The sequence below is a fragment of the Saccostrea cucullata genome, unplaced genomic scaffold (assembly GCF_032062105.1).
Source record: "Saccostrea cucullata isolate Sc308-1 unplaced genomic scaffold, CSIRO_AGI_Scuc_v1 ctg1379, whole genome shotgun sequence".
In the NCBI taxonomy this organism is placed as follows: domain Eukaryota; kingdom Metazoa; phylum Mollusca; class Bivalvia; order Ostreida; family Ostreidae; genus Saccostrea; species Saccostrea cuccullata.
In genome coordinates, this window is record NW_026927240.1 from 77,474 (window position 1) to 209,786 (window position 132,313).

General features: G+C 34.3%; 5 protein-coding genes and 1 long non-coding RNA gene across 9 annotated transcripts; 4 read left to right on the forward strand and 2 right to left on the reverse strand.

Moving 5' to 3' along the window:
• Window positions 1-3,115: 3,115 nt before the first annotated feature.
• Window positions 3,116-22,653, forward strand: LOC134273818 (uncharacterized). Its single transcript, XM_062756028.1, has 27 exons — window positions 3,116-3,223; window positions 7,118-7,185; window positions 7,381-7,446; window positions 7,552-7,626; window positions 8,136-8,243; window positions 8,406-8,487; window positions 8,697-8,823; window positions 9,400-9,481; window positions 9,734-9,925; window positions 10,114-10,240; window positions 11,627-11,743; window positions 12,120-12,247; window positions 12,549-12,673; window positions 13,070-13,212; window positions 14,915-15,031; window positions 15,461-15,555; window positions 16,053-16,182; window positions 16,385-16,560; window positions 16,986-17,067; window positions 17,556-17,678; window positions 18,354-18,470; window positions 18,967-19,200; window positions 20,259-20,360; window positions 20,651-20,767; window positions 21,331-21,447; window positions 21,685-21,924; window positions 22,323-22,653. Exons 1-27 carry the CDS (start codon window positions 3,142-3,144, stop codon window positions 22,568-22,570), a joined length of 3,420 nt encoding a protein of 1,139 aa, XP_062612012.1. The 5' UTR covers window positions 3,116-3,141; the 3' UTR covers window positions 22,571-22,653.
• Window positions 22,654-35,948: 13,295 nt separating this feature from the next.
• On the forward strand, window positions 35,949-52,842 carry LOC134273817 (uncharacterized). 3 transcript variants are annotated; one of them, XM_062756025.1, is made up of 9 exons: window positions 35,949-36,035; window positions 36,125-36,265; window positions 36,870-37,169; window positions 37,425-38,372; window positions 39,397-39,516; window positions 39,712-39,880; window positions 40,189-40,340; window positions 45,975-46,040; window positions 52,099-52,842. In XM_062756025.1, exons 1-9 carry the CDS (start codon window positions 35,978-35,980, stop codon window positions 52,548-52,550), a joined length of 2,406 nt encoding a protein of 801 aa, XP_062612009.1. In that variant the 5' UTR covers window positions 35,949-35,977; the 3' UTR covers window positions 52,551-52,842. The 3 variants fall into 3 exon arrangements, with proteins under 3 accessions (XP_062612009.1, XP_062612010.1, XP_062612011.1); XM_062756026.1 differs by having other exon boundaries at window positions 45,978-46,040; XM_062756027.1 differs by lacking the exon at window positions 45,975-46,040.
• Window positions 52,843-55,686: 2,844 nt separating this feature from the next.
• Window positions 55,687-60,017, reverse strand: LOC134273804 (uncharacterized). Of its 2 annotated transcripts, XR_009993492.1 has the most exons (5): window positions 59,916-60,017; window positions 58,352-58,436; window positions 57,370-57,472; window positions 56,636-56,786; window positions 55,687-55,794 (listed from the first exon to the last, which is right to left on the reverse strand). It is a non-coding gene; the product is annotated as an uncharacterized LOC134273804 (long non-coding RNA). The 2 variants fall into 2 exon arrangements; XR_009993491.1 differs by lacking the exon at window positions 59,916-60,017 and having other exon boundaries at window positions 58,352-58,832.
• Window positions 60,018-98,113: 38,096 nt separating this feature from the next.
• LOC134273805 (uncharacterized) lies at window positions 98,114-104,318 on the forward strand. Its single transcript, XM_062756013.1, has 3 exons — window positions 98,114-98,196; window positions 100,787-100,925; window positions 103,721-104,318. The coding sequence occupies exons 1-3, from the start codon at window positions 98,125-98,127 to the stop codon at window positions 104,242-104,244; spliced, it is 735 nt and encodes a 244-aa protein (XP_062611997.1). The 5' UTR covers window positions 98,114-98,124; the 3' UTR covers window positions 104,245-104,318.
• Window positions 104,319-109,145: 4,827 nt separating this feature from the next.
• LOC134273806 (uncharacterized) lies at window positions 109,146-117,394 on the forward strand. The gene is made up of 3 exons (XM_062756014.1): window positions 109,146-109,283; window positions 115,900-116,038; window positions 116,817-117,394. The coding sequence occupies exons 1-3, from the start codon at window positions 109,212-109,214 to the stop codon at window positions 117,338-117,340; spliced, it is 735 nt and encodes a 244-aa protein (XP_062611998.1). The 5' UTR covers window positions 109,146-109,211; the 3' UTR covers window positions 117,341-117,394.
• Window positions 117,395-128,225: 10,831 nt separating this feature from the next.
• Window positions 128,226-129,161, reverse strand: LOC134273812 (toll-like receptor 4). Its single transcript, XM_062756019.1, has one exon. It carries the CDS (start codon window positions 129,159-129,161, stop codon window positions 128,226-128,228), a length of 936 nt encoding a protein of 311 aa, XP_062612003.1.
• Window positions 129,162-132,313: the final 3,152 nt, after the last annotated feature.

The window sequence follows — 132,313 nt, forward strand, 5'->3', positions numbered from 1 at the left end:
TTCAAAACCTATGACTATAGTTAAGGAACGGAATTTTTTCGTTAAAGTGGGTCAAACTCGAAGGTCAAGGTAATGAGGTGAAATTTAAAGAAACTTTCATAGAATCTTTGTGACGTTGTGTCATTGTGCACTTCGTATTTTACATTGTGATCGTTTACGTAGCAAACCATTGATACGGCAATTCTTTCTGTAGTATGGAAGGGTACCCATCTCTCATCCGCAACACCTGAATTAAATTTAATGATACTTTCACGTGCAGAGATCATTTATTTCATTGTGTCACTGCACCTATTTTAATTTTGTTGATTTGGGACTTGTTTTATGTCACCAAAAGCGAAACATAGACATTACCATTATAATTACATGGGAGGCAGGGGCTTTTATAATTTTATTTGATCATTTTTTTCAATTTTGTTTACATTCTGCAGAAGGTTATATCCTCTCACAGTTTTGCGCATTTTCTTGTTTGGTGTTTAAAATGGAATATTGAGATCATTGAGTTGTTTTCTTAACAATTTTATGCATCCTTTACAGATTCCTCACATAAATTGTTGTGAATAATGTTTTAAAAACATGTTTACTTTGCTCTTAATTTGGCACGATGTGTTGATAAACACTGAAGCATTCATAACTTCTTTTATGTTTTAATGTATTGTAATTTTACCGTCGATTCATCCGTAAAATGGGAACAGACTCCATTGACAGATCTTTATAAATTACTATTTCAGTCTATCTTTAAGTAGCATTTCCATATCTCTTCGATACATTAGTTAAATTTTTAACTGAAAAAATTGTCTCTTTTACATCAAATATAATTCCTTTTTATCTGTGTAAAATGCTTTTCTTTTCAGGTTCAAGGTTTTTCCTTTTTAAAAGGTTTTAATACACTTGACACTGACTGGCTCGATCAATGCATCTCGCGTCATACTTTAGGTGAACTGTAGCTTTTAAGCATCAGGATACAGGCTGTTTTTCCATAATATAAAAATACAATGCATGACGAACTTTGTCTACGTATACTTTGAACACCTCTGTCATGATTCATATTCTGCAATTGGGAAAAAACGCATAATGTTAAAAACTTCTTTGATGAGAAAGAATCGAAAACATATGATAGAAATCATAAAAAACTTTCTGACGGGTGCTTTTCATTGGAACTTCTTAAGTAGGTGTGCTGGGCTATTCTATAAACAAATGAAATAGGGTTTGATTTGAAAATATTTAATGTAACAATTTTAATAAAAGACTCAATGTTTTAAAGATAGGTTTATATTTGAAAATCTATATTTGTATTTTTGGAGAAAAAAAATCATGTACACTGTATGTATTTAAAAAAAAAGAACGAATGTTTTAAGATAAGATTTGAAAATTTCTTGTTTTTTTTTTAAATTAGTTTTTTTTTTGTTTGAGATTTATTTTATTACTGCTTTAAAAGTAAGTTCATTTAAAAAAAATGTATATACATATACACTATGTTTGCTATTGACCTGTCATTGGATACTCAAAACAATCACTTGACTTTCAAAAAAAGGGGGTACTAAACAAATTTTATTTGATATTTTTCTTGATAGTAATCACTCTTAACTAGAATAAAAGCGAATTATTTTTTTCAGGCGTGTTTCAAAAGAAAAGTATCAAAACAGATTAAACAGGTCTTTTCTGCTTAATACAGATGTTGTTATCAACAAAGATGATCTCTCAATAAGTCATGATATCGATGATGGCTAAATACAAAGCTTGATCGTTTTCTTAGATAACATTATTATGTATTTTTTTTCTATTATTCAGGGTCAGAGACCTTAGATATCGATATTATAAGCCGCATTTAATGCATTGTAATACCAACAATTTACCTAATGTAATGTACATGTTCGTGTTAAAAAAGGTTGTTATATTCATTGATTTACTCAAATATCAGGGAAAAAAATCGAAATGTGTCTTATAGTCTGAATAGGGAAGTTTATAAGAAGGATTTTTTTCGCTTGTAACGAAGATTTTTACTTTGGATTGATTGATTGATTGTGTGTTATTTTACGTCCCATTCGAGTTTTTTCACTCCCCATATACCGATGAAGGGCTTCAAATTTTGATCTTTACCCTGCACTTAGGGCCATTGAGCAGTGAGGGCTTTTTATCGTGCCAACGCCTCCCGTGACACGGGACCGAGCTTGGAAGATAAAATATTTATACCCCATGCAACAAGTTGCAGGAGGTAGAGTGTATAATGTTTTGACCCGTCTATCAGTCCGTCAGTCCTGTTTTTTTTTTTGTCAGGTGAACTCCTCATAACCTGCTGCACAGAATATTGTCAAATTTTGCAGATATTTCGTACACAATGTGTAGATATGGATATTACTAGAAAATTCCGATTCCTTTATTTTTTTTGGGAATTTCGGCACTTTTCAACTTAGATTTTAAGCCAAATCTTGAATATAGAGATGAACAGTTTGTTGGCTCATCTCCCCATGAACTGCTGCACCGAATTTCGTCAAACTCTGCAGATATTTAGGACACAATATGTAAATCACCAGATAATTCGGATTCATTTATTTTTTTCTTGGAATTTCGGCACTTTTCAACTTAGAATTTTGGCCATACCTTGAATATAGAGATGAACAGTTTGTCAAACCAACTCATCATAAGCCGCTGAACTTCGCAGATATTTAGATACAATGTATAGTTGTGCATATTACAATGAAATTCCATTTCCTTTATTTATTAAGGGAATTTCGGCACTTCGATTTTTGGGGAGCGTGGGGCATATGAGCTTGTTCACTTTTTCTTTCAATTTCTTTATTTCAGTTCTCTACAACACAGAAAAGCAAATGTAACAATTCGTCTTGATCAGAAATAGGAGAAGGAGATTTGTTGACGTAAAATAAATTGTAGAAATGTTCTACGAAGATTGCTTAATAAACATTAGGGTAGGTAAAATATTTTGATAAGGTTATACTTTCTTTTACAGGTGAAACATTTATTGCACTTAAAAAGAAATACTACAGAGAAAGTAAAAACATCACGAGAATATTAGTTACACCAGCTATTTAATTCTACATGACCCACCTGGCCAATTTTGAATACAGACGTATATAAAGGTTTATTTTTTCACAAGTGGCACAGTAAACTGTGTCCATCTGAAAAATGTGGAGGGGACAGGGAATTCTCTTTGTATTGGTGATCGTTACTTCATTTTTACACTCAGGGGCAAGACCCAAAGAGAAAGGTAAAATATACATAATTTTTACCCATCTCCTGATATGCATGTTTAAATAATAAATTCCGATACATGTTTTTCAGGTATATTTTGCTAAAATTGCTGTGTTTATTTTAGCTAGCACTTATTCTTCATTTTTGTACAATAAAATTGAACAAAAATGGTAAAAATAAAATTGTACAAAAATGGTGCATGTGATTGGAGAATTCAATTTTGTAATCAAGTGATATGACCGCATATTTTTATTATTATAATAATGTAACTTGCGATATGTTATTTATTTGTAAAATATTTAAGTTGAGATTTTATGTTGAGATTTCTGATATACTACATAAAAAATGAAGAATAAATGATCAATTCTTCTTTTTTCATTTAATTGATAATATCATTAATGTTAAGTAAAACCTTAAATAAGGAAATTTACATTTCAAGTGTGTATTCCCTTCCAGTCGTATATAAATAATAACCGGAAACAAATTGTCTTAGAAATACGAAAGTATTGGTCGAGTTTTTTTTTTTCGAGAATATTAACTAGACATACTTGATTACAGCATCGATTGCCGACACCCCCTTAATTTCCTTACATTATTATTTTTTCCAAGTAGACTCCATCATAACGAAGCTCTACAATGAAATATGTTTAAGCTTCCGAATAGGGTTTTGTGAACATTGTATTTTATACAGGTAAAACTGAAATTGGGTATAAAATGTCACTTTTAGCTTCTATAACACATTGTGTATTTTATTTTTTTAAACTTCGCTGTATTAACCTTTCTGCACTGTACAAACGGACTGCCTATCAACTTTCAAACGAAGAGATTGTGCCGATATACTCAGTATTAAATAAAACAGAAAATCACGATAAATTCAACAAGAGATCTTTTGATGTTTCTTTCATGCTACACTAATATTTTTTTAACAAGAAGAGGAGTTTTTAATCTATATTTATTTTCTTTAAACTTTTCTATAATAAAATAATTATTTATAAGATTTACATGATTTATTTTTCGTTTCTTTTGATGCAAAGCATTCAAGAAAATTAAATCAAGAGTATACTGCCTTATTCTTTAATGGAGGCTGAGGATGAAAAATGGAGCCAATTTTGCTTGAAATAAAGTTATTTGTCAAAATTGACAAGTAAAAGTCAATGTTCTTAAATGGTTTTATGCATGGGTATTTATGTATTGATATTTTTTAAAATCATATTGAGTTTAAATTGTTACTTTATCCAGTTTTATTTAAAGGAACGGTCTCCACATCATTGAAAGAACCAACTCCTTAGAAATTGTTTAATCACTGCGTCACACGGCGACTTTTCCTTTTCGGAAATCTTTATGCATTTAAGCAACGTCTAAACGAGTGAACAGAAAGAATATATTTTTTTAGGGGAAAATTTGATGCAAGGAAAACGCAAGATAAATTAATGAAAAAAAAAATCCATTGCAGGAGTTTCCTAAATGTTTTTTTCACAGTTATAATAAGCATACTACGGAGAGAAAAAGAATAGTTCTTTTCTTTTTTAATGATAATATAGAAATGAATATGTGATCCGTTTATCAAATTTAGCACCTAAGATTTTATTTTTATTTTTCTCCTAAACACAATATGCACAATATAAATAAATATGAACGATGTATTTGGGAAGAAGTTGAGACTAAGCACTATTATAAATAAACATTCTACATCATCATGTCAAGCCACCGTCCAGAGTCCGCACAAAGCTCTTTCCAGAATGGGAGAGGATCTTACATTTTGGTCGTGGTTTGCGACGATGATTCTACATGTACTTGATGTTTTGAAGTTGGTGTGATTGATTTAGTGCATATTTTTCGTCTTAATTAAATAAACCAAAAATAGCTTTCGTAAATATACCTGAATCGAGTGCAGTATAAATCAAGCGCAGTTTTCATTAAATGCAACATGCACTTTAAATGTTAAAATATTGGCTGTATAATTCTTTAACGAAGATGTCGAAAATTTTCAATTTGGTCATTTCAGTCGTCAAGTATAATGAAATCCGACGATTTTGCTGTTGACAACATGTAGAAGGTTTGACTTCGAGTTATTTATATTCATGAAATCTGCACTGTGTCGGGGAAGACATTATTAATGAATGTCTACTTACGCAAAGAACTCCTGCGGCACTTAATCAAATCTGAAATAAGGATAAAATTGATAGGAACCAAATTAACTTTCAATTTAGAAATCACAATGTAAATACAGGGCGTGGATATAAAATAGCCCTTGGGCATGAATATAAATTGTATCTTATGCTTGTTAAAATGGTCAACTTTCAATTAAAGGATTCACGTACCATGAAATAAATAAAGTAACGATTTTAACAAAGTTTCTTTTATGTCTCTTCACATCGTGAGAAAGCATGCGTCTTTACAAATATATGATTTTAGTTTTACTGTTTGAAGTTTGAGATCCGAAAGATAAACGATATGAATGATTCAGAACAGGAATGCTTTTTATTTGTTCCAAATGTAGATCACATGCTTTATATATCATCGTTCTTTGATTGTCAGCGTTTTTCATGCTGAACAATTTATCTCTCCCTAAAAAGCCTTCCAACAGCAATCAATTTTTTTTTATTGAAACTGTTAAGCCATGTGGAAAAAAAAAATACAAAATTTAATATATTTTTGGAATTGAAATATAAACATATTCGTGTAAATAGGGCCACGCACGCTATAAAAAAATGCTCCCCGAATACGATAAATTAAACACAAGTAAACTTGTATTCGTTTGTGTGGTATATACTTTAAATACATAGTAGAAGAAATATATTATTTAATAATCATACTTATAGCACGGTCAGCAAATAAATTGCTCTTAATAACAGTTGTTTTATAAGTCTTTCAGCGAAAATTAATAAGACGTGATTTATTATTTCTCGTGAGTTTGTCCAAATAAGTTATACTAAATAGTTACCATATGGAGAAATCCTCCTGAATTGCTGCACATATTATCTTATGTACCCAGGCGCGGATCCAGGAATTGAAGTTAAAGGGGGCGCCAAAAGTAGACTTGTGTCTGTGTCTTGAAACCCGCAGTGGATCCAGGGGGCGAAGTCCCCGGAATATCCTGGATTCTAGAGATTTGTAGGGTAAAGATGAGGTCTACCTAGTAATCATTTGTAAATTTTCTCGATGAAGCTATGATTTACACTAAGTTTGACAATTCGAGAGGGCGCCCCCCAATCCACCAATGGTACCCGAGACATTATTGGTACTTGAAAATGGAAATCCGATATGATATACATATAAATAATTGGCAAACATGTTTAACGTATATATAAAAAAGTCTTTGAGATTTTTTTGACATTTTATAATCAAAACCAAAGCATTTTCAGTGTGTATTTTGTTAGCAAATATTCATCTACATAACTTCCTTAAATGACATGGGTAGATAAAATATAGTATTCGAGCTCAAAAGCCCATTCACATTAACAACGTAGGAACGAAGCAAACAAGGAGCTCCTAAACATCAGAGGTGGGATCTGGTGCCATGGAGGAAATGAGCATCCCCTGCCGACCAGTAAAACCCGCCGCGTGTTCCTTGTCATGATCGGAAGACAACGGAAAAAATCCGTGGATAACTCAGTGTGTAAATAATGGAAAATGTGATATTAAAGACGGTAATCGATCAGAAAAAATATCCACGTGCAAAAAACATAAAACAGTGAAGTGTACATAAAACATGGATAGCCAAAAATTCCGGAGATAGGATCAGGTGTTGTAGAGGTGTAAACACCCTCTAATGATCAATCACTTCCATAACCAGTTTTTATAACACTTCATTTCAAGACACATTTTTTTTTATTCTATCTGTAGAATTCGTACAGTCAATTTCTCAGCATATATGTTGTACTTGGCAATTTTCGTTTCATGTTCAAAGCTTTAAAGGACCGACTGGTAGAAGATATAAGGAGACTTTTAGACCTTGCTGAAAACGAGGCAATCCGGGTAAGGGGTAAACATTTTAATGAAGGTTTTAGTTTGCCTCCAAAATTGATAGGAAATTATCAAGAAGAATTCATTCAAATGAATACTTGTTACTTAGAGAAGTAGATTTATATCTTAAAAAACTCAAACAATGATAATAAAAAAAAAAGTTGAACTTCTTTGAAAGAAATTCCTTTATTTGATACGATTTTTAAGGTGGAAGAACAGCGGGAAAATAAAGGCAAAAACCAGACACGTAACGAAAACGAAATAGATAATAAGGTATGCAACTATTTGCGTGTTATATATAATTTATAACTCATTTATCATTGTACATGATTGGGTACATTGTAGAAAAAGGTATTAACAATTGTTTATTTTTTTTAGAATATCGATCCCGATGATCCGTATGATCAGCTGTTGTCTAGTTTTGGTGTAGTTGTGAATGGGAAAGTCCAGCATGTGAGTAGACCGTATAGTTCAGACTATCAAAACTTTTTTAAAGGACATACATTTATAACATAGATTTTACCGGTTTCTTATTTTTTTTTTACATGTATAAATGACATACATGTATTCATTTTGTTTAATGCCATCTGCAATATTTCAGTCATGTTCCTGTTGCATAAGAGAAGAGTTTCTCATATACATCTTTATAAAACACATTTTGTAGGAGAACCGGTTTTAACTTCGTGTTTGAAATATTTTTCTTGTCATAAAAACAAGGATTTTTAAATAGCCAAATCTTATTACTGTATCATTATTTTTAAATAACATCAAAAAGAAAAACATGTATAACTTTGATTAGAATGTTAAAAAAAATCATTCTTTTCATGTATGGACATAGTACATAAGATGGCATGTAACGTATGGTCCGAAAGCACATTATTTTAGAATATAACAAAAGAAAAAAAGAGCAAGATTTATATTCAAAACTGAAACCTAAACAGTAAAATTTCTTTATATTACAGTCTAAGGGTCTTCACATAGAGGATTCAGAAAAGTTAAAGGAACAGAAATTGGACAGAACCATTGAGAGAAAAGAGGAAACGGACAAGGAAGGGGAACCGGGAAAGGAGGTACATCCCTATGACCTGTACAAATCATACAGTTATTAATCAAAATCATTTTCATGAATAATAAACTTAGAAAATAATATTTTAATGTCTCTTGCCGAAAAAGGGAAGTTGCCTAATGGAGGAATTCAAATGCAATAAAACTCTTTTTTTTTGTATATATAGAAACGCAGAAAAAGAAACTTTGGACCGAATTGGCAAAACTGGCCCAAGGGCATTGTTCCTTACATTTTTGACAATAATTTAGGTAGGATTTTACCATTGATTTCTGTAGACCATTTTGGCTATCAACGTTTGACAGCCGAAAAGCAATACATTTATTTCTGCATTATTATCTAGCTGACTGCAGTCAAGACCAAAATCAAACATATACCGTATTCTACATTCCGTATTCTTTTCAATATAAGGCCAAAAGATTATTTCCACGACAACTAGTATCTTAATCTTCTTTTCCAGTTGCCAATAGAGAACCATTCCAGGACGCCATAGCGTTATTTAATGAACTCACTTGTATTCGCTGGAAGCCAAGGTCATCCGAAGTAACAGCGGAAGTTGGACATACGGGATATGTTCGAGTTCAAAGGTCAGTCAGGGAACTTGAACTTGACATGTAAAACCTAGCAGAGAAACACAGGATTTTTTTCACATTTTAGTGATATATACACATGTTTATATACAAGGTGTTTCACAATATATGTCACGCATATAAATGGGCATAATCTGAATATGGAGCAAGATACCAATAATATTAGTGATATATACACATGTATATCATTGGCGTCGGAAGCAAATTGAAAGTGGGGGGGGCTAAGTGTAAGAAAATTTTTTTTGTACCTCCAAAAAAACCAGACAAGCCAAAAAAAAAAAAAAGGAAATGTCTATTTCCCAGACACGAAAATATTTCGGGGGGGGGGGGGGCCAGGTTTGAACTCCAGTACCAAAAATTTTCTTCCAAACACCAACACTTTTATTTTAACCTATACTAAGACGTATCTGTGGAAATATAAATACGAAGATATGTTCAATATCTATACTAAGTATATATTTGGAAAAAAAGTGGGGGGGGGGGGGGGGCTAAGCCCCCCCGGTTCCGACGCCTATGTATATACTGCAACTCTTAAATCAATCTCAGTGAACTAAAAAACGTGTACTGTTTCAGTGGCTCAGGATGTAGTTCCGGTGTTGGCTTCTACGGGAATGATGAACACGTGATAACATTAGCAGAACCCGGATGTGGATCGGTAATGCAATTTTGCTGAAACTCAAAATATTTTTTTAAAGCTATAATCGAAAAGAACAATTTTATTCAATGTGTTAAAAGGCAAATTCTTCCCTATAACTACATGTATGTAACACAATAAAAAAAATATTATTGAATTGTAAGTTGTCAGTTGAGTAAAATCCGTAAAAGATGTTAACCAATAATGTTAAACGTACTTTTCACGTCCTTAAGATAGACATTACAGCTTTCTTTTCAATAAACACATATTTAGGTCGGTACAGCGGTCCACGAAATGTTGCACAGGCTTGGACAAAGACACGAACAGTCTCGAAGTGATCGGGATAGGTATGTCAGGATTGTTTGGAAGAACATCGATCCCGATATGAAGTATAATTTCTACAGACGCTTGACATACAATCGAAACCCTTATGATGTTGGAAGTGTTATGCAGTATGGCTACACGGTATGTTTACTAAAATCAGACATTTACAAGGAAAGGGGTGTTTCACATCACTGTTAGAAGCGTACTTTTTTGTAAATTTTATTAAAGGGATCGTGAAAATGTTTGAATATTTTATGCAGCGTTTATTAAAGGACTCTTTTAATAAATAAATTTTTTTGTTTAGAAACACAATAAAATATCTTTTTTAGTCTTTCGGCAATGGGAAAACAACAATAGACTTAAAAGACAAAAATCTCTTGTTCCTTGAGGCCCCAAGTAACCAGATCTTCTCCTTCTACGATATAAAGGACCTTCTGGATCAGTACGAATGCACTGGTAATAAACAAACACTTGTAATATAACGAACAAAATCCTGTAACACATGTATATACACACGAAACCTTTTTATAAACAAACACTGGTTATGAACAATTACCACGATTATTGCCGAGATCAAAGAAATGCCACGGACATTATTCTCAAATAAATCATGAACGTCATCAAAAAATTATCAGATCAGAAACACGTTTGGCTGTAGAATGAAATGTTTGTTTAAACCGCGTCGATGTGTCGTCTTTTGCCGTTTAAACACCGTAAATTGCATAAAGTTGCTAATGAATGTCGTTTTTTATAGCTATTCCATGGACCTCTCTATACATCTAAACAACGTGATGTGTGTCCCAATAAAGCAGTAAAACATGCAGGAACATGATTTTGTCACTGTGTATTCATTAAAATCAATACATACATGTATTACGAACAAATTTGTAATTAAAAACGTCTATTTTTTTGCAACAAAAGCCCAAATCGTTTTCATTCCAAACACAGGTAAGCAAACAAATTTTCCCTCTGGTGTTAAATGGAACAGCGTAATCGAGACATTGTGACCTAATTCGTTTCTCTGTAGTGGAAACGCTCAGTCGTATTTTAGCGATCTTAGCAGAATAGAAATGAAGTCCTTGTTGTCGTGAAAGATGCAGGATAACCTCCCCCGTCTCAAAATGTTCTTTGAAATATAAAAGCCTGGGCTAACGCCTCGGTATCCTGTAACATTCACAAAAACGCCAACTTTATTTCTTAAACACAAAACCCGTAATACACACACAAAAACAATGTTTTAAACAAACACAAATTTTTTTGTAATGAACACACACAAACTCGTAAAAAAAACAAAAACCTTGTAAAAACAAACAATGTTATAAATTAACACAATTTATAACAGTAAACAAACACATAAAAACACATTAGTTGTATCTTGGAAGTCAGCTTGACATAGAACTAAATTAATTGTAGGTGCATTTAACGTAAACAGACACACTGCATGCATTCCTAAAATTGAATTTAACATTTTTTTAAACAAAAGTCTTGTGTTAAAGTTAAATTAAATTGAAAACATTTTATTAAAAATTTGTGATATAAATTAACACAATTTATAACAGTAAACAAACACTGCATACACTTGTAATAATAAGCACGCAAACTTATAAGCAGTAATTATATTTCTGTCTTGTGTTACATATTTTTACTTCAATTTATTGCACCCTCTTGTATTGGTTGTGTGAACTGTTGAAAGTCGCTTGTAATAGCCAGTAAAGGACATTTTACCTTGTTAAACTTGCAGAGAAATTATGAACAAAAATTATATTACCTGTACAATCTAGGAAAAAAACATTACACAGTAATTTCATGTCTTTTTTTTAAGATTAATTTTCATATTTGCAGCTCATTGTACGTCACCCCCTGTCTGTGAGAATGGCGGGTACGTAAACCTCACGTGTCAGTGCAGCTGTCCTGAGGGATTTACCGGGACCACGTGTGAGACTGTGGATACAGATCCAGGTATTAATATTTTAATTCAAATTTTGTTATTAACAATTCTCTTTCTTTCACGATTTTTTACATGTAAAGTGTTTCACTTTAAAATAAAGCACAAGTTTACCGCATTTCAATTGTAAAACGTATTCCCCTACAACTTTTTTTTCTAGAACTGCACATGTTTCATACGTAAAAAACATAATCTTATCGAAAGTCGTTTGACTTCTTATAGAAATTTTATTTCTCTTTAGGGAAAAAAATTATTTCAATAGATTTCAACTAAACATATTTTAATGATATTTATATATTCTCTAAAACAAACATAAAGTTATCTTGCGAGAGCCAATTAAGCCTTCATTTTTTGTTTCAAATTATCTTGACGTGTTCATATTATTATCAGATTGTGGAGGATATGTTTATCTGAAGGAGACAGATCTTGTTTTGGAGCCAAACAAAGATGTTACAATCACATCACCAAATTATCCCGGCCCTATTGGACAGGGGAAAATTTGTAGATGGGCAGTTAAGGTAATTCAGAAAATTTTCTACGGTTTCATACTTACATTGTTCCTCATCACAAGTTTAAAATACGTAGCCTATGCAAAACAATAGGTTTTTTTTTACTGAGGTTTAACTAATGTAATGTAATAATTTTTATCTGAGCACTATGTCTTTTTTATCTTATGTGATATTCGGTTTTTAAATAAAAATTATGATTGATTTATGAAGATATCAACACCGATTTGCTGCTGGCTTTACTTTTATGAAACTGATGAGTTGCAGTAAATTTTCTTAGCATATGCATCAATTAATAAATTATACATTACAGGGACCAGAAGGTTACATAATAAAGATGACAATAGATGACCTCCACATGGCCTATAACCCGAAAACAGTACGATGTTACCATTGGTTGGAGATACAGTATAACCTTCCAGGTCAACCCGGCATAAGGTAGCGTCACATCCGGCAAATTAAAACACTCGTTAAGCAATGCCATGCAAACTTAATTGTATAGAAAATTAATAAATTTTTGATAACTCAATTAAGTAAAATGCACACAGTGACTATAAATTCTTTTAGATTTAAATCAACAAAAATTAATTGAAGGTTAAACCCATGTATTTTCACTCATTAAACAAAAACTACCACTTTAACAAATATACGAATAAGCTTTAGCACAATTTCAAAAAAATTACAGTACACTAAATTAAAGCACTGCAACAAAGACATTATGATAAAAAAGCATTTAAACAAAAATACGACACCCTGAGGTAATGCATGTCATATAAATAATAAGATGATAGCTTGCTGATTTAACTGATCATAATTTCATTTATTGACGGACAGCCGATGTGGTGACGTAGTTGGAGAAACCTTCCTGACGTCAGTCGATTCACCAACGTTAATGATCGTTACCATGGATACCAAATTTGCGGGCAGCAGGGTCACACACAAAGGCTTCAAACTTCATTTTGAAAAAGAGAAAGAAGGTATTTTCTCATTCAAAATATCTTTTCATCTGAAAACATTTCACAAACAAAGGTAAAATTCCCATTCTTCAACCTTAAGAAGCATAATTCTTTTATTATATCATATGACATCATTGGCGTCGGAAGCAAACTGAAAGTTTGGGGGGGGGGGGTGGCTGGGAGAAAAAATTTCAAAACATAAAAAAAAAACTTGACAAGCCAACAAAAAAAAAAAAGCAAAATGTCCTATTTTGTGGTGGGGTGGTTGGTTGGGTTGAATCGAACTTTCACTACCATTTTTAGCTCTACTGGTCAGAGACCAGAAGAGCTTATGCGATAGTAATGCGTCCGGCGTCCGTCCGTCTGTCCGTCTGTCTGTCTGTCTGTAAACACACAATGCTACTCCTCCTACAGTTTTGGTCTAATTTCAATATAACTTGGCACACAAGTAGACTACACTAAGATACATAATTCTGTGTATCGGTTTTTGATTTCGATTATCGGTGTTGCCGTGGTTACTAAAAATAGAAATTTCTGTGAAATTCTTTCAAAATGCTACTCCTCCTACAGTTTTGGTCTGATTTCAATATAACTTGGCACACAAGTAGACTACACTAAGATACATAATTCTGTATATCGGTTTTTGATTTCGATAGTCGGTGTTGCCGTGGTTACTAAAAATAGAAATTTCTGTGAAATTTTTCAAAATGCTACTCCTCCTACAGTTTTGGTCTGATTTCAATATAACTTGGCACACAAGTAGACTACACTAAGTTACATAATTCTGTGTATCGGTTTTTGATTTCGATAAATGGTGTTGCCGTGGTTACTAAAAATAGAAATTTCTGTGAAATTCTTTCAAAATGCTACTCCTCCTACAGTTTTGGTCTGATTTCAATATAACTTGGCACACAAGTAGACTACACTAAGTTACATAATTCTGTGTATCGGTTTTTGATTTCGATAAACGGTGTTGCCGTGGTTACTAAAAATAGAAATTTCTGTGAAATTCTTTCAAAATGCTACTCCTACTACAGTTTTGGTCTGATTTCAATATAACTTGGCACACAAGTAGACTACACTAAGAATATAAAGAGACTTTATCAAGGATCATTATTCTATTTATTGCTGTTGTAAAGTTTCAATTCCCAACTGCTTAAGTACTTTTCTCTTCCTTTGCTATAAGTACAGTAGAGCTTCAGTCTCGACAGAGACTTCTGGTTATAAACATTGCCATTTACCCTTTTTTAAGCAAAAGTAGAACGTGCATGTTGAAATTGGGGGGTGGGGGTAGACGCGACCTTTCATCCCAGTGTTCAGTGCCTATGTTATGTCTATATTTGCGAAAGGGGGGGGGGGTCTAAGCGGCGTTTGGATATAGTAAAAAACCATATATCATAACAGAACAAGACTTGTCAAGTTTTTATCATACATGATATTTTGTGAACAGATCCGCTTATTTCTAAAGTACAGATCCTATTTTTGTCAGTAAGAACACTTGATTACAATAACATATCTTTTAAATAAACTAGCTTATACTGGTTTTGCTCTTAGTGTAAATAAAAAAAAATATTTCCCTACTTTTAAGAGATATTTTTTATCAATTGTTCAATGTCCATTTGGAAATTATCGAAAGGTATCGAAAATATATATTTATTGAATTACGTTTTAAAATCTTACAGATTTCTTTATACATTTCTTTACAGTACTATTTATCTTGTAGTTTGTAGGGACAGTCTCTGTCAGTACGGCGTGTGTGTTCCCTCCCAGACCAGGGCGTGTCAGTACAAGTGTGTGTGTCAGCCAGGGTACACGGGAGACAACTGTGATCAAGTTATAGGTAGGGTTGTTTACACAGTACAGATAAAGTTTTGTTTTTGACCAAGCTGTGATCAAGATGTAGGTATGGTTTGTATAATACAGATTGTCTGTTACCGACCTAAGGTTATCATAGTGTCTTTCTGTTAAATTTTTACGTCGATGGATTGACCAAATAAAGGGACTTTATTTATTTATTGTTATTGAATATTGTTTATTCAAAAACAAGTATAACAAAGACAAAAAAATATACATGAACAATAGGTCAGAATTGTAATGGTTTGAAAGTCTTTATTTATTTATTATCAGTAATAAAGATAAAATTTTGCATTATATCCTGATGATATATTATTATAATCATTACATGTATATTAATGATACTGAGTGAATTTTTTTTTGTTTTTTTTTTTTGCTTTTCGTTAGTGGCATAAATTTTGACTTTTTTGTGTAGATGGTGCTCAACTTAAATGTACTTTTGAGAGGTTTGAGAAGTGTTTCTTCAGTAATATCCAGGAAGGTGATGACTTTGAATGGGGTATTGGTTTTGTACGTATTTATTCTTTTAATTACTTTTCAAAACATGTTTCCCTTTACCAAATTATACATTTATATTGACATTAATGACATTAGGAAAATACTTTAAACTATGTTCGATACTTACTTCGAACCTTGTCGTTATTTAGATAAATGAACCATGATGCTGGACTTAGAGAAAAATCGTTAAATTACTTGCATAGATTATGATAACTTGATACATTGTATATTCTTTAAATTCATAATGATTTACACGTAGATAAGGCTTAGTTTATAAAACTAATTAACAAAGAAAGTATACATGTAGTATGAGAAATACATTTCAAAAACCAAAACAGTGATAAATGAATAATCAGAATGTTTTATTTTCAGAAATCATGTCTTATACAATGTACATTGGATGTTCTCTTCAGATAACTCCCTTCTTTCAAATATCTTATAAGATACTGTTGTAAGTTTTACGCTGTACATAGTTTACAAATGTATAAATAACACTGCATTAATTACAGAAACATAGTTTGTCCACGAGCACGGGGCCGGAGGAGGCCTACAGAGGACAGAGATTCTTATTTGCTGAAATGTCTTTACCCAGGAAACCCGGGGATAAGGCCATTCTCAAATCAAAAGTATCCTTACCAGGTATATTGTAACATATCACTTGATTTAAGCCAAATGGTTTGAATATCAATGCCTCTTTTCACAAAATTCGATGGAAAGAATCAAGAATCCTGAATCTCACATTCGTTTTTCTTTCCATTTATTTGCTTAAGCATGTTGCTGGTTAATGTTTGCACGATAAAATGCATGCACGTTAATTTTAGCTTCCTTTCATTGATAACAGAGAAGAGCGGTTGTCTTTCTTTTGCGTACAACATGTTTGGAAGAAACGTTTACAAGCTGTCGCTATTTTCCGAGGGAACAAACGCAGCTAAGACCTCACTGTGGACCAAAGAAGGAAACCAAGCATCTGATTGGCTGACGGCGAAAGTTAATGTTCCGGCAACAGCAGGACTAAAAGTATAAAATCGTCGTGTACTTAAACATTTTTACATTGAACACTTAAAAGTTCTAATTAAATAACATGTAAGGTGTCCTTAACGTAAATGAATTGAAATTTTAGTGTGTAGTTCAATTTTGTAGTGATCAAGCATTCTTAACAGATGCTTTGTAATATGTCAAGACCAATATCTTATATTCAATTTACAATAGTCTTTGTTTTCCTTGATTTTTTCTGGAAGGTGGAGGGTTTGAAGGGGATTTTCGTTTGGGGTCTGTGTTGCGTGTAAATTAAAAAATGATATTGCTAAACTTAATATTCAGCAATACAATAAAAAATTTCTCAATTTCCAAAACATATTACTTTGTTAAATAAAGAGTCATAAATAAAATTTCAGATTGGAAATATTAAAAAAAAAATGAATTTGTTTCAAATTTATTTTTAGCTGTCATTTGAGGCCATTACAGGAGATGCGTGGGATAGTGACGTAGCGCTAGATGAGATCACGTGGGCGGTGGGCCAGTGTGGTGAGTACTGTTGTATAATAAAGGAAGTCAAACTGAAGGAAAACAATTTCTTGGTTACTCAGTCTGTATAGTGTAGAAGTGGAGGGTGGGGTGATATAACCTTGAAATACACCAGTGAGATAATACATTCTGTGATATAATGTTACATACGACTTATTTAACAAATTTAATTTACTATGTATTTGTATTTCCTACCTCAATATATTAACCATGCTGCATCTTATTCACCTTTGTATGAAAACTTTTGAATCCATCTTTGTAAACCAAACTGTTTGAGCTTGAAATCGCCATTGAAAATGCAACGACTTAAAACTGACTTAAAACTAATTTAGTTTCAGTTTCATGATGGATCAAACATTACAAACAGATATAGGAATTTAGTTTTATAATTCTAACAGGTTAAAAGAGGGTACATATAGAAAATTGCTGGTACAAGATAGTTTAAGCGGAAAAAAAACGTTAAAACAATACTGTACTTTTCTTTTCAGACATGAACACTAAAAAAGAATGCATTGAACCGGGAAAGGAGTATGAGGGTACACGTGCCTACACAAAAGGCGGGATCACGTGTCAAGCCTGGGCAGCTAACGAACCGCACTCAATAACGTCAAGTAATTAATTCCTACTGTATTAAAAAATATCTAACTTAAGACTATTGAAATTTGGGCAAACTTTATATATCACAAACAATTATACATGATGATATTATGATTTTGTTAAGGTATTTAATGTATAATGAAGGGATTTTGAACAACTTTAAATTATTTTAAACTAGTTAAAAACACATTTCTAGATAACGGTGAAAGTGAAATGAACCAAATTCAAAAGACTGATAACATGTAAGGAGACGGTCATTTTGCACGTTAAAAGTTTTTGAAGAGTGATCTGCCCTTGATGAAAAGTAGAAAATTTTTAATTTCTCACAATATCTGCAGTACACAATTCGTTTTATTTCATATATTAATAAAGAGGGAGTTTATGCATATTTTCACCAAGAGATTTCTTTGAAATTCATATTACTTTTTACAATATCTTATGAAAACATAAGCTGCCCATAGACTTCAATGTAAAATTCAAGGTGCAATTATTTGGACAATAAGCAAAATTCCTTCGGTGGAGTATTTTTATTTGTTAAAATTTTCCTTATGCTACCATGATAAAAAATATCAGACCATTCAATTTATTAGGTACAAAATATGGTCGTTATACATTGAATACTTTAAGATAAATTGAGAACGTGTAAATTGTAATTAATGTACAATTTGAGCTTGATGTTTTCTTTGAAGAGTACGCTTACCTGGCTGACCAGTCTAACTACTGTCGGATCGCTGATGAGCCTGAGCCCTGGTGCTACACTACCTCTGAATCAACAAGATGGGACTGGTGTGATGTTCCATACTGCGGTATGTCCTGCATATTAAGATCTTGAATTCTGAATAAAAAACACATATCATCATGTTTGGCCTTGTCTCATGCTTGAGCAGTTAATGTGTTTTTTTATCAATATTTTTTCCAAAAAAAGTCAATAATACTTTTGATTAAGTTTGATGGATCTTGGATATTCATTTCTGCACTCGAATTCCAAAAAAGTAAAATATATACTTATTTCTGTAGAAGCACAAATTTTCGTGGGGATAAAATTTCGCTGATTTGTCATCAAAAATAGTTTCGTGGGCATTTTATTTTGATGTTCTGAGAGTAAGCCTATTCAGTATATAGTCATATAAAATTTCGTGTGGGATTTAATTTCGTTAATAATTGTTAACAACGAAATAAACGAAATTTAACCCCCCACGAATATTTGAACATGTGCATTTACAGTATTTTTTGGATAATCATATTTAAACTATCAAAATCATCTTGAGCAATGAAATAAATAAGCAATTCAATTTATAACAGCTTCCACCGAGTGTGCCTATACACCAAACCAAGCAGACTACAGCGGGACGGTCAGCCATACTAAGACAGGCATCCCCTGTCAGAGGTGGGACTCTCAGACTCCACACACTCACTCCTACAACAACCTGGTGAAGGACGAGAACTACTGTAGGAACACGGACAACAGCGCAGGCGCCTGGTGTTACACACAGGATCCCGACACTCGCTGGGAGCTTTGTGATGTACAGCAATGCGGTAAAGCCGTGGGAAATTCTTTAAAAAAAAATTTCTTTTGAAGGAGGGAGGGTTGAAAGAGTAATTTTCCACTACATTCTAAAGGGACAAATAGTTTACGGGACAAAATGACAGACCCGCACATAAAATTGATAATTTAGATATTCTAGGCAAACAGTTTCATTCGTCCCGTGGGAGGTAATTATTCACCAAATTAAAATGTCGAACAAGTAAATTATTAATAAAAGCTTGAAAGAATTGACAAGGTAATTTAAAACCAAATAAAAGATAACATTTCAAGGAGAGTTCAACATTTCCAGTTCACAAGATCAATGACATATATGTTGATTTTGTAATGTTTTAGATTGGGACAATTCGGGGTACCTAGAAAGAAATGTTTTCATTTGATTTTCATATCTAAAATAAAATATTTATAATTAAATTAAAGCAGTGTGCAATGTAATTTAAAATAACTAGTCAAGAATTTAAATGTAGATTTGTGTATAATTTCGGGCACGTAGCAACAGGGGTGGACAGGGGGACCTGACCCCCCACTATTTTCCCAGACATAAATCTTACTATTGAAAATGTTCACTGAAAAGCTGCTGCCCCCCCCCCCCCCCCTTTTTTCTACTGTATACTGTAAGGGCAAAACAATTTGGTTTGGAAGGAATTTAAGTGGTATTGAAAATAGGATTTTCGAGTTTAGGCAATTATCTTTCTTTCTTTTTTTTTTTTTTTTGTTTTGCTTGTGAACTTTCTCAGGAAAGTAAATAAAAATATCTGGCTGCCCCCTTTCAATAACGATGCTACATCACTGTATTTCAGTAATTTCAGTGTCATCTGAAAGGTTCAAATAACTTTATGATATTTGCCCATTACTTCATATGTTTTCTCAATTAATTAATATATATTAATGCAATGAAAGAAGACCAATATTAAAAAAATCTGTATATTTTTTTCTTACTTTCAAGACACCATACAATTTTAATGGAAAAAAGTCTTTCTTACTTCATTTATAAAGATCTTTTTGAATAAATGAACTATGTCATAAATTCTTTGTATGCATCCTTTTACAGAAAAAATTCAACGTGACTGTATTATGACAGGAAGGGGTTTAGATTATGCTGGATCTATTTCTAAATCGGCTTCTGGGAAAACTTGTCTAAACTGGCCAAATGGTATGTCCCCATATCGAATTTCATATTTCCGAATGCATTTTTATTAGATCAAGGATGTACATTTTTTTTATAAGCTTTAATTGCCACACTTTCTACATGCATTCTTAAGCAAAACAGGTTTATGCTTTTAATCAAGTGACTAGAACTCGGATTAATGCTCAAGAATGTACATTTTTTCGATAACCTTTTAATTGTCACACTTTCTACTATAGTATTATTTAAGCAAGACATGTTGATGTTTCTAATCATTCAGATTCCTACAAAATGATTAACATAAGCCGGAATTTCAGATTCAATGAAGGAAAACGTAAACTACTGCAGGAACCCTGATATGTCATCTAAGCCATGGTGTTACATTCAGGGAGAAAGCGGTCCAACCAAGGAAGACTGTGCAATAAAATCCTGTGGTAATAAAACTTTCTTCTCAAAACGTAAACATTTTCTCCTTTTGTAAATTTACAAGGTTAAAATTAATAACAAACCCATAAAGAATTTTAGGTAGCTATATTTGACGTTTCTTCCATACATTATTTTGCCAACGTATTATTCTCTTTAGAGAAGTGGACAGATTTTTGCCTATATCCACTTCTTTTTACAGAGAAGTGTAGGCCGTCGACGGTTCTACATTTAAACGTTTTCCAGACTAACAACATGAAGATCTGCGAAAAGAAGTGGATGTAGGCGTAAGCCTGTCTGCTTCCCTGAAGAGAACAGCCGTGTATACACATGTAGACTAAACTTAACATAGTATAAAGAAAATAAGTTCACAAAGAACATGGGCGTCGGAAGCAAAATTGAATGGGAGGGGGGGCTAGCTAACCCAACAAAAAAGGTAAATCCCAATTTTCAAAGCCTATATGATGTCTATTTTTGCAAAAAAAGTGGGGGATGGGGGCTAAGCCCCCCCCCCCCCGCGTTTCCGATGCCTATGAAGAAGATACGTGTATGTGATATTGGATTGGTTTTGTAGCGGATTCCCCTTGTTTTCCTAATCCGTGTAAAAACAGAGGAAGTTGTGAGGTGGATGGAACGTCCTATAAATGCACATGTCTGGAGGGATTTATAGGGAATAATTGTGAAACAGAGGGTAAATTTAAATCTTAACACTTGTTATATTAATTCTGCTATAAAATATTTTAGGTAACGTCCATCAGTGTTTCTATTTAATCAGTGTTTTACACTTCATGTTTAAATTCTCGTAACTAAATGTATTATTTCTTGTCGACATTTGAAATTATTCCAAATGTTATTTCGGAAATTTAACTGATGTTCACTTGGTTTTAATATTATTTCCTTTAATTTCAAATTGAAATGTAATTCAAAGTTCAAGTGGAGGAGGCCGATTGTAAAAGAACAACCACGGGTTGGGAATATCGGGGGAAGATCAACGTCACAAAATCGGGGAGGACATGCCAGGCATGGGCGTCAGACACTCCCCATTCACATTCTGTGGGAAAGGACTTACCTGAGAATTATTGTAGGAATCCTGACAGCGAACCCGCCCCGTGGTGCTACACCATGGATACTGATAAACGTTTTGAGACCTGTGATGTTCCAGATTGTGGTAAATAGTCAAGCTCCTATTTGAGATTTACTCTTACGATTGCTTGGTAGAGTTAAAACATGGTAGTAAGGTGCCAGTAACACTCATAAAAGAAAGATAAATCTTAGAAACAAATGTGATTTTTAATCATTTTATAAAATCTCTATGACGAAAGGTCGCATCCTTCAAATAGTTTGCTGAAATATATGGATATATAAATATATATATAAACCTCATATATAAAAACTTAAGATTTAAAAAAAAAACCAAATTAATTCTAAAAGATCAAAAGTGTGCAGAAAAATGATGATTTTTACATTATATTTAAATACAAATACTGTTAATAAAGAAAATAAATTTATTCAGTGTATGCCTAAAAGACTTAAAGTTAAATTTTACATATAACTTCTCATTCACAGTGACTCCAGCTCTAGAATGCCTACCCAACTCGGATCCTAAAGGAGAACGGTACTACGGAACACATAACGTGGCGGATACCGGAGACCTATGTCAAGCTTGGAGTAGCCAGACCCCCAACACACATAAATATACTTATCTCAGCGACCAATCCAACTACTGCAGGAACCCGGATGGAGAGCCCGCCCCTTGGTGTTATACCGTCAACCCTAAAGTTCGGTGGAGTACCTGTAATATTCCTCACTGCTGAAATTAAAGACTTTTTACTCTAAAACAGCCATTTTGTCAATATATTAATCATTTTATCCATAATAAACATCAATGATCAGCTTCTTTATCCACATTATCTCTCAAAGTAATTATTAAGGAGAATGGTTTTGACTTTTAATTGACAAATTTCATCTGCCATTCTGACAAAAAAAAAGGGGGGGTATCGTTTTACCCCTGGTGTGTCAGTCTCTAAGCTGCAGAAATGTAGCATTGTGGTTATATATTTATTAGTCTTTGACCATAAAACTAGCAATATCAGGTGGTGGTTATGTATTGATTTTTTATTTAATCAGATATGCAAACCTATATCAAAATAAAAAAAAACATTTATAAAAATCAGAGCCGGGTTAATGCAATGTAACATGGTAACACAGACTTTCTTCATTATTCTTTAAACATCTTAGAAATTTTTCAGAAATAGAAGAACTTAAAACACCTAAATATTCAACTGATCAAGCATCTATTTAAAAAGAAAATTATTTAAATTTTACCGTTTTTTGAAATCATATGTCATGTTACTTAATGAATAAATATAGTTTATTTGTTTTAACCAATCAAAGAGTCTAAGTAAGTTGACTAATATGGCAAAAATTTTTGACAGACAAAAAGAGAAATTGACTTTGAAAAGTGAAAAAAGAGGGGGAATGCATCTATTGGAGAGGCGGGTTGATTGATACGGGTATGGGGTCATACGAGTACAATGGCCAGAGGAGGTGTTGTTGTTGAGAAAGAGCATCGGGATGCTCTTATGGTGGAGATAAGGCTGACCAAGTCAATGTTTTCTGGTGCAAGCTTGAGGACAGACATTCCTGTCATAAGAAGCCTTGTATCAACCAGATGCACCTTACATTGAAAAATCATTCGACTAATCAAGAGCGCATAGTCTGTGCACTCCATGGATTTTGCTGTCGAGCCCACCACCCAAAGTGAATATTTTTAAGTAAATTTTCTTTTCAGTGGAATTTTGATTAATGTGAAGAAAAAAACCTTATCACTTGGTTTAGGATAGTTGTGTTCAGGGTGCTTTTTATTGCCTCGAGCTCGAGATTCAACTAGCATCAGAGTTCTTCCACCGATCTAAAGGTGCAATCAGAAGTATATTCTTTATTTTTTTATAATAATGTATAGATTTTTTTTTTGCATTTTATGAAGAGTTACATCCACCTTTTAAATATAAAAGGGCAATTTCTTGCACTGGTCTGACCTACATATTTATTTAAACTAACAGTATCATCAATTGCCTACTGACAATCACGCAATTCTACCCATATAGCTACATGTATGACTGGAACTTCAAGAAATAGAAAGAAATACTATTACATGGTTTGATACAAAATAAAAAATGGTATAATTTGAGTTTATGCAGAATCTTGTAAATATTAGTGAGAAATAAATCACGTGAGAGTAACCTCATGAATAAACTGCACATCATTTCTCCATATGTTAAACTGATTCATGATGCGGAAGCAGTCATGCAATGTGTTCTGAAGCAGCTGGAAACTTGGGGAAAATCGGATGAATTTTCATCCGAATGTTAACTTTTCTTTTGGTTTCCATCCCCATCTTGTGCAGAAAAAAAATGGCCACTTAATGGAAAATTCTGCTTCACTTTGTGCCAGTGTCTTCTTGTTAAGACAAAAGAGAATTAGAGATCGGTTTAAATTTTTAATCTTCCATCTATTCTCACTGCAAAAGCTGCAAACGGCGAAACAAGCACTTTCAAATTCAGTTCTTTCCAGAAAGTGTCTCTTGCAAAAATCACCGAAATTCCCTTCATTATTTAGGGTTCCGTCCACTAGACTAAACTAAATAAATACATAGTTATGATTAGGAAAAAAGTCAGACAGCATTGAAAGAAAAAAAAACAGAAATCTTTAGCCAAAAAAGAGAATTTATATATCAAAATAAAAGAGTTAAGAGAGAGATTTTAGAGAAGTAGAAGCATAAGGCAGAGATGAAATTAACATAAGGATGGCAGAGGAGAACGGGAAAGATAGAGATAGCAAATACATGTTCCAAAAAGATGGTAGAGGAAAACGAGAGAGATTACCCCGAAGAAAACGAGAGAGATAACCCCGAAGAAAACTAGAGATATTACCCCGAAGAAAACGAGAGAGATCACCCAGCGAAAAACGAGAGATAACCCCGCGGGAAACGAGAGAGATCACCCAGCAGAAAACAAGAGAGATAACCCCGCGGAAAACGAGAGATAACCCCGTGGAAAACGAGAGATAACTCCGCGGAAAACGAGAGAAATAACCCAGCGGAAAACGAGAGATTTTCAAGCTTCGGGCATTTAGTGAAAATATTCATGTTGTAGCAGCCGTCATTGCTAAATATATGTTTCCAAGAAGCTGGAACCAAGTTTATTTTCATCCAATGTTTATCTTTCTTTTGGTATCCATCCACATCCTGTGCAGAAAAATTGGCCTAATGCAGTACTGGAAATCTTTGCTCCACGTGTCTGTTTCTCCTTGTTTAGCCATTGGGGAATTAAGGATAGATTTAAGTTTTTAATCTTTCATCCCTCCTCACTGTCAAGCGGAAATCTGCAAAAAGAGAAAAATAGTGTCTCTTTGTCAAAAATTACCGAAAGCCCTTGATTATTCATTCAAGGGATCGATTCTTCAGAAGGTGAAGCAGCGGATATCATTCTGAGTATAGTTAAAGACATGGATGCTTTGCATATTCCAGCCCGTAGGCACTCCTTCATGGCCAAGTGATTAAAACGTCTGTTCAAGAGTCGCTAAGTAAGAAGTCGATCCTTACATCGAAGGTTCGAATTCCATTGTTGGACGTGGAGACCAGTCCTTCGGATGAGATTGTATAAACCGAGGTCCCGTGTCGCAGTAGGTGCTGGCACGAGAAAAATCCCTTACTGCTCAATGGTCCTTAGTGCCGAGTATAGGACAAACTTTGAAGCTCTTCACCGGCAAGTAGTGGCGTTTCTATGAGTGAAAAATAGAGAGGGACGTTAAGCAACTTACAACCAACCCACTCTCTTACCACAGGACGCTACGCATGCTTCACTTACATCTCTGTCAACGCCTGAAAAAAAAAGTTCCAATACACGTGACCTACCTTTCTTATATTACTAAAACAAGCATGGTGGCGGCCACACCGGTAAAGGAAAAGGTTTTAATTATTTAGCACAAAATGTTAAAAGTCGTAAGCTCAAAGGGAGAAAATTAACTGGCGAAAGAGTTTGGCAGCAAGATAAAAAAATAGTTGGAGGCGATTGTTGACGAGTTGTGTAACAAAAACGACGAGCCTTGAATATGCAAAAATTGCTATTCAAAACCACTCCAAGTTCTCCGAGTTTTCTGCGGAACTAAAGGTGTCAACCTTGCATTTCTTAGAAGTAGGAGCAAGTGTGTGAAAGAAAAGGGGAATTCTTTCCCCACTAACACCAAAGTCTTTGAATATTTATATTATCATAGAAAATAAGCATCTATTTAAAACGAAAATTATTTAACGTATATCGAAAAACAATTTCTGTACTGTTTTTTGTTATTTATTCTAAGTAGCAGACTCATGCACAAATAAATCAAAACTTGTTTATTTATTTGTCAAAATCAAATTAATGAAGCAAATGCAAGGAAGATTTATCCAAGAAAAATTCGTAGTTCGACAGCATTCTATGAAAAGTAAGAAGCTTATGCCATGAAGAAAATTGTCCTTGTAAAGGAATTAACAGAGAGATGGCAAAGGAGAAACAGAAAATTAAGCCAAAGAAAGCAATTACAATAAAGATGGTAGAGGAGAACGCGAGGGATAACCAACAGAAAGCAATTACCATAAAGATTGTAGAGGAGAACGGGAGGATAACCCAGAGATAGCAATTACCATAAAGATGGCAGAGCTCGAGGATGAAGGGAAAGATAAGCAAGACAAGAAAACAAGAGGACCAAGGGCCTTGAATCGCTCTTCTGATAAATTGTACAATCTACCACTTCTATTTGAAGCCTCTAACCTTAAGTATCCTAAGACTCAAGTTGCATCAACTGACAAAGTTTGATGATTTTTATGTGGCAGAGTCATATTTATTTAAAATAATTTTTTATCTTTATTGAATAACTTACTGAGCTATAATTTACTATATGCCATATTTGATAGTAGTCTCCATTCATGAATTCTACTCACAAAATCTCATTGGCCAGTAAATTTTTACCCCCTTGTTAAACCGGTTTTTCTGCTATATATATACTGAGGCATGGGCCCATCCCTGCCAGTGCGGGAAATTTAACTTAACTATTACCAGCTGCCCGTTGTCACCACTTGAAAGGTAATTTTCTTAGTCTATTGAATTTTTGTATTTTATTTATTAAGTCCAAGTTATAATCTCAAGTATTTTTCACATTTTTGAAAGAAAGGTATTTTAAACTATGAAAATGACGTTTTGGGCTAAGTAAACTTAAATTTTCTTGTTTTTGAGGTGAATAGGAAATAAAAGTATTTTGTCTCAGTGTCTATGGGTATTATGATATTGTATATATGTTTTTGTATTTGTAGATCTGCCATTGCTTTTTCATTTCCAAATAAATTTATTAAACTGAACCTGCGTTTTCCATCTCCGCTTGGTTACACTTAGCCAATAATGACTGAAAATAGTTTTAATAATAAAGCTATGTAAAAAACCGTAAGTACATCACAGTGACCTATATTAAGATTGAAGTTTTCTGAGGACTCAAGATGCATTAATAAACAAAGAAGATTCTAAGCCAATAAAGATACATCAACTGACAAAGTTTGATGATTCTAAGCCAAAAAGTACCTGAGATATTCAAAAGTAGGTCACCATGACCTACTTTTTGATCGACATTCTCTAATAATACGTCCCGTCTTAGGACAGGCGTATAAAAACCAAAGATCCATCAACAAACAAAGTTTAGTGATTCTAAACCAGTTAGTACCATAGATACTTAAATAAAGCCATAAAATGTCGAAAGTAGGTCATAGTGACCTACTTTTTGGTCATCATTCTCCGAAAACCCAAGATGCATCAACTTACAAAATTTGATGATTCTAAGCCAATAAGTACCGTAGATTTTTAAATAAAGCCATAAAATGTCAAAAGTAGGTCACCGTGACCTACTTTTTGGTCATAACTCTCCGAAAGCCCAAGACGCATCAACTCACTAAGTTTGATGATTCTAAGCCAATAAATACCTAAGATACTAAAATATGGCCATAAAAAGTCGAAAGTAGGTCACAGTGACCTACGTTTTGGACATCATTCTTCGAAAACCCAAGATGCATCAACTTACAAAGTTTGATGATTCTAAGCCAATAAGTACCATAATTACTTAAATAAAGTCATAAAATGTCAAAAGTAGGTCTCCGTGATCTACTTTTTGTTTGTTACTCTCCGAAAACCCAAGATGCATCAACTCACAAAGTTTGATGATTCTAAGCCAATAAATACCTAAGATACTAAAATATAGCCATAAAATGTTGAAACTAGGTCATCGTGACCTATATTTTGGTCGACATTTTTCAAAGTCACAAGATGCATCTGCTGACCAAGTTTGATGATCCTAGGTCTGAAGGTAATCAAAATATGCCTTTTAAACAATTCGAAAACAAATGCCTGCAAAATTCAAAAAGTAGGTCACAGTGACCTACTTTTTCATAAATATGTTTTAAGGTCCCAAGATGCATCAATTAACAAGATTTGATGATTCTTAACCTCTCAGTGTCTGAAATAATTGGATTAAATATTTTAAGAAGAATTAGTCATAAAGTTAAAAAAGTAGGTCAAGGTGACCTACGTTTAAGCTGACGTTGATCAAGGACCCAAGATGCATCAACTGACAAAGTTTGATGATCATAGGCCTTTAAGTGCCCGAAATATGCCTTCAAATCAATTCGAAAACAAATGCCCACAAAATTTAAAAAGTAGGTCACCGTGACCTACTTTTGAGTTAACATGATGTGAAGTCTTGAGATGCATCAACTTACAAGATTTGATGATCCTAGTCCTAATAGTAAGCAAAATATAAACGTTTTTATTATTTGTAAATTTAGGTCAACTTTGAAGTGACCTTGAGACTACGCCCTTTGCCCGAGGGTCATGCCTTGAACAATGTTTAATCTCCAACATATCCTGATCCTTGTATGTAAGTTTGGTGAAAATCTGCCAGGTGGTTCTGGAGAAGAATATTTTTAAACAACCAGTACTTTTGGTTTTGTTTTCCTTATTATCTCCCCTTGTTTAAGGGTCCAAACCCTTATTTTAGTATAAAGGGTAGCCCTTGGGCCATGGGTACCCTGTGACAAATTTGACACTGATTGGCCAAGGGGTTCTTGAGTTATGGCCCATATTCTAAAAAGTTAACGCACACCGCACAAATGGCCATAGCATTAGCTCTTTGAGCCTTTGGCTCAGAAGAGCTAAAAAAAGACATCAGACATTTCTTTATGATTTTTGAGTTGTACATTACTGATGTTAATATATATAGTTTATTTAAATATTTTGTAAATATTTAGTTTGATTGTTGAAAGAAGTTCACACTTAAACAACAAATCATTTTTGCATGTTGAACAAGCAAACATTTTTTACCCCTATATATTTTAACGACACTTGCGTATTATTTCTTTAGCTATAATCTACTCGAAATAGCTTCTGCAGAGAGTCTCTCTTTAGCCTTAACTTTGAGGAAAGCAAACAACTTTTTTCCCGATTATCCCTCTCATGAAGAACAAGACAATATTCCATCTTCTTATAGAATCTTTAGGAAAAAATAAAAGAAAATGTTCTTTGTATAGTCTTCATGCATGTTATACTGGTTACTGTATATGATTATGTTGGGAATGTCAACAACAATTATCCACTCCATGCAAAATCTTGCCTGAAAACATCAATGTCCGATTATCAAAATATCAAAGATATTTTGATAATCAGAAATTTTCGGAATGGTGCTTCTTCATTTTCTGACATCAAGACAGTACTGGATTGAACGCACCAAATCCCCGGATTCACAAATGGCTTTTTTGTGATGGAATGTTGAACAGAGAACTGCATTGGTAGGTGTTACGCCATTGACTGAAATCAGTTATTTAATTGTTTTCATTTTAAAGTAAAATTATTGACGTATGGAATAAATGATGGGATAAGGGAATATTAAGAAACTATCGAATTATCAAGGGAATTCCAGGAGTTAGGGTTGAATTTTTGACGTAGCGTGTTATTTACTGCTGATCGCCATTAGCTGTAAACAATTGCAATTTTGAACTACAAACGCCATAAAAGCATTTTTTTTTCAGTATTTCTCGTTAGGGCATAGAAGTTTAAAATGATGGTAAGGATTATTTTCTAAAATTTTCATAGTAAGGTACTGAGAGGGCCTACGGTTTATTTGGTTGTTGTTCGAATTTATGGGAAAATAATGAGTGGTCTTTTTCCTTTAGAAGCCCTATTTTTGAAATCATATGTCATGTTACTTAATGAATATATATAGTTTATTTGTTTTAACCAATCAAAGAGTCTAAGTAAGTTGACCAATATGGCAGACCTTTTTGACAGACAAAATGAGAAATTGACTTTGAGAAGTGAAAAAAGAGGGGGAATGCATCTATTGGAGAGGGGGGTTGATAGATACGTGTATGGGGTCATACGAGTACAATGACCAGAGGAGGGTAACACTGTTGAGAAGGTGCAACGGGTTGCTCTTATGGTAGAGAAGAGGTTGACCAAGTCCCAGTTTGCAGCTGCAGGCCTGGAGGTCAGTCATCTCTGCCATAAGAAGCTTTGTATCAACCCGGTGCACCTTACTTCGGAAAACCATGTCACTAATCAAGAACGTACGCACTGTGCTCTCCAGGGATTTTGTTGTGGGGCCCACCACCCAAAGTGTTGTTGTTGTTGAGAAAGAGCATCGGGATACTCTTATGGTGGAGATGAGGCTGACCAAGTCACTGTTTCCTGGTGCATCCCTGTCATAAGAAGCTTTGTATCAACCAGATGCACCTTACATTGGAAAACCATTCGACTAATCAAGAGCGCATAGTCTGTGCACTCCAGGATTTTGCTGTAGAGCCCACCACCCAAAGTGAATATATTTAAGTAAATTTTCTTTTCAGTGGAATTTTGATAAATGTGAAGAAAAAAAAAACTTATAACTGGGTTTAGGATAGTTGTGTTCAGGGTGCTTTTTATTGCCTCGAGCTCGAAATTCAACTAGCATCCGAGTTCTTCCACCGATCTAAAGGTGCAATCAGAAATATATTCTTTATTTTTTTATAACAATGTATAGATTTTTTTAGCCTTTTATGAAGAGTTACAACCACCTTTTAAATATAAAAGGGCAATTTCTTGCATTGGTCTGACCTACATATTTATTTAAACTAACAGTATCATCAATTGCCTACTGACAATCACGCAATTCTACCCATATAGCTACATGTATGACTGGGGCTTTAAAAAATAGAAAAAAATACTATTACATGGTTTGATACAAAATAAAGAAATGGTATAATTTGAGTTTATGCAGAATCTTGTAAATATTAGTGAGAAATAAATCACGTGAGAGTAACCTCATGAATAAACTGCACATCATTTCTCCATATGTTAAAAGTAAAAACATTCATGGTGCGGAAGCAGTCATGCAATGTGTTCCGAAGCAGCTGGAAACTTGGGAAAACCTGGTGGATTTTCATCCGAATGTTTACCTTTATTTTGGTATCCATCCCCATCTTGTGCACAAAAAAATGGCCACTTACTGGAAAATTCTGCTTCACTTTGTGCCTGTGTCTTCTTGTTAAGACAAAGGAGAAGGAGAAATAGAGATTGGTTTTAATGTTTAATGTTCCATCTATTCTCTCTGCAAAAGCTGCAAACAGCGAAACAAGCACTTTCAAATTCACTTTTTTTTCCAGAAAGTGTCTCTTTTGCAAAAATTAACAAAATGCCCTTCATTATTTAAGGTTCTGCCCACTAGACTAAACTAAATAAATACATAGTTATGATAGAAAAAATAAAAGACAGGCAGCATTGAAAGAAAAAACAGTAATCTTTAACCAAAAAGGAGAATTTATGTACCATAATAAAAGAGTGAAGAGAGAGATTGTAAGGAAGTAGAAGGATAAGCCAGAGATAGAAATTAACCTACGGATGGCAGAGGAGAACGGTAAAGATAGAGATAGCAAACACATGTTCCACAAAGACGGTAGAGGCAAACGGGAGAGATAACCCAGCGGAAAACGCGAGAAATAACCCAGCGGAAAACTAGAGAGATAACCCCGCGGAAAACGAGAGAGATTACCCCGCGGAAAACGAGAGATTTTCAAGCTTTCGGCAATCAGTGAAAATATTCATGAGTAGAAGCTGTCATTGCTAAACATGTGTTTCCAAGAAGCTAGAACCTAGTTAATTTTCATCCAAATGTTTATCTTTCTTTTGGTATCTATCCACATCCTGTGCAGGAAAATTGGCCTAATGCAAGACTGGAAAACTTTGCCCCAAGTGCCTGTTTCACCTTGTTTAGCCATTCGGGAAGTAAGAATAGATTTAAATTTTTAATCTTCCATCCATCCTCAATGTCAAGCGGAAATCTGCAAACAGAAAAACAATCATATTCAGTTCTTTCAAGAATGTGTCTCTTTGTCAAAAAGTACCGAAAGCCCTTGATTATTCATTCGAGGGATCGATTCTTCAGATGGTGAAACAGCAGATATCACTCTGAGTATTCTTAAAGAAATGGATGCTTTGCTTATTTCAGCCCCTCGGCACTGCTTCAAGGCGCAGTGGTTAAATCGTCTGTTCTAGAGTCGCTAAATAAGGAGTCGATCCTTACGTCGCAGTTTCGAATCCCATTGTTGGACGTGGAGACCGGTCATTCGGACGAGATTGTATGAACTGAAGTCCCGTGTCGCAGTAGGTGCTGGCACGAAAAAGATCCCTCACTGCTATATGGTCCTGAATGCCGTGTATAGGACAAAAATTGTAGCTCTCACCGGCAAGTGGTGGCCTTTCTATACGAGTTAATAATTCTCAAGAGGGACGTTAATCAACATACATACACAATCAACCCATTTTCTCACCAGAGGACGCTACACAAACTTCACTTACACCTCTGTCAACGCCTGCAAAGTAGTTCCAGTACACGTGACCTACCTTTGTCACATGACGAAAACGAGCATGGCGGCGGCCACGCCGGTTAAGAAAAAGATTTCAATTATTGTTTCATTTGCTTATCACAAAATGTTAAAACTTTGAAGCTCAAAGGGAGAAAATAACCAATGAATACTGGAAAAGACTTTGTTAGCAAGTAAAAAAAAATAGTGGGAGGAGGCATTGCTGACGAGTTGTATAACAAAAACGATGAACCTGGAAAAAGTAGAAACTGCTTCTTATAAAAACTCATGTTTTCTTGAGCTTTTTGAGCAACTAAAGGTGTCAAACTTGCATTTCTTAGAGGTAGGAGCAAGTGTGTGTAAAAAACGGGGAATTCTTTTCCCACTTACACCAAAGTCTGTGAATATCTCTGAGAGTGATACGGTAAGGGAAAGCTGCAGAAAACAGTTTAAGTTATGCAGCAATATACCTTCATCACCTGCATACGGAGTATACATATTTCAGTTGATTCGATACGCAAGAGCATGCTCTACGTATGAACAATATCTAAAAACGAGGTAAATTATTGACAAGCAAGTTGATGAAACAAGAATATCAGCAGTCCCGTTTAAAGTCATCATTTTGTAAGATCTATGGTCGATACAATGACCTTGTCAGCAAATACAATTTATCATTGAGTCAAATGCTGACTGACGTTTTTCATACCAATTGTTAGTCCATTATTAATACACTGAATTGACGACGGTTTTTTTCCCCGTTATTGCCTGATCATGACAAGGAGCACACGGCGGGTGTGACCGGTCAGCAGGGGATGCTCACTCCTCCATGGCACCTGATCCCACCTCTGATGTTTCGGGGGTCCGTGTTTGCTGTGCTCTTATTTTGTATTGTTTTATGGACTTTGAGATTGAATACTGTTCGTTATCTCCATATCCTTCCCACGGAACACTGCACGTACCCTCTACCAAAGCCCTATGTTAAATTAATGTTATGCCTCCAAGTCAATTAATAACCTAAATGGTTTTTAACACAGTTATTGTTCGTTTACACATCGTTTCAGTAGTCAAAACTTAGGATAAATTTTAGGCTGGTGTATGCTAGATTGAAGAAATGCAAGTCAATTAAACACCCAAAATTGAACTTAAAATTTCTCCATATAAAAACTTGTGAACATTTTTTATATAATAATTATGTACTTGTAACATATAACTCATGGATTTTAACAAAGATTGTGCAGGATATACCTTCAAAACTGTGCCCAAGACAATCTCATCGTTTGCAAATTTAATTAGGATTTAATTTTCTATTCGATTTCTAAAATTTACCATTTGTCTAAAATGTGACATTCATCAACCACCACAGCCACAATTAATCTACAGAAATCTTCATTGTCAAGCAATTTCCTCCCAAGACTTGTTTTGAGCAAAACTTCGGGATGGCAGAGCACACTTGTATTGAGCAAAGCTTCGGGATGGCAGAGCACATGGCGATATCTTCCGGCAATAACGTCATAAAGGTTTGCATCCATTTTTGCCTTATAAACATTGCCATTTTCTGTGATATCACATAACCTTTTGACAGTATTTAATCTGAAATAATTGATATTGTGCGCAGCTAATGTACACAACTGGTCTTATGAATAATATTCTGAGGTGTTATCACATTAACGAATAAAGCCTTGTTCGAGTCGAACTTCAACAATTTTGGCATGACATGGAAGACCAAACTTTTCCCTATTCAACAGGCAAGTAACCAATACTTTATTACCAATCAGTACATGGCATAAATCATTCATCTGCTTCGGTGTAACAGAGATCCTCTTTTTATAGACGAAAACAGCATTTTTAACTTTAACCCCCATTTTGTTATAATGTGATCATAATTTTTTTTTACAAAATAGTTCTCAAAAAACTTCGAGGGGGGGGGGGTATAGGGATGCTAGAATTTACTTGAATGATACATTATCATTTTTATAAATAAATAGAATCAAACCAATTATAAAAACATGATATTCTTTGTTGAAAATTTGTACAACAGGCGTTGACAGAGATATAAGTGAAGCCGTAAGGTCCTCTGGCGTGAGAATGACAACCAACCCTCCAGAAATCACATTGAACAAGTCATACCTATATTGATTCATTTATGTAAATACTTCTCCTACATGAATGGGGAGAAGGTAGTAGAAATACATTCATTTACATCGGGTTCGGACTTCATCATTCCAGGTCACCTATTTTTAGCGCCTTCCTTTGATCCCATCCTGAAGAGTGCAGACGTATCTCTCTCCAGTCCAGTGTTTTCGGGTTTGAGGCCATCTTACCCTTGGTAACCATTATAATGTAGGAATCAGATAAAAATATACAACACATACAAAAGATTATGATGCTTTAGCAGAAGGAAGGGCACTCTTAGTTGAAAAAGAAAAAAAAAGTTAACGTACAAGAGGAAATTAAATATAAATTAACTGTTAATATGGAAGAAATGCCAACACAACTCATACCTTGTAGGGTCAAATTCCCGAGTTTGGGGTGAAAACGAAAGCCCGGGGCCAAGGATATGTTATTAAAATGTGATAAAGACTTGCTTTTGTATCTGGAGAGGGTCCATAACTCTTCAAGTTTATCGCACATACATCTATGGCCATTTTGCTCGGAAGAGCTCAAATGATAAACATAATAAAAATCTTGCATTTAGTTTTACTTCAACAATGATTCTGATCAGTGATAACTAAAAGGAAGAGTTATTTATACACAGAAAGGTATAACATTTATAACAAAACAAAACATCTGAAAGACCGTATCATAGCTCCATATTTTCTACGTGTGTACGTAAAAATTATTTTCGTTAGGAGAAAATAACGTCGATCTCATAATTAATACCAGGATAATGTACATGTGTATTGAGAAAAAAAATCCAAAGCAAAGTTTTAATTTGAAAAAAATCTAAGGTAAATATTTTTAAAAAAACATTTTTGCTGGTTAAATGGATCATTCTCCATCAACAGAGATATTCTTTTAATAAGCTCTCCCTGGTCCATTTACATGTATGACAAATGTTTAATTATGATGAATTGATCAACGTTAGCGATTCGTCTGTATTGGTCTTCATTTCCGCTCTATCAATTTTTTTTTTACACAACAGGTGCGCTTTAATGTATGACAAACGAGTAACATGTACGTGGGAAATGCGACAGACATTGGAATTCTTATGTAATCAGTAACTATAGAAAAAGAACATTTCTAACAAATTATAGTTACAGAGTGCAAACATGTGCTGTATGTATTTACCGGACTTTTAATGTTTTGAAACCAAATGGCTTTTTCGTATGATTTTCTGATTCATTTTTTTTTCGTGATAACATTTTCTCAAGGTATGAATTTAGTTTCTTAAGACTAGTTTGTCGTTGAATTTCAATATTTATTTTTATTGCATCTCTTTTATGTATGTATGTATTTACAGCTCTTCTAATATTTGAGAAATGCACCAGACACTCTCAATGTCCTGCTAACGCTAGATGTCGCCCTAACGGGTGCGAGGGATATATGTGTCAGTGTGTTTCACAATTCGTGTATACTGACGATAGATCACAATGTGTTCCAGGTAAGAATCAAAATTGAAAACATATCATTTGTTTGTCGCATGCAGAGACGAGCGACACTAAGGAATCACTTAACTAGGTGTCTGTCTGCCTGACTGTCATACATTACAACTCAAGAACTGTACACGCAAGAGATATGGATTTGATATTTCGCACAATCAAGCTTTAAGACGATTGAGATGTTTGACTTTTCAATCGTCAACTTTTCTTGTTCTTGTAGCGGTGGACGTAATGACTTTGTCAGCAAATACAATTTATTATTAAATCATATGCAGACGGACTTTTTTCATACTAATTGTTAAGCCATTATATACACACTGAATTGGCGACAGGTTATCCCGTAATGTCCCGATCAGGACAATGAGCACATGGCGAATGTGACCAGGTCGACATGAAATGCTTAATCTTTCAAGGTACCTGACCCTGCCTCAGATGTTTTGGAGGTCCATGTTTGCTCTGCTCCTATTTTTTAGTATTTTATGGCATTTTGAGTTTGAATACTCTTCGTTATCTCCATATATTATTTGTACTTATGATATATACAAACGACTTCTACCGAAAAACCCCACACATAACAGATAAATAAAATAGTCAAATATCTCGCAGGTAAACTAATGGGAGAGGATTGTGATGGAAATCTAAACAGATGTCTCTCTCCGTTCGCCGTTTGTATGGATAGTGTGTGTCAGTGTAATGAGCTAATGGAACCAACTTCTGACGGCCATTGCAAGTCCCCTTTTGAAGCTGAACTCCACCATCCGTGTGTTGACAAGATTTGTGTTCTGTCAACCGTATGTGATGGCGATGTCTGTGTTTGTCCAGAAGACAAACGGGAGATAACCCCGAAAGAGTATTGGTTAGATCCTCTGAAGGCTCGAAAATGCGTTGACAAAAATTACTCTGTAGGTAAGTCCGGTCAATCCCTTTTATATGGAAATAAAAATCCAGAAATGAATAAAAGGAACGGTTATTCATTCTTAATTGATAATAATTAAAGGACGTAGTCCATGTTGATAAAAGGTACATACGAAAATATTTAACAAATAATTTTGAAATGGACTTGTATTTTACTTAATACAATCAAAAAACGTGCATGTTTTGGTGTTGGTGCAATAAATTTAAGTGTGGAAATATTTTTCAAATGCTTTCGTTAACTTACAGACCAATGTCATGGTCAAGATCTCCAAGTACCAGAGGATCTTTTGATGGATGAAAACAATGTTATTCAAAGTAATAATAGTGTAAGTCAGATAGTGGACGAGGTTCAAGCAAACGATTTTATGTCGGAAAATATGCCTTCAAATACGGGACAAGACATTGTTGTTTCTGAAAATAAGGATGACAGCAAGGAAATCCATGGGAAGTTAAGTGAGAAAGACAACTCTAATCCAGAGGATATCAAAAGTGGGGAACCGTTAAAAAATCACGATGAAAAGACTGGTAATAAAGTTGAAGATTGGACAGGTATCAAAGATCCTTCATATTCTGATGTTGTCAATTCAAACGTGATGTCATCCAAAACACAGGTAAACGACCATTTCTCAAATAATTCAGACGACACAACTTCTGAAATGCTTTCATCTTCGAAAAATTCACAGCTCAAGACTCATCCTGAATATATTGACACAAATGTAAAGGAAGGGGAGATAGATACGGTACCCTCTGACATAACAGAGGATTTTCCTGCAAACGCTCTCTCCAATAAGAAACTGCCCTCTAAAGAGGGTTTTACAGGATCTTCGGACAATCAAAATGCAACCTTAAAGATAAGAAACTCTTCGCATACTACTGAACAAAGTAATCATGTAAACAATGATATATTAATGGAAAGTACCGAAGGGAATTTTCACAATGCACACAATTTTATTAATAAAACTGTGGTGTCTTTACTTAGAAGAAACAATGAAGGGAAATTGAATCAATTAATTAAGCTTTTGATGGGAAGGTTATCAGAAAGGAATAGGAAAGTTGACATATATCATGGATGTAGCCTGGATGAGGAGTGTCCCGAGCATGCGCAATGTAAGAGAAGAGGATGTAATTCACAAAAACAATGTTTGTGCAGGATTGGATTTATGACGAACGTGAATGGAACTTACTGTGTCCCAGGTAAATATATTTAGACTTAAAATGAAAAACATGGAAGATAATGAACAGAAACCGATCTGTAAAGAATACAATTCTGCAAAGAGGGTATATTAAACAAGGTTCCCTAGATACCTCAGACGTAGAATCAGATGCCTGGGAAGGTAAAGAATTCCCTGTTGACCGGTAACACCGGCCTTTAGACAAACGATTCTTTGGCATTGAAGGTGCAAGAAATTTAATATTATTATACAATTGTGGAAGTCAAATTTGCAGTTGTGACATTCAAGAGAGCACCTGTTATGTTGAAATGGAATTTTTTAATCTCATGAACTCCCAAAGCGATAGTTTGCAGATTATGATTGTTTGCTGTTAAACGTCCCATTAGATATATTTTCTTAAAAAGAGACGTTCCCAATGTGAATGGCTTCAACTTTTGACCTTTACACGGCACTGAGGGCCACTGAGTAGTGACGGATCTTTATCGTGCCAGCGCCTATCAGGTCTCATTAGGATCCGCAACTTTCGCTTCAGTAACAGTGTCGAATACATGCCGAAAGAACTCGAGTCATTCGCGATCGAGATTCGAACTCACGACTTTCCGATCATAGAGCGCTCTACCTACTGAAGAACTGTGAACGGTTTACAAATTACCGGTATGTGTCATGTTAATATTATGTACAATCGCCCGCGTGGCGCAGTGATTAGAGCGTCTGCCTTAGAGTCACAAAGTAAGGAGTTGATCCTAATTACGTCGCGGGTTCTAATCCAACTGTGGAATGTGTATAGGACAAAAAAATGCAGCTCTCCACAGGCAAGTGGTGGCGTCTCCTTGCGAGTGAAAAATTCTCGAGGGACGTTAAACTATACACTATCAATCAAAATTTTGTACATTACAGGTGCTGTTTCCCCATTTTTTTTCCAACCCATAGCAAATTATAATTTTATTTGAAAGCTTACCAAAATTGCTTTCCTCAAAACAATTTCAATCTCGGTAAATTCAAACAATGCAAGCAAGTCTGTGTTGAAAAAAATATTTCTTTTCCAGACGGTTCCCGTGCTTGTTTAATAAACGAGTTTACATGTGAAGGTTCTAGATGTGTGCCCTACTCCTGGGTATGTGGTGGCATCACCGACTGTCCTCAAAACGACGACGAAACCAAGTTTTGTGGGTATTACGATTAAAAAAATTTAAAGGAATCAATTTTTCATTGGTATAACTTTTTTTCATTCTAATACATTTCAATAAAGAAGAGAAAAGCTGCATGTAGATAAAAAAAAATTGGAATTAAACATTTATATTTAGAAATTTATACTAAAGATCATTATATTTTTTGCTTTTCATTTTTTTGTGTGGCTGAAGGTTCTTCACATAGGATGGATGTTTTGCCAAGGCAGCATCACGAAGAAATTGACCGTTTAGAAGATAAACTTGAACATGAAGCTTTAATGCGTATGCATTTAGAGCGAAGTATACAGGATTTACGTGATGTTATAAAGGAAATAAAGCAAAATAACGATATTGCTGAAAGGTTATAATCTGCCTAAAAATGTTTTTAAAAACATCGATTTCTCAATTCTTAAATCACATATTTTTGTGGGGTCAAATTTTCGTGGTTGGAAGAAAATATACGGGTTCCCGCGGATATGATTTCGTGGATGAAGAAAATTGTTGAGTAGACATGTATATGACATTTTACTTTTCGTTGTAGACATGAATTCATGGGTCTCTTCATACCTCGAAAACAACGAAAATCAAATCCCCACGAAAATTAGTGATTTCACTGTATGCGACACTTTACGCTTCGAAAGTCGATTCAAGTTCTTATTTACGTTGTAGCGAAAAGACGAACCTAATAACTCACGACAAGCCAGATCCAACAGCATTACAAACACCATCACTGATGGGAGAAGATAGACAAATCTCAACATGGAACGATCCTTTATACGATGGTTTTATTGACAACATTCAAAACAAATTGAAAGGATCTGGTCAGTATTATGTGCATTTCATACATTTTCTTTACCATATAGGAACCCAAGTTTAGTTTTCCAATGATCAGGAATTTGATGCTGTAGACTCAGCTTCCATAGGTTAACCTCCAATAGTTCCATATCTTTATATTCAGGTTGTCATATTCTCTAAAAAGATTTGCTTACATTCTTCGACCAATCAGACTATGCCTTTTAAATCGTAAGCCATCGTGAGTGTAAAGATGACGGAGGCCAGTACCGAAAAGAACATGCCCGTTTGTTAGTATTGGTTGAGTATGCAAAAGGTTTAGTTAACAGACAGCTATCGATCTCATTACTTTAAAAATATATTAGATCGTCAACAAATCATAATCAGGGACCCCGGTAATTCGTTGCGAGGCAATCTGTTTTCAAATTCTCGCAACGGAGTTTGGGGGAGATTAAGTATATGTAACGCAAACGTGTTATGTTGAATTCGTTTGTGGATATCTGAATTAACGCTGTCCAAATCGAAAATGAAGTATTTGCATCGGGATCTATGTCGAATGCACAGGCACCTGACGTTACTTATTTTTCTTTTAAGAGGCAGTCCACCGAAAAACCAGGCAGTATTGTATTAATAGGCGGCACATCGAATGTGACGAATATTTGATATTTTATTGAAAACAATATCAATGTAGTCCAAATGGAATAATGTAATCGAAGATTTGTTTTAAAATTGCTTATTTAGTAAAATATCCTTTTGTTTCGTGTTCTTGAATTCCCCTATATAAACCATTGAATTTCGGTCAGAAACAACGAACTGTAATTTCCAATACTTATTTAACAGGACTATAATTCATGCTGAACTAAATCTAGAAATATTTCGTCTTTCAGTTTCAAAAATAAAATTGGTGGGCAAAACACTTTTGATAGTAGTTTTCTGTCAAAATATATCGACGTTTTTATGAAATGTTGCGATGTAAGAGTTATCTCCCGTGGCATCGGTAAATCTGCTAAACACCTTACTATCGAAATCCTAGTAAAATATTTAGAATATATACACAAAATAAAATTATTTAACAAAAAATTACTACTTTATTTTTGAAATAGAATTCATTTTCGCCTCCAAACGTAATATTTAGATTAATATTGGCAGTATTATTCAGGATGAATCCACGTTTCCATTGATGTATCAGTGACGTCATATACCTGACTAATATTGCGTCACAATTAAATAGTAACAAGTTTTCCAAAGAAGTTTGTAAATTCTTTGCATAAAAGCGCAAATAAAACGATTAAAAATAAATAATTTCTCTTTTTCTGTTCAATTACTTTTCAGAGTGCATCATCCTACTTGTTAAATAATCATATATTTTTATATAAAATGTATTTTTTTCACGGGCGACGTCTCAGCTAGAAGTCCCTTTTGAAAAGTAATTTTGTACATGTCCGAGAACAAATTTTTAAAACTGATTTACTAGGCTATGCGTACAAATAATTAATTGTTTATATTGAATATTTCTTATAAAATTGGGATATGAAGAGATTTTATTTTCTTCTGATTATCAAGGAAAGATGAATATTTTAGATTTACGCAACATTTAATTCAAGTCAACGGAGTTCAGATGTTTAATTCAAGTCAACGGAGTTGAGATGTTTATTTCATGATATTTGTACACACACACACACACACACACACACACACACACACACACGCGCACAAAAAAAAGCAAACAAACAAACAAAAAAAACTTTTGATTATATTTATCTATGCAATCAAACCAAAGTAAACGATCCGCGGTACGATTAAAAATATTTTATTAAAAAAGTGAAAAATAAGATTTAAAAAATATTTATTGAGGAAAATTACTGTTGAACTCCCCACTTCAATTTGCCGCTAAAACGGAAGATTTCGTGGGCGTATTTTTTGTTATACCCCCCGCTTGAAAAGTGGGAGGGTATATAGTAATCGGCATTTCCGTCCGTCCGTCTGTTACGCTTTGGGGTACCCATCTCTTTTCCGCAACTCCTCTCATACCACTGTAGGAAATTTAATGAAACTTTCACAGATTCTTAATTACATATTGCCATTATGCATCTCCTAGTTTACTTTTTGATCTGACATACCCCGGTATATTCTTGATTTTCCAGAGCAAAACATGGACACTGCCATTATATTCATTAGGAGGCGGGGGTATCATTTAGTGAGCTCATTGTTCACAGTACCTCTAGTTTTGTATTGTTTTTGTTTGTTTGTTTGTTTGTTTGTTGTTTTTTTTTGGGGGGGGGGTTAAATTTGGTGATTGAAACAATCGCATACTCACATTCAATATGAAGTTAAAAAATGTGACCATGTTGGCCAATTCTAAAATGTTTTCCCATTGATGAAAGTTTTTTTTTAATATGCCGCCTTGCCCCCCCCCCCCCCCACCCCACCCCGTCCCGGCTTTTTGCTTGCGATTTCTAGGCTCTTAAATAATGATACTATATATATGAAATAACTTATTTTCTTATTAATATAAAATTAAATTTTATAAGATGAAAATATAGGGGAAACGGCTTTTATAGATGACAGGTTTAAAAAATTTGGATAAAGCCGAGACTGTGCACATTTAAATATTTTCTGCATTTAGGTACGTGCAAGTATATTTTTGCCAATGATAGAATTGAACTCTTTAATTCACAAGAGAATTAAAAAAAAACTTTAGTTGGAAATAAGATATTTAATAAAGATAAGCTGTTTACTCTCAGTTGTTGCATAATGCATGTACAAATACTTGTATTTTTAATACCGAGTATCAAGAAATCAAACAGATGTTATACATGATTGTAATCTTCATGTACGTAAAAGACATTAGTATTTTAAATAAATTGTATAAACATTTGAATCCATGGATAAAATAATTTTAAAACAGTTGACTAACTGAACAGAAATAAAAGACAAGCATATTTTTTTCTGATACATTAAATGCAGAATATTTCTAGTTTTACGGTAAAAACCGATCCCGATTGACATAAAACCGATCCCGATTGAAAATAATGCAAAATGTGTAAAGTTATAAAACTAAAGACAACTGCCACCCATAAGACATGTACAAATAAATCAAGTAATTTTTTGGCCATATTACAACAAAAGAGCCAAATTTAACATTACAATTATAGTATTTCCTTCTTCATATAATTCCGGTCGGGATCGGTTTAATTGTGAAAAATTGTAAAACATAGGTAAATTTGACTCCTTTTAATTCTCTCAATATAAGGGTGCCCACTGATTTTATTGAGTGACTCAAAAGTTTGTACTTTGTATTCATAATAACATGAGAAAAAAAATCTGTCATTGAAATGTATTGGGTTTTATAACGTAATGAAAATTGGGTAATGAATTCAAAAAGTTACTTGCTAAACTCAATTTTGGACCACATATTTTTTTCTAAAGAAATATAAATTGGAGTCTTATTCATTACTAAAATTAAAGATAAGAGTCTATGGTATAAATAATATTGATAGACACATCCAGGTTTTGCGTATCTGGTACATATAAAACAAAATAAAAACCTAGTAATTTTTTTTACCCCCATGTTGACCTTTTTGCACTAAAAATTGAGCACTTACCAAAAATAGGACTAGTGGAGCACTAAAAATTTTTTTGCTGTTGTCATGTGTAAACACTTGCTTTAATAAGTCTACATGCAAAAAATAATAAAAATCCATGACATGCGATGTGCCACCCATTGCCTGATTTTCAGTGGACTACCTCTTAATAAAAAAAATATACACATACCTAATATTAAACAAGGTATCCATCGAAATCCGCCATCTTGGATTTTCGAAGTAAGTCATCACTTGTATTTTCGTCTGAAACTCCGTCAAATAAATTCCCTGCAACCATATTCTTTCTGTGGCCAGTCTTTCGAGGTCTAAACTTACGGACACTGCAGCCAGAAAGGCGCATCACACTTGCAAATATTGAAAATCCCTCGTCAAACTCGACCTACCGCTTCAACATTCCGAGAAATCGCCAAAAGGGGGCCGGAAGTTTACATCAATATGCTAATGGGAATTCCGTATTTGTCAGTTTTGTGGTGGATCTAAAGCGGCGTGTTATAATTACTTTGAAATTTTAATAAATATTTCGATAATAGAAATGAAAAAAATGCAAAATGAGAAAAATAAAACACTTCTTATAAATATACCTGTAAAATATACTGTATTAATCTATACAGGTCGTTGCGTTCGAAACAATCTTGAATAAAAGAGGGGGGGGGGGTGCTTGAAAAAAAATCAACAACAATCATCCAGAGTTAATTGTATCATTTTCAAAAAACAATAGACTGCAAACCATCCAGTTATATATACCTGGCATATGCTTAATTGAAAAAGGAGAGGGATCACACTGATAACAGGATATGTAATGAAATCAAATATAAGCCTATGCAACATGTTTATGTGTAATCTTTCATCAAGAAAAAAATAAAAATGTCGCCATGCCGCTACTTTATTGCAATACATAAAATTGCAGATCTCAACACTCCCTGGGATAATTTTAGTGTGGACCCCCCCCCCCCTCACACACGTGCGTACATACTTTAAATAAAGTCAATCTTCTCCACGGATAGCGCTCAATCAGGGCATCAATAATGACATTGTTATTAATTATATTTAGTGGCAATTAGTGCATGTAAGTAGGGACTTACAACCGACTCAATTTGTCTCGAAAATGTTCATTGATCAACTAGCATGATCAGGCCGATCTTCGACATTTACAAAATATAATCGCTTTGATCAAGCTATATCGAAATTATTTTGAGAGAAATAAAACGAATGTTCTTAAATGTATATTACGTTGTACTATTGTCTGAATTATTGTTTTTGGAATAAGTACTAACTTTCGCCGGTTATTTTTAAAAATAAATCGTACAAATATATTGACCAATCAAAAAAGGACTTTCCCTAAGAATTTCAAGTCGTATGTAAACTTCCGGTCCCCCTTTGGCGATTTCCCGGAATGTTGAAGCAGTAGGTCGAGTTTGACGAGGGATTTTCAATATTTGCAAGTGTGATGCGCCTTTCTGGCTGCAGTGTCCTCGAAAGACTGGCCACAGAAAGAATATGGTTGCAGGGAATTTATTTGACGGAATTTCAGACGAAAATACAAGTGATGATCTACTTCGAAAATCCAAGATGGCGGATTTCGATGGATACCTTGTTTAATATTAGGTATGTGTATATTTTTTTTTCTTAAAAGAAAAATAAGTAACATCAGGTGCCTGTGGTCGAATGCCATTTTGATTTATTGATATGCTCTTGGTGAGGGGATGCTCCACTTTTGCGGTGCCCTAACAAGTTATTCACCTTTTGAAATATGAATTTGCTAAATTTTTTCAGCAAATTTTTAAAGTATTTATATTTAAATATTTCTGAATTAGAAAGAAAGACCCTTGTAAGGCAAAGTTTGCAAAATTTCTGATTTTTTTAATAAACGGCGATTTACTTAAAATCTGGTGGTCTACTAGTGACGATATGTACCTGTACTTTTAACTTTCACCATCGGACTTGGTGTACCAATATCTGTCCCGTTCAGTATACTAACGAGAAGGCAAAATCAAATAAAATGTGTTTTGATTACTTTTATAAATACTAAAAATGTACCTTTATTTAATTAATAATTAGCAGTTTATACGCTTTGGGGAGGGAAGGTGTGTCCGAAACATGAAAACACAAGGACAATATACACAGGTCAGTATCTAGTGGAATATTTCATAATAATATAATTCACAAACATCTGGTAACTTATCTTTAGAATAGTTTTTTTCCATAGCAGGTGAGTGATTAAGATAAAGTGGACCCTCATTTATCCGGTTCCCAGTCAATTTGTCCGGATATGTGAAATATCCGGATATCTGAGTTGCCAGTTAAATGAGACAACATAACGTTAAACCAGAAGTCTCTGTCGAGACTGAAGCTCTACTGGTTTGAACTTATAGCAAAGGAAGAGAAAAGTCCTTAAGCAGCTGGGATTTGAAACTTTACAACAGCAATAAATAGAATAATGATCGTTGATAAAGTCTCTTTATGTTCTTAGTGTAGTCTACTTGTGTGCCAAGATATATTGAAATCAGACAAAAACTGTAGGAGGAGTAGCATTTTGAAAGAATTTCACAGAAATTTCTATTTTTAGTAACCACGGCAACACCGTTCATCGAAATCAAAAACCGATACATAGAATTATGTATCTTAGTGTATTCTACTTGTGTGCCAAGTTATACTGAAATCATATCAAAACTGTAGGAAGAGTAGCATTTTGAAAGAATTTCACAGAAATTTCTATTTTTAGTAACCACGGCAACACCATTCATCCAAATCAAAAATCGATATACAGAATTATGTATCTTAGTGTATTCTACTTGTGTGCCAAGTTATATTGAAATCAGACCAAAACTGTAGGAGGAGTAGCATTTTGAAAGAATTTCACAGAAATTTCTATTTTTAGTAACCACGGCAACACCGTTCATCGAAAGTAAAAACCGATAAACAGAATTATGTATCTTAGTGTATTCTACTTGTGTGCCAAGTTATATTGAAATCAGACCAAAACTGTAGGAGGAGTAGCATTTTGAAAGAATTTCACAGAAATTTCTATTTTTAGTAACCACGGCAACACCGTTCATCAAAAATAAAAACCGATACACAGAATTATGTATCTTAGTTTATTCTACTTGTGTGCCAAGATATATTGAAATCAGACAAAAACTGTAGGAGGAGTAGCATTTTGAAACAATTTTACAGATATTTCTATTTTTAGTAACCACGGCAACACCGTTCATCGAAATCAAAAACCGATACACAGAATTATGTATCTTAGTGTAGTCTACTTGTGTGCCAAGTTATATTGAAATCAGACCAAAACTGTAGGAGGAGTAGCATTTTGAAAGAATTTCACAGAAATTTCTATTTTTAGTAACCACGGCAACATCGTTCATCGAAAATAAAAACCGATACAAAGAATTATGTATCTTAGTGTATTCTACTTGTGTGCCAAGTTATATTGAAATCAGACCAAAACTGTAGGAGGAGTAGCATTTTGAAAGAATTTCACAGAAATTTCTATTTTTAGTAACCACGGCAACACCGTTCATCGAAATCAAAAACCGATACACAGAATTATGTATCTTAGTGTAGTCTACTTGTGTGCCAAGTTATATTGAAATTAGACCAAAACTGTAGGAGGAGTAGCATTTTGAAAAATTGTTTAAAGACAGACGGACAGACAGACAGACGGACGCCAGACGCATTACTATCGCATAAGCTCTTCTGGTCTCTGACTAGTAGAGCTAAAAAGCATAAATCAATCCAGTATTGAAAAGCTTAAAAGCAATTGGTCCCAAACCTACCTATAAAATGGGGGATGGGGGTATGATTTGAATTACTTGAATCCACACTAGCTAAGAATGTTTACATATTTCATTGACTACTATGGCTGCTTTCCCTATAAGTTTGAACTTCCATTTTGGCTCCATTCTACCCCATGGGTCATGATTTCAACAAATTTAAATTTACGCTACCAGAAAATGCTTCCATATAAATATGGCTATAAATCCTGGATTTGTTCTTCTTGAGAAGATTTTCCCTATATATTCCTATGTAAAATATTGTTCATCCATTGTGTCCCCACCCTATCACTGGAGGTCATGCTTTGAACAAACCCAAATCTACTCTACACGAGTATGCTTATATATAACCATGACCAATCATGGTTTACTTGTTCCAATAAGAAATTTAAAGATTTTTTTCTATATATATACTGTATGCAAGGCTATTTTCTCCCCTTCTTATTTTCGGCCTTTCACACTTGCAAAAATTTTGCCCCGTTTTAAATTTGCCCAGTTGTAGTTTTGCTTAAAAAATTATATTTTATTCTTTTAATTTGCCCCATTTTAAATTTGCCAAAATGAGGGTAGAGCGAAAATAAAATGGAGGCAAAAATTTCCCTGTTTACAGTAGCATTCTTAAAATTTGATTTTTTCATTGTAGCCCAATCCTACCCCTGGTGGTCATAATTTGAACAAACTTAAATCTACACTACCTGAGAATGCTTCTATATAAATATGACTAATCATGGCTTTGTTCTTCTTGAGAAGATTTGTCTTCAATCTACACTACATGAGGATGCTTCCATCTAAATATGACCAGTCATGACTTTGTTTTTTCTTGAGAGGATTTTAAAAACTTTGATTGTCCATTGTGGCCCCAGCAGCCCCACCCTACCCCAAGAGTCATGATTTGAACAAATTTGAATCTGCACTACCCGAGGATGCTTCCACTTTAGTATCATCTTTCCCAACCCAGTTGTTCTTGAAGATTTTTTAAGCATGCAAACAATTTTTTAACTATTTCTTCATTATCTACCCTCGTCTTTTTCTCGCTTCATAATTTACAACACACACTGTTCAATGTCGACCATCCGAATTTAGCGCAGCACGAACTCTATAATTATGAAAAATTAAAAATGCCATAATTCCGTCAAAAATCAATGAAGCAAAACAAAATTAAAATGAAGATACATTTACATACCAAATTTCAGCTCAATATCTGTAAGCTTTCAGAAAAAAAATGCGGAAAACCAAGACAGACAGACTAACAGACAGACGGATGGACCGATGGACGGACAGACAGACGCTGAGGAAACCTATTGTCCCTACGGTTTCACTGGTAGGGGACTAATAATGGATACCACGCTTAAAGTAGGCAAATGCATAAAATCAAGAAAAACACCTGAAAGCACAGACAAAAAGCAGGTTTTTACAGTGTTACAGATCTATAGCTCTCTAGCCTATCTGTCTCAACAAGAGAGCAACAAGTTTCATGTTCTATCATATTAATGACATTGTACAGACTCTGTTAAAAAATAGAATTCGTTCTGTGTAATCTATGAACTGTTCACAGTAAATTATTGTGAAGTAAAAACTAAAATAATGTGAATAAGAATACATATGTATAAAGCAAATTAAAACTTGTGTTCACACAGCAGCTAATGCTTAATGCTAGTACAATAATCATAATGTGAATTAAAATTTTATTTCTACTTTAAGGTCATTCAGTAAGATTATTACGATGTCATTTGCAAACATATCACACCATGCAGAACAGATCCGTTTCACGTAATACAATACTGTCTACATTTTAGTGATTAACATAACTTTCCTTTGTCTTTCTCTAAAAAAAAAAGCACTGATACCTATATCTGACCACCGATGTGTGGCATGTCACTCAATTCTGCTGCTATGCATGCTTTAAAATTTAATTCAAACTAGCTTCATTGAACTTTAGGAATATATGTGTGATAGTCCCAATTTTCTCTACACCCAGGTGTAGCTTTCCGAGTTTGCAGTGATGAGTGTTCTATTCACTTCTCACTTTATAAATATATTACATATGGAAAAATATATTTTGTCCAACAAAAAATAATAATCCACAATTTGCACAATTGTAGTGGTTTTGTAAGAAAATAGTAAGATTGAAGTCAAACAAGTCACTTGGCAGTGCTAATATCCTGATGCTAGGCATAATAAAAAGATAACAAACCAAAAAAAAAAGATCGAAAGTAGTGTCCTCCTCATCGTCGCAAACCACGGCCAAAATGTACGCTCCTCTCCCATCTGGCTGTGGTTGAACGAGGAGAGAATTCTTCGTAGCTCATTAAAATATTGACCATTGTGAGTAAAGCATAGTCGGATGATGAACTTTATCGCGACCTTTCAATATCCAATCGCAGTATAAGAAATATATCTTGTATATTGTTGACATCAGTTGTTGATTTCGATTGTGATGGAAAAAAAACTTGCCACTGACAGAATATGACGACACAATAGAGAGGCGTAAATATTCAAGATTACGACAGTTTTTGTGTTCAAGCAGCGATGGGTAGGAGAGAGCTATATATGCAGACTCTGGACCGTGGCTTGAGACGATGTGTCCTCCTATAGAAAAACACACAGTGGAGTACCAGTGTCAAACCGCTATTTAGAAAATGAAAAAATAATGTAATTACATTTTCTCACCTCAGCATGCTCAGTGTTTGTTTAAATTTTTCAAGTTCCTAGCCATTTAAATATCTATCTCTTTGCTTTGTCAACATGGGTTTTTGACCGAAGATTTCTCTTATTTATATTGTTATGAACGGAAAAACCAGTTTATTTTTTTATGCCTTTAATGCTAAATTCGTTCTAGTCATAGAGAAGAAGTCAGCAATGAAACGTAAAATAAATATAGTAAACAATAAATACCTTTTAATAACACAAGAAAACGTATTATCTATGACTGATTAAATAACCCTTAATTGTAAAACGAATGTAGATGACACTTTCAACTTCTGACCACGCCGTCTGTAGAAAACAATATGGCGACTGTACGTCAACTTTTTCTGAACATCGAACCCGAGTGAATTTTTGTCGTTAACGTCTTATGTTATGTTAACTTATTTTTTTATTTAAAGCAAAATTTTAAAAGTCTATTTCATTGTGTATAAAGTTTATTATACAATCAGATTAAAACTTTGAGATTAGCATTTTAAAAGTAGATGACAGATTATACTATTTTTAAGTTATCTTGAAAGTATATATAACAGAATATTCTATTACCATGACAACAATGATCATATAGTAAGAAACAGAAAATAACATGACATTTCTAATTAATTAAATTATGTATCTTTGTATAAGCTACTTATTTACCTAGTGTATCTGAAATTGAACTGAAACTTAAATACATGTAGGAGAAGTAGCATTTTGAAAGAATTTCACAGAATATTCTATTTTTAGTATCTATGGCAAAACTGTTCAAGAAAATCAAAAACTGATGCAGGAGTCCATGTATTTTAGTGCAGTCTACTTGTGTGTCAAGTAATATTGAAATCAGACCAAAACTGTAGGAAGAGTAGCATTTTAAAGGAATTTCCCAGAAAATTCTATTTTTAGTAATCGTGGCAACACCGCTCATCAAAATCAAAAACCGATGCACTATTTTATGTATCTTAGTGTAGACTACTTGTGTGCCAAGTTACATTGAAATCAGATTAAAACTGTAGGAGAAGTAGCGTTTTAAAGGAATTTCAAAGAAATTTCTATTTTTAGTAACCATGGCAACATCGCTCATCAAAATAAAAAAACGATGCACTATTTTATGTATCTTAGTGTAGACTACTTGTGTGCCAAGTTATATTGAAATCAGATCAAAACTGTAGGAGAAGTAGCGTTTTAAAGGAATTTCTAAGAAATTTCTATTTTTAGTAACCATGGCAACACCGTTCATCAGAATCAAAAACCGATGCACTATTTTATGTATCTTAGTGTAGACTACTTGTGTGCCAAGTTATATTGAAATCAGATCAAAACTGTAGGAGGAGTAGCGTTTTAAAGGAATTTCTAAGAAATTTCTATTTTTAGTAACCATGGCAACACCGTTCATCAGAATCAAAAACCGATGCACTATTTTATGTATCTTAGTGTAGACTACTTGTGTGCCAAGTTATATTGAAATCAGATCAAAACTGTAGGAGGAGTAGCATTTTGAAAAATTGTTTACAGACGGACAGACAGACAGACGGACGGACGACGGACACCTTACTATCGCATAAGCTCTTCTGGTCTCTGACCAGTAGAGCTAAAAATTCTGTTCCCATGAATAATCGTCCGGATATCTGAAAGTCCACTGTAGTTTGAAGTCATTGTTATGTCTAGACTAGAACTATATCTTACAATTAAGTTGTACAGCGTTGGGAAACGTTTCTCTTCCATAGGTTTTATGAGTTCCAGCGGCACAGAGTTAGACAGAGGAGCTGTGGGCGACTTCCTTTGTCTCCCTCAAGTTCCAGAATATGATTCCTCATCGTCTGTAAAAAAGGTGTTAAATGAACAAAAAAACGTCGTTTCTGGATTCACCTACCACTTAAGCTGTTCAGTTTGTCAGGTACAGCTTGTGTCTACCGTCCTGATGATCCCGGCCAAAGTGACCTGTCCGGCAGAGTGGAGGTTGGAATATGTGGGAGTCTTGGTCACTGCTGGTGTAAAGAAAGGAGAGGGTGGTACGCGCCATATTTGTATTGAAAAGACAGCTTTCTATGATGGTGGAATTGAAGACAGTAGGGACAAGGGTCCGTACTTGTTTCCTGTTGCTGTAGAGTGTGGAAGAATCCCTTGTCTCCCATACAAAAAGAATGACAATTTGTCCTGTGTAGTATGCTCATTTTGAAAATATAAATTTTCTTTTGTTGAAAATAAATTCATGTCGACATAAAAAATAACCAAAACAAAAAATATCGGTGTTGAAAAGGAGAAAATGATTGTAAAAGCCTTTATTGAGGATTAAGGTAACAAGTTGACCCCTTTGCTGAAAATGAATGCATTTCAACTTAATAATAAAATCGGTGTTGTAAAGGAGAAAATGCTAATTAAAGCCTTCATAGAGGGTTAATTTATCTGTTGCCCGTGATAAATGTTTGGTAAATTTAAATGCACAATTCAGATAATAAATATACTGTATATTCGTGAGTTTTATTTTTTGTTAAACGTCCCTCTCGAGAATTTTCAAGTGAATAAAATCGATATATTTACCTATATACTCGGATTTGGGGGGTCACTGAGCAGTTCGAACCAATACCTTCTGCAACACAAATGAATTGCATTTCCTTCAGAGGCATTCGCATCCCGAACAAGAAACATGAAAAATAGAATAAACGTCGATAAGCACACCTCTCGAATTTGGTTTCTCCTATGACAGGTCAAAATTTGAAGCCCTTGACCGGCATACGGTGACGTCTCCATATGAGTGAAAAATTCTCGAAAGGGACGTTAAACAATATACAATCAACCAATCATTCTTTCATGTTACTTAACCCATATGCAAATTTTCATTCCAACCCTTTTTTTCGTTAACACCGAATATTTCAGAATCTTTTATTCTAATCAACAAGGGAACTTTTAATGTTTTATACCTCGTACGGTACTTTGAGCTAATTGAATTATGGTTGCTTTATAATCCAGTATTGTAAGAATTTTACGCCTAAGGAGAATTTTGTCAGGGCTCCTTCAAAAATAAAGGAATGACTTAATAATATCTTGACGGTTTACAGGAAAAAAATGTATTCCCACCTTCCTGTGATTAAAGTGCGATGCTTTCAAATTATGGAAATTCATATCGTTTACACTTCTTATTTGGATAATCGTCTTATTTTATATTTCTTTGATCACAATAAAAACTAATCCCTCTTAAAAATTGATATTAAATTTTCTGCTTTATCTCTCCTCAAAGCAATCATGAATCAGATAAATCAATTTAGCTCAGATTTCTCAAACAATACTAAAAATTAACTGACTTACATTCATGCTGCAAAAACTTGTTTTTTTTTAGATATTTACTTACAAACGAAATTTTGAACTTCATAATTTAAGAAGAATCGCCTCTTGTTCACCATCGGGTCACGTCTAGGTCCCGTGTCACGGCAGGCGTTGGTTCGATAAAGAACCCTCACTGCTCAATGGGCATATTTTAATGAAGCCCTTCACTGGTACTGTATGAACGTGTTTGCGGTGATTTCTCTTTATGATAGAAAAATTATCGCTTGATAGGTAAAACAACATTAAATCATACATGTAAGCATGTAATTATCTGTCTGTTCAAAACCTCAAAAAGGTAGAGGAATATTTGAAAAAAAATTGCAGGGGTAGAATGGTGTCCGAATTTGATTTTCATTTTGATAGCCATTTTGGACACCCTTCTACCCCCTGAGGTTATTATTTGAATTCATAAAGTCTAAAAATATTCCATGAGTTTCATACTTTGTGGCCAATAGTTTTTTGAGAAATGTTTTTCCATTAAAACGTTATCTCTTTTGAAGAAGATGTGCCCTTCATTAAAACAAACTTGATACTTTAATTTGTGGCGCGTTTGGTTGTATTTGGTCCAAAATTAAAAAAAAAATTAATTAAACAGATAGAGAAACAAACATGATTAAATGCGATCATTTAAACTTGAGACCGTCTAAAAATTTAAAGGTAACAAAACAGCCCTCTAGGGTGCCTGTTCATGGCAAAAAGTCATATTCGCACATGTAGCTGAAACTTCCGTTAGCAAAAAAGTCCAGACATTCTGAGGCAGAAACTTTGTATCGTAGATATTTTTCCGAGACACCATCTAGGTCAAGAGGGCAGTGATCTCCAACTTTTGTTCCATCATGAAATCTGAGTACATTGTTGCTGTCTTTCACACCTTGTATCCAAATATCGTTTGCTGTAGGGTAATCTGAAACAAAAACGTGCTCTTATCAAATTACAATCCTGATATGTCATATCTTTCCTTTAAAATGCTTTATCAAATTAACAGAGATGCAGTGCATGTTAAGAATGTTTATGTTAAGAATTTTAATGTGATTAAAAATAATCAGCCTGCACTGGGTGAAAAAAGTGGTTTCCCATCATGGGAAACTTTATGGAAACCACATGGAAACCTCAAGTTTACATCATGTTTCCCAGTGGTTTCCGTAGCGGATGCTAGGTTATTCCGCCAAGTTTCCGTGACACGGAAACCCCCTACGCTCCGATTCCATAAGGTATCCCGAACCACGGAAACCTCTGTAAACCTGAAGTTTCCCGAACATCCATGTAGTTTCCTGTAATGGGAAACCTGAAGATTCCACTGGTTTCCAGAATCAGGAAACTTGATGGAATCGGAGCGTAGGGGGTTTCCGTGGAATGGAAACTTGGTGGAATCTTTAGGTTTCCTTTTACGGGAAACTACATGGAAGCTCGGGAAACCTCACGATTCCTAAAGTTTCCATGACTCAGGAAACCATATGGAATCGGAGCGTAGTGGTTTCCGTGGAATGGAAACTTGATGGAATCTTTAGGTTTCCTTATACGGGAAACTACATGGAAGCTCGGGAAACCTCACGATTCCTAAAGTTTCCTCGACTCAGGAAACCATATGGAATATGAGCGTAGTGGTTTCCGTGGAATGGAAACTTGATGGAATCTTAAGGTTTTCTCTTATGAGAAACTACATGGAAGCTCGTGAAACCTTATGATTCCTACAGTTTCCTTGACTCAGGAAACTATATGGAACTTGTGCAACACTTTCTGTGTGGCGGAAACTTGGTGGAATTATCTGGAGTCCCATTCCTGGTGGAAATTACTGGGAAACTTCACGATTCCCTAACTTTTCTAAAGGAAGCAATGTGAAATAATGTGTATTCTTTTAAAAATCTATCAAAAAAATTTATTACATGTAAAAGAAAAAAGCATTACCATTTTATATGTTTAATAATTCATTTGATGTACAAAAACTGTAACTGAATTTTTCAATGATATAAAAATATTAAATAAATCCATATATCTTAGATAAACAATGGAACAGTCTTTCACATTTAAGTCCATTCATAAGGGTCATTAAGTACTTCTTTCAACATCAGTTTCCTGGTTTTCTTCACATCACCTTTGATCTGCAATATTCATACAAAATTATTATATGATGTCAGAATTATAATACTTGAATATATCTTAGAAATCTGAAAGATCAGTCAATGTCCTTTAATATACCAATATCAATAATTACTTTCCATGACCATGATACATATGATTTCAGCTTTTAATGTATCTCTTCAATATTTAATGCTTTATGATAAGTGAAAAAAAAATAACATAAGGCCAAGCTTAAAAAATTCTTTGTTTGCAGTTGCCGACCTATAATTTTTAGTCTGAGTAGGTAGGTAGGCAATTTTTTTTTTTTTTGAAAAAAAAATATTTCCAGATCTTTGTTAGATAACATAAAATAAAGTTTTTCATAGGCCTACTTTACATGAATAAGCTGCACTCTTGGTATGATTGATAACGAAAAAAATTGAAAATGAAACAGTTTTAATATCCTGAAAAATTGGAAAGAAAAAAATATTACAAAATGGCTAAAAAAAAGTTTGGGTCGGGTGCATTTTCAGTGGGTCGGTCGGCAACTGCAAACAAACAATATTTTATTTTAGGCCTACTATAAATAATGTTTTCAGCCTTATTATGTCATTGAGAATATATTACTACATGTATTTCATACTAAGAACCCTGCTTTAAGTTTGATTAGTTTGAGAGAAAACATACTCTTTATAATAACAAAAATATTTGGGAGAGATTTTTTTTTATTTTGATATTCGACCTAGAAATTGGTTGAAGATCATTGCAGACCCTCCACGGAATCCACCCCATTGCACAAAAGCTAGATTACACCAGGCAGGGGAGAAATATACTCTGGACTACGATTTTAAATAAAGATATACAGTAGATCCTGATACTGACCTTTGACCTAGAAAATTGGTCCAAGGTCACTCTTCATCCACTATCCACAGGCTCTCTGTAGTTTAAGTTTGAGAGAGAAATATGCTCAGAACAAGTGATATCAGATGGAGTGATGGGTAGACACTGTCTTTGGGCATCCACAGAACAGGACCTAAAAATAATGCAATATATATGTATTACAGTATAGATACACATGTACTTGTATATTAATGACTTATCATATGCTGCATTGGACACATATGATTTTATCATGGTTTAAGTATACATGCATCTTATGAGTAATTTTATACCGGTATTGCATGTACGCTCAGTTTATTTAAGAAATAAATAACAAGTTTATAAACTTCAATGGGAGAGATACCACAAATGTATATATAAACAAGTAATTTAATTTTTTTTTTACATATATTGTCCAACATTATTTACATCCATTCATCATGTTCATAAATTGGCTGATCAAAATTCAGTCAGTTTTAGATCTATATGATATACCATAAAGGATTTTCACATTTACAAAAGTTATTCCCCTTTGCAGGGTCGATATGGGGTCAACCGGCTTAAGACGCTGTTTTCCGTCTTTAACCGTATCAACTTTGAGGGACAATATCTTAGAAATAAATCAGTATGAACATATTCAATATGATTTTCATGTTGCCCCCATACTCTGCCAATACAGATACAGATTGTAATTGTCCAATATTTTTGAAGATTGAAAATATTAACAAGTAACTTACAAAGGACAAAGTGGGAAAAATGAGCGATACGCCAACAATTGGAGAAAACTCTTAGGAATGTGAAATTCGTCTATTGGTGATGACAATTCCTGTTTTAATGTCACTCAAAAATTAAGAGACATTAAAAATTTAAGCCCTATTGTCATACACGCATGCTGTTTTTTTTCATCCATATAACCTTTTAGTATCATAAAATTTACCAAAATTTAATACTTCAAATAATTTCATTGAATATCTTTAAAATAAAGGAAACTCTAAAAACTTAGTGACTTGCAGAAATTATTCCTTGGAGAGAAAAAAATCTATCATATTTCATATAAATATGTGCATAATGAGCCTTTTTTATTCATTTAGAACATATGGTATGTGCCTCATTTCCCCAAGAAATTTTCAAAGACAATGGACTATCTGTAAGCAGAAATCATTGCTGTTTACTTACATTGGAAAAATTTACGAAAATAATTAATTTCCTATTTTTTTGATTTTAAATAATTCTTAAAATAATTTAATCTATTAAAAATAATCTAACTGACTGTAAAATAACATTTTTCATAATCTTAATCTATGGGCAGATCACTCTAACTTCTTAAAACTAACTGATGTTAAAGTAGAACTCTTTAGTGTGCAGTTTTTAGAGCTTCCTTTAAGTAATCAAAATACTGACCAGCAACAAATCAGTTAATAAGCATTTCCTTTTTTTCATTCAAATTTTTGGAAAGATCTCAGAGTTTTTTCCTGTTCAATTCAGGTTCGAGACGACAAAGTTTTATTGAAGTGTATGTATTAGAGAACTGATTGTATGTCAATCATAGCAATACACACATAACATGGAGGGGGCAAATTGTTTCAGCCCTAGCTTTTACATAAAACTTCTTGTAGCTCACAGCTGATATACCACAGTTCAGTATTTAAATAAAATTTAGAATCTTTTTTTTCAGGCAATTGTCATATACATACGAATCATGAATGAATTACCACTTACCAAATGACCACATCCTGAATCATCATACATTTTCTATGATTTTATCTCACTGGTTTTCTTTTAAAGTCACACAGTTTTCTTCTCTCTGAAATGATAAATTATGTCCAGGTACTATTGCATTCTAATTTAAACTAATTATGTAATAGCATTAGCAACAACCGGGATGGAAGAAAAAATAACCAGAAGTCTCTGTCGAGATTGTAGCTCTACTGGTTTGTACTTATCAAAAACTGATGCACAGAATTATGTATCTTAGTATAGTCTACTTGTGTGCCAAGTTATATTGAAATCAGACTAAAATTTAAGGAGGAGTAGTGTTTGCAGACAGACGGACGGACGCCGGACGCTTTACTATCGCATAAGCTCTACTGGTCAGAGACCAACAAAACAAGATGCGCTTGTGAAACACAGCAACAAAGTTCGAAAAAGCAATTTTTTTAGCATACAGGTCACAGTCAAGATCACTGACACATAATCATTGTCCTTGTTGCCATTTGAAAGCCACTATCTCGTATAGTTCTAAAGTTATGGTGAAGGTTTAAGTTGACAACAGACACTCAGACAGACACACAGATATACAGTTATGGCAAAAGTTTGACCATTATAACTTGGTATACACACAGCCACAGGTATCAAGGGTAAAATTCACAGCACAGTGGGACTGCATTTTGACTTCGAGGGATCAAGGGTTTCGAAAGATCAGGAGTTCGAGAAATCAAGAGCAAATCTGCTTAGTTATATAGTGGAAAAAATCGGGACAAGAGACTCAATTCAAGCGATCAAGAACTTCCGAGAAATCGAAGTTCAAGCCATCAAGAGTTACCTGTATATACAGATATAAGAAGCATGTTATTATTTGCAATTTTGACCTAATGACAGCTAAATCTGTTCAGCAATACAATACCTTGTACATGTATGTAAGTAGTTTTATTGTGCATGATTATTTACTTATTTTCTTGATCTTCTCAACTTGAAGTGTTCTGTAATTTATTACCAAGTTTGTAATAAACATAATGAAACAAACCCTTTTCCACATCACATCCTGTATCAGACCTTCGACCAATATCAGCCCTAGGGTCTCTGTCCCTCTGGCTGAAATTGGTGTCTCGGGCTAGGATGCGATATGGAAAGGAGTATGTATTATTCGCTATAGTATACATTGACCTACTCAGGTCAATAATTGTGAAAAAACTGATAATTCAAGCTGATGATTCATTTGCATTTCATGACATACTATCAATATTAATTCACTATTAGGATTTTCTTTTTTTACATCTTCATCTCAACAGGTTAGACATTACAAAAAAAAAATCTTTTGAGCAGTAAACTATTTCAATAATCTCTTCAGAAAAGAGGACAGGCTTTCACCTACATTCACTTTTTTATGTATATTTTCCCTCCATATCATCGTCATGCATATGATTAAGGGTTATGCTATTCGCTACAATCTGTTCTGATGAGGATATCCTTCATGAATAATCGGATAAGCTGAGATTGAAGACACTTTTTGTAAAAATATCGATGCTTTTATCAAAGTTTTGAACCAAAAATATTTAATTTATACCTTGCCATAAGTCGTAAGTTCCAAAAAAAAACAAGAGTTGGCTCCCAAAAGTCAGAAAACACATGTGGTATTCAAACCGGATGTTCTACAGTCTGAATTTAATTACGAAACCATGTTCGGTGTAACTATTATCATCCGGATAATTTGAGCGGGGTTTAAAATATTTTTTTTTTAAATTCCGAAAAGTATTCATTTATATAATAGAGAGAGAACATACACATGGAGCATACATTTTAATAAACATGATAAAAGGCGAAACGTTGAAAATTTACAACATACAGCATGTACATGCACGGTGCCTTCATAATATAAGTTATGCTATATCAACGTCTCAAATTTCTCTCTCTCTCTCTCTCTCTCTCTCTCTCTCTTTCTTTCTGCAATATATACACTTAACAATTTAAAACTTAGGTATCCAACTTTTCAAAATGGCGTGAGGACAAAAGTTGCCTCCGATAGTGAAGATTTGTTGTTGCCAAATATTACAACTATTTACCGTAAAAAGTTAACAAAAATATACGTACACTAATCCTTCATCGTTGGCCATTGCATTTATCACAGTCTTAAAGACACTGGGTGGTGAAACCATCTTAACTTTTCACGTTTACCAGCTGCTTACACCTTCTTCTTCGTCCTTCTCGATCCTCCAAAAATGGCGCCTCGGGAAATTGACCAATGAAATAAAGCGCCTACAGAGCGATGCAGGATGGGAAATATAATCTGTTTACATTCACTATGATTAAGTGTGATTATGAGATCTTATATTAGAATTTAGTTAAGTTTTCCCCTTTTCATGGAATAAAAAGAGGGGCTCCTAAATATTTCTGCCGATATGATGTGTAGGCCTAGTACATTTAGAAAAAAAGCGGTTAAATACATGAGGCAAGAGCAGAAAAAAAATTGTTTCTTGTTTGACACCTCAACTTATTTGCCTTCGGGATATGGGTTTCGGGGCTTGGTTGTTGGTAGTGGCCGTCCTTGCTGAAAGTACCCCCCCCCCCACACACACACCTCTCCCCGCTTCTTTTAACTGTTACATGTATGATTATGAATTTATAATGTCACACCAAAAGATGTAAAATTTTTAAAAGCACATTTTTTTTATTGTGAACTTTCCACAGGAATCCTTAAAGGCATGAAAATAAGCTACAATTATAATATGATTATCAAGAACAGTTTTTTATTTCAATAGTGATGATTGAAAAGTTCGGTGTTTAATTCATTGCTAATAAATTGTTGTGTTTTTTTTTGGGGGGGGGGGGGGATTAAATTACTAATCGAACTCCCTCCTTTTCGGGGTTTAATTAGATTTTGAGCCAGCTATCAATATTACTGGTGGACCTGCTAGACTTTTCTCTAATTGCTACATGTACTTTGTACTTTAACATGTTTAAACTCCTTGGCCTTTAGCTAAAAAAATTTCCCACATCATTTTAACACGTAAAATTGTTAAATGAATCAGAATGTTGAAAACCTTTTTCTTAGGAGAGTTATATCTCTAGCTGGAACACATTTCACATTGATCTATTAACGTCATTCGGATTTAATATAATTATACACGACGAGAATTAAGATCTATTCAATACCTATAGAAAATTATTTAATTTCTAAAGAGGAGAGTTTTATTTTAAATCAGTAATGAAAATTGAAATAAAAATTCTAAATAGTTTGTTCTTTCATTGAACTTCTTAAATGTAGGTTATTTTATAAATATGTTCTCTTGTATAACTTTATTTATGGAATATACAATTTTTTAAATGATAAAAGAAATTCGAATCATCATCTTAATTTAAGAGAATTTTCAGTCGGAGACTGTGTGTGTACATGCTCGACAACAGCCCATTGTTCCCTTTTGGTACAAAACCGTCTCAATTCACATAGAATATACAAAAAATACACAGTGACAGGTGTCTTCGCGGCACGTGAGGACAGGTGTCCCTAATTACACAGGCCGATCATAGTGACTTTTTCAAAAGCGTTTTTTTTTTGGGGGGGGGGGGGGGGAGGGGCTTCTCAAGAAAAAAAATAAAAAGCAACCCACCCACCCCAATAATAAAAACAATGATTTAATAAATTAAAAAAGACAATATTCACTATTAATAGTAAAATACTAGTATGATAATACTCAGCCCCAAGCCAATTCGATGAATGATTCTTATCTGACCAGTTTATATTAATATATTAATTCATATTAAAACAAAATCTTTATCAATTTCTAAACTTGTATTTAAAAACTTGAAACACTAAAAATGTAATTTTGACAAACCAATTGAAGTATTTTTTTCCTGACCAATTACCCCGGTATATAAGAAATGCCAACCTCTGGTATCTAACACAAATGCCTGGTAAGGTACCTTGATGTCTTGTGAATACATGTAATTATGTAAAAATAATTCTTCAATGTCAATTGCAAAATATTGGAAAAAAATTAATTATTTTATTGAGGAACGTCTCACCTGTCCTTAATCAGTAATCGTAACTTGACATATTTCTTTATTTACTTTTTAATCGATCTTTTTAGTAAACCTTTTCTGTAAATAATTTCATTAAATGTACCCTTCCTTAGCTCTTCCATTTTTTTCAAAGGAACATTCATCATAGACAGCTTCAAGAAAGTGGGATCGGAATGATTGATTTCTACATAACTGCATGCACTTACTTTTTCCTATTCCACTTCACGCATTCTATACGAGTTTACCAAAACTTATGTGATAAATCAAATTCAAAATTAAATTAAATTAAATAAAATTCAGTTAAATAAAATTAAATTAAAATTGAATTGCGTTCACGGTGCTGAAATATTAAATTAATCACACAGAAATACACATCTAGTTATTTTAACTGTTTGAAGTTAATTATTTTGATACAGCATGTAAACACTTTTGAAATATTTCTATAATTGGTAAAAATATGGTAACATAATTAAATATTTAACTTTTTGTAAAATAAAAGGTAGGTTGGTTAGTATTGAGATATACTTTCAAAGTTTCCATGCCTGGGAAACATGGGGAAAACTACACATTGGTGGCTTCCATGTCGGGAATCTGTATGGAAACCACTAAGGCATGTTTACATGGTTTCCTATCTTGGGAAACTTACGGGAAACCACAGGTTGATTGTTTCCATGTCGGGAATCTATGTGGAAACCACCGGGGTATGTTTCCATGGTTTCCTATCTTGGGAAACTTACGGGAAACCACAGGTTGATTGTTTCCATGTCGGGAATCTATGTGGAAACCACTATGTGGTTTCCATAAAATGGAAACTATATGGAAACTACTGATGTCACGATTCCCATATGTTTCCATCGGGTTTCCAAATTTGGGAAACCTGGCTTTTCATTCTGTGCTGTTTAATAATCGTTGTTTCAGTTTAAAATCCATTTTACAATCTCCATTATTTACTACATGTACTTACTGTTCAGATATTGATGGAAAATGTAAAATTTATCATATGAATCCAGTCGTATCAGATCTCCATTTGCTTTCTGACAATCCAAAGACGCCTTGTAATAACTTGACGGCGTTGGTACGTATTTTAAACAAGAACGAACGGATTTATACTTCATGTCGAGGTATCCATTTGGGCATTCTAGATAAATAAGAAATAAATTGATGTGAATTAAATTAAGATACCGAATAATAGTGATCAACTCAGATATAAAGTGTTCAAAGTGAGTTCAAAGTGAGTCGTGAAAAGGACATGGGTCGTAATGCTCACCTGAGTAATTTTGACCCGTCTATCTTTTTTTTTTTACCAGATTTTCTCCTTGTTATATTCACTGTCGCCCCACCCTACCCAAAGGGTTATGATTTGAATAATTTACAATCTACAATCGTACACTAAAGCCTTCCATATAGTTTCAGCTTATCTTTCCGTTCTATAGAAAAAGATTTCCCTTTATCTTTCAATTAAATTGATTCCCTAATGTACACGCGGAGGTTGAACTAAAATTTTAAAATCTACTCTTATATAAGATGCTTTTAGACAAGTTTTGGTTTTTCTTGCCCAGTGGAAGATAGAATACCATTAAACCCGAGGATTAGCAATGTTATTTAATATGAATGTCTATAATTTCTTTAGTTAAGTTTATATATGCCAACTGAAATCCAGGAATTAAGTAGAAGATTTTTAAAAGATAACACTACTTTTGGCGGGTTTGGCCCAACCCGTCAGGCCCCAGGGGGAATGGACCATTACAATCACAATCTTTGTTCACCTGTAACAGTAGATGCTATTTGCCAAATTTTGTTGAAATTGGTTAGGAGGTTCAAAACGAAAAGTTTAACGTTGAAAAGTTTACACGTATACAAAGGACGACAGGCGAAAAAAGATAGCATTAGGTGACCTGAGTGACTCATTTATTTTTTTTTTAAATATAAGCATATAATCGCGATTTTTTTTCCTTTTTTTTTTTGCAATATTCTTACAGAATTGGAAAAAAAACTTTTCCTTTCCAACAATAAAATAAAATGTAAAATAATCGTAATTATAAGGAACACTTGTTACATGTAAAAAAAGAGTCTCAATGTGGGTTTTGTTACATAAAAATGCATACTTTTTTACTACCTTAAAAATCAAACCTTTTAAGCAGTATTGTTTACGTACTCTGATAAAATGAAATCCATTTTGTTGCACTCTGCATCGTCCCAGATAGTGCAAAATCACAACACGTACATTCATTCGTTACTATATTTAAGCTAAACATATCCGTCTTAAATCTTTGCAAACACAGAAGGAAACAATAGGTCAAATTTAAAGTTTGTCCTCTTATGCTCTGGCACGAATTGGTTGGAACAGCATCAATCCTGCAAAACAGTTGCTGGTTCACTATTTTTGATGGCGAAAGTTGTGCAAGGAACAGAAAAATCAAGCTGATAAGTATAACCACCTGCACTACCCTACCCATTCTTTCCGATAGTTGTGTTTGTCTGATTAAAAAAAGAAATCCCCTATATTGATAGAAATTTCAATCACGTGTATTCATTCGCAGTGCCGTAACGATTAGATAAAATATATGGTGAAAAGGTCATTAAGGTGTTCAATGTTACTTTATTTGCTCCGCCGTAATAGATATATTGAAAAGCTGAACAGAGATGATATCATATTTCTAGATTTCCTTTAAATTTTTATTTTTGGGCGCCTCTACACTATATACAGACAAATCGCCACTATCGTTGCTCTAAGTATTAGTGCAAAAGTCAAAAGGTCGTGGATTAGACCGACCCCCCCCCCCCCTCCCCCGCGCGACTATAATATAGGTACCAACTGCTCTTTTGCCAAGCGTTTTGCATTTTGAAGTTAATTTTGCGGACCCCTGTGAACATAAAAATCAACGCCCCGCGTCACAAAAGGCGTTGGCTCGAAAAAGATTCTTACACTGCTCAATGGCTCTGAGTTTCGAGTAAAGGTCTCAATTTTTGGCCTTTTGCTTGTAAATGCTGACCTCTCTCATGTTTCGAAATTCACTATATACAACTCGCAAAACGCGAGTTAAAATATCCCAATTGCTAGTTAAAGATTTTGCAACTCGCAGAAATTTGCGAGTTGATTTTTTCATCGTAATTTTTTTTCCAGAAAACAATTCAGTTTAAATCCGGTTTTAGTCTTTCTTTAGTTACTATTTACATCTGTAATTTTCAAATGAATATGACAGCTATACAAAAGCAAGGGAGGCTATTAACTTGCATAGGAGACTGCCTGAACCACTATCACAGAGCTCACCTAAGTCACCAAAACATGTGACAATGCAGAAACGTCACTGGTTTCAATGATAATTGATACTAAAGATGTTTCAAAAAAATCTTCATTCTGAATCTGTCCAGATTAGGTCAAACACTCCTCATGTGTTTTCATCAAAGTAAACTAAGCTAATAAAGTATATATGTCGAGTATAATATGCCTTTTTTTCTCTTCTTTTAAAAGATACATTGTATCCTGCTTGAAAACATGTTCATCTGAATTCAGTGACACAATTTTATTTTCATTACATCAACTATTTTTCTTCACCGGGGTATCAAAATCCACAATACTGCTGGCGAGGAAACTGTTTTCTGATAGTATCAACAACACATGCTGGAAGGATCCTCCTATTGTGCCTTCCTAATCGTTTCCAAATAAACCTTGCAAATCACCGATAGGCAATAACAATCATAGTTCAGTTCAATAGATGATGGCATGCATTTATATTTGTAAAGAGCTTTCATTGTAAAACTTGCAAGTTGTCTTTTAAAATTGCGAGTTCATCTGTTTTTGGTACTCGCAATATTCTTCGAGTTGTAATTTAAGGGAGTTTCTATCCCTGCTCTCTTAATAAGAAGTGAAATGGGACGTAACAAAACGTTATCTATCACTTTATGTTCTAGCTTAGGTATCGAAGTCTTGTAGTTTTATACGGCAAGGTCCAAAAGGGCAGACGCTTAAATTGTGAACAAAAGCACTCAATTTAATATTGCATATTGGAAAGTCACGGGTCTTTCGGATATGGCCTTAAAAACGTAGTTCCCGTGTCACGGTAGGCGTTGGCACGATAAGGAACCCTCACTGCTAAAGATCAAATGTGCCGAGCATAGATCTAAATTTGAAGCCCTTCACTGGCATACGGTGAATGTGAATGAAAATTTCTCGAATAAACAATAAACAATATATCAATCTATCTATCAAAATATGAAAGGAAAATGACAAATGAGCCGTTCCTTTTGAGGTATGTCCAGTGCACGATGTTTTTTCGATATTGTCGATATCGCTGTAAAAATACCAGTCCTCCTAATATCATAACATATTCAACAGGACAATAATTCCTTTGTTTATCTCTCTATATATATTACTAAGAGTGCAACGATAAACCGAAAGACGGTATATCGCGGTATATTTTGCCACGGTTCGATTCACGATACGTTTTACTTGTACCGCGGTTCGGTTCATTCGGTTCGGAATTATCCGAACCGTCCGATTTGGGTCCGTATTTATAATATTCAAAATGGCTTCCGGCGAAAACAACGTGGTTTTAACTTCACCTCCAGCATCACACAGATCCCAAATTTGGAAGCATTTCGGGTTCCGACAAAACGATGGTACAAAGCCAAACGTCACCACCTGTAAACATTGTTTTACGGATGTTTCTTACAAAACTGGGAATACATCGAACATGGCAACACATATGAAAAGGCACCATCCGAACGTCGAGATTTCCATGACTAGAAATAAGGCATTGTCATTGCCCCATTCACAGATGCGCCTGCAAGAATCGTTTAAAGCAAAGCTCCCATTCAATTCACCAAGAAGTGTAAGCATCTCACAGGCTGTGGGGAAATTTATTGCCACTGATATGAGGCCCTATTCCATAGTCGAAAATCCTGTTTTTAAGAATATGGTACAGGTATTAGAACCTAAATATCAGCTACCATCGAGAACCTATTTCACTGAAAATATTATCCCAGAACTTTATAAAGAAACTCAAGACACTGTTTTGAAGGATCTGAAATCGGCAAGTATGGTATCCCTAACAACTGATGGGTGGACTTCAAGAGCTACACAAAGTTATGTGACCATTACATTTAGAACAACAACCAGCAGTGTATGCTACATTTCATCACAAAGACATAAAAAAAAATATCAGAGATGTTGTAACACTGACTGAAAATGAAGTTCCTCAAGCTGAGGAACTGGTACAAATACTGGGACCATTGAAAAAAATTACTACCATATTGTGCAGTGAACATTACCCCATAATATCATTGATACACCCAAAGAAGGAAATGTTGCTTAAAGAAATGACCCAGAATACTGCAAGTTCACAGATAGCTTCTCAGGTATTTTTTTCTAAAAAAAGAAAAAGCTAAAGCCATTTCAAATAAATTAGATTTGTTAATTAAATAGTGAAAAGAAAATATTCAAATGAATCATACACTGCATGGCCATTTTTTTTTTAATTAAAAAAAAAGTTTTCAAAAAACCCTAAACTTATTTTTATAATGAACTGTAATTACTAATTAAAAGTGTAATATTTTATAGGTGAAAGATGCTATAAAAAAGGATCTTAGCTCCAGGTACACTAATCCATCTGTAACCAGGGTCCTGGAGATCAGCTGCGCTTTAGACCCAAGGTTCAGGTCACTCCCATATCACGATGATGCAGCCAAACAAGATGTTTACCAGAACATTGTTCAACAAATTCTAATAGCAGAAAATCAGGTGAATGTACAATCATGTGTATTTTTAATTTATTTAATGGTTTATTTATTTTATGTTAAATGATTGAAACACTTGACAAGTGACAACTAATACGAAGATTTTTTTAATTTAGAATTTGAGTTCAATCTTCAGGTTTATTTTTTATTTATTAATTAACCTAAAATTTACTATTCCATTTATTGTTTATTGTTTCTTTTAATAGTTTTCAGTTTTTCCATCTTGTATTTCTTAAATTTGGCTGTAAATGTGACTAGTGAGTGACTTATTTAAAAGTTAATACTTAAAAACTTTCAAACAAAATGGTATAAAATTAAAATTAAACATGTTAGATGATTTCATTGAAAACTATATATTTCATTATGAGAGCATGCAAGTCAGAAACAAAAAAAAGATGTACAAAATTGTCAACAATTTAATTATCTTTAAGGTTGTAGTGAAGGTGGAACCTATGACTATGGCAGTTGATACCCCTCCCTTAGGTCCCCCTCCAGTCCCCCAGTTACCAATCCTGGAAAATGCTGCAATGGAGGAAGATTCTTCTCAGACTCTGACTCAGACTAAGACTGTAGATAGTAAGTTTTTCTGATTAATCTTAATATTATCATTAATTGTTTATTTTGAATTGGTCCGCAAGTACTAATTGACAACTAAATTTACACAGGTAGTCCAAACTGTAGTCCTATCAGGAAAAAGTCAGCTATGCAAGAGTTGTTCGGGGATGTCTTCGTAACAAAGATAGAGGCAGCAAGACCTCTTAACACAAGAGTTGAAGAAGAAATTAACACTTATAGAAATCAGCCAAACCTTCCCCTCGACTCTAATCCCCTCTTATGGTGGAGAGAGAACGAGGAAAGGCTTCCTCTCTTGTCAAAATTGGCCAGAAATATTCTTTGTATCCAGGCCACCTCAGTGCCTAGTGAACGTGTCTTTTCTAGTGCAGGGGATATTGTCACAGCCCAAAGATCATCCCTCAATCCAGATCAAGTTGACAAATTGATATTTTTGAAAAAAAAACATGAACATTTGATGTTAACATCCCCTGTACTGAAAAAGACATGTTCACTAACAAACTATGTAATGTTTAAACAAATAAATGATAACAAAATGTGATATTCTTGATTTTTTACTCCAAATATAGTTAATGTACATATATCAAAAATAATACTAGTGTATCGTGATACGTATCGTATCGTGAACTGCATATCGTGATACGTGTCGTATCGTGAGGTTAGTGTATCGTTGCACCCCTATATATTACATTGTTTAACAATATAACATCAGCATATTGTTAACTTTGCCTCCCCCTTTCTGTTGTTTACATTGTTCACATCGTCGACATCGCAATGTTGGCCGAAATCGAGTCGACATCGTGTCAACATTGCCCTTCTTATTTTTCTTCTTTACATCGTTCACATCGACGACATCGCAATGTTGGTCGACATTGAGTTGACATCGCGTCAACATTGCCTTCTTTTTATCCTGTTTAAATCGTTCACATCGTCGACATTGCAATGTTGATCGATATCGTGTCGACATAGTGTCAACATTGCCCTTCTTATTTTTCTTGTTTACATCGTTCACATCGTCGACATCGCAATGTTGGTCGATATCGAGTCGACATCGTGTCAACATTGCCCTTCTTTTTATCTTGTTTACATCGTTCACATCGTCGACATCGCAATGTTGGTCAATATCGCGTCGACAGCGTGTCAACTTTGCTTTCTTTTTATCTTGTTTCCATTGTTCACATTGTCGACATCGCAATGTTGGTCGATATCGAGTCGACATCGTGTCAACATTGCCCTTCTTTTTTATCTTCTTTACATCGTTCACATCGTCGACATCGCAATGTTGGTCGATATCGAGTCGACATCGTGTCAACTTTGCCTTCTTTTTATCTTGTTTCCATTGTTCACATCGTCGACATCGCAATATTGGTCGATATCGAGTCGACATCGTGTCAACATCGCCTTTTTCAACATCTTGTTTACATCGTTCACATCGTCGACATCGCAATGTTGGTCGATATCAAGTCGACATCGTGTCAACATTGCCCTTTTTAAAATCTTGTTTACATTGTTCACGTCGTCGACATCGCTATGTTGGTCGGTAATTGAGTATGAACATTGCATTCTTATTAATTTTTGTTCATATACTTAGTATCTGTGTTGGTCTATATCGAGCTGTCATCATCTCAACATTTAATGTCCTTTTTTGTCTTTTTATCTTGGTAAAATCATTGACAACGCATTTAACGCATAAAATCAAGTTGAGTTCATATTGATAAGGCAATATATTCTGTTTACTTTTTGCATATCATCAACAGGGCAATATTTGACTCTTATGAGTCCACATCAAGTGTACATCAAGTATGAAGCATGTTTCTTACATTCTGAAAATAAACTGAAAAACTGATTTTCAACCTTGGAAACAGTGTTCCTCATCTATACATTACATACAAAATTGTTTTAAAAATAATTGCGTTGTCAATATACAATGTAGATATAAAATCAATGTAGACAATGTAAACGCGATAACGTATCAACATTGTTTACATTGCGATGCCAACGTCGACGATGTCGTCATGTAGAAATAATAACAATGTAGACAATGTAAACGCGATATCATATCAACAATGTCAACATTGCGATATCGACGTCGACGATGTCGTCATGTAGAAATAATAACAGTGTAGACGATGTAAACGCGATATCGCATCCAAATTGTTTACATTGCGATGTTGACGTTATCTTCATATAGAAACAATGACAATGTAGACGATGTAAACACGATATCGTATCAACATTGTTAACACTGTGATGTCGACGTTGACGATGTTGTTATGTAGAAACAATAACAATGTAGACGATATATTCACGATATCGTATCAACATTGTTTACATTGCGATGTCGACAATATCGAATTGATTAAGGGAACTGGACATGAATGTACCTTTTAGTCAATTGCTAAAGCTTGAGGATGAGTTAACGTAAAGGACAGAAATTATACACCAAACAGAAGATTTTAAAAAGAGAGGCTACTTTAGACCCTTGACGTAGAAATTTTACTCAGGGTCACTGCACATCGATTGACCAGTGGCACACTGTGAGTGAAGTATGAACTACATTGGACTAAAGGGAGTGAGAAAAATATGCTCCGAATTATGGAAGGAAATTACCGCCAAAAGTCTATGTATCTTGCTTTTATTCTTATTCTGCCTACTTCTTTATGCTTTGTTATTATTGCTATTATATGTCACTTTATTGTTTTAATATTCGTCTTTGTTACATTTCACTTTGACTTTTATCCTTCTTCATTTTGTCCTTACTTCTGTGTTGCTTTATTCTTGTAAATTCATTTTACTTTCTTTTAAATTGATACAGTTTCTTAAATGATTATCTCTATTACGAACGTGAATTCAATCACACAAAGAATGAAGCATATTCAATGAAGACGAATACAGTTGTCAAAATTTAGTGCCGCATTATAACGCTAGGTGGCTGGGGTGTTCGCTACGAGTGTTAGTAAAACTAGGTAAGCAAACCCGGGCTGGGGTTATTCGAGATTTTTCAATTTTCTACCTTAATACTTTATCAATCGAACTTCTGAAGACCGGATCCGATCACCCGATCCAATTATGGAAACTCCATATCTATTTTCTCTGGGCACACAGTAATAGCGGCCTCTTTTTTCAGACATAACTTTATATACTTTACTGAATATGTTCATTGAAAGGCCGGCCCACTTTTGTAAGGGTAAGGGTCCAATAAGGTTAATGAAGTATAGTAGGGAGAAAATTTAAATTTGATACTATAGAAGAAGTTGAATCTAACCCAAAACCCACCCCGCCCCGAAATAGGATTTCATTGGCGTCGGAAGCAAAGTGAAAGTTGGGGGGGGGGGGGCAAAGTGTAAGAAATATTTTTTAGTCCTTCAAAAAAAAACTTGACAAGCAAAAAAAAAAAAAAAAGAAATGTCCACTGTCCAAACACGAAAATCCTATTTCGTTGGGGGGGGGGGGGGTTTCGAACTTCAGTGTCAATTTCTTTTCAAAACACCACCACTTTCCCCATTTTAAACCCATTCTGCATCGTGTCCATGGAAAGTGGGGGGGGGGGCTAAACCTAAACCTACGCAGCAATCTTTTTTCAATACCAAATTTTACTCATATGCCACTAAGTACATGACTTTTAATATTTACTATATAAATTGACTATTAGCACTGCAACAAAAAGTGTAAGGGATGGGGGCAACAAGCCTTTCGTTGAACTTATCCAGTAGTAGACAGTCTGTTACGTTTAGGAAAATGTTTCGTGGCCACCCTCCCCTCTACCGGTGAAACTTACCCCATAGGAGGTCGTACAACAGACGGAAGTCAGTACAGTTGTATATTTATTGAGACTTGGGGGTGTGGTAATGATTGTACATTGTATAATGTCCCTTTAAATTCGAGAATTTTTAACTCAAATGGAGAAGCCACCTCTTGCCGGTGGAGAGCTGCATATTTGTCCTATATACTCGGCACTTATAGCCATTGAGCAGTGAGGGATCTTTTTTTGTCCCAGCACCTACTGCGATACGGGACCTCGGATAATACGGTCTAGATCTCATCCGAAGGACCGAACTCCACGTCCCATAGTGGTATTGATCGACTCCTTACTACTGTGTTTCGTGACTCTAGAGCAAACGCCGTAACCACAGTGCCACGCAGGCGACTGCACTCGGGGGTGGGTGGGGGGCTGCATCCAAAGGGGGGGGGAGGAAATCATTACCCATTTGTATTCGTGAAGATTATCTTTGTTAAACTAAATGGTTAAAATGATTTAATTATTAACCACTATTAAAATGATATCATTTCAACATTTTTTCATATAGGACGGATAAGTTTTCTTCCAAAACTAAAAAAGGTTAGTATACAAACATTGTTTTACGATTAAAAAAAACTATTCGGGGGAGGGGTTGCTATGAAGGGGGACGAATTGCTTTATACAGCGAGATTTCCCACGGAAGACTAGCTACATGTATATATTGAAACTTCCCCGAGGGAAGTCTCACTGTATAGTCTTCCGAAGGAAGCACCACTATGTAGTCAGTCTTCCAGGGGAAATCATACCATCTTTCGAGGGAATGGCATTATCGGGTACGTACCTGAACTTATAACAAACATCATTTGAAAATTTTAGTTCGATTAATAGAGTATTAAGGCAGAAAATTGAAAAAACTTGAATAACCTCGACCCGGGTTTGCTTACCTAGTTTTACCAACACTCGTAGCGAACACCCCCCTGCCACCTAGCGTTATAATGCGGCACTAAATTTTGACAACTTGTATTCGTCTTCATTGAATATGCTTCATTCTTTGTGTGATTGAATATACGTTCATAATAGAGATAATCATTTAAGAAACTGTATCAATTTAAAAGAAAGTAAAATGAATTTACAAGAATAAAGCAACATAGAAGTAAGGGCAAAATGAAGAAGGATAAAAGTCAAAGTGAAATGTAATAAAGACGAATATGAAAACAATAAAGTGACATATAATTACAATAATAACAAAGCATAAAGAAGTAGGCAGAATAAGAATAAAAGCAAGATACAGACTTTTGGCGGTAATTCCCTTCCATACCGAATAAGGTTTTCTTTTACAAATTCTGCTATGTACCTTCAGCTCCACTGTAAAAATGAAATTTAGGATTCTTCGAGGCCACCGTCCTGTTGAAACTCTCATTTTTCTGGGTGCTTCCAATGTTCATAAATTTGTAAGACATTTTTGAGAATGTTCCAAATAAATTATTTAAATCTTGAAGTAGTTCGTCACCAGTTAGGTATCGACCGTACAGTAGATTCTTTGGACGGTATTCTTTCAGGTTTTCTTTATTCATGACATTCAGAATGATCACCAAACACATGACATGGGATCGAATCTAAGATTTTTCCAGTTTCAGGATCTGTATTAGATTTCACAAAATATGCAAAACATTTTGTCAAATGTTTGATAGATTTAGGACCCAGTAAGGCATACTTCTTTTCTTTCTCGAGTTGATACAGTTTATTAATGAAGTTCTTTTTTGTGTGGTTAAAGTCTGAACATTTATAGATATTGGGATCAAAAGATTAGCGTGCCTAGGATATTGCTGCAGTGTCATTATCCATGACGAAGTTTTTAACATGTTATATCTTTTCTTTGTATCTTGGCTTCGCAAAAAACTTTCCGTTTTCATCGCGGATTTGCGAAATATTTTCTGTGCTTTTGCACCTTTCAAATCCTTTAATTGCATTCACATTTTCATCTACATCATTCCGAAGCTGTTTTCAGATATATTATGCGCCTTTATTCAAACATTGTTGAGATTGTTAGTTTTAGATGTCAGTTTTGTATCAAAGTTACAATACATGTACTTAGGATAGGTGTTATGTTGCACCTACGACTGCTTAAAACAAAATAGCTGCGCAAAGTCATGCTCACTCGAATTACACTCAGCCTCGTTAAGTAACCAAAGTAAGCTTGGTAAGTATATAGTCATGATAAGCAATGGCGCCTCTTTTAAAATCATGAGTTTCATGGCCTCTGTTTAAAACACGATTCAAATTCAATTGTTGGAAAGTTGTCTCATGATACTCAGGTGACCGATAAGGCCCGTGGGTTTCTTGTTTTATCTCCAGAGCACCATGACCCCCCCTTCCCCCGCCACAGAGATAAACTCAAAGCATACAACCAATCCAATACCACAGAACAAAAGGTGACTGGAATGTATACTGTGTAAAGGGTTATTTTCGCACCGTGTTATTTTCACCTGTGTACATTTGCTAATTATTTCGCCACGTTTTAAATTCGCCCAGTCACAGTTCTGTTTAAGAAATTATTCTGTGTTCTGTGGATTCATCCCGTTTTAATTCGCCCACCTGTGAGAAGGACAAAAATAAAACGGGGCGAAAAATTTCCGCTACACAGTTGCAAAATAACAACAAAGAAGGGAATCTTTCAAAACAAGATGGTTGGAACATGCAACAAAAATGATGTTCGTTACAAGCATTTATAAAATCAAATCTTTGGCTCTTATTTATTTATACATTCGTAGTTTACTAAAGAATATACAAAATGCAAGATATGGTAAGCTTAGAAGCGTAATCTAACTCATTTTTCTCAAAACAATTATGCTATACTATTGAAGAAATAGTCTTAAATAATACAGGGCACTAAACAAGACAGTTTTTGACAAAAATCCGACATATCTCTTCTACGAGATGATTTATTTATAAACATAGGAAGAATACAACTGATGTATATAAAAACGACGAAACATCATCCGAAATGTGTACATCTCCATGATTGTCGAGAAGAAAGTTGTGGATTTATTCATTAGTCCTGAGGAAGGAGAATACAGCAGGAACAAATATACATCAATATGCATGTAGGAACAAACTTATGGTGCTTTTACAGAGCGGATGATGCAGATCGCGTGTCAAAACCATATAAGATGTAAAAAAAAAAAAAAAATCTATATTACAAACAAAATGGTGTAAAAAAAAGTATCCTGAAAAAATCGTACTGTATTTCAGCATTTCCTAAGGAATTAAACATTTAATGCAGGAAATAGAGCAAGGAATAAATCAATTTTCATCTACAGCTATATAGCTGCTGTTTAAGGATAGGCAACATATTCACACACATAGCTGAAATATCCTGAAGAATCGTAGTCCCAACATTCGGATGCAGATATTTTGTAACGGAGAAAAATTTCAGACGCCTGGGTGCTGAGTTTTCTTGGACAAATATTTTTAAATACTACTCCATCGTGAAATTTGAAGACATTAGAGCTGTCCTTTACACCCTGTATCCATATATCATCTCTCGTGGCGTGATCTAAAATATATACAGTTTACCACAGTTATGACAGCGACAAAGCTTTTAATGTATTAACAGCTTTTTGTTTTGATTAACTATGCTTTTCAGGGTCAAGCTAATGTTACAGCAAACCCCCAACAAAAAATAATCTGCTGTAAAGAGGAAACCTAAGATGTACTCTAACGGCCCCTTCAGTCTACTCCTTTTCGAAAACCAGGAAAACTAGGTTACAAGTGCTAAGGGTGTCCTTGGCACGGGGAAGGATTTAAAATTTCATCCAACGAAAAACTGAAAAAAACAAACATGAAAAAGTTCAATTGCTTAATACAGTCTACTTCGCAATGAAGATGACTAACTCTTCATCAACTTTTTTCAAAGTCAGCCTTTCGGGAATAACACGGATATGATGATTTTGTTAACATAATCTATCATTTGGTCGAGTTTCGACAGACCTGATTAATACAATGTTATTACTTAAACGGAATTTTTGGTCAACCAGAACAGTTCATAGCTGGTGTGACCAGTTAACGGGAAATTTCCGGAAGATCTTGTTTCGTGTCCTTTTCACAGATTTGTTAAAAGTTCCCTGTGTAAAGTGATGGGTAGAATGTGATCTCGAGTTGAGGTGCAAAGGGCTGATTCTTATGTCGCGGTTTCGAATCAGCAGCTTGGAGACCGTATTAACCGGGACCCTGTTGGCACGAAAAAGATCCTTACTGCACAATAGCACTTAGTGCCGAAATTAAGTACAAATTTGCAGTCTTTCAACGGCAAGTAATAACGTCTTCATATGACGCATATAGACGTTAAACATAAACAAACAAAACAGCTTTATATTCTTTCGACGATTCTTTTCAGGGTATACGCTATATCTTCCTTAAAATTCCATTGAAAAAACATATATCTTTTCAATATAAAATCAATTTTACCCTGTGAAAATAACAGCTGTAAAACAAGATGTTTCTGAAACACTGAAGCCCCCGTATGGCAACATAGCAAAGATTAAACTTCTCTTAAATGCAAATTAAATATATTAGTACCCTAAGTAAGGTCTTCTCACAAGAATCGTAAAATATTAAAGCCCTGTGCATAAGTTATGGCCAAGGATATGATTTCAATAGTAGGTCAAACTCACGGTCAAAGTAGGTGGTTTCTAAAGAAAGGTCTTATCACAAGGATTATGTATGTGAAGTTCTTGATACCCAATGGAAGGTCTTGTCACATGGAATAAATATGTGAAGCACGAAAGCTCTAGCTCTAACCCATCAAAAGTTATGGATATGTTTGTTTTTAAAAAGTGGGTCAAACTCCAAGGTCAGGGTCAAAGATATTGGTATCCTATGAAAAGTCTTCTTACAAGGATTACATAATTGACGTACCAAAGCCCTAATCCTTTTCGTTTAAAAGTTAAATAGCAAGTACGTGAATCTCCAGGGTCAAGGCCAAAAGGTCAATTAAAGATGTTGGTTTCCAATGCAAGATCTTGTTACAAAGAATACATATGTAAAGTATAAAAGCCCTAGCCCTTGCCGTTCAAAAATTATGCCCAAAGCAAAAGTTTGGAATTTTTGTGTAAGAGTGTGTTTAACTCCAAGGTCTAAAGTTCAAATTTGATGGTACCCAAAGAAAAGTCTTGTCAGAAGGAAAACAGATGTGAAAATGAAAGTCCTAGCTAGCGCTACTAAATCAAAAGTTATGATCAAGGATAAAATTTTTGCGGATAGACAGACAGTCGAACAGACGGACACAACAACCCCCGAATCTTCAATTACGGGGGCATAAAGATCATTTAAATAGTATTTAATAGTTAAAAAGTAATTATTTATTGCTACTCACCATCCAGAAATTGACGAAACAGATTTAACTTCTCGTAGGAGTCCAATCTTACTAAATCACCCTTTATTGTTTGACAATTACTCGAGGCCTCGGGATAATGTACGGGTGTTTCAATGAATTTAAGACATGTTTCAACATATCGATACCGCATTGCTACGTATCCTTTAGGGCACTCTGAAAAACATATAATATAGATTACATATATGCTTTATCATGTCAATGCAATCATTGATAGAATGTTCTGTCGCTAAAATGATAGATGTCCTTCGGACCCGGTTAAACGATAGAATGCGTTCCGTATATAGGCGATGTAACATGGTGTTTAATTTTCAAAGGAGTAAATTTGTTTAGAAAGAGTGTTGAATACCGTCTATATATGGAAAGTAATATTCGATGCCACTTTATTTTCTCCAATATCGTTTTGGAGTGATTCTTCAATACGTCCATTTCTAATTTTTTTTTCTCTATGATAATTCTTTGAATGTTAGCGGAGTTGATTTCTTGATAACTCTACCGGAATGTAAATTAGGCAGGTCCATAGGCCAGGAGCTAAGGAGGCCTACTATGTATGCTTGCGCATCTGTCTCTGTGTCTGACGCTAAGGTGGCCAAATATGCATGTAAATCTCGTGTGGCTGTCTTGGTGTTTGACTTCAGTGGGCGAGGACTATTGAAACTGGCATTGGAGTCCTCGTAATTTAAATCTTTGTCTACATTTTAGCTCACCTCCCTAACAAAAAAATACTATAGTTTACTATAGTTAACTATAGTTTACTATAGTTAACTATAGTGATAACTTTGACACTTTGAAAACTTTGATTTACTATAGTGATAACTTTGACACTTTAAAAAACTTTGACGAAAACTTTGACACTTTGAAAAACTTTGGTGAAAACTTTGACACTTTGAAAAACTTTGGCGAAAACTTTGACACTTTGAAAAACTTTGGCGAAAACTTTGACACTTTGAAAAACTTTGGCGAAAACTTTGACACTTTGAAAAACTTTGGCGAAAACTTTGACACTTTGAAAAACTTTGGCGAAAACTTTGACACTTTGAAAAACTTTGGCGAAAACTTTGACACTTTGAAAAACTTTGACGAAAACTTTGACACTTTGAAAAACTTTGGCGAAAACTTTGACACTTTGAAAAACTTTGACGAAAACTTTGACACTTTGAAAAACTTTGGCGAAAACTTTGACACTTTGAAAAACTTTGGCGAAAACTTTGATACTTCAAAAAACTTTATCGAAAACTTGGATACTTTGAAAAACTTTGTCAAAAACTTGGATACTTCGAAAAACTTTATCGAAAACTTGGATACTTTGAAAAAACTTTATCGAAAACTTGGATACTTTGAAAAAACTTTATCAAAAACTTGGATGCTTTAAAACTTTGAAAAAGTTTATTGAAAACTTTGACACTTTAAAATACTTTATCGAAAACTTTGATTCTTTGAGAAACTTTATCAAAAACTTTGACTCTTTGAAAAACATTATTGAAGTCTTTGATACTTTGTAAAACTTAATCGAAAACTTGGATACTTTGAAAAACTTTATCGAAAAATTTAACACTTTGAAGATCTTTGTCGAAAACTTGGATACTTTAACACTTCGAAAAACTTTATAAAAAACTTTGACACTTTAAAAACTTTATAGAAAACTTTGAAAATTTAAAAAACTTTATCGAAAACTTGGATACTTTAACACATAGAAAAATTTTATCGCCAACTTTGACACTTTAATAAACTTTATTGCCAACTTTGAAAATTTAAAAAACTTTATCGAAAACTTTGGCACTTTGAAAAACTTTGGCGAAAACTTTGACACTTTGAAAAACTTTGACGAAAACTTTGACCCTTTGAAAAACTTTGGCGAAAAACTTTGACACTTTGAAAAACTTTGGCGAAAACTTTGACACTTTGAAAAACTTTGTCGAAAACTTTGACACTTTGAAAAACTTTGTCAAAAACTTTGACACTTTGAAAAACTTTGGCAAAAACTTTGACACTTTGAAAAACTTTGGCGAAAACTTTGACACTTTGAAAAACTTTGACGAAAACTTTGACACTTTGAAAAACTTTGGCGAAAACTTTGACACTTTGAAAAACTTTGGCGAAAACTTTGACACTTTGAAAAACTTTGGCGAAAACTTTGACACTTTGAAAAACTTTGGCGAAAACTTTGACACTTTGATTTACTATAGTTAACTATAGTTAACTATAGTTAACTATAGTATTTTTTTGTTAGGGCTGAGCCGAAGGCTCAAGTGAGCTTTTCTGATCAAAATTTGTCCGTTGTCAGTCGTCGTCGGCGTCGTAGTTGTTGTAGTCGTCGTTGTCGTAAACTTTTCACATTTTCATTTCTTCTCAAGAACCACTGGGCCAATTTCAACCAAACTTGCCACAAAGTATCCTTAGGTGAAGGGGATTCAAGTTTGTTCAAATGAAGGGCCACGCCCTCTTCCAAGGGGAGATAATTATGAATTATTGAAAAATTAATGGCATCTTTTAAAAATCTTCTTCTCAAGAACCACCGGGCCAGGAAAAATGAAACTCATGTGGAAGCATTCTCAGGTAGTGTAGATTCAAATTTGTTCAAATCATGACCCCCAGGGGTAGGGTGGGGCCACAATGGCTGATCAAAGTTTTACATAGGAATATTTAGGGAAAAATCTTTAAAAAACTTCTTCTCAAGAACCACTGGGCCAGGAAAGATGAAACTCATGTGAGATCATCCTCAGGTGGTGTAGATTCAAGTTTGTTCAAATCATGACCCCCGGGGGTAATGTTGGGCCACAATGGCTGATTGAAGTTTTACATACGAGTATATAGGAAAAATCTTTAAAAAACTTCTTCTTAAGAACCACTGAGCCAGGAAAGATGAAACTCATGTGGAAGCATCCTCGGGTAGTGTAGATTCAAGTTTGTTCAAACCATGACCCCCGGGGGTAGGCTGGAGCCAAAATGGTTGTCAAAGTTTTACATAGGACTAGATAGGGAAATCTTTAAAAACTGTCTTCTCAAGTACTTCAAAGCCATGATTAGTGATATTTATATGGAATCAATCTCAGGTAGTGTAGATTCTAGTTTGTTCAAATTATAACCCCCAGGGATAGAGTGGGGTCACAATGGGGGATCCTTTTCTTACCTTAAAATATATTTTTAAAAATCTTCTTCTTAAGAATAGCAAAGCCATGATTAGTGATACAGTGATACTAGTATTTGTATGGAAGCATTTATGGGTAGTGTAGAATTAAGTTCATTCAAATTCCTGATTTAAATTTATTCAAATCATGGCCCTTTGGGGTAGGGAGGGAAACAAAGGGAATCAAATTCAAATTTTTATGAAGTTACATATAGGAAGAAAATGTCCTTAACAAATCTTTTATATCAAGAACAGCAAAGTAATATGCTGTATTAATATGAAGGCATTCTCAAGTAGTATTAAATTCACCCCACCCACCTTCAGTAAACTTTTCAGTTCTGATCTGATTTGTGCTTTTTCCCAGCCAATTTGCTCAGGTGAGCGATGCGGCCCCTGGGCCTCTTGCTTAAAGTCTAAATCTACAATTTTATTTCACAATGAAATAGAAATATAAGGAATCACTGTCTAGTTAGTATAGTATGCCAGGGCTTCGCCCGTTATGCAAATTATCCCATGTTTCCCACTATCGTTGATGCCCTGGCATACTATACAAACTACACAGTGATTCCTTAAATATTCGCTGCATATGGGTATATGTGCGATTATACATTACGCAACGTAGCCTGCGAGCACAAGCTCTGAGTCGCGAAGTAGAGTTGATCCTTACGTCGCGGGTTCGAATCCAACTGTGGGACGTAGAGACCAGTACTTCAGATGACCTCGGACCGTATAAACCGCTGTACCTTGTCGTGCTAGGTATAGGACAAAATTTGCAGCTCTCCACCTGCAAATAATGGCGTCTCCATTTGAGTGAAAAATTCTCGAGAGGGACGTTTAACAATATATAATCAAGCAATACACTAGGTATGGGATAGTGATCATACACTTATTAAGACGGTCATGAAAGCCAGTTTTAAAAAAAATGCCCGAGGAAATTAATAGCCCTCTCGCCTAGCGATAGACTAGTGCAAATATGGTTTTAGAGAGCGGTTACGATTTTTCACGCTCCCCCTCTCTCCAAACTGGGAAATGAAATGATAAAACCAACATCTGTGATATATATACATCGTCAAAAGAACTTAGAACACTGATAAACTACACCGAATAAACAAGTAAATTAAGATATATAGGCGTAAAATAATACTACATAAATTTACATACCGGTACTTACTTTGATAAAAGGAGATCCATTCTGTTGCATTCTCCGCTACCCCGGATAGACCGAATTCACAACACATACACTCATCCGTATATATGTTTAAGCTGAACATATCCGTGTTATAATTGTACAAGCACAACTGAAAGCATTGGTTCAAGTTAAATACAGGTGTTCTGATCTTCTGACAGAATTTTGTTGGAACAGCATTAGTCTGGGAGAACATTTGTTGATGCACAACTTTTGATGACTGGAGTTGTGCAAGCATTAAAAAGCTTAAGCTAATCACTATTGCTGCTGGAAGTTTTTCTCCTAATTGACTTGCCATTCTTTTCTTGTGTATGCGTCTACAACAAAAATCTGATGTGCAAGACTGGTACGATATTGCTATGATGTTGAATCAGTTTTAATCAGCACCGTTAACTCGGTGTATTGATCTGCAGTCCAAATTAAACGAGATATCATTGAAATGGTGGCCATCTCAAAGGGTCCCGCTCTTAGCAATGAACATGAATATGTAACGTAGCTGAAAAGGGTTATTTTGAAGGTGTTTGAGATTAAAGGGAACAGAAAGTATTACTCCCTGAAAAATAATACAATTAAAAAGCTTTTAGAAATGTATCCTCTATGAAAATTGTTGCATATCCTCTATCATAATATGGGAAGAAAATCACAAATGTTCCAAATCCAAACAATTTGTTTGAGGCTGAGTGGACTTAAGGGAAAGAAATTATGCAGCGAACAAAGATTTTAATAAGAGAGGCTATTTTTGACCTTGACCCTGAAACTTTATTCAAGGTCGCTGCACATTTACTGACCAAAGGCACTCTGTGAGTGAAGTATGAGCCTAATTGGACCAAGGGGAGAGAATATATACAGAATATATACTCCGAACAAGGATTTTTCATATAATTTAGCTATGACCTTAACCTTTAACTTAAAAACAAGGTTCAAGGTCACTGCACACCAGTTACACAAAGGTACTCTGTGACGTTTGGGCCAGATTAGGCCAAGGAAAATATGCTCCAGACAAGAATTTAAACAGAAAGGCTATTTTTGACCTTGACACTTGACCTTGAAACTCTGCTAAAGGTCAATGCACACCCTTTACCCCAAAGGCATTCTGTGGTTGAAGTGTGAGCCAGATTGGGCCAAGGGGAGAGAAGATATGATCCACACAAGGAATTTTTGATTCTGCTATGACCTTGACCTTTGACCTAGAAACATGGTTCAATGTCACTGCACAACGGTTATCCAAAGGCAGCACTCTGTGGGTGAAGTATGAGCCAGATTGGGCCAAGGAGAGAGAAGATATGCTCCGGACAAGAGATCTCGGACGGACAGCGAGACGGACGGATGGGCGGACAGACTGATCACTATAGGGCGCCCGCCGAGCGGGGCCCTAATAAATACTTGAAGATATCAAAACTACTTAGAATTATATAATTTAAAAAAACGTATCTCAGTACTTTGGGCATTCCCTATGTAACGTAGAATGTGCGATTTCAATCAATAAATATATAATTCGTAAAGCTTTCCAATCATTAGATGCGCGGATTTCACTGAGATTTTTCTCCTTTTGTAGAAGGGGTGTGGAATCACAAGAGAAATCTCGAGGCATCTAATTAAATTTATTAGAATCATCCTTAAATCATTTTTACCATGCCGTTGAGTACTCCATCACATGCCCTAGCACTTTAAAAGATCATAAGTGAACAAATTAGGTCCCGCGTTTTAGAAACACCCACTATTACTGAAGGTATAAGTACACATGTGACAGCAACAATAAGTGGCAAGTCTAAATAAAAACATCCTCAAAATGAGTAGACAACCGTATATATAGTATTGTGTTATAAGTAATCGTCTGAAATAAAGAAAATTCATCCCTGTTATCTTTAGTATTCACCGATTATATTTCTAAATTATTCAGTTTTATTTCCAGTGGTGAAGGCTTATCATATAAGTGAGCATATCCAGAGAAGATGGTCAAACAAAAAAGAAATAAAACGGTTTCGCTAAATATATAGCCTTAAACTTTTTTTTCAAATCATCTACACCGTCTCGAGCTATCATCTTAAACATATTCAAATTGAACGTAAACAACCATTTCTGTCAAGTACATATTCGATACTATAACAATATGTCAATGGCCTTTACATTCGACAAAGGGATGTTTTCATTTGCTGGTCAACCTGGGATCAACTGGCAGTATTTTTAACACTACAAAAGTTATGGGATATTCTCTGAAAAAAAAATCTCTATATGTTCATTAATTTTCTGTCGCCCGCGTGGCACAGTGGTTATAGAGCGTCTGCTCCAGAGTCGCGAAGTAAGAACTTGATCCTTCCGTCGCGGTTTCGAATCCCACTGATGAATGTGGAGACCGGTCCTTCGGATGAGACCGTATAAACTGAGGTCCAATATTTAATAGGTGCTAGCACGAAAAAGATCCCTCCCTGCTCAACGGCTCGGAGTGACGAGTATAGGAAAAAATTTGCAGCTCTCCAGCGGCAAGTGGTCTCCATTTGAGTGAAAAATTCTCGAGAGGGACGTAAAACAATGTACAATAAATTAATCAATCATTAATTTTCTTAATCTTGCTCAGTACTTAGCAATATAGGAACGGTTCAAAATTGTCTAGAAATATAAGAACGTAAAACTGTTGATACATTTCAAGTTAATATCAAAGGATGGAAACGCCACCATTGGCAAAATTCTATGTATAATCAGCACTCAGGGCCATTGAGCAGTTAGGTATCTGTTTTTGCCAGCACCTTCTGCGACAAGGGCTCTGTTCATAGGTGCTCATCCTAACGACCGGCCTCTACGTCCAGCAGTGGATGCGAATCTGCTACGTAAGGATCAGTTCCAAACTCCGCCGCTTTAGAACAAGTCATTGAATGACTGGAAAAGCAAACCATGGTGGTGAATAGATGCACAGTAATTCATTATTCGCAGCTGTTATCGTATTCGTTTCTTTCCATGAGCTCTAGCAGGAGATGTTACAACTGAAACTTGCGAAATATTTGGCTATATACATGTATATGCATAATTCACTTGTAGGTCAGGTACTATAAACTTGTCTTTATTTCTTAACGCAAAATGCAATCCCTTTCCTTAGAAAATTTTTTTTCCCAAGCTAACATGAGCAAGAAATAACGAAATCGTGCTTTGTTTGATTTTTTTGTAAAAGCTAATTAAATTGGAATGATCAGTTAGGCCACATAATTGACAATTCTTTAATGTTCGTTTCTGGGGGTTTTACATATATAATTTAATCCCCTATAATTTTATTTGAAAAGTCTGTGTTATCGATACCTCTGGTTCATGACAGCATAATAATAGAGAAGATAGTTAAAGATACAATGGAATAGAAGAATTATAAGGGATCAGTTTACATAACGATCAAATTGAAACCAAATAAGCCGATTACTCTATTGATGGTTTTTAATCTTTATTGAATAGTTTTATTGAATAATTCTAAGTAAATTTCGTGAAAATCATTGCTTTCTTTCTAATCCCGGAAAGTAATTTCCCTATCAATCTTTGACAAGGGGATTCAGATAAGCAACTGAACTTGAGAAGTTGCTGATTAGCAATCAGACTTTCTTGCCAATGAATAAATTACCCGAAAACTCAAAACATCCATAATTAAAGGCATTTATCAACCATCGTTGTTCAGCCGGTTTCGTATCACATATATTACGTATGGATCCAGGATTTGGTGCTTTATAAGGCGCTATTAATCGACACAGTATGGGTTTACATGGGGACAATATCAAGTGCTTGAGAGCTCCGATACAAATGTAGCAAGGTTTGTTAATCTGAATGAGTTGAGAATAAAACCTATTTTACTCATCATAGCTGTTTACTTTTTCTTAAAAAATATCAAGCAACATAATATCCCCAAAACTGATGTAATATGTCATAAAATTCCCAAATCAAAGATCCATTCCCAAAATGGAGTGTAAAATCCTTGGATGACCTGTGCCTGTTTTGATTGATTGAATATTGTTAAACGTCCCTCGACAATTTTTTTCACTCACGTGGAGAAGCCACCACTTGCCGGTGGAGAGATGCAAATTTTGTCCTATACTCGGCTCTCAGGGCCATTGAGCAGGGAAGGATCTTTTTCGTGCCAGCACCTACTGCGACACGGGACCTCGGTTTATACGGTTTCATCCGAAGGACCGGTCTCCACCTCCCACAGTGGGATTTGAACCTGCGACGTAAGGATCAACTCCTTACTTTGCGACTGTAGAGCGGACGTCCCCCGCCTCTGCGCCACGCAGGTTGAATATGCTATTTGTTTTGCATTTGTGCGATACATAACTGAAATTACCATTTAACATTGAAATAAAACGGCTAACTATATCTTAAATCCTGTTTCAAAAGAAACTTTTTTTTTTCCAAAAGAATACTTTAGAAATAATAATTTATTACATCTATAGCAAATTTCTGCATGAATATATTTTTATCATATAGATTTAAACTATAACATGTATCAGCTACATGTTAGATAAATAAAGTTAGGGTCCTACGATTAAAGTTCACTCATGTAGTTTAGGATATTTAAGTCCAAGCACCTGTTGATTTGAAATGAAATATGGTCATTATTCCATTTAAGAGGATGTTGGGATTATTCCTGTAAATATTAATAATTTTTTTATAATTGTGAGAAAGCTTTGCTGCTCGTAGTTTCATGAATTGAATTAATATGCTCAGAATACATAGCAGGTAATTTTCACATTAAATGATTCTGCCATAATTGCCAATCTTTTCTTCCTTAAATTGTGATTTTACATCATGCTAAATTATAAGCAATAGTGGATTGAAGTGGTGTAGTAGGATGTCAGTGCGCTGTAGTTGAACTTAACAAGAAGAAATAAACTATGAAGACTCGCTGCTTCAAAGGATTACTTCCATCAGTAATCTTGCATTTGGAGGAGATGACATCATTGCCTGGCATAGTTTCAATGTGGGTTAGGGTATGAAGATGGAAAAGAGAGATGTATTGAAAAATGAACAAAGTCAGACGGGATTTGTCATATTGCCTGACTTTGAAAAGCCACCAATACTCTATGATCTCCTCACAAGAAAAGAAAACTGTTCAGATCCGCAGATTTTCCACAATTCCTAATTGTATATGAATATGGTTATAAGCGGGACTCTGTTAAATGTAGTTTTAATTATTATGCCTCATTATAATTATTCTATACAGCACATTATCTGATAGATTATAACGTGACCTGGCCATAAAACTTCATATTTCCCAGTCGTAGACATGCTTTTTATCATATTCCACCTCAGTCTTCGGACAAATAACTTGCCTTTCCCCGCAAATGTTACCGTTCGTTGAACGAAAACTCGAGAGAGTAGTTGACGTCAAAAAATTGTTGAATATTACATTGTACATCGGAGTGTGATGTGTCAAATTTACGTAAAAAATGAGTGTATTTGAGAGCGGTACCGAATCTGAAAATTTTTGTTTATTATGTATAGGTTACATCATAGGTGCCGAGTCCGCGCCCTCGATTTCCACGCCCCATGAAAACGATATAACAATAATACGAGGCAATCTATGATGTAAGCAACTTGTCGCATGTCTGATGACGTAAATTTCATTTAGAGTGTCAAAATTCAATAAAACAATTTTTACCTGATTTTTGCCTACTGCAGTAATATACATGTATGATGGGGCATGGAAAGTATTATCGGATATGTGATATGGGATATATCACCACAGAAAGATCAAAGAAAATCACCGCAGATGTGCGACAAAGTTTTTTTCTTGTTTCGTCCAGCATTTTTTTTTTATTTTTAGGTTTACAAACCCGCCGCTCAAGTTTTTGAATTTTCAGAAAAAGGATAAAATTGAGAAAAACAGAATTTTTTCTTTCCGATGTCAAATTTGAGTCGGGATCGAGATTTCAAATTTACGAACTCGTACTTCCGGTTTTAAATGAACACGGCGGGTAATGGAGATTTGTGTCAAGTCCATAGCAGCACTAAAGCTTGGTTCACTGTAAATATTTATCGATAGTAGTGCCATTCAAAACGTTTCATCCGTTCAGAGAACAATAAAATGCTGACGACTTTGTTTCAAAGTGACATGTTGGTGAGATAATTATGTATCCGTATTCAAAAGTAGCTGTCTTCTGTCTGTAAATTATTTTCCTCCAACAGGTTTAAAACTGCCCATGGTAGCTATTGTCAGAGACATTGTTTAGGTTTCTGTCATAGCTTACAGTCTTAGCATCATTCTTCACAAAAGGGTCGCTTATGCATCAGATGTAATGAATAAAACTATGGGAAAAGTTAAGTCCATCTGAGGAAGAAATAAACAATAGCCTAAAGAAATAAAATATTTCAACTATTTAAAAACAAGAATATACAAATATATACAGGCATGTAGTATCGTTTATGGCAGCCAGAAAAATTATTTTACACTTAATTGAAAAAAATTCCACCCTTAGCCTACTCCTCAATACTCCTTGGGAATACTCCCTGTCTGTTTTATGAAAGGAATTATTACTTTTATAGGTCTCGAGTATATTAATATTTTAGAATATTTTCTACCTAACACACATTAAAAACAAAAATGAAGATATATTAAAAGAGATTTAAAAAAATGATTAAAAAAAAAAATCTGTATTTTGTCCAACAGCAAAAGATTTATATCACTGCCCCCAACTGGAAGATGATGAAATAAACAATTAAAGGTTGTAATTTCCCCTTTGTAACCCTTATGTGTCCAGTGGCAAGAAGCCTGTTAGGAGAGCATAAAAAAAGAAGCAAAAATTAATGTAGAAAAAGTCGATAATGTATCCAAAATATAATATTATTTTTTTTTAATTTCCTCCTCCTACGGGACTTTTTCATTCTGATGTTCGTAAACCTAAAAATAAAAAAAGTGTTGGCCTTCTGTATAATAAACAATTCATTGAATGTTAGTTCGGAAAACATGAAGAATTATTCAGCCAAGAAATATCATATTCCCTTCAGTAGAAGCCCTCGGGGAATATGATTTTTCTTGGCTGAATAATTCTTCATATTTCCCTCACTATCATGCAATAAATGTCTTTAACTTTTCAATTGTCACCTTCCCTTATTTATGCAGTAATATACCTTCATTTCCTGCATCCGTAGTCTCAGTTGATTCAATACGCATGAGTATGCTCTACGGATGAAGAATACCTAAAACGAGGTAAATTATTGACAAACAATTTCAGCAGTCTCGATGAAAAACATCATTTCGGAAGTTCTATGGTCGATACAAAGACTTTGTCAGCAAACAATTTATTATTGAGTCAAATGCTGACTGACGTTTTTCATACTTATTGTTAGTCCATTGTTTATACACTGAATTGACGACGGATTTTTCCGTTCTTTCCCGATCATGACAAGGAGCACACGGCGGGTGCGACCGGTCAGCAGGGGATGCTCACTCCCTTATGGCACCTGATCCCACCTCTGATGTTTTTTGAGGTCCGTTCTTGCTCTGCGCTTATTTGGTATTGTTTTAAGGACTTGATCTTGAATACCGTTCGTTATCTCCATATGTTTCATTCAGATAATCAAGAAAAAATTACATGGTTTACAAGATATGTTTGTGAAACACTAATGCCCCCGTATGGCAGCTTATGGCGAGGGTTGAATTCTTTAAAATGCATGTTCAACTTCAAAGGTCAAGGTCAAAAGTGTTGGTGCCCAAAGGAAGGTCTTGTTACAAGGAATACGCCTTTGAAAAATGAAAGTCCTAGCTCCAACTGTTCAAAAGTTATGACCCATTCTAAAGTTTTTAAAAAATGGGTCAAACTTCCAGGTCAAGGTCAAAAGTTTAGAAAAAATATTAATACCAGCTGAAAAGTCTTGTCACAGTAAATACACATTTGAAGTATGACATTCCTAGCTCCAACTGTTCAAAAGTTATGGACAGGGTTAAAGTGTGGTATGTTTTAGTAATTTAAGGTAAAGAGGTCAAATTTGGTGGTACCCAAAGGTCACAACACAAGAATTACACCTGATAATATGAAAGCCATAGCCCCACCCACTAAATGGGCTAGGTTAAAGTTGATAAAAGACAGTTAAAAAAAAGACAAACAGACAGACAGGACCAAAGCAATATAACCCCGGGATCTTTCGATCGGGGCATAAAAATTTCTCTATACATAGAAATATATTAATTATACCCCCGCTCCGAAGGAGACGGGGTAAACTGTTTGACCCTTGTGTGTCTGTCTGTCTGTCTGTCTGTCTGTCCGTAACATTTTCGTCGCAGTTTTCTCAGCAACTACTCATCGCAGAGGCTTGAAAGAATAAGGTTCACTTTTGCCTTATTTGGCCCTGTGAATTTCTGAAAAACTTAAACTGCATAATTTTAGTAATCAATGCAATAAATATCACTTAGATCTTCGGTGACTGGTATCTATCAAAAATGACGTCATTTTCTGGCTAGTCAATGCATTATGACGTCACGAAATGCGTCAATTTCCTCATATTCTGAAAAATGCTACAAAAACGGCCAATTTTAAAGCTATTTTTTTAATATTTAATATAGAGTGCAACCTCTGATTTAAAATATGCAACTAGTAAATGATAGAACTGTTTCTGAGGATTAATGGAGATGTTTTATTTTTTAGATCAGAAAGTGCACTCATATTTTTTTTCTCCACTGAAAGTACTCAGTAATACATGTATGTTTACCTAAAATTTCAAGAACATTACAATTTCATAAAGCCAGTTCTTCAAGACTTGGAATTTGAGGAGAAAAATTTTAACAGGATATGAAAGCACCAAGTCTCTACTTTATTTTAATGCTTCAAATAGAAAATCAAGTGTTGATCAGTTAATTAATATATCTACAGGGCCATTTTATGCATAAAGTGAACCGACTTCTTTGAATACTGTTCGTTATCTCTATATACTTCATTCCATAAAAAAAATGAAAATTGGTTTTAATGTTTCAACTTCCTGTTTGTCTCGTCTGTCCATTTCATACAAATTTCAAATTAAAATTTGTCAAATATTTTAGTTGGCACAAACACAATTTTCATCTAATTCTTAAATTTCTTCTTAGAAAACACTAGTGATAATTTCAACCAAACTTGAACACAAAGGATCAAACAATTGGTGTAAGCAAATTCAAGTATTGTAATTATCAAATAAAAGACATAGGTATGATTCAGTACAATATAGTTATTCATTTATGACTACGCTTTTTTCTTATATCAGATATTTGACATAAAAAATGATAATCGGAGTTTCCTTTTAAGAACATTTTTACAACAGTATTCATCAATATATTAAGAATTTGAAATTTTTATCAATTGTTTGGTTAAAAATCTTAGTTAAAAAGTGGATAATTTTTGGCAAAAATATTTTTCTGGGTGCATCACTCACCTGAGTATTTTGGACATAGCAAAATGAAGTGTTTTATACCAATTTCAAAGTTTTGTAATACATACTGTGACCCCACATATCCTATCATTTTTATTAGTTTCAATATACTACCTTTTTCAATTTCTAACTTGTGCACTTAATCTAATTTTTGCTAAAAACAATTTAGAATCTAAGTGACTCAGTTTGTCCACGTAAGTTTATTATCTGGCCAAGTGGTTCTTGAAAAGAAGATTTTAAAAGATTTTTAATACTTGCATTTTGTTCTTGTAATATTTGATCATGAATGCGTTGTTTAATAATGCCAAGCACTGGTTTCATTGACATATTTAAATTTGTTAAATAAGAAAATCCTAAGTTATTAAGACAAGTTTTTAAACACAGAGACCATGTGTTAGTTTCTTTAGTTTTGATAAAAATTTCATGTGCCAATGTATGTTCCATTGAAATTAAATGATCATATATTTGATAGCAAACATAGTTATTTTTGATCTGACTGGGAGTCTCCCGAGTTCAGAATAGCAACCGTTATTTGAAGTTTTGCAATGGACTCCTAAGATTTCTTTTAAAAATTTAATATGAAATTTTTCATAAGATTTTTCCATAATTTTTTTGTAAAAGTCAATACCCCATACTTCGCTCCCATAAAGCAAAATGGGAATTATCGTAGTATCAAATAATTTTTCTAACAATTGACAGGAATGATGTAAACCGAGGGATTTCTTTACCTTGAATAATGCTTTTCTGGCTTTATCAACTAACCGAGCTGCAGCAAGATTAAATTTGCCATTACATTTAAGATTTATACCAAGATAACAATATTTGTCAACGGTTTCAATTTAAATTACCATTAATAGTAAAATGGTTTAAAAAGGTTTTACCATTAGAATTAAATACAATAATTTTTGATTTTGATGTAAAATCTCAAGCTTCCAATTAACACAATAATTTTCAAGAGTATTAAGGCCACATTGTAGTCCATCTGGCTACTTGACAACAAAACTAAGTCATCTGCATATAATAAGCAGTGTATTTTTGTGTCCTTTACCAATATCGGATCAGAATCCATGCTGTTCAATTCATCAACAATTTTGTTTATGAAAATGTTAAAAAGTACAAAACTTAATACATCGACTTGATTAACACCCCTTTGAGATATAAAGGGATTAACCCTCATGAAACTTTATTTTGTTCGTGGTGCTTGCATACATAGAGTAAATCACATTGAAAATTTTCTTAGGAACACAATTTTTTAGAAGTATGTAAAATAGACCTGTTCTCCAAATAGTATCAAATGCTTTTTTCAGATCAATGAATGCTGCATAAACTTTTTTCTTTTTGAGTTTGTAATGCTCAATTATAGATTTTATAGAAAAGATATGATCGGCCGTTCTGCTGTGTTCCATAAAGCCAATTTGATTTTTGCTAATTTGATTATTATCTAGAGTAAATTTGATTAATCTCAAATGTATGATTTTATTGAATACTTTCCCTAAGTTGGAGCTAAGATATTCCTCTATAGTTGTTTGGGTCAGATTTACTACCTGTCTTATGCAATGGGACAATAAAAGTTTCATTCCATATTTTAGGGAACTCCCCTTTTTCAAATACAAAATTAAAAAGTTTAGTAAGTGAAAAGCATAAAGTATGTGTACTATTTTTTATCATTTCATTTGATATTAAATCAAAATGTAGATTATACCATTTTTCAAAGATTTAATGGCTTTAAGTATTTCACTAGATGTTATTGTACTATTTAGTACATCCATGTGTTAATTTTTAAATATGACTCTTGTTTCTTTTTTAGCTCTTCAAATTTTTGAGTAGTTTCCCTTTGAAATGCATTTAAGTTTGAATTATCCAAAGATAGTTTTTTAAAATGATCTTTAAACTTGTCATGAGGTAATACATCTTCATTTGGGCACTTTGATGACCGATCAAGTTTGTTAATTAATTTCCAAAATGATTTAGGATTGGAATTAAGAGATTTCTCAAGCTCAGTATAAATCTTTTGTTTGCATTGTCTCTGCTCGTATTTACATCGACGTCTGAAACGTGAACGTAATGAATAAAATGCTTTTCGATATTCAGCATTAAAAGGGAATTTGTTAACTAATTTTTCATAGTTCTTGACTGAGGTTCTTAGTTCATCACATGAATCTGAAAACCATGATTTTTTGTTATTATTTTTTTTAAATTTTCTACGATTTACTTGTTTATTTCTCATTTTAACAAATTTGGCTGACATGTTGGCTGTTTCAATTAGAATTGAGTTAACTTCATCCACCATATTATTAACATTATCAAAATCTTTTCTCATGAAATTAGTAATTTTACGTTTTATAGTTTCACTTTGAATGTTAGACTTGAATAACATAATGGCTTGATCTGTCCAAATGAACTTGCCTGGTAAAGGGGAAAGTTTTGATGATGTACTGGTACATTCTGTGTTACACTTAGAAATTAAACCACATACAATAGGACAATGATTTGACAAAGCAGTAAAATCCTCTACTTGAAAAAATCCTACAGATTGTAAAAGTTCATTGGATACAATGGTATAATCTACAAGGCTACACCCATTATAAGTAAAACATGTTGGTCTACCAAATAAATCACATGTAGTTCGACCATTCAGGATTCTTAAACCTGCTTCTTTACAAACATTTAAAAGATGTTTACCACTATTATTTGTTCTTTTGCTATCTAGATTATTTCTAGGCAAATTTACATCATATTTATAAAAAACATCATCATTATTTGAATGATTCAATTCATCATGTAAAACAAAATCAGGCATAGTGTTGGTGTATGCGTTAAAATCACCTTGAATTATTATATCCCCAGCTTTGCTAAATTTAATTATGTCCTCTAGTAGAACTGAATAAAATGTTTCAATATGATCTACTGTACAAGTTGTACTTTCATAATAGCTAAATAAATATCTCTTTGAAAACCAAAAAAATGTTGGTCAAGCTTAATCCAACATACATCTGAATTATTGGATTTTAAATTTGAAATACCTTTGGAAATGGAGCTTTTAGCATAAATGCTTACCCCTCCAGAATTTCTTCGGGCTTTTTTGTTTTTTTTTCTTGTTTTAGCAACAATTAAGTCAAAACCTGGCAAGTCATTACACTTATTTTCATTTTCTAACCAGGTTTCTACTAAACCAAGGATATGGAAATTTGAAATTATCTGTAAAAAATTACTATCGTTTTGTTTGCAAGTTGAAAATCCTTCAATATTCCACATTGCTAACTGGAGGAGTGAAGAATTGTCAAATCTTTTTGATATTTTGGAACTGGACATAATTTCACAAAAATAAAAATGGGTTGTTTTGAATATTGGGATGAAAAGAAAAATGATATAAATTTGTACAAATAAGTACCATATAGATACAATATCATGACATTCAAATTAAGCAATATGATTTCATATTCAAGCATCTGAATCAAGTAGGTATACATACACATGACATTTCAAATAGGAGTATTGTAAGCATATAATGATACAAGTATATAAAAATAAGAATAACTGAAAAAGACTTTTTCCAGAACTTTTGAATAATCTGTAGAGGAAAAGCAAATGTGTATAAGTACCTACATATTATTATTATATTTTATCTGGTAAATTGACATTTTCTGTTTGAATGTAGAAAGATTTTTTTTTCCACTTTTTTAACGTAAAGTAAGGATTGCTTATTTAAGTCATCAATAGACCAGAATCATATGCAATAATCACAATCACAAATCAAATGATTCCTGTTTATACAGCTCGGGTGTTATTCTGCATCCATGGAGCAACGGGGGGAAAGTTTGGGTGGTGATGCCACGGCGGATACATGGTGGGTTGGTTTTGAGGTGGACACCATTGGAAACTGTACGGAAAACTTGTGTGACTGGGCGGCATCATATTGATATGCTGAACAGGACTGTTAGGTTGAAAGTTATCATACATGTTAGGACTGGATGACGGTCTTGACATATCAATGTTGCCCATTTCTAGTTTGACATTTTCATGGGATGGTGCAGAAGAAGGACGGTTGAAGGGACCATTTCCATGTCCATGTCGGCTGTAGTTTTGTCTGTTTGGTATCTGCGGATACAGGTTCATGGCGGTTTTCAGATGTTTGATCATCGTTATGAGACCAAGGTTGTTAAGGTGTACATTGTCATGAAACATGTTCTCTGATGGTCTGAAATTGTCAATAACGGTCACATTCGGATAATTCATGCAGACAGATCGAATAGTACGATTTGCTTCCTTCACTATATCTTCAGGAATATCCCTCCTGCTAGTAATGAGTGACACAAATATTTTTGTGTTTTCCCAAACATTGGTACACATGTTGAGAAGCCTGATAAACTCATCTTCTTTCACTCCATCTTTTTGTAGGTCTCGAGTGCCAATATGCAAAAGAACTGATTTAGCGTTGAAATTGGGGCCATACTTTTCAATAAAGTTTGTACAAGTAGTAGCCCCACCTCTTATAAAACGTTTAATGCATGTAGCCCTTGGTGAAAAGCGCTGGGGCTGAATTCTGCGAATGATGGAGTCGCACAAAATAAGAGTTTCACAATCTGATGTTTCTCTTGTAGTCGGATTTTTGTCGGTATATCCTGTAGACTCATGCATGATGGTACGATTTTTCTTGCCCCTTACTTCTGTCCATTGTGAATCTTTTCTGGATTCTTCTTCATTTTCTGACAATACACATGTTTCAGAGATGAGTGTTGTTTGACTACATACATCTTTGACAGCTATTTCCTTTTCATCTGTCTGATGTACCAGATTTTCAAGGCATTCAACCCGTTCCATGAGCTTGGTTACAAGTAACGACATTTTGGTAACGGTATTATCATGTTCCATTTGATTCACCTTCAACTCTTTCAAAAGAGTGTCAGCTATGTTAGCTTTGATCTGTAGGGCATCAATACCAGCTGCGCAATGTTTTAGTTTGGACTCAATAGTAGACAATGATTCAGTAATTTTTGATCTATGATTGCTGAACATTTCACTGATTTTTGAAGTTATGTTTTCAGGCATGTTCATATTGGAGACATTTATGTCACTAATTTTTTCAACGAGAGTTTTCATTGAATTATCTAAAGTCCCAAGTGAGACATGGATTTCTTCAAATTTCTGATCCATTGCTTTACTGTGCTGGGATACCCTTTGTTGGGGGGAAAGAAAATTTTTTTGTTGGTTGTTTGGTATGATTTTCTGTGTAGTTTTAGAGGTCTTTGCTGGTGTATGAGGCGACTGAATGTCCTCCATGCTTTTGGATTTCGTTAAATGAGGGACATATGGAGTTTTCAGGTAAGTTTCCTCAGTTATGGTGTGATCTAGAGACTCTCTATCACAGTCATCGCATCTCTGTTTTAGTGCGTGAAAAAAAGTGTCAGTAAATTTGGTGCATTTTGCACCTTGAATAACCACTGATCCCGAGTGGAAGAGGTTGATTTTTACCGAGTTGTTTTTTTTCACCCACTAGATCAAATGTAACTTTGATGATATATCCTGATTTTTGGGATTGAACGTTAATTTTCGGTTTTCCAAAGTAGTCAATAATGCTGTTTTTCCAAACATCAATTCGTGTTGTTCTAAACGTAACGTTGTTGGTTTTCCCGTCAATTTGTTCATGCTTTGTAGGACATTCAGATTCAATATCATTCTCGATTTCATCAATATCATCGAGTTCATTTCCCGTAATACAGTCTGAGTACCTGTTCGGTAATTTGGACACACGTGTTGTCGATACGTCCGCCATTTTATTTGAGAACATTAGGTACCACCGAGAGAGAACGGCTTCACAATAGTCATCCCAACATTACAAAACACTCCAACTTCATGTCATTTAGAATGCTAGCATATTTATCAATCACTGTTAAAACTTCAGTATTGAAAATCAGAGTTAATTTTGCTCAATATATCGAATTACCAAGAGCAGTCTAAATTACCATGTGTTGCTTCTACCGGAACCGGAATGAATATATTAACATCTAAAAATTTGAGATGGCAGTATAAAAACCGGAGAAATAAATCATAGCAAATCATAGCAAATTTTCGTCGCAGTTTTCTCAGCAACTACGCATCGCAGAGGATCTAGATTTGGTGACGATAGAATAAGTAATTTTCGGAGGGGATCAAGATTTGAAGATCTAGGCTTTCGACGAAGCAGATTATTTGACAGTTGGATCGATGGACTCGAAGGAGGAATTCTTGGAAGGAGAGGAAGACCATTCGAGATTAGGACATTAAATGAAAACGAAACAATTGTGTGAATGACAATGATACTTCTGGGAAACGGTATGCAATTGAATCTAAAAGTTATTTTACATACTTAGTAATAAAATACAGCATACATTAAGTTGAGAACAAAATAAGTAATGGGTTTTCTGAAGAATTAAAGGAGAAAATATTCAGCGGATGTAAGGATGTTTATAAATTATGGCAATAATACTGGAGACCGAAAGTTCATTTGACCTCTGACAGATATTTTTAAAATAACGACCTGATTACAGATAATTGCAGTCAAATTGCTTCAATCGTAGCTGTCATTAAACACTTCTGCTCTTTTAAACAATATGCATTAACGTCCTACACATCAGCTTGAAACAACAGCGTGAAGATGGAGGGACCCTATGGTAAACCTTTGCTTGCTGTGTTGATAATTCTAATGCAGAACATTTTTGGAAATTGTGTAAGTAACATATTAAAGATATCGAAACTTGAAAGTAAGAACGAATTGATTCTTATTATGGTGTAAGGGTAGCGGTTATTTAGCTTAAGGACAGACGAGACGTTCCTCATTAATATATAACTTTTTCCAAGATTTTGTCCTTGAAGAGTTACTACTTTAACATGTTTACTGACAAAAAATTGAGGTACCTTACCCAGGCATTTGTGCGAGATACCAGAGGATGGCATTTTTTATATAACCCTTTAAGGGAAAGAAATTAAGTTTGCAAAAATCATATTTGTAGTGTTTTTAAATTTTAAAAACAATTAGATACCGATTTAAAAATCAGAAAGTAATAAAACTTAGTATACTTTTCATACATTATGAAGACATACAAAACAGATATTTGGTGAACGTATCGTCTGACTTTAAGTTGTCTAGGATAGATTTATATTTTTAAAATAATCAAGAACAGTTTATTATGTTCCTTAAGAATAACACAAGCAAAGTTTTTATCCCAAATTTCAAATATCTATGTCATAATATGTGCCTCTCTTACTTTATGAGTGAATTTTGTTTAGTTTAACAGCATAGTGTTTGAAAAGAGCGATAATGCAACTTTACGTTTACACCTCAATACATTTTTTCCATAGTTTTAGAAATGTATGAATTTTTCTTACTGCAATATTTCTGGGGACATTTTCAAGAGAATAACAATTAAAATTTTAAAAATTTATAAACTTGCTGTTTCTAAAACTGGAATCGTTCTTCTGTGAAGCAACAATAGTACTGACGTCACAATAGTCTTTATGAACTGGATGTTTCTATAAACAGATACTGCAGCTGGTTTTCATTTCTGTGACGTCATAATGCATATGACATAACAATGCCTTATATGATAAGGTACTGAGTATTAGAAAAAGGATTTTAAGACATTTCTTATTAACTGATAAAAAATAATAAAACAATTGTAGCCTTTTGATTCGGTACAATCCTTAGATATATAGACCTTAGAGAAAGCATATCGACCTCACACTTCGTGCTCGGTCGATATGCTTTCTCTAAGGTCTATATATCTAGGGATTAAACTCATCAAAAGGCTATAATTGTATAATATTGGATTGTATATAGAATCTTTCTTCTGCTTTATTTTATTCTAACTGTTCTTAAAGCTTTAAGTTACATACAAATTTATCACAATAACACATTTAATAACAGCAAAATAAAATATTCAGAGATGCAGCTCATATTCCTTTAAATATTTAGAAAAAAAGACCTCCAGAAATCTATATCATGGGAAATATACTTTCCCCCCAAACATTTGAAAACCGATCTCTTTTTAAAAAGCTGCCAACCCAAATAACATTCCATAGCAATTTCTCGTCTCCTGATTTTAGACTATAGACTGAACAAAAGTTTTATTTTTCATGAAGACATTTATTTAACTCGTGTGTCGCCATAAAACCTAGGAGGAACAGGGCCTTGATCTGAAACAAATTTAGTGTATGATTTTTTTCTTCATATTTTGTTTATTTTTTATGTAGTATGTCCTTCACATTTTAAAGGGGCAAAGACACAGTTTCAGCTAAAAAATTATTCCATCTATTAATGTTAATGAAACTCAACTATTACTAATGTATTTCTAATAAAAATATAAAATTTGAATTTCCGTTTTTGATATACAAGACAGATTCGGAGCTCCAAACCTTTGTTATATAAACAAGGCCTGTGCCATGTTTTTGAATACGTAGGTTAAATATACTAATACTGCATACAGGGCTATTTTTCCCCCGTGTCATTTTCGCCCTTACACACTTGCAAACAATTTTGCCCCGTTTTAAATTCGCACAGTCATATAGTTCTGTTTAAGAAATTACATGTATGTTGTGTTCTTTGAATTCGCCCCGTTTTATATTCGCACAATCATGACGAAGGCGAAAGGGGCGAAAATAAAACGGGGTCGAAAATTTTCCTGTATACAGGATATGTGCGTTAAAAGCAGATTTTTCAACAAAGAAGTAAATAACATGTTCATGTATAATTAGGATTAGACAGTTTCTAGTGATTTCCTGAATTTCATTTTGTTGTACATGTAAATATGATGCTTTATATATGTAAACAAAACCAAGGCACGAAACTTGTTTACATTATGGAGGATTTTAAGTTCTGTATCTCCTTTGTAAATCAACAAATAATGCTCATATTTTGCTGATAATTAGAGTTACCTTAGTAAGGAATTGCAAACATTAAAATTGGTTTAATAAATTTCATGTGAAACTGTGTCCTTGTCCCTTTAAAGCAAGATTTCTTGACTTATCCAATATCGAGGCGATTTAAAACTAGCTGCATGAATTTTATACATGGATAATTCAATGACAACCCCCCCCCCCCAACATACTGGCAATAGTTATGCACGAAAAAGGTCGCTTTATAAGCAAATTATATAATTTTTTCTTATTCAAAAAGTACATATTCTAGTATTTATGAGAAAAATGTTTTGAAAATTTATGCTTCAGAAATAGTTTATAAATTTCGTACATTATACATACATATATATTATTTAGGCCTAATTTTAATAATTAAATTATAAGCATAAAATAATATTCAACAGGAGATGCAGGTATTGAGGCCAATAGGTAAGGCGAAAATACAACCGTTATTGCTGAGTGTTTTTCAGCATGAAACACAGTTCAAGATCCGCTGTCTGTTTAAGGGTCCCTCCGATACAGAATCAAGATTCCCCATCAAAGGTAATTTTAAGAATAACGTGTTTGTTTTGTGTTGTTTAAGTCCCTCTCGAGAATTTTTCACTCATATCGAGACAAAACCACATTCTGGTCGAGAACTGCAAATTTTGTCCTATATTCGACACTAACGGCCAATGAGCAGTGAGGAATCTTTTTTGTACCATCACCTATTGCGACATGGGACCTCTGTTTATATGGTCTCCTCACTCCATGTCTTAGAGTGGGATTTGAACCCGCGATGTGAGAATCAACTCCTTGTGTCACGACTCCAGAGCAGACGCTCTCACCTCTTCCCCAGGCGGACTAAAAAAATATGAAAAAAAATGTTCAAAACATTATTTGTTACGCTTCCCCTGTTGGCAAACACGCTTGTAGTACGTATATTTAATACGCATATACTAGTAGTTGCGGAGGGTAGTTTCATTAGCAACCAAATCACATATATTACTTTTTCTGAAATTCACAGGTCCGAAAAAGGTCCAAGTAAAAAAAAAAACTTGAGTAATTTGTAATCGACAAATTAGAACTTTCAGTGAAGAAATATTAATATAAAGGTGTTTCATTATCTACATGTACTCGACGGTGTACTAGTATATCACTCAAGCTGTAGATTTTCATCACATTCACGTAACAGCGGGATCTGACTTTCCGGATCACTACACTGCTTTTCTGAATCCATCACCACTCTCTGAAATTCATGACGTAGTACACAAATACATGACGTTATTTTTTGAGCATCAAAAAGTTGCTTGCGAAACAGTTTTGTTTCACCGGAAAATAAAAAGATATATACGAGGGGTTATCAAAAGGTTCGTGGACTGAGGCTTTAAAATTAGTACAGTGTACCATGTTGTCTGAGCTTACAGAATTTATAAGGAACATAAAACAACAAAAAATAAAGAAATATTGAATATTGTAGCTTGTTGCGTTCATTATTTCCCAAATTATTATAAGATAAAAACGACATTATATGATCAGCCGTCGCCGCTTAGTTGCATGACGTCCGACAACGTCATTATTTTTCAATGTCCGCTTCTTCTACCTCGTACATTTATTTTGATGAGATTCTTTAGTGCTGAGTAAGGACTTCTACCCGTCTTGTTCTTATGACTTTACTTAAACAAAAAAATGCTCTCTTTGTTTGTTATTACTGGAATTAACGGAAGCAGCTGTTGCAGAAAAAATACATAAGCGGGTTATGTAAATTTTTTTCTGCAATAGCTGCGACCGTTAATTCCAGTAATGACAAACAAAGAAAGACATGTTATTGTTTATATTTATATCTGTATAAATAATCATTTAAAGAAGGATTAAAAAGTTTAATTATTGTATTAATGATGCGACCCTCTTTATACGTCTCATTGATGGAACAGCCACTGATCAAGAAATCTGTACAGGCGACATGCCTAATGTAGTTCATGCAGTGATTAACGCAATGGGTTTTCTTAAGAAATAAAGGAGAAAATATTCAGTGGATGTAAATATAATATGAACAGCAGCTTTCAATGCATATATCATTGCAAATAGATTTATACATTGGGAGAGATCCTCGCTAGATTGTGCCAGCATATTTTGTTTTTCGGAGTTCAATAAATCTAAAACACATGATCAACGTCATTATTTGACTTAATAGATTTTTCAAACCTTGACACTACGAATCGACATTAACTTTACATCCCTTTTCTCTCTGACTCTATTTTGACATAAAAAAATAAATCTGGATGCAAATTATATCTCAGTAGACAGTTTAAACATTTCCTACATGTAGGTGCATACCAGTTTTTCCAGGGGCAAAACTTTATAGAATGTTGGAAAATGAAACTTCTCCGCCCTTTTTGTGCGTTTTTCAAGGACTATTTGTTTGGATACTCCACGTGAAATTTAAAATAAAATTTCATAGAACATCCAGAATGAAGTAAAAATTCTATATTTTATGGAACAATCGTGTCCCAACACATACCTGAATTAACGGGATTTTTGGATTTCAACTGTTCATATCAAAATAGTTTATCTTAGTTACACTTAGGTGGAAAAAACGTCGTTTTCGAGGTTGCGCCGCCTGGACATACCATTGCTTACAAAAACTTTACTAATTTATTTAAAAGTCAAATTAATGATTTGTGGTTTATTCCATAGATAGAAAAGGTGATGATAACTAAGTATTTTAAAATTCATTGACGTACCTAATAAAGCGGTTTTTTATTTTATGGCGCTAGTCCACGAACTTTTTGATAGCCCATCGTAATAAATATAAAAAGTTTTTATCATACTAGCTGTAATTGTGGTTTATTATAAATTAATCATTATAACATCAACCCCATTTGTGATCTGATGATCCCTGCCTATAAACTCAACGTGATACGGCTCCTCGGATCAATGATTGATTGTATGTTGTTAAACGTCCCTCTCGAGAATAGAATGTTTCACTCATATGGAGACGCCTGTTTGGATCAAAGTATATGTTGCTAAAGAGTGGTAAGTTAGACGATATGAGTTTAATATGATACATATAGTTTGTATAATGCTCTATTTTCATGCTTATTGTGACTTCAAGGTGACCTATCTCCAAGGCTCCAAGGCCATAACTTGTGCATATTTACGTACACGATGTGTAAAGTCACATTAAAACGGGGGTATCACTAGTGAGCAATGGCTTACAGACTTCTTGTTTTAAAGTAATCATATCCTAGTAATTATTCTTTCATTTAAATTCAAATACATTTAAATCATCACTTTACATTTGTATTTCTAATTCAACTAGGTCCCTGATTCAACTAATATAATAATTTTTTTTTTAGTTTTAGATATCAAGAAAGATTTTACTTTGTTTGAGGCAAACATACCGGTCCCAAACGGCACTTACCTCAATTTAATTCTCAAATCTGAGTCTACAGCGGAAACATTGAAAATGGCTATAAACTTCTCTCCAACAAGCAATGCGCAATTGGAATTTTATGGATCAAACTGCGAGTTTGAAGTGAAGGGTTCTACTGATAAATCCAAATATTCAGCCATCGTTAAAAATTGCGAAGCAGAAGAAGACTACACCATGTACCAATATTTTAAAGCTAAGCTTAACCTACTTGATGAGATTGCCTCTGTTACGTCATTTCCGGAAAGTGATAAGTATTGGAAATATGTTAATGTGTCTGAGAGCTACGAACCTGAGGATACAGCAACCGCCATTTTGAACAAAGATTTGATGGTAGAGGATGGTGTTAAAGTGAAAAATCTCGATTTTAACGTGTTTGCTTTAGGCCATAGACCACCACAAGAAAGACAGATGTGTGAAAGCCTTGTTTGGACATTTCGTCTTATTTAATTTTCTTGAAATACAGTGGACGAGTTTACACAAAATGCAAATGGAGTTTTTAATAAACTCATGAAATTTTGTTATGTTTTCTTTAATCTGATTTATTGAACTCTGTTTTAAGTATTTGCCAGATGATATTTAGCTCGTTGTACAACCCGACTGAATTACAAACGGGTTGCCGGGGTCAATTTTCGTTCTCCTTTCCGCTTCAAACCTAAGACGTAAACTTATGTGGTGTCCGTTTCTTCGCCAAGCCTAAGATAGACATTATTAATATATTAATGTTTCGGAGGTCCGTGTTTGCTCTGATCCTATTTTGTATTGTTTTATTGAATTTGAGATCGTTCGTTATCTCCATATCCTTCATTTATTAAATGTGCCCCTAAGGTTCGCCCAAAATTAATTTTTAGCCGGGCTTATTGCTCAAAGAGCAATTGCCGGCTAATGTCATCCTGTACGTGTTCAAGACAGGAAGTGAACCCCTTAGTCGCCATTTTAAAGTTACGTGCAAAAATATAGTTCTTCGCAGTACAGTTAAGGTGCGCAATGGAAATATTGACTAAATTTTGTATTTAAGAATGTATTCGTAATCGGGATGGCGATTGTTTTTAGTACATTATTTATATCAGATAATTGTAATTATGATTAATAACTACATATTGAGGACGATTATATTTTATATTTAGACTGGTCACGTGATGCGGCAGTCACGCGATTTTAGCACATTGACTTGAAGTATTGATGTTACATATAAACATCACTAGTGCAAGGGCATACCCAAGTTAAATCTCCAAGTTTAGTATATAGATATTTTCAACACGCATTGTAGTTTCTAAAAAGTGCTGCGATCCTGTCTAAATTCTGCAATTTCATTGTTAAAATTAATCTTGAATGGCCGAATGCTGTAGTTTTTGCTGGTCAGCGGCATGAAATATTGATCTAATTAAATTGATTTTAAGATTTCATCAGGATCGCAGCACTTTTCAAATACCTTAATAGCTCTATAGTTGAAATGTAAAAGCTTACTTTGATCCATAGAGTGTATGCCCTTGCACTAGATCGATTTATTAACCCCCCCCCCCCCCCCCCCTTACCCTCCGATGTACTTGCACACAAATATACGGCAGTGTCAATTAAATACGTAATGTACAGAAAATATATTAATAAAATAGTGAAGAAGACATTAAATCCAAGTTATTGGCCCATGGAATATCTGTAAAAAATATTTTATTTAATTAGAGAATACATATTTTGTTGAGAAAATATTACTTGATCTGTCTCTCACTGCATACAAACTATGTCACGTCGTAAGAAATGACGTCATATTGACAAGTGTATTGCGATCAGTGACTTGTTTATAACTTGTTATGTGGGATTTAACTAACGACAAAACAACACGCTGTAGTAAGTTTTTATGTAGTTTGATGATTTCTTACTGGTTAAATTAATAGATAAACTCATTTTGTTGTATTGTAAAGAAATGTTGTATGACGTATATTGTGTATGATGTCATAGTCAAGTTTTCCCGTACAAATTAGGCTCCGCCTCCTTTTTGTAACCTTAACTGTGCTGCGTTACTCTCAAATGCTTTTGAGATAATACAAACTCTAAAGAAAGCAAGAAAAATTGATTGTATACTGTTTAACGTCCCGCTCCAGAATATTTCACTGATATGGAGACGTCACCATTGCCGCTGAAGGGCTGCAAATTTAGGCCTATGCTCGGCACTTACGGCCTTTGAGCAGGGAGGGATCTTTGTCATGCCACACCTGCTGTGACACGGGGCCTCGGTTTATATGGTCTCATCCGAAGGACCGCCCCATTTAAAATAAAACGAAATTTTATCTATATAAATAAACATTAGCAGTAAAGACTTTGAAAACTTCAGTCCTTAGTCAAAGAACATAGTTCTTTAGCGTAAGGATTTTTGATAATCAGTGTTATCGTAGTTCTCTACACATACGAGGTATAGCAGGAGAGAGAACCAGACTGGCCTGTTTGTTTACATTCAGCTGCGGTACCAGATTGATTCTGATTCTGACAAAATCGGACCGTGGTATAAGGATTGAAAAACTCACTGTCAGTGTCTTATCATTTATATCGATAGTTTTAAAATAATATTTTCATCAGAATATAAACGTGATTCATGTAAGAAATTCATTCTAGTCTGTAAATGAGCCCGACTCTCTGTACTTCTGAGTACTTTGATTAATTTAAAGAAAAATGTTCCAACATCGCATTGGCTAACAAGACGTCGATATATTATATACTAGGTCATTGTTGGACCAATGACAAATAACAAATCGTAGAATGTTGGTCCAGCGACGAGCAAATTCATAGACATTGCTGCTAAATTATCAGTCACATTATCCAGCGATGGGGTAAACGATGAGAAACCGATGCGTTTTTTGATATAAAATGGAGTGGTTGCCGGCCTGACATCTACAGTAATCGGACGGTGACTGAGGCTATTTGGCAAATCGATGGAGGTCATCGGTAGATAATAAGTTGCAATTAAAAATCAGCGATGACTCCACCGACGCCCAACATCGCTCCTCATGGCAACCCATCATTAGCGCATCTTTCAAGGATTGGCTGATGTATGGCCGAGCATCGTCAAGTGTCCGTTAAATCTAAAGTATGGGGGTTGAGTGGTCGGCAACAGACATCGGCCGATCATCGCGGTCGATATTCGACCAAAAATCGCCCAATAGTCGACCGACGTACGAACGATGTTCACCAATGTATGAGCGATGTAGTATTAATCGGCCGATTACCCTGGAACATCGTTTAATGATAAGCAATGCGTAGCAGGTCCTTTTTAAGTCCGGCCGGCAACCACGCCATTTTGATCAAAATACGCATTGGTTGCCCATCGTATACCCCATCGCTGGATAATGTGACTGATACTTTATCATGCCTTAGTCACATTTCCCGGCCGGTGGCCATAGACCGGTGGTAATCCGTGGTGTGATCGATGCCTCAACATCGGTCCACATCAGCCTAGAAGACCTTAAAGTATCAGTCACATTATCACTCTTATGTTTGACTACATCGGATTTCCTCACTGTGGTTTTCCGAATCCATCACCACTCTCTGAAATGCACATGACGTAGTACACAGTAACATGACGTTATTAGTCTCCTTCCGGTAAAACCGAAGGGGACTTAGGTTTTCTCTCTGCGTATGTGCGTCCGTCCGTCTGTCTATCCCCATGTCTTTTTTAATGGTTTTTAATCTTCAATAAATAGTTTTATTGAATAATTCTACGTAAATTTTGTGAAAATCATTGCTTTCTTTCTAATCTTGAAAAGTAATTTCCCTATCAATCTTTGACAAGGGAATTCGGATAAACAACTGAATTAAACAATATCAAGTGTTTGAGAGCTCCTATACAAATTATAGCCAGGTTTGGTAATCTGAATGAATTAAGAATAAAATCTATTTTATTCAACATAGCTATTTACTTTTTCTTAAACAATATCAAGCAAAATAATATCCCTGAAACTGATTGAATGTCATAAAATTCCCAAATCAAAGATACATTCCCAAAATGGAGTGGAAAATCCCTGTATGACTTTAGCCCTTAAGCTGTTTAGATTGATTGGATATTGTTCAACGTCCCTCTCGAGAAGTTTTCTCTCATATGGAGACGCCACCACTTGCCGGTGGATCAAGGATCAACTCCTCACTTCGCGACTCTAGAGCGGACGCTCTAGTCACTGCGCCACGCGCGTTGAATATGCAATTTGTTTTGCATTTGTGCGATACATAATTTAAATTACCTTTTTAACATCGATATAAAACAGCTAACTATAACTTAAATTCTTTTGTAAAAAGGAAATATATTTTTCTTCAAGAATAATGTAGAAATAATAAATTACTACATCAGTAGCAAATTTCTGCATGAATATATTATTTTATATATAAATTATAGAACCCCTTAACTATAACATGTATTCAGCTGCATGTCAGATAAATACAGTTAAGGTCCTTCAATTAAAGTTCACTCATGTCGTTCAGAATACTTAATTAAGTTCACGCACCTTTTGATTTGAAATGAAATATGGTCATTATTCCATTTAAGAGAATATTGACATTCCTGTAAATGTTAATAATTTTTTCATGATTGTGAGAAACCTTTGCTGCTCGTAGTTTCGTGGATATATATTAATATGCTCAGAATATATAACAGGTAATTTTCACATAAACTGATTCTGTCATAACTGCTCATCTTTTCGTTAAATTCTGATTTAACAACATACCTAATTATAAGCAATAGTGGATTGAAGTGGTGTAGTAGGATGTCAGTGCGCTGTAGTTGAACTTAACAAGAAGAAATAAACTATGTGGCCGAGGAGATGACATCATTGCCTGGCAGTCTAATGTGGCCGAGGAGATGACATCATTGCCTGGCACAGTTTCTAATGTGGCCGAGGAGATGACATCATTGCCTGGCACAGTCTCTAATGTGGCCATTGGTGTGAAGATCAAGAGAGATGTATTGAAAAAAATGAACAAAGTCAGGCAGGATTCGTCATATTGCCTGACTTTGAAGAGCCACCAATACTGTATGATATCCTCGCAAGAAAAGAAACCTGTTCACATCCACAGATTTTCCACTGTTCCGAATAGTTTATTGATATGGTTATAAGCGGGACTCTTTTTCAATGCAGTTTTAATTATTGCACCCAGGATGACTAACTTTTCAATTGTCACCTTCCCTTATTTATACGGCAGTATACTTTCATCTCCTGCATACGAAGTCTCCGTTTATAAGTTTATAAATTGTGGCAATAATACTGAAGACCGAAGGTTCATTTGACCTTTGATGGATGTTTTATAAAATGGCGATCTGATTGTTGATAATTGCATTCAGATTGCTGCAATTATAGCTGTCATTAAAACCCTTCTGCTCTTATAAACAATATGCATTAACGTCCTACACATCCAGCCTGAGACAGACCAACGTGAAGATGGAGGGACCCTATTGTAAACCTTTGCTTGCTGTGTTTATAATTCTACTGCAGACCATTTTTGGAAATTGTGTAAGTAACATATTAAAGATATCGAAACTTGAAAGTAAGAACGACTGGATTCTTATTATGGTGTAAAGGTAGCGTTTTTTTTATAGCTAGATCGACAAGGATGGATTTATATATTGAAGAACAATTTATTTTTTTCCTTAAAAATAACACTAGCAAAGTTTTTCTACCAAAATTCAAATATCTATGTTGGAATATGTGCTTCTATTCTATGAGTAATTTTTTTTTTAGTTTAACAGCATAATGTATGAAAAGAGCGATAATTCAAATTTACGTTTACAGCTCATTACATTTTTATTAAGTTTTAGAAATGCATGAATTTTTAGCTCTGCTGGTCAGAGACCAGAAGAGCTTATGCGATAGTAATGCGTCCGACCGTCTGTCTGTCTGTCTGTGAACAATTTTTAAAAACGCTTCTTCTACAGTTTTGGTCCGATACACAACTTGGCACACAAGTAGACTACACTAAGATACATAATTCTGTATATTGGTTTTTGATTTCGATGAACGGTGTTGCTATTGTTACTAAAAATAGAATTTTCAATTAAATGATTTCAAAATGCTACTCCTACTACAGTTTTAGTCTGATTTCAACACAACTTGGCACACAAGTAGATTACACTTAGTCTAAGATACATAATTCTGTGTATCGGTTTTTGATTTCGATGAACAGTGTTGCCGTTGTTACTAAAAATAGAAATTTCTGTGAAATACTTTTAAAATGCTACTCCTACTACAGTTATATTCTGATTTCAACACAACTTGACACACAAGTAGATTACACTTAGTTTAAGATACATAATTCTGTGTATCGATTTTTGATTTCGATGAACAGTGTTGCCGCTGTTACTAAAAATAGAAATTTCTGTGAAATACTTTTAAAATGCTACTCCTCCTGCAGTTTTGGTTTGATTTCAACACAACTTGGCACACAATTAGACTACACTAAGATACACAAGTTTATCTTTTAAAAAGATAGGTGGGCTAGCGCCGTAGCATTTTTTAATCACAGACAGGAAGATCCGTGATCAAGTGATTTATTTTGCTGAATTCTTTAATTTTTATCGAGGCTGGAGAGTGATAAAGTTATTATTGTTTTGTGAAGCGTATTCATTTTATAGACACATAGGTAAAGAAACAAGGGGTTGGGTGACGGTGACCTATTGGAGTTTTGGCGCAACGGAATATATATGACCTTTACTGGAGAGGGGGGGGGGGGCTCTATTTAATATGAAGAAGATGCCGATTGAGACATTGCATGTATGAGCTGATTTAAGGTTAAAAGCCATACACATCAGAATGTTTTAAACACAAATAGTGGATTTATTCGTTATTTTTAGTGTAAATTCTTGCTTCTGTTTCTGGAATTTGTAAGATTGGCTGAATTGACCAATAAGAAATTAGATTCTATCCTTGGTTGTGTTTGGATGTAAAAAAAAAAACAAAAAACTAAACAAAACCCCTTGTCATTGTTTAGAACAATCAGATAATGACTCGGGCTTTTCCGTCAGCAACCCCCCCCCCCCCCCCCCGAATTTGAAATATTATAAATAAGAAGTTATCTTTAAAAAGTTAGCCACACAATAAATAAACAGTTATTTCATGCTACAACATGATACAACGAAATTGTTATCGTACGGTCTATCTGTAGTAGTTTTCACAGTTTTCCCAGAATGCACGGCCATGGCGGCCGAGCATGCGTATTCAAGGAATTTGGACTAACGTAGTTGCTAGCGCTCGAGAGCGCTAGCAATAATTCTGTGAAAAATTTTTAGGTCACCTGAGTAAAGTCAGGTGACCTATTGCTATCTGTTTTCGTCCGTCGTCGTGCGTCGTCCGTCGTGCGTCGTCCGTAGTGTGTTAACATTTGAACATTTTCAGCTTCTTCTCTGCAACCACTGAACCAATTTCAACCAAATTTGGCACAAAGCATCTATTGGTAAAGGGGAACAACAACTGTGAATTTCATGATCCCTGTCCCCCTGGGGCCTTAGGGGTGGGGCGAAAACCACTAAAATTAATTCAATCTTTAAAAATCTTCTTCTTTACTCCTGGACATCAAGCAGTCAATCTCTTTGCATGACTGTAATCAGCAATGAGTCCTCTACCAAAATTGTGTAATTCATGGCCCTGGGGTCAGGGGTTCTAGTGCTAGGGCGGGGCTAAAAAAGTAGGTAATGAAAATGCATTATTTCTTTGAAAATCTTCTTCTCTGCTCCAGGGTATTAAATAAACCAACTAAGTACATAGCTATAATGAGCAAGAGTGCCTCTACCAAAATTGTGAATTTTATGGCCCCAGGGTCAGGGGTTCTGGTGTTAGGGCGGGGCTCTATTGATTATATAGTGAAAATACATAAATTCTTTGAAAATCTTCCACTCTGCTCCTGGGTATTAAATAAACCAACTAAGTACATAGTTATGATGAGCAAGAGTGCCTCCACCAAAATTGTGAATTTGATGGCCCCAGGGTCAGGGGTTCTTGTTTTAGGGTGGGGCTCTAATGATTATATAGTGAAATGCATGAATTCTTCGAACATCTTATCCTTTGCTCCCGGTTAATATACTAATGATCTACTTACATATTTAAGGCCAGGATTTATTTTATTTTCAGTTTTATAAACCCTCCGCTCAAGGTTTTGAATTTTCAGAAAAAATAAAACAATTTTTTTTCTTTCCGATGTCAAATTTGAGTCGGGATCGAGATTTCAAATTTACGAACCCGCACTTCCGGTTTTAAGATGAAACGGCGGGTAAATAAAGCTAGATCTGAGAAGATAGCTTGGTTTAGTGTAAAATTCATCGATACGAGTGCCATGTAAAACGTTTCACCCGCTCAAAGGACAAATAAAATGCTGACGACTTTGTTGCACAATGACATGCTGGTGAGATAATTATGTATTCGTTACAAAAGTATCTGTCTGTAATTGTAAATTATTTTCCTCCCCCAGGTTTTAAACTGCCCTTGGTAGCTATTGCATATTGCCAGCGACATTGTTTAGGTCTCTGTTATAGCTTACAGTCTAAGCATCATTCTTCAAAAAGGGTTGCTTATGCATCAGATGTAATGAATAAAACTATGGGAGAAGTTAAATCCATTTGAGGAAGAAATAAACAATAACCTAAAGAAATAAAAAAAAAATTCAACTATTAAAAGGTAAGAATATACAAATATATACAGGCATGTAGTATCATTTGTATCAGCCAGAAAAATTATTTTACACTTAATTGAAAAAATGTTCACCCTACTCCCCAATACTCCCTGTCTGTTTTATGATAGTAATTATAATTTTAGGCATCAAGTAAATTTTAGAACAATGTCTACACATTCACCTAACACATATTAAAAAAATAAGATATATTGAAAGACTTTTAAAGAATTGATTTTTGAAAATATATTTTGACCAACATCACAAAATTTATGTAACTGGCCCAAACTGGCAGATGATGAAATAAGCAATTAAATGTTCTACTTTTCTATTTGTAAGCATTATGTGTCCAGTGGTAGGGGGCCTATTAGAATAGCATAAAAAGAGAATGTACAAATGTTAATAATTGATTTACCAACAATTTTTTTTATTTCCTTCTCCTTCGGGACTTTTTTATTCTCATGTTCATAACTAAACATTAAAAAATGCTGGCCTTATAATGAAGAAAGGGGCCTCTTTCAAAATAGATAATTTCAGGGCCGCTGGGTCAGAGGTACCAGGGGGGTACTTTGACTAAAAATAAATTAAGCAGTGGTGCCTCCTTCAAAATTTGTTAATTTCATGGCTTTTGGATTAAAACACGAACCAAATACAATCGCTGGAAAGTTGTTACATGATACTCAGGTGACCTGCAATGTATGTTTGATTTCGATGAACGGTGTTGCCGTGGTGACTAAAAATTGAAATTTCTTTGAAATACTTTAAAATTAGGGATGTCAATTTTACTCGGACAGCTATAGTCGAACGATAGTCGAGTACTCGTTAATTAATTAAATTCACGTGTCTTTTAAATACTTCTTGTACGCTATCATGCAGAATCAATTATATCGCGATTTTCTCAATCGTAAATCTGTACGTAATAATATGTAAATGTATCCAAAATTGAATGAATTTTAATTCAAATACTTATGTTTATTGCACATTTTATGTAATATACTATATACAGGACTATGGCACGCCAAATTCACAAAAATGCGCTAATCATAGTTTCACAATCGATAAACTAGGTTTATCGGTTGTAAACTATAGTTAACGGACTGTAAACTATAGTTAACCACGTTAATCTATATTTTACATCTGTAAACCATAGTTAACGCGATAATCTATGTTTCACAACCGTAAACTATACTTCACACCGAAAACTAACATTTGCGATTGCAAAACATAGATTATCTATGGCACGCCAAATTCACAAAAATGAGCTAAACATAGTTTCACAATCGATAAACCAGGTTTATTGACTGTAAACTATAGTTTACGGTTTGTAAACTATAGTTAACGACGTTAATCTATATTTTACATCTGTAAACCATAGTTAACTCGATAATCTATGTTTCACAACCGTAAACTACATGTATACTTAAAATCGAAAACAATCATTTGCGATTGCAAAATATAGATTATCTGATAAATAAAGTTCCACGATTTGTAAACTATAGTTTACAAACCGTTAACTATGGTTAACGATCTGATAAATATAGTTTCACGATTTGTGAAACTATGATTAACAACTCCTAACTATAGTTTACGATTGTAAACTATAGTTTACAAACGTGAATCTATGTTTAAAATCAAAATCTATTGTTAACGCTTATTACAGACAGAGAAACTTAGATTAGCAATCGTAAACTATAGTTAACAACCATTAAATATAGTTTTACAGATGAAAACTATACTTAACGAATCGTTAACTATAGTTAACGGTTTGTAAACTATAGTTTACAGTCGATAAACCTAGTTTATCAATTGTAAAACTAGGTTTAGCTAATTTTTGTGAATTTGGCGTGCCATAATTATCTGATAAATACAGTTTCACGATTTGTAAACTATAGTTTACAAACCGTTAACTATAGTTAACGATCTGATAAATATAGTTTCACGATTTGTGAAACTATGATTAACAATTCTTAACTATAGTTCACGATTGTAAATTATAGTTTACAAACGTGAATCTATGTTTATCAACAAAATCTATTGTTAACGCTTATTACAGACAGATAAACTTAGATTAGCATTCGTAAACTATGGTTAACAACCGTTAAATATAGTTTACAGATGAAAACTATACTTTACGAATCGTTAACTATAGTTAACGGTTTATAAACTATAGTTTACAGTCGATAAACCTAGTTTCTCAATTGTGAAACTAGGTTTAGCTAATTTTTGTGAATTTGGCGTGCCATACAGGACATCTCTAACACTCGCATTTGTCCTTTCTATTCATAACGCTAGTACATGGACCCATTAATGATCCACTACCTGAAGCCATTTAAAAGTAATAATAGTCAATGACCCGCAACTGGTAAACGGTGAAAGCGTACCTCTTATAAAAACAAAGAGAGCTTGCTTTAAATTTTAATAATGAGATTTTGTGCAAACAATCAACACTGATCAATACAATTTTGAAATGACTAAAGAAAAATAAACCTTTAAATTACGCTCATTACTGTCCCCTCCCAGTTTTTACAAAATAATACATAAAAGCTGTTTGCATGTAATTATTTTTAATGAATTAATTAATAGTTGCATTACGCATGATCTTATGGTATTGTGGACTGGAACTTAATAATCTCATGCTAGCAAACCAAATAGTTCATGAAAACCCTTTCTATACCAAGCACGAAGAGATAGACAATCCTTATAAATCATGTTGATGATATAAACATTTTTTTTCCGCTCTGCAGTTTATTTTTTGCCTTGAAACTAAGATAACTATAAAATAGCATTTGTTTAACGAATAACCGACTAAAAAAATCTTAGTCGATAGTCGGTATGATCGAACGATAGTCGAGTACTTGAATATTCGTTGACATCCCTATTTAAAGTGCTACTTTTTTGCTTCCCCTGTTATAAGTACAAACCAGTAGAGCTACAGTCTCGACAGAGACTTCTGGTTTTTACTGCCAAGTTTCTTTGGGCATTTTAAATAGTTTATTTTAATATTTTACACAATTAAAATTTCTAAATTACATTTCCATTGAAAGAAATATTGAAAAAAAATACCCTTGTAACTCTTCTGTGTTGTAGATAAGAAAATTGGTTTGTGGTATCTATCGTTAAAATGTTTAAGAAAAAATCCCCCAAAATATCAATATAAATACTGAAAATCGTTCGAATTTCTTAACTTTCGAAATTAACTGAAGTAAGCGGGAGAATAATACTATCGTTCACAGTTCTTATGTCCTTTTATTGATCGGATACCTTGAGCACTAAAAGTCGATCGCTTTATCAACAATTTTCAGTATTTTTTTCTAATTCATTTTCTGTAAATTATGAGAAACATGCTTTGAAAATTTACGCTTCAGAAATAGTTTTTAAATTTCATACATTTTACATATATGTATATTATATAGGCCTAAAAAATAAAATTGTTCCATGTATAATTAAAATGAGAATAAAAATATTTCACAGGAGGTGCAGGTATTGCGGCCAATTGGTAAGGCGAAAATACAACCGTTATCGCTGAGTGTAATTCAGCGTGAAACACAGTTCAAGATCCACTGTCTGTTTAAGGGCCCCTCTGATACAGAATCCAGATCCCCTATCAAAGGTAATTTTAAGAATTATGTGTTTGTTTGTGTGTTATTTAACGTCCCTCTCGAGAATTTTTCACTCATATAGAGACACCACCACTTTCTGGTAGAGAACTGCAAATTTTGTCCTATATTCGACACTAACGGCCAATGAGCAGTGAGGGATCTTTTTTGTACCATCACCTCCTGCGACATGGCCGGACCTCTGTTTATACGGTCTCATCACTCCATGTTTAACAGTGGGATTTGAACCCGCGATGGGAGAATCAACTCCATGTTTCACGACTCTAGAGCAGACGCTCTCACCTCTTCCCCAGGCGGACTAAAAAAATATGAAAAACTGTACAAAATTTTATTTGCTACGCTTCCCCTGCAGACTCAATGGCCATAACTTGTGTATATTATCATGATGTGTAAATTCACATCTGAGCGGGGGTATTACTAGTGAGCAGTGGCTTACAGACCTCTTTTTTTAAAAGTAATAATGTACTGCAGATTCCTAATTATACGCGAGGAATTAATTTCCGCGTAATTTAGCGAGAAGCATCACTCGCGAAATAATATTACTCGCTTTTATTTTTAGGGTGATGAAATCCATTTGAAATCTATTGATCAACTGTCCATTCGCGGATTATTATTCTCGCAATTTGACGTTGAAGAGCCGGTACGCGGTAAAAAGTACTCGCGAAAAATATGGAATTTACAGTAATTATTCGTTCATTTACGTTTCAATAAATTATCACTTTACATGGTATAAGTAGTCCCTGATTCAACTAACAGAATATTTTTTTTTAGTTTTAGATATTCAGAAAGATTTCACTTTGTTTGAGGCAATTATACCGGTCCGAAACGTCACCAACCACAAGTTAATTCTAAAATCTAAGTCTACATCGGAAACATTGAAAATGGCTTTAAACTTTTTTCCCACAAGATATGCGCAATTTGAATTTTACGGATCAAACTGCGAGTTTGAAGTGAAGGGTTCTACTGATAAATCCAAGTATTCAGCCATCGTTAAAAATTGCGGAGCAGAAGAGGACTACACCATGTACCAATATTTTAAAGCTAAGCTTAACCTATCCGATGAGATTGTCTCAGTTACGTCATTTCCGGAAAGTGAGAAGTATTGGAAATATGTTAATGTGTCTGAGAGCTACGAACCGGAAGATACAGCGACCGCCATTTTGAACAAAGATTTGATGGCCGAGGATGGCGTTAAAGTGAGAAATCTCGATTTCGACGTGTTTGCTTTAGGACACAGACCACCACAAAGAAGAAAGATGTGTGAAAGCCTTGTCTGGACATTCAGTCTTATTTAATATTCTTGAAATGCAGTGGACAAGTTTAAACAAAATGCAAATTGAGTTTTAATAAACAAATTCATATGATTTTTACAATGTTTTATTTTAATCTGATTTATTCAACTCTGTTTCAAGTACTTGTCAGATAATATTTAGCTCGTTTTGCAACCCGACTGTATTACAAACGGGTTACTGGGGGTCAATTTTCGTTCGCGCTTCAAACCTAAGACTTAAACTTATGTGAAGTCTGTTTCTACGCCAAGCTTCCGGTATTACATCTCATTTGGGAAGTTTTTACTCAGACGTAGTGAGCATTATTGCGGTTCTTAATTGTTAAGGTAACACTTAAAGACGGACACTGTAGTATTTTTAGGCATTTTGTTTTGTTTTGACTGAATGGATCTTAATTCTGCCATTTGGCACAAAGCTTCTATAATGTCCTGATTCCAATAATTCCAATACTTTCCGATTCGGACTGCTCGTAAAAATGTTAAAATTTCGTAACGTGTACTACTTTTTAATACATTCATATAATTGACTTTAAAGATAAAGTTTGAAGAATAATTTTGTATAAGTACATGTAGGTCGAAGTATTTATTCAACTATCAAAAATAATATAAAGGTGAAACATCAGAGATTTGCAAATTAGTAATAAACAAATATTTAGGTCTTTATAGAGAAAAGTAAAAATTTCCTTGAAAGATAAAACAAAATCTGGTCATATGTGAAAAAAAAAATCCGTGAAGGAATTTCTTGTCAGAAGTTTTACTAGTGCATTTGAAAGGCAAACTCTGTACTACATGACTGTATATTTCGCTCCAAACTGATCCAAACGGGTAAAATACTTGTATTGTTTATTTTAAGCAAAGTGAACAAGTTCTTTGTCAAAATGATGCATAATTTTAATTTTCGGAAATTTAACCATTCTGTCTGGATGGCAAGAACAACTTAAAAAAAATATCTTGTGGAAAATCATGATCCGGTTTGCAATATCTCTTTTAGAAACAATAACATGTAGCCGGGTACATGTCTCTATCTTGTAATTTGAAAGAATCAAAAATTGTGGTCAAATTGACAAAATGCAATCCTTGTTATTGTATCTACATGTATAAAAGATACTGTATATTTGTTTCGACTTTATATTTCAGATTTACACGTAAAATCAGTCCTTTTTAGCTCTACTGGTCAGAGACCAGAAGAGCTTATTCGATAGTAATGCGTCCGGCGTCCGTCCGTCTGTCTGTAAACAATTTTTAAAATGCTACTCCTCCTACAGTTTTGATTTGATTTCATTATAACTTGGCACACAAGTAGACTACACTAAGATACATAATTCTGTTTATCGGTTTTGATTTTGACGAACGGTGTTGGCGTTGTTACTAAAAATAGAAATTTCTGTAAAATTCTTTCAAAATGCTACTCCTGCTACAGTTTTGGTCTGATTTCAATATATTAACTTGGTACACAAGTAGACTACACTAAGATGCATAATTCTGTGTATCGATTTATGATTTCAACGAACGGGGTTGGCGTTGTTACTAAAAATAGAAATTTCTGTAAATTCTTTCAAAATGCTACTCCTCCTACAGTTTTGGTCTGATTTCAATATAACTTGGCATATAAGTAGACTACACTAAGATACATAATTCTATATATCGATTTTTGATTTCGACGAACGGTGTTGGCGTTGTTACTAAAAATAGACATTTCAATCTGTGAAATTCTTTCAAAATGCTACTCCAATGCTACTTCAAATTCAGTTTTAATCTGATTATAATATAATGTGGCATGCAAGTAGACTACACTAAGAACATAAAGAGACTTATTCAAGGATCATTATTCTCTTTTTTGCAAGTGTAAAGATTCAATTCCCAACTGCTTAAGTACTTTCCTCTTCCTTTGCTATAAGTACAAACCAGTAGAGCTTCAGTCTCGACAGAGACTTCTGGTTTGTTGTTTATATTATTCAAGCTTTAAATACATAAACAATACAAATTGGGAACAGAGCCAACACAGACCTCCGAAATCAGAGAAAAGTTCAGGTACCATGGATAAGCAGCCATCACTTTCCGACCGGTCACACCCGATGTGCGCATTGTTATGGTAAACGGAGAAATCTTAAGAATTTCCAGTGTTTAAATAATGATAAAAAATGACAGTAGTAGCATTAAAAACATCAGTCAGCATTTGACCAAGTGGAAGAATGTAGTTGCTTAAAGAGTCAATGTATGTTTTCTTATCTACCATTAGAACTTGCAAAATGGAAACTTCAAACACGACTGTTGATATTCTTGTTGCATCAACTTTTTAGGTCACCTGAGTAACTCAGGTGAATTACAATTATGAATTTTATGGTCCTCGCCCCCCTGGAGCCTGAGGAGTGGGGTCAAAACCATTAAAATTATTGCAATCTTTAAAAATCTTCTTCTTTACTCCTGGACATCAAGCAGGCAAACTGTTAGCATGAATGTAATGAGCATTGAGTCCTTTACCAAAATTGTGAAATTCATGGCCCAAGGGTCAGGGGGTCAGGCTATATAGATTATATAGTGAAAATGCATTTATTCTTGAAAAAATCTTGTTCTCTGCTTCTGGGTATTAAATAAACTAAGTATATAGATATGTTGAACAAGAGTGCCTCTTCCAAAACTGTAAATTTTATGGCCCCAGGGTCAGGGGATCTGTTGTTAGGGCGGGGCTCTATTGATTTTATAGTGCAAATGCATTAATTCTTTGAAAAAAAAAATTCTTCTGTGCTTCTGGGTATTAAATAATAATAATAATAATAATACTTTATTTAAAGAGGGTAACCCGATTAGTGCAATGCACTAGTCTTCCTCGAGGCCCTCTATACATGGATAGTACAATTATGTATACAACAGTACAATAATCAGAAAATTTACAAGTATATTACATACAGGAATTACATTTGAAAAAAGAAAGTATATACAATATATTATCAAAACATAGAACAAGTTACAAATTAGGAAATGTTGCGTCCATTGATGATAAATTTTTCCACATTTTTACGAAAGGATTGTACAGTTGGGGAAAAACGTACATGTAGAGGTAATTTGTTCCATAAATTAACGCCTGAATATTGAAAAGAATTTTTAAACAGATTTGTTCGATACTTTGGTAGACTAAGGTCATAATTGGATTCAGAACGTAAAACATAATTTTTGGAGGAAATAAATTCAAACGAGTCTCTCAGATAATCAGGTGTCATACCATGAAGTGTTTTACAAAGCAGTATGTATTTGTGAAAATCTATTAATTCATATATAGTCAGCCAATCAAGTTTCACAAATAATGGTTGTGATGGAGCATCTGGTGCCACATCTAATATAATTCTTGCTGCTCTTTTTTGTAATTTAAAAACTCTTTCTATGCCAGCACCTGGAGCATTGCCCCATATAGTTAAGCAATAATTTAAAGATGGCAGAATGTATGCATTATAAAAAAGTTTCCGCGTGTGTAATGGGAGAATTTTTTTAATTTTACGTAATGTAAATAGTTTATACGTCAAGGACTTGCACACAGAATCAATATGACTAATATAGCGCAATGAATGATCAATATGTACTCCCAAGAGTTTTTCTGATTCAACATTTTGAAGAACTTTGTCTGATACACACAAATCTAATTTTGAAGATGTTAATTTAGATTTTCTGTGTTGAGTCCCCATAAGCATACATTCTGTCTTCTCAATATTCAACACCATTTGATTTCTAGAACACCAGTCTTCAATTTCACACAAATCAACATTTAGGGCATTTTCAATAGAATGCACATTATTATGATATGTATGTAAAGTTGCATCATCAGCAAACAAATCAATATCTGTATTATTTACATGTAGAGGAAGATCATTTATATATAGTAAAAATAAAAGTGGCCCTAAAATAGAACCTTGTGGCACACCTGCTGTGACGGGCATAAATTTAGAGGAATAAGTACCTAATTTTACACATTGTGTTCTGGAGCTCAAATAGGAATAAAAACCATTTAATTGACATTTGGTCAAAGTGATACAACTTAAGTTTGTTTATCAGAATATCGTGATTGACTAAATCGAATGCTTTACTAAAGTCTAGAAAAGTTATCCCTACAAGATTTCCTTGATCCATAGCTTGCAACCAATTGTCTGTTAGTTTTGTTAATGCTGTTTGACAGGAATGAAACTCTCGAAAACCAGATTGTGATTTATATATAAGATCAAAGGTAGTAGTAAATTCCCGGAGTTGATTGGCTATGTGTTTTTCAAATAATTTGGACAATGTTTGAAGAATTGATATAGGTCTGTAGTTTCCTGGATCGGCATGGTCCCCGTTCTTAAAAATAGGGGTGATTTTTGCTATTTTTAAATGTGATGGAAATACACCATTAATGATGCTAGCATTTATAAGATGTGTAATGGATTTGCATATGACATTTGCTGAAAGTTTTAGTAGACGAGGCCCAATAAAATCTACACCTGCGGATTTGTTTACATCTAGTGCATTTAACATATTAAATACTTCTGTCTCACTAATTTGGTGAATACTGAAAAAATTTTCATTCCCAAGTTTTGATTTTGTAAAGCTGTCTAATAATTTAGAATCAAAAGAACTATATGCGGTATATTGCATGTGTTTGCCCCCACAAAAGTCAAATTTTGAAAACTTCCTGAAATGTGCTGAATTCAATAAATTGTACGAGAAATATAAGTTAACAGAAAATATTATAGTTCCAGAGCAGTGTATTCACAATTTCTGTTTTTATGACGTCACAAACTAGTCCGATTTTATATCCTTTTTCAGAAAGAGGACAAAATGGACAAATTTTCAACAATTTAAGCTTTAAAATTTATAGAGCGCATGTGTGTTCAGGAACAATATTGACATATTTCATTGATATTATCATTCTACACATTATATCAAAATATTTATCCTGAACACACATGCGCTCGGTGACTTTTATTTAAAATATCGACGAAATATGTACATTTTTCTGCAAAATTCATAAAAAACTGAAATTTACGTCATATTTGTGACGTCATTACGTACATATGACGTCATTACTTATGAAATTATTCAGTGCTTTGAAGTCAGCATATACTCCCCTGTTTAAGGACTTAATTAAATATTACTCCATCAAAGTTTGATTTTGGGGGGCAAATGTTGGTAAATACCGCATATAGTTCTTTTGCACTGACATATCTGACAATAATTTACTGGATACCTCTGTAAAGTGTTTATTTAAAGTATCAACTATATCCTGTACATTTTCAAAATCAGAACCATTCTGAGTGATACGAGTTGGTGTAAAGTTACTGGAGTCTGGAGATGCCAACTGGTTTAAATAACCCCACATTTCTTTAGGATTTGAGCTTTCTTCAATAGCTGATTTGTAATAAGATGTTTTGGCTTGATCAATTAGCTGTGTGACTTTATTTCTCCAAAATCTGAAATTGTTCGTATCACCTCGTATATGGTATAAATCACGTAATTGCCTAGCCTCGTTAATTTCTGGTGTAAGCCATTTAGGTCGAATATCTGTCTTGACCCTTTTTGTTTTTACTTTTGCATGTTTGTTAAGAATGCCATTAAATAAATCATAAAAACTGTTCAATATTTCGTTTGGATCATCAAGTTGGAGAAGAGTGTTGAAATTTGCGTTTGCTAAATCTTTAAGAAAATTATTTTCATTAAACTTTTTAAAGTCTCGGAATTGAATTTCAATATGTTTGCCTTTTCGCTGCATGCAGCTTGCCTTGCGTGTAGAACATACGGGATAGTGGTCGGAGATAGCAATAGGGGGAACACAGATTTCACATATATTATCTGGTTTTGTCGTATAAAAATGATCAATTAAGGTACTTGAGGTACTGGTTATCCTGGTAGGTACAGTAATTATCTGTGAAAGTCCAAACTCCTCTAAAGCAGATGTCCAGTATTGTGGGGGGGGTCTTTCATTAAGTCAATATTGAAATCACCTGATAGAATTATTTCAGTGTCGTCACAGCAGGAGGCACGGTTCACCTCCCTTGCCAGGTCCTCCGCCCAGCAGGAGGGGGCAGATGGTGGACGATAAGCAGAGCAATAGAATATAGGTTTTGAATTTTTTAGATTTATCTCTAGCCAGATTGTCTCAATATTACTGATCTCAAAATCAGTTCTACGTTTATATGTGATATCACTTGAAATATAAATAAGAATTCCACCACCTGCCCTTAATGTACGGTCCTTTCTTTCAAAAACAAACCCATCAATAAACAGTTCTGAATTCCCTACTTGCTCACTCAAAAAAGTTTCACACAATCCTAAAATATCTAAAGATTGCCGTGTTTGAAGCAACAGTTTAATTTCATCTATTTTAGGAATAATATGACAAATATTTAAATTTCCGAAACGTAAACCTTTCTTAATCAATCCAAATCCTGAATCTTTTTGTATTTGTGAAGTATGAATTTGGTTATTGGTCATAGGAGCTTGATTTTTTGTTTGTGAAACAGATTTGAATGAGTTTATCATAAAAGGAGTAATGTTAGCAGGTTGTATAATTGAGCTCTCGTCATTGAGAGAAGTTTTCACTTTGTCCGAGAGAGTCTTATTCTTAATATATGGTTTTCTGGGCAATTCAGATTTAACAGAGGTATTATAAACTAAATTATTAGTTTGATTTAAACAAGAACATTGAAAATCGTTACATTCAGTACATACAGCGCCTAGAATAGAATATCTATTTAAATTTAATGTAGATTTAGTATTGTCGTGAACGGCTATACATTCCTTGCCTAATACCTAATACACACAGAATTTGGTCTTGTGGCCTAGTTCTCCGCAGTTCCAACAGTCTAGTTTTCGGCCATGCCTACAGTGGCGTGAGGTATGTCCATGCTCACCACAGAAGTAACACGTTACGGACTGGCTAAAGCTGAAATTTCCGTTGTCCCTTAATAATGCTCCCTTGCCACGTAAAATCGGAACTTCGTTGTCCATCTGTTTAAGTAGCGCTGACGTTCCCTTATCGGAAAGGTGTATCCCGTCTTTCCAATAATGCACGTTGTTGACCTCTTTGAAAACACTCTTATTAGAAATGAACAAACCTCCATACTCGTCACAAACATATCTTAGCGTGTTATTCACATACGAAACATCTACGTCCCGTCTCGGTAAAACTTCTGAGAAATAAACTTTGGTAGTTGGAGATCGATCCTTGATGTTTTTGATTATTTCTACAGCGTCATGTTCTACGTGATCTATTTCTCTACGAGATGAGGCATCATTTCCTCCGGCGTGGACAATTATGTGAGAGTAATCTTCAACAGCGGTTTGATGTAATTTTGACTTGATTCCGGAAAGCTTGGCCCCTCTGTTGGTTCTCACATGGACACCTTGTTGTAGTCCCCTGGTTCTCACCCTTTGTAATATAGAGCTGCCTATAATAAGTTTGGCCTCACCAGAAGTTTTCTTTTGTTTAAAGGATCTTTCAGGTGTACTTGTAGGTGTGGAGTTGATACATGGTTCCGTGTTTGTACCCGAATCTGATGTATATTTTGTTTCCTTGTCAGGGGTTGTAAGATCACACTGTGTGTGTCGAGATGCTGAATTTTGTGGGAAAGAATTCAAACCCTGCACATCTGTTTCCTTGTTTTTCACCACCTTAAAAAGTGTCTGTGTGTTTTTGTCCAACAATGTGGGGTTGGTCTTGCATCTGAGTTTCTCTTTTAATTCCTGTATTTCTTGCGCTAACTCACGGACAGCCGATTGTAGGGCTTGTATTGTACCTGCACACTGTGTACAATTTAGAGCATTATCAGTACTGGCTGTCAATAGAGAATCATATTTTACAGGGGTTGATGACATTTGTGGAATAGATTGTCCCAACATACTACTAATGCTGTTAGAGGTTTTGTTTCTTATGTCATTAAGGAATTTGTCCAGCCACGAGTTTGCCGACGATCCTTGAATGTGCAGGACGCTGGTGCCAGAATAGAGTGTGGCTGTCACAGTATTGCACTCAGACTTGAAAATCTGGCCATTCTTCCCTACTTCTTTAATTGCATTAAGTTCTTTTTCCAAATAGTTCAAAATAGTGGCATATTTGTCTTGTTGAAACGATACAGTTATGCTGTATTTGTTAAAAGTCACATTCAAAAAACTTGGTATACTCACTCCATTAGGTGTGATAATTCCAGTTTCACTAAATGATTGAGAAAGTCCAGAAAAAGATGTAAACAAGCTAGAGTTAATACTTTGATCCATAATTTAGTCAGGTATTTAGCCATAGTACCCACAGCATTATCACTCATAGCAATTAAGCACAGGTAATCAATACAAATTTTGGAGTAGAGCAAACATTGACTTTTAAACATCAGAAGTTCGATCAGTTTAAATGATTGACTTTACGTTTTCAATCAAATAATGTACGTGTTTCTTGCAAAAACATGCGTTTTATTTCTTCCAAGTTCAAGGTTGGAATCAGATAGAGAACATTGATAACTGATGATGGTAGCCAATAAACAAACTAAGCAATAGTCTTCCAAAATTGTGAATTTTATGGCCCCAGGGTTAGTGGTTCAGGTATTAAGGCGGGGCTCTATTGATTATATAGTGAAAATGCATTAATTCTTTGAAAAATCTCCTGTGCTTCTGGGAATTAATGCTTTGAAATCTGCTTTTTGGTATTAATCAAGCATTTTATGATACAATTTGCAGAATTTAGAAATATGTATTCCCTGGGTGGTTCCTTTGGGGTGAGGTGCACAACTGGGTATAAAGTGGAAGTGCATTTTCTCCATGTTACTCTGGTCTACCTCTGGGTATTTAAGTAAATAGAGTAAGCATGCTAAGTGTATAATTATGATAGGCAACGGTGCCTCGATCTTTCAAAATTGTGAATTGTGAATTTCATGGCCTCTAGTTTAAAACATGAACCAGAATTTAAGTCTTTGAAAGTTGTTGCACAATACTCAGGTGACCTATAAGGCCCGTGGGCCTCTTGTTGGTTAATAAGCTACCTAACATTGATCGCTCTTAGAGCATGCTCTTGCGTATCTTATCCACTTGTACACATTAATTCTATATGCATGTGATCAATCATCATCAATGCAAAATGAAATAAATTGAAAAATGGGAAAATAGATTTTTGATAAAAGTGACTAGCGTTTTATTCGTATTTAAAAATATACATGTACCATAAAAATATCATAAGTATTTCTTATGTAAAGCTAATACTTCTTCAAAACTGCAAAAAACGAATCTTACGTAGAAAAATGTTGCTCTTAATAAAATGATTGGTTCATGATTTTGGTTTTTAAGGTTTGTTTTTGTGATATACCTTTAAACACAAAGTATTCATTCAAAACATCGATAAACATCATGTACAGAATTCCTGCCTCAAAGTTTACTTCCATTTATCGATGTAAAACTTTCACAAATGATGATGCATGTAAGAATAATAAAACAAAATAAATCAACATTGGTTTATTCTATCATATATTAATTTTTTTAATAGTCTTTAAAAGAACAAATTGTGTTCAAATATTTATAATACAAATTTCACATCCAATTAAGGACAGATGATACAAACATAAAACCAGAAGTCTCTGTCGAGATTGTAGCTCTACTGGTTTATACTTAAAACAAAGGAAGAGAAAAGTAGCAGTTGCGACTTGAAACTTTAAAACAGCAATAAATAGAAAAATGATCCTTGCCACTCATCAAAGCAAAAACCGATGCAGAGAACTATTGCCCTGTTCACACGGAGAGTTTAATTCGAATTAAACGTAAAGTTACTGCGAATTAGCTTCGCTTTGCGTTCACACGGAGAATTTAATGCGAATTAGTTTAATTCGAATTAATTTACTGCGCATTAAATTACTTCGCATTAGCTCCGTGTGAACGCCAAGCGAAGCTAATTCGAATTAAATTTTGACGCATGCGTAAGGCCAGAATTAAGACAAAGGACACGTGTTGGTGGTTATATATAGGTATTTGTGTTATATTTGGTTCAAAAATTGAAGGAAAGTATGTTAATCACTAAAATCAATGAATACCGCAGCCACTACATGATGTATCAAAGGATGGCTCTGCATACATGATGTGATTTACAAATGACGTCATAATAGACTTACTGACGCCTGCCTGTAGAAGAAAATTTTTAATTCGCATTAGTTTACTTCGCATTAGCTGTCGTGTGAACGCAATTTAATTCGCATTAATTTGATTCGCATTAGTTTACTTCGCATTAATTTACTGCGAATTAAACTCGTCGTGTGAACAGGGCATATGTATCTTAGTGTAGTCTACTTGTGTGCCAAGTTATATTGAAATCGGACCAAAACTGTAGGAGGAGTAGCATTTGGAAAGAATTTCAAAGAATTTTCTATTTTTAGTAACCATGGCAACACTGTTCATCGAAATCAAAAACCGATGCACAGAATTATGTATCTTAGTGTAGTCTACTTTTGCGCCAAGTTATATTGAAATCGGACCAAATCTGAAGGAGGAGTAGCATTTTGAAAAATTGTTTACAGACAGACACACGGACGGAAGGACGCCGGACGCATTACTATCGCATAAGCTCTTCCAGTCTCTGACCAGTAGAGCTAAAATTGTGTGCCTGGATTAGTATACATTTTGGACCCATTTTACTTTGAAATGACGCGAATAATAAAAAATGTAAAGAAATTATATACTACTACTTCCTATGATATTTATTTTTTTTCTTTCTGTAACTATCCTTATTTATCTATACTTTTTTTTACTTCACCTTCCATTACTGTGAGACTAAAATTAACCATTTAACTTTACTGAAAATGACTTTAACTGTTATTTTCAAGATTTTTCAACAAAATTGTGCTTGTATCAACTGTCCATCAAAGTATTATATATATTCGTCAAAGTTCAAAATCAAATCAATATTCTTCCATCAGAAGAGTTTCTGCAAGCTTGGTTCGAAAAACTGGAACATCCTTTCCGTCTTCAGCTGGAAAATACATGTAAGATTTTCTCTCTAAAAGGTCCATCCATTTCCATGGCAACTCTTTCACGACACTTTTCTGAAGAATGACGAAGAAAAGAACATCGGCACTCTTTCTTGAATACACAGCTTCCATTCGCGCCATATTCATTTCGTAATTGCACCAATAAGACTTAAGGTAATGTGAAGTCAGTATGCAAATTGTTCGTTTGCTAATGTGGATAGCGTTTGTTATATTGTCTGCAATATCCGTTCCTGGTATAAAATCCCTTTGATGAAGACATAATTGAAGCCCGTGGTTTTCTTCCATATATTTCACAAGACTAATGGCGAATGCAGAGTCGTTATTAGCATATGAAATGAAAGCATCAAAATGGTATTTTGATTGGCTTATTTGATCTCTGGAAGATTTTTGATTTCTGCTTCTTCCCTTTACGACAAAATACATATAACGGAGCTTCCATCTGTATCTATGTATGATTCGACTCATGATGATGGTAACAATTATAAACAACAGGGACGAACTAACGGTAATTATCAATGAATAGGACGAACATTCTTTTTCTAGCTGTTCCATAAGTCGTGAAAAGTTTCCAAATTCTTGTCGAGTTGCATTCTGGAACAAACAGGTGTATTTATCCCGATTATGAAATAATATGTTCTTTGACTGAACAATCCAAACCAGAAAATCCATATTGCTACAGGAACATTGCAAAGGATTTCCTTGTAAGTTAAGGAAAACTTCCTTTTGGGCTGAGAGTCTGTCTAAACTTGTTCGAGTATCCTTATCCAACCTGGAAAGTTTGTTTGAAGAGAGATCTAACAGATGAAGTGACGATAAATGATGAATTGTAATATTGAAAATATTCATTGAGTTCGAACTTAAATTTAAGTATCTTATTCCAAGTACCCCTTTAAAGATATTGCAAGGAAGTTCTACAATTCTGTTAAAGGATAAATCCAGATTTTTTAATTTTCTCTGATTTTTAAATATGTTTCCTTCAATATCACTTTGTAATGATATACCAAGGATGTTGTGTGAGAGATTTAAATGTAAAACGTTTGTAAAGTCAACAAAGAAATCCTGTGAAATAAAACTACAAAAGTTATTTGAAAAATCGGCATGCTTTACGCTTTTCATACCAAAAAGTGGCCCATCTAATTCATAAATAATGTTATTTTGAAAGTAAAGATGCGATAATTTTCCTTTTGTCTCTAAAACTAATTTCTTTAAGGCAAATTTATACATGTTGTCATGGAAATACAATTCACGAATATTAGGAGGAAGGTTTAATGTTTGGTTATGCTTTCTGATGCTTGTTAAGATGTCGGACTTATTACCAAAGTATTTTACTTCATAATGTGCTCTTTTTTCGTTTTTTAAAGGAGCAATCAAATTCAGCTTCTTATTGCCGTTGTTTTCGTTACAATCAACATTGAAATCCGTATGAAATCTGGATTGAAAACTTGCATTAAGTATTTCAAGATGCGGGAGGTGGGCTAAATTAAACAAGTAGATTCCAACTTGAAGCATGTTGTCAGCAACATTTAGTTTTCGAAGTGTATTCGGTAATATTGAGAGCATACCAAATTCAAAGAAACTGATTCTATTTGATGCAATATTAAATTCCTCTAAAGCAGTGTAGGTGAGATACTGAACTTGTTCTTTAGATACTTCCTTACTTAGACCATAGGTACACTGCACCTTCTCCAAGTTAAGCACTTTAATATCTGTGTAATTCAAATCATATGCTAAATGTTTTAGAGTAGAAAGAGAAAGTTCAGAGTTGAACGAAAGATCCAAATGACGCAATTTGGTTGTATATTGAAAGGCTCCAGGTTCAATAAAACGAAGAGTATTGTTTGACAAAGTAAGATTTTCCAAATTTATCAGATTTTTCAATGATGCATTTGAAAATAATGTTCTGTCCTCTATCATTTCGATGAAGTTGTCTGCCAGATTTAGGTATCTTATGTTCTTGGTAAGATTGCTGGGAAATTCTTTAAAGAGATTTCCTCTAAAATCTACACTGACTACATTTTGACGAAACGAAGGAGCAACTAAGAGTCCTCTATAAGAGCAATCAGCATGGGTATATCCATTTATTTCGTAGCAGTAGCAACTGCCTACTGAGGAACAAGTTGAATTTGGTGTACATTGTCCTTCGATTACGATAGTTGTTAAAATTATCAATAGGTATGGTAGGATATCCATTTGTCTGCAAAAGAAAAAGAAATCGCAAAATACATTAAAATACTGGATAGCTAAAGGTATAGGGAGCTAGCATTATACTTTTTAGCTCTACTGTTCAGAGAACAGAAGAGCTTATGCGATAGTAATGCGTCCGTCTGTCTGTCTGTCTGTCCCTAAACAATTTTTCATATTGCTACTCCTCTTGCAGTTTTGATCTGATTTCAATATAACCTGGCTCACAAGTAGCCTATACTAAGATAAATAATTCTGGGTATCGGTTTTTGATTTAGATGAACGGCGTTGCAGTGGTTACTACATATAGAAATCTCTGTGAAATACATGTAAGTCAGATTATAATATAATTTGGCATGGAAGTAGACTACACGGAGATACATAATTATCAGTTTTGTGCTTTTAATTTTGATGATTGATGTTGCCATGGTAACTAAAATTGAAGATTTTTATCAAAAGCTACTCCTCCAGTTGTAGTCTTTTTTCTGTCTTGCCACAAAAAGAGACTTACTCAAGGATCATTATTCTATTTATTGCTTTTCTTTAAGTTTTAAGTCCAGACTGCTTCTTTTCTCCTTTATCATAAGTACAACCCAGTAGAGCTACAGTCTCGACAGAGACTTCTGGTTTTACTATATAGTGCAAATAATCAAATTATACTCTGCGAAAGAGGACTACATGCACTTTTTTTGCATTTTTTAAAGAAGACTAAAAGCTAGCGTATATAGTTTTAGGACATTTCAACACAAAAATCCTTTCCCTATCAACAGTTTTTAAAGATTATTTTTTTTTATACCAGTGTAAGGAAAGTTTTCGTCTTTTCTTCGATTATATTTTGTCCAGTCCATAACTGGAATATCCTTTGAGACTTCTGATTAAAACATGGGGATTGAATTAACTGCAGAACTATAGTGTTTTCAAATTTTCATCATACAAACAAGGTGCAATGTTTCAACCACTATTGAAATAACGTACAGTATTGAAATGATTATTTCAATAGTGGTTGGAAGTGCATTTCAAAACCAAACACAGGTTTATGTTTCACTCACTATTGAAATCTTTATTTCGATTTCTGTTTGGTTTTGAAATGCACTTCCACTATTATTACCACTATTCAAATAATAAACGTTATTTCAAAAGTGGTTTAAACAGTGTAGATATAATTTAGAGCTCAAAATTTTCTTTTGTAAAAAAGGATATGATGAAAATGGCGTAATTCAAGACGTCATAATACATTAGAGAGGTTGAGATTTCAAACTGTTAACATGTACGTGTACGTGTACGTCCATCGTCTCAAGCCACGGTCCGGTGTCCGCATATACATGTATATAGCTCTCTCCTACCCGTGGCTGCTTGATCACAAAAAGTGTCGTAATCTTGAATATTTACGCCTCTCTATTGTGACGTCATATTAAGTCTGTGGCAAGTTTTGTTTCCATGGCAATCGAAATCAGCAACTGACGCCAACAGTATACAAGAAATATTTCCTTCACTGCTCTTGGATATTGAATGGTCGCGATAAAGTTCACCATTCGACTCTGCTTCATTCTCATTGGTCAATATTTAAATGAGCTGCTGAGAATTCTCTGCTCATTCAACCACGGCAAGAATGGGAGAGGAGCGTATATTTTGGCCGTGGTTTGCGACGATGGGGTACGTCTAGTAGGAAATAACCTAATTTTTTTATGTATTACGTCATTAATTGTAGTGACGTCAAAATTCCTACACGTTCTTAGAACTTGTAGAATGACATCTACACGTAATTGAAAACTTGTAGTTTTAATAATTAAAATTAGTCAATTTGTGTGTGAAATTGT

What these genes read in the sequence shown, in the direction of transcription:
- LOC134273818 (XM_062756028.1), top strand. Translation starts at nt 3,142, where the DNA reads ATGTGGAGGGGACAGGGAATTCTCTTTGTATTGGTGATCGTTACTTCA. An exon ending in TTGTGATGTACAGCAATGCG is followed by an intron (nt 19,201 to 20,258) that starts GTAAAGCCGTGG and finishes ATCCTTTTACAG; the next exon opens with AAAAAATTCAACGTGACTGT. An exon ending in CTGTGCAATAAAATCCTGTG is followed by an intron (nt 20,768 to 21,330) that starts GTAATAAAACTT and finishes TTGGTTTTGTAG; the next exon opens with CGGATTCCCCTTGTTTTCCT.
- LOC134273817 (XM_062756025.1), top strand. Translation starts at nt 35,978, where the DNA reads ATGGCTTTTTCGTATGATTTTCTGATTCATTTTTTTTTCGTGATAACA. An exon ending in CGTGATAACATTTTCTCAAG is followed by an intron (nt 36,036 to 36,124) that starts GTATGAATTTAG and finishes ATGTATTTACAG; the next exon opens with CTCTTCTAATATTTGAGAAA. An exon ending in AATAACGATATTGCTGAAAG is followed by an intron (nt 39,881 to 40,188) that starts GTTATAATCTGC and finishes TTTACGTTGTAG; the next exon opens with CGAAAAGACGAACCTAATAA.
- LOC134273805 (XM_062756013.1), top strand. Translation starts at nt 98,125, where the DNA reads ATGGAGGGACCCTATGGTAAACCTTTGCTTGCTGTGTTGATAATTCTA. An exon ending in AGAACATTTTTGGAAATTGT is followed by an intron (nt 98,197 to 100,786) that starts GTAAGTAACATA and finishes AATATTCAACAG; the next exon opens with GAGATGCAGGTATTGAGGCC. An exon ending in ATCAAGATTCCCCATCAAAG is followed by an intron (nt 100,926 to 103,720) that starts GTAATTTTAAGA and finishes TTTTTTTTTTAG; the next exon opens with TTTTAGATATCAAGAAAGAT.
- LOC134273806 (XM_062756014.1), top strand. Translation starts at nt 109,212, where the DNA reads ATGGAGGGACCCTATTGTAAACCTTTGCTTGCTGTGTTTATAATTCTA. An exon ending in AGACCATTTTTGGAAATTGT is followed by an intron (nt 109,284 to 115,899) that starts GTAAGTAACATA and finishes AATATTTCACAG; the next exon opens with GAGGTGCAGGTATTGCGGCC. An exon ending in ATCCAGATCCCCTATCAAAG is followed by an intron (nt 116,039 to 116,816) that starts GTAATTTTAAGA and finishes ATTTTTTTTTAG; the next exon opens with TTTTAGATATTCAGAAAGAT.
- LOC134273812 (XM_062756019.1), bottom strand. Translation starts at nt 129,161, where the DNA reads ATGAATATTTTCAATATTACAATTCATCATTTATCGTCACTTCATCTG.